The following is a 113,179-nucleotide window of genomic DNA, read 5'->3' as shown; positions in this document are numbered from 1 at the left end:
TGTGTGTGTGTGTGTGAAGGTAGTCTGAAGGCCTTGGCCCAAGAACCCCCACTTCCTTCTCAAAGCACCATCTTTTTGCTGGCATTTAGGCATTTTCTCTCAAAGCAACACCCACATTTTCAGACCACCCCGCTATTATACTTTGTCTTTGGGAGAATGCTGTTCTTCTCTTCCTCCAGATAGTAATATAACTCATTGCTATTATGAGTGCTGACAACATCACTGACCTAAGTGGAGATTTATTGTGAACAGTGATGAGTCATAGCTGCCTATTTTGTAAACTCTTTTCAAAATTAAAATTGGAGGGCATTGCAGCATTTATTGTACACTTTTTTGTTTTGTTTTTAAAGCAGCAATTAAAAAAAAAACACAACGGACTAGTGCTTTCCACCAAATTTATTTAGCCTTTTAAAAGGGGAGGTATCAAGCAAATGAGAACCCATGGCTTCACCTCAAAAAGGCATGGGGTCTCTGAAAAATCAGACATGCTTTGGTGAAAACAGGAGCAGCATTTTAAAGGTCCAGCAGGGTCAGTTAGAGCTAAACTGACAGACAACCAACTTGATTAGGATTTCTAAGCACTAGCTAAGAGACATCCTTGACCTACTTTGCTCTTGCCATCCGGCCTCTCCCCAAGTATACCTTCTGCTAAATAGGAAACAGTTAAGGCCAACTCTCAGAGGCTGTTGCATTCTGAATGATGACTTCACCAGTGGGTTTCCATTAGCAATTAAAATAGCTGATGGAGAAATTATGCATTCTTAATAATGTGACTATTATTGCATTGGCTTTCAAGAGTCTGTGTTATATTCACAAAAGCAAGCTAGTGTGTTGATTTACACTTCTTTTGTGATACATGTGTCTGTACGTGATTCTGCGAATGTCTAAAATGGTGAACCTTGAACAATCACAGATGAATTTCATTGGTTCCTAAAACCAGAGATATATTTCCCATATGTTGAACATCCACTAGTCAAAGCTGAGAGCAATACCTAAGAGGCCCGACATTCACTGATTTTATTTTTCAGATATTCACAGCATTTGTGTGGGATTGTCAGCTGACATTCACCAAAACATATCTGTAAACCATGAACATATCTTGATCCTATAAGATAAGCAGCACCATGAGATGGAGTTAAGCTCTAGAGAATACTGTACTGGATAATTGCACTAAATGCTTATCAGGATTTAGAAAAGCCTTTCCCCACATCTAGATTAGCTGAACTTGTGTGAAAGATCTGCAGCTGCATTTCCACCCTGTTATTTTCTTGTTGCCATTTTGCCCCATGATGAATCTGAAAATCTTCATTCTTCTTTTTCTTTTCTTTTCTTTTAGCTGTGCTAAATGAGAGCTTTTCTTTTGCAGTAACACACACACACATCTGTCTCAGAGCTGCTGTGGTTTAGATCATTTCCTGTCAGTGAGTTCAGCCTGTTGATCTCTTGGCAGCATTGCTAAAAAATGCACCAGCAAGACTACGGAGGGCTTTTGTCAAGCGAAGCAAGCAAATTGGATCACAGTCTCTGCAAATTCTCGTTGTAGTCCAAAACAGCTGAAAAGGCTCTTAGAACCAGTTAAACCTAAAGGGCGGAAATAGCTTTCTCCATATTATTGTTTCTCATCTGCCAAAATTTTATGGACTTGTATGGTACTGCACACCATTACAAACTGAACAGGAAATTTCAAATTCTGTTCAGAAGAACATCTTCTGTACCATAGAAGGGGAATTTGTGGTCTTCAAGATATTGTTGAACTTCAACTCCCATCATCCCCAGCCATTGACCATGGTGGCAGAGGGCTGGTGTGAGACAGAGTCCAATAACATCTGGAGAGTCACATTTCCTTTTCCTTGGATGGTGGCTCTTATTTGATATACCATATTTTTTGCACCATAACACTCACTTTTTTCCTTCTAGAAAGTAAGGGGAAATGTCTGTGCGTGTTATGGAGGGAATGCCTACAGGTGGCATGCCTACGGATTTTCCTCCTCTAAAAACTATGTGCGTGTTAAGGTCGGGTGTGTGTTATAGAGCGAAAAATACGGTAGTTGGAAATTCTTGATGCAGCTGAGTTTGTATTTCCCATGCTGCCTCTACCAAACACAACCCATGCCCCACAAAAGCATCACTTAGAGACAACTGTCTCCTCTACATTATCTTCACAATTCTTTACAACAGCAATATCCATATTAATGTTTTCTGGAAGCCAGATGTGAGAGGCAAGGGTTGCTTCAAATTTCCAAAAAATTCCCTTTCCAGCTAGAGTCTTCCCAATATTCTTGCATTTGTACTGATATAAGAAACCTGGCTGTCAGGTGTTTGGGCAGCCCTGTGCGCAGCAGTTCCCAAGGCTGTGTGATCAAGTTCCCCACAGGGAAACTGGTTGCATAAAGTGCGTAGGCTACACCAGTAAGATAAAACAATACAGTGGTACCTCCGGTTATGAACTTAATTCGTTCCAGAGGTCCGTTCTTAACCCAAAACCGTTCTTAAACTGAGGCACTCTTTCGCTAATGGGGCTTCCCGTTGCCACAGCACCGCCGCCATGCGCCTTCCACTCATATCCCAGGGCAAAGTTCGCTACCAAGGGCATCTGCTTCCAGGTTTAGCGGAGCTCATTACCCGAAGCGTTTGTAAAGAGGACGGTACATAACCCGAGGTTCCACTGTAATGCACTCAATTTGATTCCCTATCCTAGTATGGTAACTTTGCCCCCACAGTTTTGAAACCAGACCAGGGGATATCATCAATACAAAACAATGTTTCACTTTTTGAAATACTGAAGTCACAAAATGGGGGGGGGGGGAGTGGGAGATTCACCACAACGTAATGTTTCTGAACAAACTCTTAAGAGGCAGGCAAGTTCTGAGCAACTGCAAGGGTACGTTTGACTAGAGACTGGTATGTAACCGATACCATCTGCATGTTAGCAGAAGCACAGTGCTAACCACACAGTTGAGAAATAGGAAATAACCTCACAGCAATAACCTCAAGGCCATCATATCCTAATTTAGGGTTCACAGTGGCTCAAGGAAGTGTGCTTTTTAAGCTGCTATTCTTTCTGAGTTTCATTGTAGCTGTTACCTCATAACAATGCTAAGGGAAAAGGTTACCATAAAATGCCCACGAGAACAATGAGCGGTAACAGTTGGCCTTTGTCATTGTAGATGCCAGTTCGCCATGCGAGAGTGTAGCAAAAGTGGGAATAGATTTCATGTCATTGGATTTGTGTGTGTTGATCTTGCTGTTCTGATTATACTGTTATTTTTATTGTATTTTATGCTTTAACGTAAGCTGCCTTGGGGGCCCTTTGAGAGTAGAAAGGCAGGGTGGTTGTGTTTTGCTGTCATTTTTAAAGTCCTTGAGAGCACCTAACCACCCAATTCCAACCTTTGAGAGTCAGAGTTTCCACCCTCAGCCTCTACTTACGGCTCTAAAGCTTTGTGATGAAGGATAGGCCACCATCTTCCAAGACAGTCTGCTTTACTGTTCAACAGCTCATACGGTCAGGAAGTTCTTCCCATCAGATGTCAAGGAAATAAACAACTGTCTGACTTTTAGAAGACATCTGAAGGCAGCCCTGTTTAGGGAAGTTTTTAATGTTAGATGTTTTATTGCATTTTTAATATTTTGTTGGGAGCCGCCCAGAGTGGCTGGGGAAACCTAGCCAGATGGGCGGGGTATAAATAAATAAGTAAGTTGAGGTGGTGGTGGTCAAAATTCCCATTGGTTCAGGTCCTACCCTCTGAAGGAACCGAAAGCAAATTTGCTCCATCGTCTATGTGGCAGTCCTTGAAGATGGCTATCCTATTGTCTCTTAGTTGTATCTTCACAAGGCTAAACATGTTCAACTCCTTCAAGCTTTCCTTGCAGCAGCCGCACACGTTTTTGTTGCCGTTTTAAAAGAAAAGAGAAAGCTAATTGCTAGGGTTTGAGAATGAAGGCCATACCAAGCCATCTGTAGGACAGGGCGCACATATTAGAATTCTGCCTGCCACTCAATTGTACAAAAATACTGGAGGGAACAATGAAAGACAAAGCACTGCCAAAGATGTGAGCAAAACCAGCTTCAGTTCAGACACAGTCCAAGACTAAAAAAGATCTCTGGAGGTTGTCCAAAAGTCAGCTTTCTAGAATGATGACCGAACTACAATATGGAAAGCAGCTGGTGTAGTTATGTGAATGTCTAGCCACCTGGAATGCATCAGACATATGTTGAAAGGGAATACTGTGTGAAATTAGGCAAGGGTTATGGCAGATTTTGCTTCAAGTAATAATGGCCTATCTCACTACAGCTCATTTAAAGGGTCCACGCTCTGAACAGCAGGATTGTGCAAAAGGATTATTGTACGTCCACCACTGTACTCTACCCCTGTTCTTGTTCAGCTCCCCCGGTTAGCCTCTAACCCATTGCCATTCTGATAGTATTGTAAACTATCTGTAAAACTATCAGTAAAAGTAACAATAAAGTGGTGTTGGAGCTTGCGGTGGGGATGGCAAGGGTTAAGCACCCTCTTCCCAGCTGATACTGTTGGAAGAGATCTCTCTCCTCCCACCCCCGGTGGCACCCTGTACTGTTCCAAGAAACAACATTATGTGAACATACTGTGCAATATACAGAGATAATAACTGGGCAATATTTACTTCGAAAAAAATTCTAGTCTATCTTTAAAGAAGTTCTTTCAAGGTTCAAATCAGAACAAAACACAACTATATATTCAAAACAGTGCCTTTATGGGACATCTCACCAGTTCCCTTAAAGCTTTGTCTGTCTAATAATGGATTATCATCCTTGCAGAATCTCTGCATTGTAATAATGTCAGTGAAGTGGAAGAAACACCCTTATTATGTGTGTCACTTTAGTTCCCACAGGCTCTGCCTCCCCTCACATATTACATACACATCATCACATAACAGCAACAAAATAATCAGGCATTGTTTTTACTAAGGGGTTGTGGCTTTCACACAAATCCACACATTTTTGCTGGGCTGTCAGTATGTTTTCACTGAACCCCCCCCCCCCCACAATTTAATGCACAAGGCACAATCATTCTATAAAACTTACTTTTTCGAACTTACCGTTTTTTGAGGGCCTCCATTCAAAACAGTACATTTTCCAAAGAACAGATAATAACCACTTTGTCTTCTTTTGCCTGGGGGCCTGTTATACTGTTCTCCTTTGTTAAACCACTAAAATTATGTTTCTCAACCTAACCTTTGGAAATACTACAGTTTCTGAACAATTATAGAGAGCTTGCTTTTCTAAAAACACAGTTGCCCTACTGGTAGATGATCACAGTCAGCATAAAAAGTTTTCTTATTGGCTGAGATCCAAATAGCTACTTCAGGAGCATCTGAGGGCTTGGTCACGGGGCTAATGGGATTTTCATTTCCCCCTTTTTCTTTTAACATCAAACTTCCATGCCATGCCGCAAATTGCTTTCGAGCGCTCCCTCTGTTTTAAAGTGGTTTGCCATTTAGCTTGTCAGAGGGGCTGTTGTTCAGGAAACTCAAGACCAAATTCCCCAGTGTGCATGCAGAATTAGCTGCAGAGTTCTTTGGACCCCATAATAAGCCACAATAATTTCAGAACCAAACAAGGCATAAAATGTGTTACGAACTGCTAAACTTTATAGGGATAGATTGTCAATCGTAAGAATATGAGAAACAAGCCACCAAGGAACAAACATGTCAAGTGCGATTCAGGCACAAACTAACTCAGGGGTGACTAATCCTGATTCAGGGCCATGATCCACTCAACTCCCCACCCTGAAAATCTTTCTGACCCACCAAGATCCCCAAGCAAGTGATGATAGCATTTTTGGAAAAAGTAGACACAGTGCTAGAGTGAGCTGAGCATAGTGCCCCAGTAGAGATGCAAATTTCCTCCTCCGCTCTCCATGGATCAGCTGAGGGAGAGGGCTGTGTGTTTGCCTACCTTTGCCTCTGTGTATGTATGTGTGTGAGAAAAGACTCACTTTTAGCCACTGTCCACAACTGGCAACCCCAGAGGGTTGGCTAAGGGTGAATGTGGTCCTTGGGCCAGATCTCTGATCTGCAGGAGGTGGTTTGAAGACGCCATAAATTAGACTACACCTAGTGTAAAAAAATAAAATCTCAGGTTGTAGCAAGGCACGCTAGGAGGGGTAGAAGAAACAAAACCCACATTTCACAGTGCCTTGCAGCTACTTTGAAGTCTCAATTCCTTCTCAGAGGGCAGGCAGGGAGAGGCATTGCTATTCTTTCTGCAGCTGCTCCTGCTCCTACTGCTACCTGTTTAAGTTGCTTCAGCAAAGAATAGCCATGCTGGGGAGGAAGGAGAGGAGTGGCTCTAGGGTGGCTTTGCAAGACGCTTATCCACGCTGGTGTTGCTCACTAGCTGCATAAATTGTTGTTAGGGAGCAGGCCAGCAATAAAGCACCAGTGCCTGTGAAGTTGACTCTTTATTCAAAGAAATGTGATCATGGCAACTCTTCCCAATAGGTCTTGCCCCAGTGAGGCAAGGTCACTGCCTTCCCACAGCTCGTTCTCCACAGGTTCCTTTCCCAGCAGCCTAAGGCTCTGTTGGCCTTGTATCTTGTTGTTCCACCCTCTTCATTCCTCTCTGTGTTCTGGGAGACCAGGGGGGAGGGCAGCTGGTCACAGCAGGAGGGGGAAGACTCCCTGGCTTCTTCAGCAGCCTGCCTCCACTCTGCTTCTTGGGCCCTCTCTGCTTCTGCCTCTGATTCTGGACTACTTTCTGCCGCAGCCTCTTCCTGCTCACTAAACCCTGTTACCTCCTCAGCTTCCGACACCTCCTCCTCCCAATCTGCTCCCTCTGATCATTGTCGTCCCACCCTGGCTCTGAGCCATCTTCCCCTGGGGGTTCCCTTGGGGGTTCCTAAGCTGGTGCCTTCCCCCACTCCTTTGCATCCAGCCAGTCCATGACAATTAGGTATATACAGTACCATGGTGGAGGGGACTTGTAGCTCAGTGGCAGAGCACAAGATTTCATGCAAGAGATCCCAGTTTCAGTGCCTAGCAGCAGTTTCAGGGAGAGGCTGGGAAAGTCCTCTGTTGGAAACTTTGGCGGTCAGCAGACAATACTGACGTGGGTGGCACAGTGGGTTAAACCACAGAGCCTAGGATTTGCCGATCAGAAGGTCGGCGGTTCGAATCCCTATGACGGGGTGAGAGCCTGTTGTTCGGTCCATGCTCCTGCCAGCCTAGCAGTTCGAAAGCACGTCAAAGTGCAAGTAGATAAATAGGTACTGCTCCGGCGGGAAGGTAAACGGTGTTTCTGTGTGCTGCACTGGTTTGCCAGAAGCGGCTTAGTCATGCTGGCCACATGTCCCGGAAGCTGTCAGCGGACAAACACTGGCTCCCTCGGCCTATAGAGCGAGATGAGCGCGCAACCCCAGAGTCGGTCACGACTGGACCTAATGGTCAGGGGTCCCTTTACCTTTAGACAATACTGAACTAGATACACCAAAGGTGTGACTTAGTCGAAGACATCTTCAGTTAAGGCAATCAAGTCTATCAGACAATTTTAGATGCTCTATGCCTTTCAAATAATTAAAATACAGTTGTTTTAAAGATGTTGAAGGGAGAACTTCCTAGTTCAACCAATGCAAAGTCATCCTTGTTGTAACACTGGTTGCTCTTCAGGCACCTTGAAAAATGAATAATGAACCTGCCTAAAAGGTCCACAAGATGTCACTACTGTGCTACAGATAGAGCGCTAAGGCAAATCTAAAAAAATGTAGTATAAACACTGACAACTGGGAAACACTGGCTTGCGAGCGCTCCAACTGGAGAACGGCCTTTACCAAGGGTCAACTGGAGAACAGCCTTTACCAAAGGTGTCATGGGCTTTGAAGACACTCAAACTCAGGACACAAGAGAGAAACGTGCTATGAGGTAGGCATGCTTGGCAAATCCACACCATGATCAACTCCTGCCTGGGAACCAATGTCCCCATTGTGGAAGGATGTGTGGATCCAGAATTGGCCTTCACAGTCACACAGACTCATTGTTAAAACCGTGTTTATGGAAGACAATCTTACTCAGCTATGAGTGATCGGTAAGAAGAAGAGCGCTCTTTAAGGCCTCTGTGAAAAAGTTGTATTTTCTTGTCCTCCTTTTCTTAAAAGGCTCCCCAAGCAGAATAGGCTGCAGCTATCAAAATGAGTTACGGATAGATGACCCAACTAAGGATACTCATGATCCAAATATGAACACATAGTCTTTGCAAAAATAATTTCAAAACTAAAACATGCATCCATTTCTATCCTCCAAAGCAAAACTTTTCATGGCTGGACAGATATTTGCTAGCACTACTGTCAAGCAGAACAATTTTTGCATGGCAAAGGATGGCAGCGTTTGTTTAGCACACTTTTCCCTTAGAGTTGCCTATGTTCCTTAAACAATGTTTGCTTTTAATACTAATGCAAATCCTGTGCAAGCTTACAGGGAGCAACTGAACGTGGTGTGACTCATTTCTGATTAGGCATGCCTAGGGTTGCACGGACTTACAGCCTCTCCTGACTTCAGTGGTCATGCATTAAGAGCATTTATTCCAAAGAATAAACTCAGCAAACATTTGGGTACTGTGTGTGTATGGGAGAAGAAACAATCCCCGTCCATTTCAGATTAAGTCAGATACTAGAACATTTTGTAGGGATGATGTGGGAAACCTGAGAGTGAAGCTGGCTAGCTAAAATAGAGGGGGGTTCAACCTTCACACATACTTGTATGGGGTGCATTCCCATGCCACTGGGAAACAGGCAACCAGATGGGTTAGTAGTGTGGGCTGGCTCTAATGTAGCAATGGATTCAGCAATGGATTCCCCAGTGATATTCCATCTCTTTGAAGAGCATACAAACAGGCCTATTACTGGGGGGGGGGGGGGAAACCCTCGCTTAAAAATGTCCAAGTGGAAGAGGAATGGATCATTTCAGGTTTAAACCGTTAGGAAAGAAGTGGTCATTTGCTATCCCTGCATTAGGAATTACACTGCAGCGTCGAGGTTGTGGAATAGCTTCTCTAGAGAGCCATACACTTACATCACTCTTGGGGTAATGATACCTTTTCACACAGCTTATGATGTAATTATGTGTAGTGTTTAGACTTGAGAAAGCCAGATCTTTGTGGCAATGGGGGTGGAAGTGGGACTACAGTTCCAATTGTCATATAATGCTCTTTTAGTGTACAGAACAAAACACAGCAGTTTACTAATTTAAGACACAACTTTACATTTTTACTCACCTGTTAAGAACGTTCAACTAAGGAACTCAAAAAGTGTCAAGTGAATTCTAACTGATTCAAAGGGGGAATGTGTATGAGATCATTATGCCATTTCCCCCTTTGGAAGGATTACATTTTTGGGGTGTGTACCCAAAGATATGTGTGATGTGATACAAGCACACACTGCAAGTAGGAAGAACAATGGTGAACAGCAGCATAACTGTTCTATTTGGAACTCTTTGTTTTATAATTGCAAAATATATTGTTGTAACACACCTGGGACGTTATGCTGAGGAGCTGGAAACAAATTTTATGAATAAAATAGCTTTTTAGGAGGATTTTATCGTATATCTAATCACAGTTTATCGTAAGCACATTATGGTACTGTCATTTATTTTTATATTTCAAACTTGGCGGCCCAAGTCATTAGCCGACAAGCAGCAACGTGTCGTGACTTGTCAGCAGCAACTCCCTTGTTTTAGCAGAATCAAGCATACATCAGAAATTCTGGTTGACTACCATCCATCACAACTGGACTGGCGCCTGCCTTGGCAGGTCACGAGTTTTGCAGGCATTGTTTCAAAAGTGCTTTTCTACATTTGAATTGTGTATCAGCACTGGACTGAAGCCAATTTGTTAGCCAGCATCTGAACCATCAACGTCTATACTTGCCAGTTCGTTTCCAAGCATAATTCAACGTGTTACTAACTACCTTTAAAATCTCTAAATGGGCTGAATAAGACTGCCTCTTTCTTGATCAACATGCAGCCTCAGGGCCTCCAATGCCTTCTTTGGCAGCGCTCAGCAAGATTTGAGTCCTCCCCACCCCACAGCCCTTGTGCTGCCTTCCAAAACCCAGGTAAGCAAGATGCTAGGCTTTGGGACAGAGGTGTGAGGGCTCCGGCAGGGCCCCAGAATCCACCAGCCCCATTCCCAAAGCCTAGTTAGCACTTTCCCAGTTTTGGGAAGCAGCCCGCAGATTCCATGTTGAAGGAATTTTGAGCCCCACTTGATATGAACAGTTGGGCCATCCTGTTCTAGATCATCCTGTTCACTTCCCAAAATCTGGTGCCAACCGCAGAGGCCCTTTGTTGGGTCTGACTTTTGGGAGATGTGCAATTGGCTTGGAGGAGAGAAAGGGCTCTTACTGGGCACCCTCTCTGCCCTCGCCACTTGCTGTCAGTTGGCAAAAACATTCCTTTTCCAGCAAGCTTTTGCTGTGCTGGGTTTGCAGAGCCCGTTTTTATATTGTTTTCACGGGCTGTGGCATTTTGATTGTTGTAAGCTGCTCTCAGTAACGTGAATGGATTTGGAGGACAGGATACAAAACTTCAAAAAGTGAAGTAGTCAAGCAAACAGAAACTGGTTTTCCTTGTGCTTAAGGTTACGCCCTCCTTACAGTCTGCCAAGGTATAGGGTTCAGTAGAGCTTTGGATGGGGTAAAATAATACAACATTCACTTTTTGTTACATAAGATTAACTTTTATTTCATAAGGTAACTAGATACCAAGTGGCAGAGTAAGAAACCATCTAGAAAACCAGCAAAGCAAAAAGAATGGACATGATGGAAGAACTAGGACAGAAGAAAGCCACCTGATTCCAATGATGATTATTTATGCAGACTTACATATTAATGCCATGCACATTAGGTATAGAAGTGATTACAGAAAATTAGCATGCATTTCATACAGTTTTTAATGTGAGATTAAGGCACTTTTGTTTTATAGAGAACACACACTGTGTTTGCACTCTCCCCTCCCCCGTTTTGTCACTTTGGCAGAAAACTCCTGTCCCAGTTAATGCTACAACTGGAACTGAATTTATATTAAAAGCAGAACTTAAATCAATTCATGGATATTTTACAGATTAGTGAAATATACACTTCACATATATGCACCACGTATATTATATATATATATGCACACACTAAAATTCAGCAATGTGAGCTGTAACTGGTTTTTACAAAATTAAGCTATGTATTTGTATGTACCACATTTTATCAAATCTAAGTCTTGAATTAGGTACTTATCAATATAAAAACTGAATTAATTTACTTAACCCCCCCCTTACTAGGTTATGTTAGCATCCTATCTTAGTGGTTTGCAACTTTAAGACAAATTAATGTTAGACCACAGTAGCTGCCAAGGAAAAGACATGCAGGTCTAGAGTTCATTTTATTAAGCGACACAGAGACGTTAGGTGCCATTATAACTATAGCTTAGATCGGGTTTTATTACAAATGCAAGGGCCAACAGCAAGCCAAAGACCACCTTCCCAAAACTCGCAAGAAATTATTGCTGTTAAATGAATGTATATATAAAATTAAGCGGGGAATGAAAGGTTAATACAAGAATGTTAAGTACAAGCAATGGACTTGAATCTAATACTAGTAGAGAATTTCATAACACCAAGTTACTTTCATGTTTGTCTGACTTGCCTGCTATCAACTTAAGTTGCAAAGGTTCTCAGTAAGCAGTCCAATGTAGGCAGCACCATCAGCAGCAATTATGGCTTCCAAATAGTGATAAATAGTTGCTAAATGAAAGGACTTACTACTTTTCAAGTGTTGTTTTGGTTTTGTAGGTATATGGTACATGAAGTCTTACAACATAATGTAGATAGCACAGTAGCTCTCAGACTGAGAGCCTACTGTCAAGCAAGTTCCATACAAGGTGCTTTCTGCATTGTGTCTGATTGTGAAAAACCAAAACATTACTTTTCTCCCCAGATTTTGCCTGTCAGGATGAAAACAGATACTTGGGATTCCTATTGTTGGAAAGTAACTGAAGACAGTCATCCATTTTTATGTCATTTAAGTATTTTAAAACACTGAACTTCTAAAATACCACTAGGCTAGCCTTCCCCAACTCAGTGCCTTCTAGGTGTTTTGAACTACATTGGCAAAGGCTGCAATAGCCCACGTGGCCGCTTATTTCTTAAACCATTGCTGTTTCGGTACGTTTGTGCAAGGAAAACACTCCACTTTGAAGGAAAATGAAGCAAAGACAGGACTTGTGCTTGAAAAGAGGGGTTGCTTTTGTTTAAAGTTACATTCTAAATTAGAGTTTTATTAAGATCTTGAAAGTGACAACTTCAGAGAGATCCATGTGGCATGTATGAAATTTCTGCCTCGTGAGGTTGAATTTCTCAGATAACTATTGCCTTCCTTGTGCCTGGGTACAATGCACTTGCTATAACTTTTTCTTGATCTCATCTTGCTTCAGATATTGTTAATTTTCTATCAAGCCAGATCTGCTTTTTGAAATTTGCATGGAGAGCCTTGGAAATTAAGTGGCAGCACGAATCTCTCAAAGTGGAACATGTGCTGTTCTGTCAGCCTGGTTAAGCCAAGGTCAAGATCCAGTATTCAGTAAGGGGCCTATCAGCTCTATTTATATAATGTGCCTTGGAAAGTTAGAGGCACCTCAAGTCTCTCCTGCTTCCTTCAGCCTCCCTGACTGCCCAGAACTGACAGATGTAATGCCCTTCTCATGGCTTTCTGCCTGCCCTATTAGGTTGGGTCACACGAACCATTCAACCCAATATAAAGGTAAAGGTAAAGGACCCCTGACAGTTAAGTCCAGTCACAGACGATTCTGGGGTTGCAGCGCTCATCTCGCTTTACAGGCTGAGGGAGCCGGCGTTTGTCCAGACAGTTTTCCGGGTAGGGGAACAAAAAAGTGGGCGGTTATCCTCACAGGGTTCACAGTCCAATCACTTCCCTACCATCCAGCACCTGCTCTCAGCTCCAGTCCAAGTGATTCCCCCCCATTCTCAGCCCAATTCAGTATTTCCTGTCCCTCTCCAGGTGGTTTGTCCATCCCTTTTTCATAAACAAAGGGAGGGAAACCTGCAGTCCTCCAGATATTGCTGGACTCTCTCAACAAGCTAAGCCAACACGTTCAAGGGCGATGGAAGCTGCAGACCAGCAAACACTTATCAAGGTCATAGGTGTTCCATCCCTGTTTTAAACTGATCATCCTGGAATCTTACAATGTTCCTTCCAACATTTCATTATTTTTTTAAAAAGAAAAGTGTTAAAGGATTTTAATTCTGCCTAGGCTCAGTTCAATGCTGAGCTGGTTTAGGGAATGCTTTAAGAAGGCACCGCTATTGTGAAGAACGCATTAAAGGCCTTTACAAGAAGCAGGTGATTATGAAGCATTTGCTCCTGTCATGACCGAAATGGAAGGAAGAATCAAAGCAATGACACTGGCTTTGTTCACCAGCTGCTAATGATTATAGCATCACCCTTGGAAATGCCTTAAAAGAGATGGCAAGGAAAAAAGAATGTTAAATGCTACTGGGCACAACAGCTACGGCACAAGCAAATCTGGTGATCTTGTGTTTTCCCATGGTGGCTGTGTGGATCAACACACAACTGCTAGCGACTGCCAACACCATCTGGCATAATCGAGCAAAGGTGGCAGCAGCAGCAAGAACAGGACAACCCACCTACCAAAGAAGAGCTGGATGAATGATAGAAGGGGGGAGAGACATATGCCATGAAAAACTCGAGAGCAATGACTGGATCCTGGGAAATGAACCAATTGTGGAGGCAATATGTGGGAGTGCTAATGGGGAAGCTGCAGGAACAAGGACTGTGCTTCTTGTGCTGCATACCAAAACCTTGCTGTATGTGGCTCTTAAGAACTTTGATCAGGCTGACATGGTATCCATCTGCTCCCAAAACTTACACACTCAATGAGTTGTAATTTATATGCAGTGCACTAAGCTTTAATATGATTGGTGTCTCCCCCCTCCAACAAGTGACAACAGCCCTCCCCTCTCTCATGGGAGATGTATGATAGCTTGGCAGGTTTTAATTACTAGGACGTAATTTTTGAAAATGAAATGTCCCAGTGTAGTTATTTGCATAAGGTGATATCCAGTGGTTACTCATACAGACTCTTCAAAGTAAGATAAGTCCATTTATTTCCAAGTATGATTTAGTTGGACAAATATTTCTTTTGAGTGTATAAAGTATTTAAGTCCTACATATGGAGCGTCACATTTTACTTGCTTTTAACAAACTAAGCTCATGCCTAAATAGTTGAAATTCCAACAGCAGTCAGCAGAGGGAAACCTAGGCTTACACAATCCAATGCCCTCAAAATGCTGTTTCCTAAGTGAAAGCCATATGGTTACCTACTTAAGTGTTTTAATCATTATCCATAGTACTCCCTTCTAGCCTCAAATCAGATGTTTATGCCTTTAATGTCCCTCCTCCTCTGCTTCTGTTTTCTACATATATCAGCAACTTATCCTCTTTCTAATCTCACTGTCAAGATACCCACATACTCTCTACTTGATGGGAAAGTGCTCCCTGGTTCCATTTAATTAATGAAGCCCATAATTTCTCTTTGACCTCATTAATGTCTGATCTTGTCTTTCTAACTTAAACAGGGATCTTTTTATGATCTAGTCCAGGCATGGCCAAACTTGGCCCTCCAGCTGTTTTGGGACTACAACTCCCATCATCCCTAGCTAACGGGACCAGTGGTCAGGGATGATGGGAATTGTAGTCCCAAAATAGCTGGAGGGCCAAGTTTGGCCATGCCTGATCTAGTCTGTCAAATCACATAAATGACATTACCTAGACAGTGAGAAGTGATTTGAGTGAAAGGGTGGAAGCTTAACAAAGAAAGCGTCACAAATCATTTTTGTGTTATATCCAACACAAGATGTCAGCAAAGAAAAAAAGCGGTGATGACTAATTGGTTAAAAAAAAAGAAACAAAGGAACAAGCACAAACAACTGTTTGGACAAAATGTATGGTGTTGCTTTTGTGTAGCATAATGTAGTGTGGTGCTGTGTTTGTGTGTGTTCATTCATTCATTGGTATGGGGAGCCTGGATGGAGACAAAACAAAGCTCAAAAGCAACTTCAAGATGAAATAGCTCCACTTTCTTGGATTCAGCATAAGTTTTGAATTATGAGAGTTATTTGTTACATTCTTTGTGGAGGTAGCATGTTTAGTATGCTATGAATTTAGGACAATAGGACTAGGTAACACCAAGGAGGAGGAATCAGTTTCTCATTATGACATCAAGTCTCATAAACAATAGCAGCAGCATGTATATATTGCAATTTTATTTCATCTGCTCAAACAAAACAAAGTTAGCATTTTAAGAAATTTTAAAATGACACAATATGGTAAAAATAGCAGAGAATTAACTGAAAAACTCAAAAGGAGGTAAAACTAAATGCATGAAAATTCAACATTCATTAGTGTTTCATCTTCAGTTTTGATTGACACTTGATGCTTGCAAACTTTTTGAACAATGAACTTTGTTTCATGACAACTCTGAAGAGATTTCAGCACCAGCACTAAGATTTGTACATTCAGTTTGTTTGCAATTGACTTGTTAGCCACTTGTGTATGAATAGGACAGATTTATCACAGATCAGATCACAGTGTTGAGGAAAGCAATACCTTCCTGGAATTAAAAGTGATCCCCTAAACCATATTCAGCTTAAGGCATCCGCTGTACAAAAGCACAGGAACCATCATAACATTTTTTTAAAAGAACAGTAATTAAAATAACCTAAGCTTCCTCTGTAGCTCATTTTAATTACAGGACTATCTAGCAATGGCATAGCTGTCGTTAAAACAGCCTTAATTTACAGTTTAACTAAAATTGGATTTCCTGGAACGGTCCAATTCAGGATCACATAACTATGCATGTAGAAAGAGTACAAAGACCTGTTTCTTTTTTCCTTTTGCACAGAAATCATGTTATTTTTAGACCAAGGCACAAAACGTTTAGTGCATTAACCAGTTTCGTTCACAATCTAGTAACTCAGTTTTCTTACCTTTGGACCACTTACACCTCTAACATTCTGCTAGGCTATCTCTGAATTTTCTTTACAAACAAAATCAGACATGATTTCTGAAAAGAGTAAGCATTTAGGGTTATACTGTTTAATCAGAAATTACTTTTAAAAGATGAAAATGCCTCCTCTTAATTTGAGAGCAACATCTGTTTGCCTTGTTATTTTAAAAAATGCCTTCAACTAATGCATGCAGATAACACTTTAAAAAAATGTAACCACTGATTTTTGGATCATATTTTATATGCCATACTTCCATCTTACAGAAAGAGGGGAAACAGAGAATGTCCTCAATGAAAACTTTAAGCAGCAATAAGCAGCTGTTAATTTGCTTTGGTGCCCAACACTTGGGGGGATATGGTAAATAAAGCTTTCTTATGAACTAAACTGGATGAAAGTGGGTAATTCAAGAAAATGAGTAATTCTGTCCATAGCCACAAGTTATTTTTTTCAAATCAGCATAGCTCACAAGATAAATATGGCACTATTATATAGCATGGAGAATTTAAGAGGCAGTGGGAATTATAGATTGTTGCACATTATTTGCCGAATTACAACATTTAAAATTGCAGGATTCCCCACCCCATCCCTTTCTGGAAGTCTGTATGGGATATCTCAGTAAAAGTTTGGACACTGGAACAGGAGATGGAACAAAGTGAATTTCATCTTTGAAGAGTATGTTGTTGCCACCACTGTTCTTAAGACTTTCCATCGTGTGACTTTGTGCATCAATATTTGACCTAGACTACCTAGGTCAGGCATGGCCAAACTTGGCCCTCCAGCTGTTTTGGGACTACAGTTCCCATCATCCCTGACCACTGGTCCTGTTAGCTAGGGATGATGGGAGCTGTAGTCCCAATACAGCTGGAGGGCCAAGTTTGGCCATGCCTGACGTAGGTCCACTGCATGGTTCAAGGATCAGGAGCAAGCTGTAGGAAAATGTGCACCTTTCCTGGCATGACCCGCTCACCCCCCCCCCCCCACGGCTCCTTAACCCTGGTTACAGGCAGCACTGGCACCAAAAGCTTTTCCAGTCCTGGTTAAAATATGATCTTGTCAAGTTTCTGGCCAGTGATGATGCAACCGTTAACCACGATTCAGAGATGGGGAGAAGGGCAGGAGGAATTTACGTTGGGGAGAGGTTGGGAAGAAGTACATGACCTCATGACCTGCTCCTAGTCACTTAAACTGGGATTAAAGGATTGGCAGCATAAATAACCCTTGCACTATGCTCACTCCCAAATTAAGTAGAAACTGACCTCAATGCACAGGTTCAAGTAGCTGTTGTGGAAAGACTGCTCTGTACTACTTTTGTATGCCTCTTTTTTAAAAAAATTACCTCTAAGTTTAATCATGATGCTTAACTTTATACCAAGTTAAGAAAAAGAAGCAAAATCGCTTAAGGGTTTCCAAACCTCTTACTGAAGCATTACTAATTTTGAAATACAAACAAAATGATACAAAAAAATTATTAAGTATCTGCTTCTATTTAACATGGTTACTGATAAGTCACAACATTTTCCTTATTATTACACATGCATGCAATATAAGGAAAAATAGTGCAGTAATTAATACAAATTCTTTTAAATAAAAAAAGTCACCCTACCCCCAACCCTACACCTCCCAAGTTTTGCCTGGGCATTAACTAGGCCTTACTGTAAAAAGGCTACTTAGTATTTGTGGCATGCAAGGATGTTTTAAATTAAAAAGCCAACTCTGTGGTTGTGTTATATTACAAAAATGTCTACATGCATAAATCTTAAAAGCTCAAAAACCTACGGTAAGTCTCTAACAATCTAACAATTTACATTTGACCATTGATTTGTTTTCTGGAGAAGTCTTAGATTTGGTAAAGCATTACAATTTAGGAAGGCATCTACATCTTTATACTCAGGACAGCATTTGCATTTTCCCCTACAAAACTGTACGAAGGCTAACTAGAGAGGCTTCCTATCATAAGATTCCAAAACTCAATATATCACCACATCCTAGAAGATCTCTCATTCACCAATTTTGTATTTTACAACATACTCTTATCTGCTCTTTATTTTGTGAACTGAAGTCATGTTTGATCTTTAATTCATGGAAACACCCCATATGATAGGAAGACTAACCTGAGATACATTTGTACAACAGTATAACTTGCTAAATCCTTCACTAAGAAAACCTCTCTGAAAGGCCTTCCCAAGCTTTTCTCTCTCTCTCTCCTCTCTCTCTCTCTCTTTTAGTCTTAATGAATTGTGAATGTGCAGCTTCATCTCGATATGAAAACATTTCAATGCACTGTGATCTCGTCTGACAGGTATAGGATTTTCTGCATAAATCGTTACCGCTACTTAATAACATTTTCCACCAGGTTTAAAGTCAGAAAACAGCAGCAAAGGGAAATCGTATACCGAAGTGATGTCTGAAAGCTTTCAGAATCTTGCCCTTCTTCCAAGTGTATTTTTTTCCATTTTCTTCTAACAGCTCGCAAAATGTAGTCGATTTTGTGCCAAGACCAGTGGTCACAATGGCTAAGTCCTACTATGCTGTATTCGATTTGCTCAGTTCTTGCCGGATTGCTGATTTGGAAAGAGGAGGGAAATTGCTGTTAAACTCTGCAGTATCTCAACAGAGAAAGGATGTGGTCTGTTCATTTGAGAAAACCTGTATCAAGACAGTGTTTCCTCAAACGTAGTACAGACAATGTGGCTACAGGTAAAAGGTAAAGGTATAGGACCCCTGGATGGTTAAGTCCAGTCAAAGGCGACTACGGGGTTGTGGCACTCATCTGTCTTCAGGCCGAGGGAGCTACATTATAGTGTGGTAGTCCCAAAAAGACTAATAAACTGAAAGTGAATTCTGACAAGATGAAGGCTCTGCTAGGTGTTTATAGGGTCTGGGAATTAGATAAGACAGCACACTCTAAATGGGATTATATTTCCCATGAAAAACCAGGTACATAGCCTGGGTTTTTTCTTGGATCCAGCTTTGTCCAGGGAAGCCCAAGTGGTTCTGGTGGTTTTCCAGCTCTAGCTATTGTTATTCTTGGATGGATAGCTTTGTCACAGTAAACCATACTCTGGTAATCTAATGTTCTGGAAGTGCCACAGCCAGCCTAAGTACATAATAAAGTGGGGCAGGGTCTAAGGACATTTACTATTTATCCAGAGCTTTTAATCGGCAGTCTGCTTTAAATTCCAAGTTTATATTCGAACATCACCTTTTGAAGGCAGGCCAGTTTAACAGATATTTACACCACCATTTTATAGATAGGGAGGTTGAGGCAAAACAGTGACTTGCCCCAAAACTAGATATCAATTCAGGTAGGAGTGGATAGAGGCCTCATGGACCTGAAGCCAAACTCTTGATCAACTGAAACATACTCCTCCATTGTAATTGTGATAGTGGAACATTTGGGGGCCAGGATCATGTGCCAATGAAAGGTAAGCATGTGAGGTCTGAGAATTTTCCATTTCAAAAGCCTAACCCATTCATACAATTCCATTCTTAAAATCCTGAAAACCAGTCATAGGTTGAAATACTCACCATCAATTAACTCTTCTTTTAGTTTCGTTAATTCCTTCCTCATTTCATCTAAAATATCCTATAGTATCAGAACAGAATTAAAAAGTCAAACGTTTTGCCCAAGGCAATTTAAAAGGCATCAAAATTGAAAAAGATTTAACAAGCCTACGTTTAAATTTCAAGTAGCGACACTCCAAATGAAGTGCTTCTATGACCTAGATCAAATTATAATTTCCCCCTACTTTTGTATAGAGCTTGAGCACAGAGAGAACCCAGTGAACACAAGCTCAAAATGTAGAGCTAATTCCCCTCCACCACACAAATCTGGGAACTGATCACATACTGATTGTTGCATCTATTTGTGGAAACTCAGGGATCTCAGTGGCAAGATAGGCAAGGGTAATGGGATAAGGAAGAAGAGGGTGATTTTGCTGCCTCACTGTGTGCAGAAAACCCCTCCTCCCAGAGGAAATGTTATGTAAAACAGGGGCAGTATTGATGCAATGCCTTAAAAAGAAGTGTTTATTTACAATGAAACTAGCGAAGTAGCAATTCTATGTCAGATTAGGAGGTATTCTTATCTACTTCGTAACCACAATTTATGAAGCCAGAAACCAGTTTAAGGCTTCTTTGCCCATGTTCCCTCTGCCATTCATTCAGAGATCCTGCTCATTTAAAACTAGAGTTCCTTATTAAGGTCAAAACTGGGAATTCTGGTTTAATGTCTGTTAATTAACCGGGATATTAAGCCCAGAAGCTTAATAATGTCCGTGGGATGCATGTTTAACCACCTATGTTGGTAGTTTGACAACTGGTTAAAACCCTTTCATTAAAGTGTTTTATAGTGACTGAAGGCAGCTATATTTAGATGTTTTCTGTAGATGTTTTCAATAGACTGCTTTAAGACCTGCATACTAAGCATATTTGTGGTTTTTAAAAATGTTTTATTGTTGTACTTTATATTCTTTCTATCGTGTTGTACACCATGCTGCTCAAATGGCGGAGAAATTATAGAAATAAAGTTTGTTGTCAACCAGAAATAATTAAAGTCAATATCAAACCCAAACAACATTAGGACTAGAGTTCTATTATAAAATATTTACCTGTTTCAATCTGTCATAGTCTAGCCCTTCAGACTGTACTCCATTTGTACTGGGTTGCCCAGAGGATGCAGATTTTGGTCTGTAAAGAACAAACAAACATGGTTCAAGTTAACTATGCTACCTGCTACTTCCACCAGCAATTCAATTTATAAGAACAGTGATCTACTGCCTACCATGCCTTTACAACCCACCCCCACCATTAAGTAGTTAAGAAGTTTAATTATTCTGTTTTCTTGACTGATGAGCAAAATGCTTCTGCTGGACCTAGATGGTCTTTTATCTCAAACTGAAAAATGTCGGGAGAATGGCAGTCTGACCATTAAAAGTAGAATGCTGTGTTGTTGATTTTAAATGGAAGTTTCACTTCTGAGTGGATTCCTTTACATAAAAGGTTATATCCTGCCTTGATATAAAGTCATCAAAGCAGCAACAATATTAAATTATAATTATAATAATTCTCTGCCCTTCTAAAAACACACAGCTAATGGAAGGCCATGAGATGTTTGGTTACGTGGTAAATTTGTGTGTTCATTGCGTGTCGAGGTCCCCAGGTCCACCCCAATAACTCACACATCACACAGAATTTTTGTTTAAGGTTTTTGGCATAATTTTGGCCACAACTTTATTAAAATACAAATTTGTGAGTGGTTGCTTAGGCATTGGTTGCGACTATCTGCCCCCACCATGGGGGACAGACTGACATTCCGCACGATGCGAAAGTCAGAATGGGGGTTACGCGGAGCAGGGAACCTGCCCTCACCCCAAATGCAACCAGGCATTGGTTGCGACTATCTGCCCCCACCATGGGGGACAGACTGACATTCCGCACGATGCGAAAGTCAGAATGGGGGAATACACTTGGGGGTTACGCGGAGCAGGGAACCTGCCCTCACCCCAAATGCAACCAGGAGCTCATTGCTATGGCTCGAGCCCCCTTGACAGAGTGGACAAGCAATAGTTAGCCCCCAATTCCTTTAACGGAATCCCTTGCAGCAGCAGCATTAGAGGGGCAGGCACAGCCAATCCATGCCCCTCAACCAACCAAACCATAAACCAATGCCTAACTGCAACCTTACAAGTTGTGACGATTTGCTACGCAGTAGGCAAAAACCAAATGGCCCCAGCCAATCAGCCAGATGGACAAAATTCCTACCAGGCCCCCGCTCCAAAGCAGACGACCCCATGACAGGCATAGCAAGGTCAAAGCGAACAACCCTATTCTAGGGAGGGAGGGAGGGACGGGCAATCCGCTGCACAGGCGAAAAGAGGAAGCCCTAGCCTCGTGCAAGGAGTTTTAGCATTTCTGGCTGTCAATCAATAAATGGCAACATTAATTTCTTCCCAACAACAAGGGAAGCCCCAATCGCATCAGTGGCCAACGATCAGTTAGCCTGCCCCCAACTTTGGAGTGTCCTGGCGGCCCCCACCGCAACACGTGCTCTCCATGAAGGAGAACACGCTTTGCTGGTGAAGCTTGGACCCAAACTTCACCATCAGTGAACAATGGGCTCCTTCAGTCCACAGGCTTTTGATCTAGTGGAGAAGTCCACTAAAGGTATTACTTTAGGCAGGCATTATCTCAGCCACCACACCAGATGGAGCTAGTAGACAGCTGCCCCGGAAACAGAATTAACCTGCGCCTCCATGGACAGATGTGAGTCCAAAATGACCCCACAGCTGCACACCTGGCCATTAGCGGCAGAGTTACCCTGTTCAGGACCAGGGAGTCCCCTCCACCTGCCCCCCCTGAAATAGTACTTATGTCTTCTTGGGATTCAATGTCAGTCCATTAACTGCCATCCACCTTCCAACCGCATCCAGTCACTCACACAGGACCTTCACCACCAATCACTAGTTCCAATTTGAGTGATTTTTATCTCCTTTTTTTTTTTTTTTTTTTTTTGCGAAATCATTGCAAGAGATCTTGGGAGTCCTTATAGGTCCCCAATGGAGAAGGTGGTTCTGTTCAATTACGAACTACCTGAAGGAGTTTCATGGAACTGTTTTCAGCAGATGCGATAGAGGCAGCGAAGAAGGTGTTCTTCGCTGCTGCTATCGCCACTTGGTGGGCTCGACGTTGAGCTCTAACCGATGTTTGGTCCGATTCAGAACAAATTTTTCTCCACCAGCACTCTAGCCATCTCAGCAATTGTTTCACTGTCCTCAGCCTGGGGGAAACACTCTGTAGTGAAATCATTTTTCAACTCCTTGTTAATGCTGAACTCATACACAATCTACTACTTAAGCTTAGTATAACTTTATTCTAAATATATTACATGTCTAATTCCTGAGGAAAAATTGCTATGACAATGTAAAATTAATAATTCATTATCAGGCTTTCTTGAAAAAGGAAAGTAACCTCACCCTTTTTTATTACTGATCTTCATCTTTCACTGCATGCTTTGTTATAACAAACAAACAAAAATCTTTAAAGGACAAATAATTGAAGGGCTAAAAGGTATTTGATTCTTCCACTCCTTGGCACAATATTCATTTGATATGGAACACTATCTATAGCCATAAAATACTTAGGTTTGCATTTTACTATTCAATTTTTAAAAATAAAACTCTTCTGTTCCAGTCACATTGGGGTGGGTGGGGGTTGTACCCTGCAAACAAAAGACAACTACCTCGAGATAATGGGTGACTTGCTTCCATTCATTGCACTCGTTCTTTCCCAAGGCTTTCTTGTTAGTTCTACAGGAGATAAAAATCACTGGATGTTACTTACATACATTGGTTTACTGCTGTATAAAAGTCCTTCTCTGAACTGTTAACAATAGTACTTTAAAGAGTAATCTGAGCTAAGATGACTTGTACGGCTCCAATCACTTTGCGCCTGGCTGTGTACCACAGATTTAAGCAGTGACATTGAAAAACCTGCTGTCTTATGTACTCCACCCATTTCCCAATAATCCATATTATATTTTACCCACAGCATGCCGAGCCAACGCTTTCAGTAAGTGATACACTGTGACCTGAAAGTCTTCCCAGGCAGACAGAGACAATTTAGGCCCCAGCCATTAGGGCATTTGGTTCCTATGTACAAATCATCCTGTGGGCCTCTCACTTCAGAGAGATTTTTTTTAAGCTCCTGCTAAGAATTTTGCAATGCTGAATCACTGGTTATCATCTACCTCACTGCCCTTTACCTATTTCCTTTCAGTCAGTCCTTTAAAAGGAAATATATGGTATATTCCCCTTTTAAAAAAACTGGTTGAAAGGAAGAGTTTATAAAAAAGGGAGCCCATATACAAGCCCCATTATGATAGGTTAAGATGGAAACAGTGGCTTCAATCCCGCCTGATGTACACACAACACCTTGAACAGGCACCCCCAAACTCAGCCCTCCAGATCTTTTGTGACTGCAACTCCCATCATCCCTAGCTAACAGGACCAGTGGTCAGGGATGATGGGAATTGTAGTCCCAAAACATCTGGAGGGCCGAGTTTGGGGATGCCTGACCTTGAAGAACTCACAAGAGGTGGTGGGCTCTCCTTTTTTGGAGGTTTTTAAGCAGAGGTTGGATGGCCATCTGCTATGGATGCTTTAGCGGAGATTCCTGCATTGCAGGGGGTTAGACTGGATGAGGCTTGGGGTTCCTTCCAACACTACGATTCTATTATTCTAGGAATTCAAGCATTTCTATCTTAAGAAATTCGTTGCATCCATATTTACAGTAAGCAACAGCATCCAATTAAAAGCTGCAGAGATTGCTATTTTGCTTGTCAAACTAGAAATCCGTTCTAGGTATAGAGCTTAAGTTGTTACTGACATACTTGATTTTGGAAAGTGAACCTTAAAAGCAAGGACAATGAATGCACAGAATTTGTGTCAGCTATGTGAATGTCACAGTTTTGTACAACTTACCAGGTGTGCTTGTTGAAGGAGGCTTTGAAGCTGAATGCTCTGGTTCTTCCTATTTAAATTAGATGAAAAATACAATCAACCTGCAAGTCTAGTCAAAATTTCCAGAAGTGAGGTGACATAATCAGATGGAACATTTAAAGTTATTGGGGTTTTTTAGCAGATATGAAGCACCGAAGCAGTTTTCCCCATTAAGGCAAGTTAATCTCAAAAATTAAAATACAGGTAGTTTGCATCTTATGTGAGGGTTTGGTTCTGAGGGTCCATGTATAAACACAAAAACGTGTGAAATCAGAAACCCCTGGAACCTCCACTCTGCAAAGTGGAATGCTGCTTATCCAGGTGTGGGAAGGTGGCCTAAGAGCTCTGGCAGGGTCTCAGAGCCCTTCTGCTGCCTTCTCAAAGCCCAGCAAGAAAGGCAGGAGGCGCAAGTGCTTGTAAGCCCACAATTGCAGCTGTGTGGTGCGTGCAAAGCTGTGATCACGTAAATAAAATAAGCATAAGGTGTGAGTTACCTGTAATTTGGTTATATGGTATGTTGCATATTGTGCCAGATTAATTTGTCAACTTACATTTTTTTCTTCCTTTGCTTCTGCTTCTGATGACCCCTTCTCAGCAATTCGTCTCCTTCAAGCAGGGACAAAAAGTGAACTCAGTTACTCCTTACTCAACACTGCTTGCCAATGTATGGCTTTGCTATCACTCCTCGGCAGCTTGTGAAAATTGTCCTCATTGAAACAAATGACACTCAACATGCAAAAACGTGAGTGTGCACACTGAAAATGTGCTCACATCATAGGCGCATCATACAGTACGCATACCAAGAAGCTGAGATGTTTATAGCTCTTTGCCATTTGCTCCCATGATGGGAAAAACACACCTGCCAAACCTGTACAGTGAGAACTATATTAAAGATGTAAAAATTAAACGATCATCTTACCTTCTTGCCAGCAGGGCACTCATTTCTTCCATTAAGCCACTTCCTCCAAGTGGGAGCGGCCCATTCCCACGGCCAGTATCTGTTTTGGGTGAAGCAGAGCTTGCTCCTCCACTGGTATTAGGAGAATCTTCATTCTAAAATTGACAAGGCCCAAGAGTAAAGACATGGAAATTATATTGTTAGAATGAGGAGTCAGATTTTATAGATGGCAACAAAGGTCTGAAATAGTCTGGGGAAAGTTCGAAGTATTTTAATAATTACCAGTAGGTCGCTTAATTTGACTAAGCGAAAGCCTAGCCATAACCCAGGGCTGAGGAGCCTCCAAGATGTGCTCCTTGTTTTGTTTATTTGCGGAAGCGGTAGAACCACAGCAGCAGCCTGTCCACCTATCAAATTTGACCTGCAAGGCCAATACTGGGTTACATCTGAACAGTATCCTATTACAGTCGTACCTTGGATCCCAAACACCTTGGTACTTGGATGTTTTGGCTCCCGAACGCTGCAACCTGGAAGTGAGTGTTCCGGTTTGCGAACGTTCTTTGGAACCTGAACGTCCGATGGGGCTTCCGCTGCTTCCAATTGGCTGCAAGAGCTTCCTGCAGCCAATCAGAAGCCGCGCTTTGGTTTCTGAACATTTTGGAAGTCGAACGGACTTCCGAACGACAACTTCCAAGGTACTGCTGTATAGTTAATTCTAATAAAGTTAGATATAGGCATTTTAGAGACATTGTTGATCGCTAGCCATTCGTTATGAACAGTCTGAGCAGATGAAGACCTTAATTCGAAAATGAAAATTAAAACGTCTGGAACTGTGCTTACCCGCGATACTTTTCTGAGTTTGGCTCCAGCAAGAGCAGCTGCTAGTCCTGTTAAAGGACGGTGGTCTTCATACATCGATCCCATGGAAAAACCCGCAGGAGGCAGAGGAGGGGCCGGAGGTGGGGGAGGAACCTGGTTGGGAAGGGGGGGAGGTGGTGGGGGAGGCGGCCCCGATGGTGGAAGAGGGGGAGGAGGAGGGGGTCCAGGGGGAGGGGGGACTGCTGGTGGTGACTGGACAGGGCCAGGTGGGAGAGGGGGTGGGGGTGGGGGTGCAGGTGGTCCTTGGATAACACCTAATTAAAAACACACACACAAAAACCAAACAAAAATTGTGACAAAAAGGGAAGACTGTCAGGAAACCAATTCTATACTACATTAAGGGGGGGAAAACTGCACAGTCCCCATGCTGGTTTCAATATCAAAGAAAAATATTCCTTCATTCTAATAGGCACACATAAATAGTAATGAACAAACAATTCAGCTTGAAATAAAACTACCCTCAAAACTTCTTAAGAGGAAACAGAGATGCCACAAACAAAATTCATGTGAATGTTTTGAGGGACGTGATACTGAGCGGCCTTTGCACAACCTTATCAAAAAACAAAACAGACCCCTACCTTAAAGACAGAGGTAGAACATGATGTAGACAAGAAAAATCTATGCATAGAAGCCCAGTGACATAGGAAGAGCCTGCTGGATCAGATCAAGGACACATTTAGTCCTCGATTCTGTTCACATGGTGGCCAAATGCGTATGGGAAGCCCATAAGCAGGACAGGAACGCAACAGTACTCTCCTGCTCATGATTCCCAGTAACGGGTATTGAGAGCATATAGCCCTTGATGCAAGTAGTCATTGATAGCTTTATCCTCCATGAATGTATCGAGCCCTACTTTAAAGCTGTGCAAGTTGGTGTCTATTACTACACCGTGTGGTACCAAATGCCATAGTTTAACTATGCACTGCATCAGGAGTGAGGAATTGGATTCAGCTGGTGGGCCAAATGCTGGGTTTTCTCACCCTCCAAGGGTGACTCCGACCTGTCAATAATCAGACAGCACTATGATACCAGGTGACCCATTTACCTCTGTATTCAAGCCCAGACAAGTGCTGCTTGAAGTTACCAATCAGCTGGTCAACTCTGGCTGGAATCTGCTGGCTATGGAGTTCCCCATGAGTAAATTCATAGTGCAGCCAACTCCAATTGGTTTGCTCTCACCAGCAATGTGCTGATCAGTAGTGACAGGGGAAGCATCCCCTGGCAGTGCACTTTAAGATTCCCCAGGTGTGCACTGGCAGGCACATTTCTACCTGCCTCACACTTGACATCACAGAGGATGTCAGATGCGAGAAAGATGGGAATGAGGGGAAAACAAGAGCTGTACTAGGAAGTCTCCCATGCCTAAACTAGGTGAATGAGTAATTCATTTTGTCTGTCTTTAATCTCCCAGGGTTCACCTTCACTGGATGATCTCAGGTTCTAGAACTAAAAGAACAAGAAAAACTTGTCTATTCCCTTTCATACACCTCTATTATGCCTACCCCCTTTTCACCAACTAAAAAGCTCTAATCTGCTCCATCACCTTCATCATTTTGCCCACATTCTGCACCTTTTCCAGTTCTACAACATTTCTTCTTTATTTGTATTTATTGAATTTATATACTGCCCTTCATCTGAAGACCACAGGGTGATTTACAACATAAAAACACAAAATACATAATATAAGAAAAATAAAAAATACCCTCCTTTCAAGGTGATGATCACAACATCAATAATGTTTGTATCCCCAATATAGGTCTAAAGAACACAGGCCTAAATTCCACCAATTTAAGCAAACCTAAGACAAGATACCTGATACATTTGCAACCCATGCCCGTGCTTATTTCCAGAAATATTAATACAGCATACATTAGTGAGTTAGAGGACTTTTAAATGTTGATGGAATGAGTGTTTTTGCCCCACTGCCTGAATGAAAAATAAGATTTGATTTTTTTAAAAAAATCCCTAATCAAGGGTGGTCCACAATTACAGAAGTAAATTTACTATGAAATGCAAGTTGATTTTCATCTGTCCTTGCAGTGGTGGAACACCTCAAATCAATAAAGGGTTGCCTGCTCCTGAGTTGTGAGTTATTTAGAGTAACAGACTCTATAAAATGTTTAGCCCAGACTGAGTGAAACATTAAAAGGATCAATTCATCTTGTTATAAACCATATTTCTATCACATTAAGTAACTGCCTTTGGGTTCCTCAGAAATTTCGACAACATATTAAATGGATGCAACACCTGCAATTTAAAAACTATTTTGGATACACAAACAAACCAAATTAAAGTATGTGTAAATGGACGTATTAAATCTTACTAATTATCCTTTCCGTATACTTTTTGTGAATAATACTGAACTGAGAAAAACCCAATTCACAGCCAACATTCTTCATTTAATGTCCAATGATTAAAAAAGCAAGAAACCACCTAGGAAAACTCTTTCAGCGGACTTCCAGAAATGAAAGAACAAAAACAAAAACGGAATACACTATTTAAATTTGACTGAAAAAACGCATCTCCACTCTTCAAAGTTTCACAATTCCTCATGACATTCTGCTGAACTTTTGCTGAGGGTATTAAAATCACTGCAGCTTTTCAACATGCTAATTCTTCAGGATAAATCAAGTTTCAGGTGCAAATTAGTTTTGAGTGCATTCCTGATTAGTTAATTAGTAGCAGTAACGGAAACCTTACCCTGCTGGGACGGAGGAGGAGGTTCAATCGGCTGAGAGGCTGTCTGCAAGACTGGCTCAGAAGCAGAGGAGTCTCCCAGCACAGAGTTTAGAGAGTTCTCAACAGAGGCAGGGGGAGCTGCAGAGGGAGAAGGGAGAACACTAGGCTTGGATGAGGGAGTCGAGGCATATGGGGAATTTGGAGAGGAAGCTTGAGGTCCAGAGAGCGAGAGAGGCTGAAAGGAAGGTGGCTGCGTTGGACCAGAGGTAGGTGGCGAAGGTGCTGGATAATTTGCCAGTTCTGGAAGACCATTGGGTGCAGTAGGGGATGGGGACAACTGGGAGAGTTGAGCGGTTACTGGAATGGGGAGAACAGGCTTTGGGCCAGTGGCTTTGCCTGGGGGGCTGCTAATCATTACAGGAGGAGAAGGGGGAAGAGGTGCAAAACTAGAAGCAGACCAAGTAGTGGACTTGGTACTAGGGGGCAAAGGGGCTGGGGGGTTCACGGGTGAAGGTGGCCGAGAATTTTTGTTTACTTGACGAGGAACTGTGGCGTAATGCGGAAGGACGGGGTGAAAGGCAGAGCCCAAAGATGTAGCAAAACGTGACGCAGAGTGCCTTAGTGGTGGTGTAGGGGGAGAGGAAACCGATTGTGCAGAAGTCACATTAGCATAATCCGGAGTAGAGTCTGACATTGCTTTAGCATATGAAGGAGGTGGTGCCGAAGGAGGCTGGCAACTGGAGTATTCAGGAAGTGAAGTACTATACGGGGAGTTGTCGTAAGATGGAGCTGGACAGAAGATGGAAAGCAGCAGCAAAGGCAGGATAAAAGAGGAGAGAGAGAAAAAGGGAGCTAATGAAGCAACAAAACCAGCATTCAAACAAAATGTATAAATGTAGACTATAGTTAGTACCAGAGGATTAGGCACAAGTAAATTACTGTTAGGAGAATTTATACACTGTCAACAGATGCTTCCAATTTTGCCATATATATTTGTGCCAACATTTGAATTTACAAGCACATTCTGGAAACGCAAAAACAACAACAACGCCCAAACCCCTCCACTACACAGTAAGTTCTCAAAGGTAATCAGCAAAATCAATTGGTTGGAATCAAGTGAAGTGATCTTAAGAATTTTTTTTTAACATACTACTGAATGACAATTTCAGCATATGAACAGTGCAATCCAGTGCATTTTCTGCTCAGATGTAGGCCCCATTGGCATGGTATAGGTATCATTTTAAATCATAGTTAAACTATAACTATGGTTTAATGTGAACAAACAGTGTGCTGTTGCACAGTCCTTGAAAGTCCCTGCTGTACTCCTCCCCAACACCTTCAACAAACCCGAGGCTGGCTTCACATTACATGTGAATCGAGACTAGCAGCCTGTTCCTCTCCCAGCAAATCATGAGCAGAAGACAAAATTTCTTCTTGGCTTGAGAGAGAATCAACTCACAGGCATGGGATAGCATGCAACGTACAGCCAGCCACCCTGCTCGTTCACATTAAAGCATAGTTTCATTTTAACAATGATTTAAAATGGTATCTGAACCAGGCCACAGAGTTCAGCGAGACTTGCTCCCAGGAAAGTGAGAACAGGATTGCAGTTGAAAGTCCACACTTCATCAACAGTAAGTAGAAACTATGCCCCAAAAGTAAGAACTGCATGTGAAACATGAGAAATTAGAAAATTCTTCCTCAAAAGTGACTGGCTTATACAAATTTGCACTTTACAGATCGTTCATTCTTCAAGCAAATATTTTATTAATTAGAAACAGGAAATACAGTAAACAAAAGTAGCTGAGAATTCAGGATTGCAAATAGCCATTTGCCTGCTTGCCTTTGTCAAGCAAGAACTGCCCCCTGTTTACAAGGCAAGGCTGAATCTAGCTTCAGGACATTGGACTTGTGGCTATCAAAAATATTTGCAGGCATACTAGTAAAAAAATGTGGGCTAATAATTTTTGTGGACTTATGAGCAAATCTGCACAAACCAAGTCTATGTTTATTACACCGAGAAACAAAATATTTTACACAGCTACAGGCATTGCCTGCATATGCTATTACACTAGCTTCATTCAGACGAGAACAAATGCAGGAGAGGAGATCAGAAGCTTCCGTTTTCATTTTTTATTAAGTGCATTTCAGTGTCTAATCTGAAGCCTAAACTGTAATTAAGATTAACTAAAGTTAGCCAAAACCAACCAGCTTCACGAACTATATGAAGTTGGCTTGTTGTTACTAACCATAGTTCCTCCAGGTTCAGACAACATGGCAAGCTGTAGTTAACCAAATGCAGAAGCAAAAGTTTCTGAACTCCTCTCACATTTACACTGTAGAAGAAAAGCGCTCATTCCCAGGGAAAGCAGGGCTACTGTTAATGTTATGTCCAAACAAGAACATTGTGCTGTAATGAACTTGCATCCATTCCTGAAGTTCTAGGTTTTATACTCAAGAGTGATGCACATTTCCTGAGTCATTTGGCCTCAAGAAAACACACACACACCGGCCTGCACTCCTGTTCAGCAGTGAAGCAAGTCCTATGCTGTAGATTTATACACAAGTCTCTGAGGCATGTAGCCTTGGAAGAATATAAAAAGAATAATGTCACATTCCCCAACTTTCTGATCATGTAAAACAAAAAAATATAAACTGTCAGGCATGCTAAGCATTCTGTGCTACTCTATCATAGCAAGGACTATTGGCTGGGTCATATTTTACTGGATCTGTTGCACCAATGGTCAGTTTACATCTCCTATTTTATTGGTTGGTCTTTGGAAACAAACTAAGATTATGAAAGGTAGCCGTGTTGGTCTGCCATAGTCAAAACAAAAAAATTCCTTCCAGTAGCACCTTAAAGACCAACTAAGTCAGTTCTTGGTATGAGCTTTCGTGTGCATGCACACTTCTTCAGATACACTGAAGAAGTGTGCATGCACTGTGTATCTGAAGAAGTGTGCATGCACACAAAAGCTCATACCAAGAACTGACTTAGTTGGTCTTTAAGGTGCTACTGGAAGGAATTTTTTTGTTTTAAGATTATGAAAGTTTTTCTCAAGTTAACCATTTATCAATGTAGTGAACTACAACTACAACAACGAAAACCATAGCTCTGCGTTCAAAGAACTAACCGAAGAATACAGATCCATCTTTGATCCAAGTAATTTTGTACAGTGATGCATCTAAAATACTATCCATACAACTTGCTAAAAGACTCTTGCAAGACTCTTTGCACGAGGTCTGCCTACTGACAATAAACTCTCATGCCAAACATTCAATTACGCAGACAACTGACGAACGTCAATGTCAAAGTTTCCTCTCAATAACCAAGTTTGGCTGGTAAAACTGCCAGAGAACTTGGCCATCAAATCCTTAGTGTGCTTACGGTTGGAGCCACACTGAGGGAACGAACACTGCCCGATATAAGCAGCATTTCTCAAGCACAACACGCCTCTCACCCAGGTCCTGAAAGGTAAGGGACATACAGGGCCCAAGCTGCAGGTGGAAGGCAACTGCCTAAGGTTACAGGACAGGATAGAGGAGGCTAAGGCGGAGAGGAAAGGGAGGACAACAAGAGGGCAAGAACAGAAACAGAGCCCAGGATAAGAGGAGGATTTAAAGTTCTGGCAATGGGATTAGCATTAAGGGACAGGGATACTGAGTTGTGAGAATATGTAGTTCTCTTAGCACAGAACTCTAGGTTTCCTTCTTAAGTGATCAATGTGGGATTTCTTTCCTAACCGATGTTATATAAACTGCTTCTTAAGATTAACAGAAAAAAGAAAGAAGGCTCAAAAACACCATTCTACACATATACTATTTGAGAAATACAGAAAGTTTGGTTGCTGGCAATAAGGTTCCAATTTTTGGAAGTTAGCTTACAGGAAAACGGGAAATAAGCCATTTTAATTCATGATTACTTTGATCAATTTCATCACGTTAACAGTTCAAAACAACACACTGCGATTCTTACCAGCGCTTGACAGTTTTCTTTCTCTTTCCCATTCCAGCTGCTCTCTTTCCAGTTGGTCCTGGTGCTCCCTTTCTTGCCTTTCCCATTCTGCTCTCTCCTGCTCCTGCCTTTCTCGCTCTTGCCTCTCTCTCTCCAGGCGCTCCTGCCGGTCTCGCTCTTGCCGCTCCCTCTCCAGCCGCTCCCTCTCCAGGTGCTCCTGTTCTAGCCGCTCCCGTTCCAGCCTCTCCTTCTCCAGCCTCTCACGCTCTAGTCTCTCTCGTTCTAGTCTTTCCCTCTCCAGCCTTTCGCGCTCCAGCCTGTCACGTTCCAGCCGCTCCCTTTCCAACTCCTTTTGCCGCTGCTGCTCCTGCAGCTGCCTGCAACAGAGGAAAACGGGGAGTGTTAAAATGAAGAGCCAAATCCAAATTAAAGGCCACCTGGCTACGAACACATCCACAGTGAGCCAGTGTGTGACATAATAATCAGTGCTGGAAACTCAAGATATATAAGCTAGACACCAAATAGTTCCTTAAACCAAGGTTAAAGTAAAGGTAAAGGACCCCTGACAGTTAAGTCCAGTCGCGAACGACTCTGAGGTTGCTGTGCTCATCTTGCTTTACAGGTCAAGGGAGCTGGCGTTTGTCCGCAGACAGTTTTTCTAGGTCATGTGGCCAGCATGACTAAGCCGCTTCTGGCGCAACAGAACACCGAAACCAGAGCAGTGCACGGAAACGCCATTTACCTTCCCGCAAGAGCGGGAACTACTTGCCATTTTGGGGCAAGATGGCTCTGAAGTCTTATTTTTTGATTATCAGCTAAACATCTGGCTAGTTCAGATGACAACCTTCAGCTAAGTTAAGAAGTTTGAGAACTTAAAAGTAGAAAAGTTACTTGATCCAGGGACAGTCCACATACATGTTGGCCGACTCCGACCTCTTTTTCTTAATGGTGACACAGAGCATTCATAACGTAAGAATATTCTTCACAACTGTGAGCAAGCTACAGTAATTAACTATAATATTGTTCATTGCTCCTGCTCAGGCTGCACAGAAAAAATCATTTTGGTTCCTGAAATTCATTCTGATTGTACAGATAAAATATGACTGACAGAATTCTCCAGGATGTGGTATTAAGTGTGTGAAAACAGTCAAGATCCCCAGGCATGCACCTCCAGATGGTGGAGATGTCAGGTGCCATCCTGGCACCTGGGCACCTTCACTTGGTTGCAAATGGTTGATAGCCAGGTGCAAAATGCACCTGACAAGTGGTTAATTTTGAACACAGGTAATAATTTATATCCCACTCTTCAGACAATAGTCTCCATACCACTTCTTACTTAATTTGCATTTTTAGCTTGCCTGTTGATCCAGAAGCATCCCCAAGGAAGTTTACGTAAATAATAATAAAAAGTTACTTCTACCCACATGGCACTGCTCTAGGATAGCTTTCAAATAATGAATCAAGAATTTTGGTAGGCTTTAAATGAGGCAATTACATGCCAGAGTGACACAGGCCCTAGTCCACCTGGCGAAGGTGGAATTAGAAACTTCCCTATGCAAGGAATAAGAATGACAGACAGGAAGTTTTAGTTGTGGCAATATAGGCTTTCAGGGGCTCAAGGCAATGGCAGGTCTTCTTAGTTGGGAGAAAGACAGGAGAAAGGAAGAAGGTAACGGGTGGACAGTGGAAAGCTGACAAAACTTTGCGCTGGGGGTGGAAATGCTACCACAGCACTGAGGAAAAATTTTAGACTGTGTCCATGAGGGGAGGAGAGCTCCAGAATGTCTTAAAACGGCAAACTCTGACTGCTACCACTAGGCGGAGCTCAAATCATAGAATACAGTAATAGAATCATACAATTGTAGAGTTGGAAGGGACCCGGAGTCCCACATGACGTAGTCTTGCAAGCACAAGAGAAGCTATATAAAATATTACACAGGTAACACCTTACTGCCACAAAGATGTAAATTATATTAAACCACTCAAGTTAGTTGTGGTGAGTATGGGGTAATGGGTGATAATTTCAGTTATGGTGTGCACCACCATATACACCAATTTCCTGAAGCAGCAATTCTTAGCACCAAGCCACTGAAAACTGAACCCTTTACAGCAAACCTTGTGAATCACTGGATACCTTACAGAAGTGATTTGAAAAGCAAGCTGTTTTCTTCACATCAGAAGGATCACCCAACAGAGGGCAGTAGAGATTTACAGCTTCCACACATTTGTATCATTCTTCATTGTAGTTCGCCTCAATTCCCAAACCAATTTAGCTAGTTTTAACTTGTTCCCTTTTAATCTGTGCATTTTAAACTTTTTCAGTTTTAAATTTTGCTCCAGCTCACTTGGAATCACAATGACCCTTCTCATATATAGAATAACAGCACTTACAACTTTAATTGCCTTAGTAACTTTTCTTTTTGGATTTTTGCAGAAGATAAAAGGGGAAAGTATCATATTCAACTATTATAGTCACAAGGTGACTGACTACATTCACACCTGCTTAGTTTCAACAACTCTGCAGCATCAGCACTCCCCAAGTCCATTCATTAAGACTCCTATCCTGTCATCTTGTTAATTCAGTGCTTAAATTTCCAATTAATGTTTAAGTTATTGCTGCCATATCCCCGAACATGCATTATAAAACCATAGATTTAGCTTCAGTTCATGTGGAAAACAACCTCCAAGCTAGCTAATTAGCAGGAAGAGACTGTTCCAGCTGAGGTTCTATTAATTTACCCATCTCCTGTTTTCCCTTTGGGAAATGATTTACCTTTGTTTAAAAGATGCATCTCTCCATAAACACAAGCATTCGACTGACCTAAGATTGGTGGGCTAGTTCTGCCTAAACTTACCTCAAATATTGTTTAAGTAAGAATGAATGACCCTCAGATACTTGGAGGAAGGTTAGGGTACAAATGCAACAAAACCCTACGCATGGATCCAATGAAGAAACAGGATGAGTGGAAAGGCCTTCCCTTAATCTAGAAGGGAAGTTCCTGATTGATATAAGCCAGTTTCCCCCTCCTTCTACAGTCCCCTGTTGCATCTCATGCCATTTCAGAAGAAATTCCATTTCCCTCGCAGTGTAAGAGGCTGCAACACGACAGGGGAAAGCCTCACTCAGTTAAGTGCAACTCATCTCCTTGTAAAAGTTGGATGCAACCAAGCCTGTCAGTTTTTCAGTTACTTCCTAAGATATCAAACTCTAAAGTGTTGTAAGGAAAAAATGTAGGATAGTGAAATTCCCTTCACAATAACGCAGAATCAATTAAAAATGATTAGGCTTGCCCCTGCAGTTAAGGAACAACACAGCTAATCTCATAAATCTACCTTTTTCTTTAGAGTGTTTTTTCCACTTACGCCCAGGTTAAGAGGGTTAATATATTAACTGAATTTCATTTATCAAATTAATTTATTTACTAATTTATTAACTGCATCATGTCCCGGAACTGGTCTCTGGGTGTCTCCCAAAGCAAGGCAAAACACTTAAAACTGTAACCTAAAATCATAACACAATCTGCAATTTAAAACATGATTAAAAGTATACTTCAGGTTACCAGACCCTCCGGGTGTCCATATTTTCCAGGGACAGTCTCGGATTTACAAAAGCTGGTTTCTGATTTGATCCCAGAATGTCCTGCTTTTCCTTAGTGAAGACACTGGGAGGGGAGGAAGATCCAAAGAAAATACAGGCGGCGACAAAGCCGTAGGGACAAAGGCAGGAAGATATCCTACTTCTCTCCTCCCACTGACACACACACAGACAAAAATATGTGTAAACGAGGCTTCTAACGTAAATGTATAATTCTCTCTGGCACATGCTGCAGACCACACCCAAGAGGAATACAGTCGTACCTTGGTTGACAAATGCCTTACCAGTCGAACGTTTTGGTTCCAGAACGCCGCAAACCCGGAAGTGAGTGTTCCGGGTTGAGAACTTTCTTTTGGAAGCCGAACATCTGATGGGGCTCCCGATTGGCTGCAGGAAGCTCCTACAACCAATCAGAAGCTGCACCTTGGAAGTCGAACGGACTTTTGGAACTGATTCTGTTCAGCTTCCAAGGTACAACTGTACATGGTTCTGGTTGGCTTGTGAACACCCACAGAAGGAATACACAGTTCCCTGTCCACCAGCCCAGCTATAAATCTTTGGAGTTTTTATTGTCTTCATGCGGAGAAAAAAATGGGAGAGGAATGAGCAAAATAATCCACCACCCTAACTAAGCCATTTCTGTGGAATGGAGGTGCTAGAAACAGAGGTGGGACCTGCTGGTAGTGACTTTGTTGATTGGCTAAGCAGAAAAGATGGGCAGAAGCATCTTGGAAGCCTCTTGGTAGGTGGAAATGTATTAATAATGACTGTGGGTCAAAGACTGGCTTTGGAGGGTCAACCGAGGAGCCTCCACTGTAAAAGTTTGACCCTTCTTTTGACCAATGCTGAAAGGGAGATAAAAATGTTCTATAAAAAAACAGTTTCTTTCTGTTTCTTTTTTCTTTAAGTCACTAAAGCTATTTTTGGTGTCCTACTTTTCTCTTCTTTAAAAACGCAAAAATAAATTCCTGTCCCAGATTCCTAAGGAATGGAAGTAGAGTAACTTTTTAAAAATGGAAAACTTATTTAACATTTTACAATTACTTATTTTCTTGATTAAAGAGCTAATTCAGGTTAATTAAAATACCTATTCTCATGATTAAACTATCTTTTAGCTGCATTATACTCAAACTGTGCTAATATATCCCAAAAGCCAAGTAAGGAAATCCATACTTCAGAAGAAAAGCATTTACAACTTGAAAAGCTGATCCTCATTTGCTTTTAATATCCCTTTAAAATATCAGCTTGGCAGATCTTTAATCTTTTCTTGCATGAAAAGAATACAAACTGTTTTTCCTGGTTTTATATTGTCAGTGTTGAAATATTCTAGACACAATGGCACAGGGGGAATCTTCCTTACCTATCAGTACTAAGAAGGATACCATGCTACCTCCTAAAGTATACTAGAAGTTATTGTTATATTAGCAACAATATTTCCATGCTGCCCATGACCAAAAATTTTCTGGGTAGTGTACATAAAAACTGTCATATTATTTATTATATGAACTGGGGAGGTGTGGTGGGAATCATGGCAGGGATTGAGCGCTCCACAGCTGGAATGCTATCAGAGAGAAGGCCCTTCCTTTCATAGTCACCCATCAGGTATCACTTGGCATTGACACTGCAACTTCACTGTCGAGGTAATATATGGGAGGAGCCAATGTTTCAGGTAAACTGGCTCCATGCTATTTATGGGTTTGAAGGTTAAAAACAGCACTTTTAATTGGTTCCAGAAATGGACTAGAAGAGTGGAACTGATAAAATATTATAAAATATATTCAAAATGTTGACTTCTAGTTAACAACCTTTCAACCCTATACTGGACCAACTGAAGTTCCAAAGGCATGCTCAAGTACAATGCATAATGGTAATTTAAACTATTGTTGACTCCACAACTGATTAATCTTTATTAGGATCAACAAAAAGTCACAAAAATGTGACTTTTGAGTTGGAAAACTCTTAATCAGACTGCAAGATGAGCATATCTCGCCTAGGGTGCTACAGTTATCAAGTTGCATTGCTAGGTTACAAGCCAGATTTTATTTTCTTAAACAATGTGGAAAACAGCCATGACTGCTTTATTCTAGTAGTTAAGTGGAAGGCACATACTTTATCTGTAGTACCTGGAAGGGACAAACTGAACCTCCAATCCCCATTCTGGAACTAAGTCTACAAGCTTGCCTAATAGCTACAACATACAGTGGTACCTCTGGTTAAGTACTTAATTCGTTCCAGAGGTCCATTCTTAACCTGAAATTGTTCTTAACCTGAAGCACCACTTTAGCTAATGGGGCCTCCTGCTGCCGCCGCGCCGCCGGAGCACAATTTCTGTTCTCATCCTGAAGCAAAGTTCTTAACCTGAAGCACTATTTCTGGGTTAGCGGAGTCTGTAACCTGAAGCGTATGTAACCTGAATCATATGTAACCTGAGGTACCACTGTATAGCCTTAAAAAAAAAAAAAAAACCTTTTTCACATCCCACCAGACCTGGATTTCTGCAACATCTTACAGTTACGGTATTCTGGAGAACTTGAAAGTCTGACACATTTATTTTTTTTTACTTTTTTGGTTGGTCCAAATGAAGGCATTGCCCATTTGGAGTTGTTGTTTTTCCCCTTATGTGCCTTTAAGCAAACTGCTGTAGAAAATACTGGCATGTTACTGAATTCAGGACCTTCAAAGAAGTTAACAAAGGCAACTTCAACCAAACTAGCAAGCAAGCTTACAGAAGTTCCTAACCTACTTTGTTACTGTACCTGTCTACACACACAAGTTTCAGTGATTTTGCCTCATCTACAGCCTGAGGGTACCAACACACACACACTCCACTAGTCAACAAATATTTCTTGCCTGATCACCTGAAAGCGCTTTTGACGTGTCACACATGGAAAGCTTATTTAAGAGCTTGAAGACTACCTAAAAATAGAGTCTGCATTGATTTTTCTGGGCAAAAGTGTAATCAACCTCTTCAAAGATTAAAGTCACTCTGGTGTCTTAAAAGTCATTCAAAAGCTATTTTGAAATTTGCTAGTTTGGTTTACTAAAGTTGTTTTAAAAAAATAAATACTGCAGGATAGGTTAGGAATTTAAAATCACACAGTAACCAAAACATCTTTATTTACAGCCTCATCACAAACATTCAAAAGCATGGATTAGAATCATCAGCCAAATCGTACATTTTCTATATTATCCTATATTATCAAATGGATATCAGTCTAGTTCAACAGTTCCTAATGTTTTGGGGCCTGGGGGCACATTTGAAAATCTAAGAAACTGTCACAAGCACCACAAAATGCCCATTTCACAAAAGAAAAGCTAGCAATGCTCAGAAACCCTCCCCTTCCTTCCAACAAAACAAAACAAAAACCAGGCAAAATACCCACTAAACACAGACAAGTTCCCCCCACCCAAAACAGAACAGGCAGTCACTCCAATAAATTCAAAGAACCTATCTAATTTTAAAATTAAAAAATAAAAATTAGAAGGGAAAGGGTGCACAGTGGGCACGTGGAGCTGCCTGAGGGTGAGAAGTGCTCATGAGATCCCAGATCTAGTCTATTATTTTTAAAAGATATGGAGCAGAATGTTGCTGTACGCACAGCTAAAAACTTGTTTAGGTTACATATACCCATGTTCAAATGCTCCTGTGATACAAAAATGCCTATAAATTTACATAGAGACAAATCCCCCTCAAGTGATTTTCAAAAGTAATACCTCTAGATATTTTCATTAACTTTCATTACATGAGGCTGGCTAGACTTTCACTAAGTGTGTGGAAATGGGTTAAGAGTAATTCAGCTTCTTTGGAAAAATTTAAACTGATTACTTACAGCAGAAGCCGGTCAACCTTTGGTCCATCATATCTCTGAAGGATAAGTGGAGGCCTATACACTTTCATTGTTTCTGAAGTCTGTATACTAATTCTTACAGCTGCCCTCTTTATAAGCATAGGCATGCAGTAATTACTTTATTTATAGATATTAACTCAATCAGCTACCAGCTGATATAAGATACAGCAACGGATTTACATTCATGACATTCGCACCCCTTCTAGCTGCTATATTAACATCATGAATCGTTTAAAGATATATTATGAACTAATGCTCTATTTAAACACAACAGTTAGGATCTTTTATTCTGAGAATCTTAAAATGGGGTTCCGGATATTATATTCAACAGAGAATGCATTAGAACTGAACAAGCCCAGCAATTATTTTAGCTGTTTGTTGCTATCTGTGTTGGTGTCAACCATCCTGAAAGACTCTAGAACAGTGGAAATCAATGAGGTGCCCTCCAGATGTTTTTGGATTACAACTCCCCGACCAGCACGAAGGGTTGCTGGGTGGGACTGGTAGTCCACAGCTCCTGGAGGGCACCATATTGGCATGGGCAGTAGCTGCAGGGATAGCCAAACAGGAGGCAATCCACATTTGACAAATATTTACTTCACATGAAGAGAAGTGCTGTATGTGTACAACAAATGCACAATCGAAGAATAGGATTCACTGGTCTGATCAATCTGATTCCTTACTTTCAAACACTACCCATACTTTGTGCTTACCAAAGAAATAACAGCAACCAGTTATCATTTAATCCCACCCTCCTGTCTCCCTAGAACATATTCTTATGCCTGAAGCACCCCTTACAGGTCTATTAGCTAGTATCAGTGCTCAAGTGTTCTTATAAGAACTGCCCCCCTCCAAAATGTTTAATATCAGTACCCTATAATTGCTTGGTTCTTAGCCTATCCTTGATGGACATCTTATAAATAAATCCCATTAAGTTCGCTGGTGCTTATAAGCGTATAAAGGACGGCTGCCTTTAGCACTTTAAAGAAAGCTGAAAATAATACAATTAAACCAGCAGTTCCCTTTGGGAATCTCCTTTTAAATACCTAAATTCCATCTTTCCCTGCTCAGTCTTCTTCTTCCTTAGTATGCTGTACTCAATTCCTTCAGAACTGCTTCATAGGGTCTGCTTTCTAAACATGTTATCATCTGTGTACATTTCCGATGAACCTTTTCCAATTGTTGAAATTAAACTTAAGCTCAAGGAATCATCCCAAAACCCCAAAGAAAAACAAAGTAGCATGAACAACTTGGGAAAGCTGCCTGTCCTATATATCTGACTGGATGACATCACTGTATTTCTTACAAAAATGGCTCCTGTGGGCCATTTTGCACTTCAAAGTTGGTATTGATTGTTTTATATATTTCCTCTAACACTAAATATAAGACTGCAAATTGCAGAAAGTTAAAGAAATCAATATAATAACAAGTATAATTCTATTAGGTCCATTAACATTGCCTTGGTAATTACCATAGCCTTGGTAAAATGTAGTTTTACAACAGAAACAAAACAAAAAAACCCTCTAGAAAGAAATACATCAACACAAAAATTACCCCCCACATATTTCTGTTTATTAAACAATGGCTTTGTGTAATGTACACATCTTGCCCTGCAGCCTAACAAAACAAAGTGTGAAGCCATTTTGGGGGTGGGGGTTGGCTTATGAACCTTGGTTTGTTTTAACTAAGTCTTGGCAGTACATGTGAACCCAATACCCACCATTAACCAAACCACAAAACTATGATACAAGAGCAGCTGGAAAACAAACCAATGTTTGGTGAAATAAATCATGGTTTGTTTGATCACCTTGCTAAACCATGGCTTAAACAAGCAATGGCTAGGCATCACATGCAAAATGGGCCAATCTGTATGGAAATATACATGTTTACTCAGAGAAGCCCATGCTGCACTTTCTGATGTACTATGAAAAGCCTCACATGAACAAATATTTATTTATTAAATATCTACATCGCACTTCATCCAAGGATCAAAGGGTGGTTTACAATATAAAAACACAAACATACATACCATAGTACCAAACAATAACTGCCCCCCCAATAAATACTTGCCCAACCACCATCATAATAGTACTGTTTTATGCAAAACCACACTAACCTTCTCTGGATTTCTAAATCTTCTTGTGATGGGCCATTTTGCACCTGTGGGGGAAGTTGTGCATTTTGTCGAGGCAACGTTGGACCTAGTAAAGCAAGTTACACTTCAGCTGTTATGCAAAAGTCACATGTAAAGTCCAATAAGAAATCAACTTTCAAATTTTGACTACTTATTAAATTTCCAGCAAATAGCCTACAAAATACGTAAAACTAACTGAGCATCGCCATCAATATTGCTCCACATCTTTTCAAAATGTAAACTGATATATTCAGCAAGAATATGATGAGTGTGGAGAAAACACATATTTATAAACCTTTAAAAGATTCCAAATTTTTAAAACAATTCTTTGGGAAGCAAGATTACTGTATATACTCGAGTATAAGCCAACTTTTTCAGCAGATTTTTTACACTGAAAAAGCCCCCCTCGGCTTATACTCGAATAAGCTGACGGTCCTCTCTTGACAGTTTTACTACCCTCAAAAGTTTTCGGTGTGGCTGCCTGGAAAAGGACATTCTCTGCGGCATTCCCTAAGTGGTGGAATTCCCTCCCTACATAACGCAGTTTTCCTGGGCCTCTGGCAGCTGAGCTGCATACTTTTAGGACCCACCCCATTCCCATGACTGTTAATTGGTTTTAAACTGTTCATAACATTGTATTTTAAATTGTTGTGAGCTGCAGGCCTTCTGGTGAAAGCAAGGTAACAAATTTATTAAATCTTCATCATCATCAGTAAAGGAGTTGCTAGAAATAATTGTTCTAGGATATGTGATCAACAGTTCAAAATGAAGCACCAGCTGCAGCGTGTTAAATAGCAGATCACGTGCTGTGTGGTGACTTACAGGTCAGTCCCATACACGTCCTCAAAATAAAATGCAAACAAGTTCGATATGGTATTTACTCCAGGACAAGGGAGCCTTTTCTCCTGTGGTTTTTCTCCTAGTTTTAGTTCTGACAGTTATTTTGCATGCAACTTTAAAAAACAATTCTTTTTCAGGCACCTGACATATTTATTGAGATAATGTTTATTCTGCCTGTTTCTTTAAAAAATCAATCTTTTTTACTTGAAACACGATCCATGAAGTGTGGTGAGAGGGGCTTTGTGACTGTCACAAAGATGGCAACCTTATATGGCAGGACTGGTGAAACTTTGTCCCTCCAGATGTTGCTTGACTAAAACTCCCATCTGGAGTTCTGGCCACGCTGGCTGGGACTAATGGGCCAAAGGTTTACTAGTCCTGCTGTATGTTTGCACTCTCACAATAGCCATATAGGACTCTGTGCATCAGTATCCACCCTAGATTTTCAAACCAAACTCCTTTTTTTAAGCCACCATCTCAAAGCTAAACTAGATGTGACTGCTGTCACATATTTGATGTTATATTTTACAAAAATTAAATTAAAAAGCAATGTAGATGAGGACAGTGGATTGTTGGACAAGATTTTTAATCATTCCACCCCACCTCATGGTACCAACTAAAAACATCCCCACCCCAAACCAGTATTTTCTTTGTCTGAATAGCAGAGGAAATTGTTAAATAACCCCTGCCCACAGCCCTAATACTGATCAGAGCTATATGCTGCTGTTTAAATCTTTAACAACAGATAATTCACATATTTAATGTATCATCTAGTTTGTCCCTGAGGGGTTTGATGACTGTGAAGCACTGATGAATATATCAGTCACTTAATGCTATGTCTCTCCATTGTTGCAGAGAGCCCTGGGAAAAAGGGGGAGGGGTGGAATGGCTGGCTCTCTTTCAAGAAAAACCATTTTGCATACAGTATAGTTGAAAGGCAACAGGAATGCAACCAACTGCACTACAATGTATGATTAGAGTTCATTGTTATTCAAGCCTGAGAGGTCAGTTGAATTCAAAGTACTGCTGGATAAATTGGCTTGCTGGTCTTATTCACATTCATCAGATGGCACACAGAACACCCATGTTCTAATTTTGCTGTTCATGCTCCATCAGAAGGCCAATATGAGACCACTTTAATGGTCTTTTTTTAAGCAATTGCTTCCATTAATTAAATCTGGGTCTTTCCTAAAAGCCATTTCAGGGAATGAATGATTTTTAGCAGGTCTTCTAATTAAGATGTCTTTGTTTTTGACTGACAGAGGTAAGTTTTAAAAATCTGAAGCCTTGGACTATTAATGCATTGACTTGCTGGATCTTCTGCCTAGCAGTTGTTCCTATAGTACCTGTGCAAAGCTCTCTTCGCAATAAAGAAAACATCAAAGCTATTTCATGCTCAAAAGTTTATGTGGACTTCAGCTGTCAAAATGAGTTCAATAAACAGTTCTTTTTTGCACAGCTCGGAGGCCATCCAAGGAGAAGGAAAGCTCTGACCCTAAACCTCTGCTGCCTTGTGGCCATAATCATTTTAAGCTTGGTTCAAACAGTAGAGAGCCGTGGGCTTCAAGAGGCACCCTTAGTTGGATATCACCCATTGTGTTATATTGCACACAAATGCTAATAATACTTGCATTAAAGACAAATATATATATTTCCTAAGCAGGGCCACAATATTTTAAATGCAATATTTTAAGAAATAAAGATAATGCTCTTCCTGAAGGTTTGTGGATCCAAACTGTAGTTTCATCTACGCATTCTTGAAGGTGATTCTTACCCTCTATTGAGGAAGTTCTTATTTCATTCCACCTGGTAGTTTACCTAACACAAATTCTGGAAATACTGCACAGGAACTTGCTGCAGTCTCTTCCCAAATATAAGTAATTACTCACTCTACAATACCCATGAAGTGAATTGTGATGCACGTAAGACTGATTTGCTAATCCTTCACCATATAGGATAGCAGCATTCTGTTATGTACAGTCATAGGATTAAGGCATCTACTTCTAACTAACTCATGTCTATTGGAAAGATAACAGCTTAGGTTAAAATATGTATCTGGACCTTCTACTCCAACTCAAGATAAACAGAACGAAGTAAGATTGAACAATAAGCCACTATTTAAAAACCGTTGTGGAAATCTGTAGCAGCCTTACCAGAGTCTTGTGAATTTAACACTTCTAAGGCATGCATCATGGCACTTGCGAAGACATTGGCATCTTCTTTGCTGCCAAAGTTGAGCCCATACACTTGCCTAGCATCCCGCCACTGATGAAACGTCTGTGTTGCTTGATTGTACTTCAATCCTTTTGGAATGGCACAATTTATTACCACCTAAAAAAATAGTAAAGTATAGTTATGGCTTAAAGGTGCTTTGTAGCATTTTCACCTATGGATGTGTATTCCTTCCCCTTGTTCCAAAAGAATGCGAGAGATTTGCTTATGGTCCTGCCTAAGGGGCCCAATGCCTTGGAATACACTTCCTGTTAGCAGCAAATGTCCCCTTCCCTACTGATTTTCCTCAATTATATTGTTTTAATTATCATCCATAAAAAAACCCTGCAGTGCCAGCTAGGTCACTCCAAATAATAATTAACACCCCCCCCAACCAATATATTATAAAACAGTAATTTTCCAATGAAAATGCGTAAACGGTCGTTAAATAAATATATTTCACAGCGTTTGACTCTATTGTTTAGCATTAATAGAAATGGGCTGAGAAGAAACTTAAGAGGCAGTTAATGAGCAACTATGTGCACAGATGGAAGAAAATGCTAAGTATAACTCCTCTTGCGACTCATTCATTCAGACACGTATTTCTCATAATTCCAACTTTATTTAGGGATTTTTCCCTTATTTTTTTAAAAAAAGGCAGAGGTACATATATGCCCCAGTACCAGGCATACCCTCTCTGACTAGAACAGAGGGCTAGGTGTAACACAGTATCACTTCTCTTCCATCCTCCTTCCCCAATGAGTGCAGCTCCAGGTGAGATCTTGCATTGGAAACAGGTGCTGGGCCAGTAGGGGAGTACAGAAGAGTTGTGCCAGAAGCGGTTTAGTCCTGCTGGCTACATGACCTGGAAAGCTGTCTGTGGACAAACGCCGGCTCCCTCGGCCTGAAAGCGAGATGAACGCCACAACCCCATAGTCGCCTTTGACTGGACTTAACTGTCCAGGGGTCCTTTACCTTTACCTTATAGAAGAGGGCTAGGGAAGAAAAGCAGCACCTGCAGATGAGACCTGCCTTTGTGTCACTTGATTTGTCTGTGGGGAAAGGCTTGGGGATAGATTACAGAGACTATTATTCCCATGTTCTTATGTCCTCTTTCTCCATTGATCTTTGATTTATGTTTGGAACCGTTGGCATATGCAATTAGACAGAACAGAAAGATTTATGCTTTGTGCATGAGCAAGTGGAATTTAGATTAGCTTTGTCTGAAGATGATTTGCTACTATTTGTTAGCAGGCCTGAAACAGTTATATCAGAATTTATCAGATCAATGGATAAGTTTAGTCAGATTCCAGGATGAACAATAAAGTGGTTAAAATAAGAATGCCAGAGGGCAAGTCTAAATTGCCTGCTGTGTATGTCTTTCACTAAGCATTTTCACTAGGGATTTTGGTTTCTACAGATATTTCTCAAATCATTAAATTAAGCTTAAATAGGTTCATAACTGAGATCAGGCACTACTTAAACTTAGCAGAGTTAACACATTTAAGATGTACTGCCATGAACAATAATTTTTCTTAGCAGCATTTGTCAACAAATTTCCAAGCATATTTTCAGAAGTTTAATGTATTATTTCTGTTGTTTATTTGGGGAAATTCACCACCTCGTATATCATATCACTTAAAATAATAAAATGGAAAGATGATTTAATTTTCCATATTTTATTTTATACTACAAGGCATAAACAAGTAGCAAGTTTCTTTTTCTAGGAGTACCCCCAGCATGGGCAATTTGAGACTGTAATACCTCTTTTGGGATGGGTGGTGCTGCAGTCTATACATGTAAAAAAGGGTCTACATCACCAATTTCAGCATCTAGGGAGTCACTGTGTATGCTGGCTTGCCGGCTATAATTTGATCCATATGCTGATAGTTAAATTAACTTCATGGGGTAACCCTGATTTAAAGATAATTCTTTCTATGGAAGAAGTGGCTAGATTCTGGGATTTATACATTAGATGAGCTGATAGGAACAGATGGAGAATTTTTACAGTTTTCTTTATTGAGGGCCAGTTACTATTTACCAATGAGTGCTGAATGACAATATTTTCATTACAGCACCTGTTGGTGTCTATTTATGGTCCATCTGCAGTGCTTGCTTATACCCCAGGTGAGAGATGGGGTGGGATTCCCGTACAAGATGGTTTTGTTCTGTTTCTCAGCTGTGGCTTGACATCTTTATGGTGGGCTGTACATGTGACGTATTGTGGATTGATGTCTGTATGGCCTGGTGGCATGATAAAATGTGTATTGTTACTTTTACTTTTGCAGAGTGTTGATCGAAGAGAAGGGTAGGCATTACAGAATGAGATGTTGAAGGAATGATGACAGGTATTTGTGCCTGATATTCCTCATTAAACTCCCCCTTATCACAGCATCAATGGATAATCTAACACTGTCCCCTTCAGTCTGCTGGTTCTTCTGCTGGATACCAGGTCAGTTCGCAATGAATGCTAATCCATGATCTGAGTGTGGTTCAGCAGGCTGACCTGGTTGAGGCTGGGTCTCACCGAGACCTGGGTGGGGCAGCCGGGTAGGCCAATTTGACTCAGCTCTGCCCACCCAGGTACTTGGTGCGACATCAGCCCAGAATGGAGAGACTATCCACATACCACCATCATGTACCACCTTCCTTGGAGCAGCACTAGAGGGTCTGCATCTGACGCTGGGCCAAAGAGACCGGTTAAGGGTGCTATTGCTGTACTGCCTACCCTGCTGCTCATCAGCCTCCCTGGCTGAGCTTGTCTCGTGTGATGCTGGAAAACCCCAGTTCTGTGGTTTTGAGTGACTTCAACATTCATGCTGAGCAGGTCCAGTCTGGGAGTTCATTGCCTCCATGGCAACCATGGGCCTGTCTCAAGTGGTCATGGGTCCAATGCAGAGAGCAGGAAATAGCCTTGATTTAGTCTTTGCTCCATATGGTGTGGGAGGTTGTCTGGAAACGGAGTGGTGGTGAATATCACTTTGTGGTCATGGTCAGTCCACTTCTTGGTGAGGTTTGGGGGTCTGCTCCATCCCCTTCATCATTTTGATTGCCCCTAACTGAGCCCTTTCCAGCTCTACAATATTCTGTTTGAAGTGAAGCAACCAGAACTCTACACAGTATTACAGGAGCAGCTGCACTAAAGAGTTGCATGATGATCTTCATTTTGTCTTCAAAACATTATCAATTACATACCTTCGGCTCCTCAGTCATGAATCTGTTGCAACAAATGTTTCTGTTTTGTAAGTCCCTGATATCCTGATCCTTCAAGAGGTACAGTACACATACAGTGGTACCTCGGGTTACATACGCTTCAGGTTACAGACTCCGCTAACCCAGAAACATTACCTCGGGTTAAGAACTTTGCTTCAGGATGAGAACAGAAATCGTTCTCTTGCGGTGCGGCGGCAGCAGGAGGCCCCATTAGCTAAAGTGGTGCTTCAGGTTAAGAACTGTTTCAGGTTAAGAACGGACCACCAGAACGAATTAAGTTCTTAACCTGAGGTACCACTGTACTAATATTGGTTTTTTAAAATCAGAATGTTGAAGTCACAAATGCAATCCTTTCCGCTTAAGCAGACTGGGACTTTTGTAAAGTTCACAAAGAAATCACACTGTGAGGGTGAGTACGATGAGGGACCCTTGCTATTTTCTAAGTGGCCTGATGTAAAAATATAATAATCCTAGCTTCTTCTCCATCTGAAACTGTGATTAGGAACTAGCTGGCTTGTTAAATCAATAAATGAAACTTTGATCTCACCAACACCAACTCTTTGGATTCTACATTCCAAACCCCTCAGATAATTCCACTCAGTTGGCATTATTTATTTTTTGGTAAAAGAGACAATTGATGATAAAAGCGTAGATTTGTGGTGAAAATTGTCTGAAAGCCTCTGACATGTTTGACTGTCCCATTATTAAGTTAAAGCCTCTGAGGTGGATCCAAAAGTTCATCTCCTTCTATCAATGTAAGAGAACATTTACATCTGACCAACTAAAATAAAAGGCCATTTTAATTACTTGAGCTTAATCACTTACCTGATGATCCTGAATCTTTCTGCCAACTACTCTAAATGTATTGTTGCCTGTATGATGATATATATGAACTCTGCTAAATCCAGTAGATCCACCAGCTGGTACCCACTTCTTATTAGCATCATCATAGACCATTACAGCAGCCCGTGCTTGGCAGATGCTCTGCTCACTGTTAAAACAAAGGAAAACAAATTATTAGAAGGAAAAAAACAACAAGTGCTGTTAAATGTCCTATATGAAAGGAAACACCTTTTCAAAACAAAGGCAACATTCTACCACTCATTTCCCATTCTGAAACGTTCATACATAGTTTCATTAGTCCAATCAGACACTGTTTCCAAACAGTTCATCTAATTCTTCTGAATAGGGGAAGAGGAGGGATGACCACGGTGGACCAATTTATGTCATTAAAATAATAATAATAATCCAATATTGCAATTCATACGTTTCTAACCCACTTTTCAAAGCACAAATCTTCACAAAATGGCTTATAATATTAAATTGTTATAAATATACTTTAAAATGAATGAAAATAAACATTGTAAATACAGCAACAACTTGGGCTCACAGTGCCTTAAGGACTGCCTAAGCCTTTACATCCCAGTTCGATGACTGAGATCATCCAGAGTAGCACTGCTAGTTATTCCCCCCACCCCCATGTTAGAGGCCTGACCGGACTCAACAAGAAGTTCAGTATTTAGTGACACTGGTCCCAGGTTATGGAACATTCTTCCAACAGAGATTCAGTAAGCATCCTTGCTTTTAACTATTAGGCTTCTCTTGATTTATTTATTTTTAAATACAGGTAGGCCTCCACAGTTGTTTAAAACAAACCATGGTTTAATCTGAATGTTCAATATGCTAGTGCATGCTACTCACAGAGCTCCCCCTCCCTCCTATTGCACAATGGATGAAACAAGCTCTAATTTGGTTTGTCGTGCCAACAGAACAAAGGTTCCATGTTTTGTTTCCTCAAGCAAACCACAAAATGCTAGCCAGTAAGAAACCTTGGCTACCACTTATGACTTGTTTGGAGGAAACAAACCAACAGCCCCAGGTTTGGACAACATAACAAAACAGACTGTGACTTGTTTAATTTGTGGTGGAAAAGATGGGATGCCACAGAAACCTTTGAACATTGTGTAGCAGTATACTGCTCATTCTCATTAAATCATGGTTTGTTTTAAACTAAAGTTTAATATGAGATGTGAACCAGACCTATTCAACCTGCAACTTCAGATCACAGATTCTTCTTCCATTTATAACTGCCCGAACATTCCATGACCCCTATTAATCTGGGAATATCTGGCTTTTAGCCCAGATTCCAAGGGACATAAAGCAGAGTGCGGCTTAATAGGATTTACAAAAAGGAGCATAATGTTAAAAAGCCTGCTAACATAGTCTACTGGCCTGAACAAATAGCTGCTAGATTCATCCGAGGCATTATCCAACCAACACAGAACACATATTTGAGTATTGGAGACTGGCTGGAAATTATTCAATATGGCAGGGTTCAAGTCAAACTGGGCAACTATAAAGTAACCTGAATGTTCTTAGTCAAACCTAAAATCAAAAGTTGCATTTTAATCTTTTCAGAACACCATCTCTCATTACTACATATTTTTTTATTAAATTTTATTATAATTTCCAGTGCTACATAATAACATGAAGCAAACTGAAAGCAACAATGCATTTGAAAAAATATGGAAAAAATAACATGAAAAAACCCTGCTATCTTCTAGGACAGGGGTTAGCAACCTTTTTCAGCTGTGGGCCGGTCCACCGTCCCTCAGACCATGTGGTGGGCCGGACTGTATTTTTAGGGGGAAATGAACGAATTCCTATGCCCCACAAATAACCCAGAGATGCATTTTAAATAAAAGCACACATTCTACTCATGTAAAAACACGCTGATTCCCGGACGGTCTGCAGGCTGAATTGAGAAGGCAATTGGGCCGCATCCAGCCCACAGGCTGCCTACCCCTGTTGTAGGAGGATCAAATATTTTGTCAAATGAGCCATTAACCTGCAGATTTATGTTGACAACACCTTGGGCAGTTTACAGCATTTTCATCCCCCTGCCCCAAAAATTTAAATAGCAGTATAAACTTCCCATATATTTAGTTGTCATGTCTTAAAATACTTGTCTGAATTTGTTTCATTATAATAGTTATACCACACTAAATACATTTGAAATACAGTGGTGCCCCGCAAGACGAACGCCTCGCAAGACGAAAAACCCGCTAGACGAAAGGGTTTTTCTGTTTTGGAGGCGCTTCGCAAAACGAATTTCCCTATGGGGTTGCTTCACAAGACGAAAAAATCTTGCGTCCCCCAGCGGTTTTTTTTTTTTGCTTTTTTTGCCCTTTTCCTAAGCCGCTAAGCCGCTTATCAGCTGTTCCGCTGATAAGCCGCTTAACAGCTGATCACTGGAAGCCGCTTGACAGCTCTAGCACTAATCCGCTAAGCTGTCAATGGGCTTGCTTCGCAAGACGAAAAAACCGCTAGACGAAGAGAATCGCGGAACGGATTAATTTCGCCTAGCGAGGCACCACTGTATGTCAGTTCAACTATTTTTTGCTTTTGTAATTATATAGCATATAAATTTAACATGAAATGCTAGTTTTGATTTGTTCTCTAAATATAAATTAAATAAAAATGTTAACACAGGCTGTATCTTTTTTTAAAAATTCTTTTTAGAAAACCAGCACATTACTCTATGGAAACCGGGGGGGGGGGGGGGGAGAGTATCACATTCAGCTATTTTTTAAGTATAAACCATTTATTCAGTATAATCTTGAAGTATAAACAACCCATTCAAGTTCTGCCCTTCCCCGCTAGAAAACATCCACCATGACACAGGAAAAACAGGACTAAAAATACAATAGAATCAGATATCAAAAATGAAACATAAAAACAATGACTACATAGCTCATCCTCAAAGAAACTGCAAGGACATCTGCTTCATGAGTGAGACAAACTAGCTTGTGGTGTTTGACGCATACTTTCCCAGCTGTTATTTGGATAGCTCTTTTTTTAGATACAACAACCCTACTTCTAGATCCAATGCCCTTTCCTCAAAGACTTGGGAAAAGTTAAGTCAATGTACTTCAGTAAAGTACACTGAAACCAGACCATTTGCACAGTCCTAAAACATTCTCAGCTCATGGTTGTTGAATAAAAATGAGAAGATAGTCTGCTAGTTTAAGAGAACACAAGCACTAGAGTCAGTGCATAGATGAACATTATGAACATCAAGAGTGAAGTCCTTTCTCTATCACAAACTACATTAATCTATCTTTAAACATTTGTTACAGCACAATCCTATACATGGTCTACTCACAAGTAACTCCCAGTGTGCTCAAAGGGGCTTATTCCCAGATAAGTGGGTACAGGATTTCAGCAAGTAAAAACTAAAGTCTTGGTGGAGGAAAAAGAGGTCGCAAATTAACCTGGATTGGGGTTATTTATGAAGGCTTAGGATATGACCTAGAAAACTAGAACCTGTTTTATATAGCAGCCTTGCAGCAAGACAGTCATCTCTTCATATTTAACTGGCTTACTGAAATAAACCTGCACAGAATTAGTCCAGATCACCCACCAACACAAATGTAGCAGCTCTGTTGCACTAATAAGCGAGCAGCTAGAGCTTGTGGTTTGTTGTAGAAGCCTTTTAAGCAGTGGATACCAGCATGCTACTAATCTGTGTTAAACCATAGTTATTTTCTAATGTTATGTGCAAACTGCATTCCAATGTTAAATGCTGGATCCTGACCAAAGAGCTCACCATGTTGACTAGGTTAGTTTCTTGGGCATTTAAGATCTTAAGCAGATACTCAGTGGTAAAGCATTTAGGGGCACGTTAGTGATATCTCCGTCACAATTCTGATGCAGATATTGGATGCAAAACACAGATTATGCCACTTGCCTTACTCAGACTTTATACCCCTGTCTATACTTGGTACAAAGTAGAAGTTATTTTAGTTAAGGCTGTTTCTAGAGTACACCAATGTATGTCAGCTGTGTTATTTATTGCAAAGGTATTTAGTCTCTTCATGCTATAAACGGAAAAACCAAATCAATAACCCTAGAGTATTTGCACCGTCACCAATAGACAACATGAAGCCTAGCTAGACAAGACAAGAATACTTAACTAGTTTTTCCAGAGGGAATTGCAGTTTGAGAACTAAATCAAAATGTGCAAGCACAATAACTGAGAGCTTTCAATGCACAGTGTATCAAAATGAGGTATTGGAGAAAATGCAGTATTTTACTGTTATGCATTGTTTGTTGGAGCCTCCCCCCTAACTCCTGCTCTGAATCCTTTTTATACCACACACACACACACACACACACACACACACACACACACACACACATCAGACCAACTCATTCATTACCCTGCTGGATGGGAGGGAGACCAGGTCTTGGGTTGATTAACATCCTTTTAAATGTCTTGTGGAACCATGAGCTAGTTTTCAATTAAGTTTTACTCAGAGTAGAACCACAGGAATTAATGAGTTGGGTTAGGTCCATTATCTTCTACAGGTCTGCTCTAAACTTTAGTAGAATGCCACCCATGATTTACAGCGAACAAACTTTATCTATTAAAGGGTAAATCAATTCAAAGTCGCTTTTTCTTTGCCTTTTCAGTTGCAGTTTTTCCTCTAGGGAAATGGTGTTATAGATTATGCTACTGTTATATAAACTGAAGATTTGTGTTCCTAACAAAATAATTTACTATGCTAGTTAAATGTAAGATTTATTTGGATTTAGTTATAAATGGCATTACTGAGATAGTAACAGTTCAATCTTAAACACTAACTTTGTTTGGAAAACCAGTAATGACTCATTTTCCCCTTTTAAAATGTTTTTGGAAAACAGCATGCTTTAAGCAACTAAGATACAAAATTATATTGGTACAAAAACCTTTTCTTGGCACACAGCCCATTTTTGTTTTTTGTTTAAAAACATTTTATCTATGATGCAAGGAGAAACCAGATCAACCTTTCTGTTTATCCTAATAATAAGAAAACGAGTAGTACCTGAGCAGTTCAAGTACTGTTCAGTAAAGAATGACTTTCACCATTAATCCTAAATGGTTCAAAAGGATAAATATAACTATCTTACAAGTACTCAGAGAAAACGCTTCATGTGGGATATCAGTCACTCCCTTATGTCTGTCAGAAAGTCACATATGCAGGAACATCTTCCAAATGTACCTTTAATTCTTATTTTGTTAATTGTTTTGCAGTGCTCAAGCTATTCGTGCTAAAAATAGTTTGCTACATATAAAAAACTACGTGCAACAATTAATTTCTTGTTATCAGAAAGAGATCAACCTCTTTTCAACAACAATTTAAATTAATTTAAAAGTTTGTATTATCTTTCAGAAGCAGAATTTCTGTACGTTTTATCACAAGCAAGAGCTATGGTGTGTACTTACATTGCTACAGGCAGCTGGAGCACAGCCAAGGGTATATCTGCCAGTTTCATGGTTTGCTGCTCTTTGTCAGACAATCTTAAAATTCTCATAGTAAAATGTATAACCCCCCGCAATGGGTATTTCTCAAGACTTTTGAGTGCTCAACTAGACTAGAAGCTTGAAAGTAATGTCCCAATTTCTAATTAAGTCAGAGAGTAGTCTTGCAAGAATGTAACTGGTCCCTAAAATAAACATGCCACTGAAATCTTAGCCATATGCTATAATTCTTTTCCTTCCTGAACTCATTCTCTAAATGTAGTAGGTAACAGTGAAGTGTATGCAGGACTCAACTAGAGAAACTTTTATCAAGCTACTACAAAGTAACTATCACAGGCATTCAGGCAAGGGCATTTTTTTCTGCATAAAGTGTTATGAAGGAATACAAGCAGAAAATCAGCATGGAAGATTTCACAGGTTGTGCAGAAAAGATCGATGAGCACAATGCATCCATCCCAGCAATTCTGTTTAAGGGCAGGTTAAAAATACCATAAAAAATAGAGCAGCACAGACAGGTCCTACTCCTGCAAAATCATTCCTCAACTGTTTAATCATGGTATTTCTCCAAAGAAATCATTCAACATCGCTCCTTCATATGGGAGATTACACCGAAACTGTCCTACTGAATGCAACTCGATCCGCAAGAAATTAAAATACACAATATATATCTGACTGCCTCTCCCAATACGAACCTATCCGGACCCTTCATCTGAGGGCATTCTCCATGTGAGGGAGGTTCACCAAGAGCAAAGCCTTTTGTGTTGGGACTCCCTAGCTGTGGAATTCTCCTCAGTGAGGTCTAGAAGGAGGCCATCATTAACCTCCTTTTAGCACCAAAATAAAACTCATCTTTTATCCCAGGCACTTGCTGGGAATATGACAAGCTGGTTGAAGGCCTACTTGATAAGAATGTCCTTGCTGTTGAAATTTTTGTTGTTTTTCTTTGATGGAATGATTTTATTGAAACTGATTTTATTGAAACTTCAGCTGCTTTAGAATGCAACTGCAGTTGGCCCAAAATGCAGACACTGCCGGTGAGATGATCAGACCACCTGGCAGGATCTTACTGGACATAAGGGTGAGGGCCCTTTTACATAGGGACCCTGTGACACTGGAAGTCCCTCTCAGTAGAAAAGCAATCAAATTCAAGGCTTCAAGGATTTTGGAAGAACCTTTTTCTTACTTGCCTTCCATAAGCGATGTTTTGTTGTTCGGACTATGGCTATTCTCTGCTGTTCTACTGGATTTTCTGGGGGGTTGGGGGCAATTCTATTTCTTTTGTAGAGTCATGTTTTTCTGTATGTTGTATTTTATTGTTGTAAGCCACTTTTAGCAGGCCCCACCTAGAAATGCTTTAAAATAAACAAACTCCCATAAACTCCAGCCAGATACAGAGCACAAAGTTTTGGAAGACTGGCCTAGTCTTGGGCAGAACTGTCTGCCCTCTTTGATCACTAGATGTCCTTAGGCTGCAAGAAAGCAATGGGTCATCATAGCACATGACAGCTACTTGAGGCAAGTACTCATTTTTTGTGACATCAAAACTTGCATGGGTGTCTGAATATGAGCACAATATGCACAATATGCAATCCATCAAGTATGCTATTTTTAGTTTTACTTTTAGCATTTAAAAATACTTATGAATTAAAGTATTAATAGTGCAGGAAATTTTATTACTATATGTCAAGGACGTTCAACTCCCGAGAGACTGCGATCTACTCCCACAATAAAAAGCTGGCAGTGATCTACCCATTTTGGGGAGGGGGGGACACCAAAATTGTTGATTTTTTTTTTTAGGGGAGCGAGTGAGGGCCAGGGCTGGATGCTTCCGCCCACGGAGGAAATTACCGTATTTTTCGCCCCATAGGGCGCGCCGGCCCATAAGGCGCACCTAGTTTTTTGGGGGGAAATAAAGGGGGAAAAATTCTTTCCCCCCCAAGGCCGAGGCTGGGGCGGGGGAAGCCCGAGCTTCCCCCGACCCCAGAACAGGCAGCTCTGCGCAAGCTGGGGGAGCCCTATCGCGGCTTGCGCGGAGCTACCCGAAGCCCTGGCATGACTGCTCAGCGTGCCGGGGCTTCGGGATAAGAGGCAGCTCTGCGCAAGCCGGAGGAGCCCTCCCGCAGCTTGCGCGGAGCTACCCGAAGCCCCGGCGCGACTACTGAGTGCGCCGGGGCTTCAGGGTAAGAGGCAGCCCCAGCGCACTCAGCAGTCGCTTCGGGTAGCTTCGGGATAAGAGGCAGCGCTGTGCAAGCTGGGGAAGGGCTCCCGCGGCTTGCGCGGAGCTACCCGAAGCCCCGGCGCGACTACTGAGTGCGCCGGGGCTTCGGGGTAACAGGCAGCCCCAGCGCACTCAGCAGTCGCTTCGGGTAGCTTCGGGATAAGAGGCAGCGCTGTGCAAGCTGGGGAAGGGCTCCCGCGGCTTGCGCAGAGCTACACGAAGCCCCGGCGCGACTGCTCAGGGCGCCGGGGCTTTGGGGTGCAGGCAGCTCTGCGCAAGCCGTGGGAGCCCGGGGGGAACTCCCGCTGGCTCCCATGGCTTGCGCAGATCTTCCTGAAGCCTGGAGAGCGAGAGGGGTCGGTGCGAACTGACCCCTCTCGCTCTCCAGGCTTCAGTGAAAGCTTGCATTCGCCCCATAGGACGCACACACACTTCCCCTTCATTTTTGGAGGGGGAAAAGTGTGTCCTATAGGGCGAAAAATACGGTAATTGAGCCGCTAGCTGCAGTCAACCTGTCGGACATCCCTGTATATGTTAAAAAGAAGCATCTAACAGATTCATTTTCAGCTGTAAAGGTTCTGGCACTCGCCTACTATCAAAGGACAGCTTCACAATACAATGAATGCTCACTACATATTCCAATGCTTAACACTAATGCTTGAAGGCAAGCTTATGGCAAACAAATAAATATGTGCTTGCTAAACATCTGCTTACTACATATGTGCTACTTCATGATGGGAACATGCTGCAGAATAAGCAGGATACATATTAGACAACCAATCCTATTCTGGGAATACCAGCTGGTATTCTAAGGCAATCTGGAATTGTGATGCATTAAACCACATCTCAGTGTACGCAGTCTTGCCTTTCACTTTCTTGTAATAAACTTTGAGCAAGCTGTACAGAAAAGCTTACAAGATACAGTTGTACCTTGGTTCTGGAACACCTTGTTACTCGAACATTTAGCCTCCCGAACACCACAAACCTGGAAGTGTGTGTTGCTGTTTTCGAACATTTTTTGGAAGCTGAACGTCCAATGCAGCTTCCGCAGCTTCTAATTGAGTGCAGGAAGCTCCTGGAGCCAATTGGAAGTGGCACCTTGGTTTTTGAACATTTTCGGAAGTCGAACAGACATTCGGAATGGATTCTGTTCAAGACCCAAGGTACGACTGTACCTACCATGTTAGAGCAGCATTACTGTTCCTGCGTTAAGTCTATGCAGTCTCTGTCAGAACTCTGCCATAACTAATTTACATGGAGCAATTTTTGAGAAATGACTTAATTCCTCTCCCAGTCACAACTGCTCAGTATACACATAGAATATATGTATTCTTGTCTCTGGTGCAGATTTTGAGGGTACACAGAGGGTTGCAGAGAAGAGGAGAGGAATGAAAAGTCTATTGTGCAAGCTGGATACAACCCTTAGTTCTTGAACGTGTAAGATAGTAATCTAGATTCCCCCACCCCCAAACAAGGGGTTAGTTACACACTATAGACAGGCAAACTTTTAGAGATAGCATTGAAACAGTTTACCATTGTAGCAGATCACTTTACAAGAGGTGTATGTGTTGTTTTCAAGTACTTAAGCACAATTGTTACTCTTCTACAAGAACCGTAGAAGTAATTTAAGACTTACTGGTGGAATTTTTTAAAAAAGAAAAATTGTCTTTCTTCATATACAAATAGAATAATGTATGGAGTATGCATGCCACCTACCTAAGTGTTATAAATCACTTGTGTAGAACAGCCCTTGGGGAACAAGAATGCCATATCAATCAGCAAGTGCTCTTAAGCTTTCTAAAAAATTCTATTTGCTGAATAATAAATAATTGTAGACTAGGTGGCATTTCTTAACCTGTTTGCTAATCATCTGCAGGGTTTTTTGTTTGTTTGTTTGTTTTAGCATTCACCAGATATTTTAAAGGAAAACAGTTTCGTCTCTTGCACTGAAGAACCACCATTCATATTGTTGATTAATGCTATGTTCTGAAAAGCTTTGCACAAATTGTGAAGTGAGAATCAGTACAAACAAGGAGGCAGGGGGGAATGCCTTAAAAACAGATGCAAAATATTCAGTGAAGACTGCAAAACATAGTAGATGGCAGACGCTAGCCTTGAAACTCCTCCCAGTATCTTGACAGCTAAAAGGAAAAAAAGCCCACAATGGCTAGCACCACCTTTTAGCGAGCATTACTTGATTCAACTAAAAGCCAGTCAAAAGTGCCTTTACTGTAGCTCTCTATCCTCTTGCTGGCTATAGGGGAAATAATTTTGCTTAAGTAGTGTCAAACCATTTGGGTGTGTTTTTATTTTATTTCAAAAACTGAAAGACCACCCTTCAGCTAGGGCTGGGCAGTATCTGGTTTTCAACATCATGATATACCACAGTTAAACAACGTGATACGCCAATATATCACAATGTCTGAGATATAATGGAGCTATGTAGAGACACTGGCTGACTTCACTGTTCCCCTCCCCGCCGTTGTGATTTTTGCCAGCCCCTGCTCTTGTGATTCACTGCCACTTGCAGGAGGCAGAGGAGAGGTGAGCTGGCAGAGTACATAGGGGCTACAGGAATCAAGAGAAACATTGGCTGGCTTCATGGTTTTTCCCACTGTGATTTTTGCATAGCTCACACACACACATCGTGATTTGCGATATATTGCCAGGTCAAAAATTATGAAACTGATATCACAATATAGACGTCCAACCACTTTGGATGATATACCGATATATTGCCCAGCCCTACTGTGGAGGAAGCTTCTGAGATCTTCAGAACTTGAAGAAGCTGCTCTCCCAGACCACATTAACTTACTGGGTATGTAAGGGATAAGGCAAGTCTCTCAATCTGCATTCCAGATCTTTAGTGTCATTATTATTAGCACAGCATCTGCTAATGAATATTTTGATGACACTCCAGTAAGAAACAGTAGTCCTAGTACACATGCCTAGTACACCCTTAATGAAGGTCAAACAGGTGCTGGGGAGCCTTATGTTCCATAATTTAAGAAAGGTGGGCTATAAATCACTACACATAAATAGTAAAAAATAATGGTGACTGGAAGTGTTCCACACAACATATCAACCGTTTTCATCTATTTAAAAAATGGTACAAATTGATGTTATTATCTACAAGGTGCCTGAATTCTGCATACAGATGACGACCATTTTGCACGGGGGTTCCATTCCTGGAGTGTGCACATGTCAGTGGAGAATGCATAAGCCTGTTCCGCCCTCTTCCGTGTCCCAAAAGACCCACACATTGGCTGTCTTGTGTCAACTGGACAAGCACAAAATGGTTGCGGCTTGTACTTAAGTGAACACTTTTCCTCATAGGAACTCTCCCATTGGTTGAGATTGAGGGAGGAAGGTTCACTCCCTTCATTCACATAATGAGACTGCAGGACATTGCCTCCCGTGTAGAAGTTAAATCCACAGCACACCCAAGACAAATTTTACTACAACCCAACCACGATTCAGGAGACAGGAAACATTCAGACATATGTCTGTACTGTACTTATTATACAATAGTAATAGAGGCAGTGTAGTATAGCAGATAAGACTAGTACCTGAGAGACTATGTTTCAAATCCCAACTCAGCCATAAAGATCACTGGGTGACCTTGGGCCAGTCACTGCCTCTCAGCCTAACCTACCTCACAGGGTTGTTTGGGGGATTAAATGAAGAGGGGCAGAACCATGTACACCACTTTGTGCACTTTGGAGAAAAAGTTGGGATGCAATAAATAAAAAAATTTAAATTAAGCAGTAAGGGTATTTTAAAATCTTAAAACGTTCACTGCTTCTTAAAGCTAATGCAATCAGGTCTTCTGCTCATACTGACTTTTCATAAATCGAGCTCTCATTTCTGTCATTCCAGGGCTAGATAAAAAGCAGTAGTTATTCAATGTGTGCATACAGATGAACACATTTAAAATCAGCTCTTGAAATGTCAAATCTCATAATGGCACCGTCTGTGCCTTTTCTATTGTGCAGTTTCATTTAATTGGTATGGCACATATCTCTAAGTTCCAGCACAGTATCCCAATGCCCTTATGCCACAGAAAGTTGTTCAAAATGCATCTAAATTTTTAGACAACACCAAATATAGAATTATTGTTATGATAAGCAAGCCTCAACAGCTCAGTCAAGAAGTCAGTCAAACCATGCTTTGGCCATCAGAAATATGCTCCCACTAACCACAGTTAGTACACAGGGTACCACCCAAACCAGAACTAGAAATCCATTTTGAATCAACACTGGAGGAAATCTATAGTAAAAGGTAAAGCTAAAGGTACCCCTGCCCATACGGGCCAGTCTTGACAGACTCTAGGGTTGTGCGCTCATCTCACTCTAGAGGCCAGGAGCCAGCGCTGTCCGCAGACACTTCCGGGTCACGTGGCCAGCGTGACAAGCTGCATCTGGCGAGCCAGCGCAGCACACGGAACGCCGTTTACCTTCCCGCTAGTAAGCGGTCCCTATTTATCTACTTGCACCCGGGGGTGCTTTCGAACTGCTAGGTTGGCAGGCGCTGGGACCGAGCGATGGGAGCGCACCCAGCCACGGGGATTCGAACCGCCGACCTTTCGATCAGCAAGTCCTAGGCGCTGAGGCTTTTACCCACAGCACCACCCGCGTCCCGAGGAAATCTATAGTTAGTAGTAAACAGAATTTGTGGAGTTTAGACATCAGAGCTAAGTATTTTTTTTTATTTATTTATAGAAAATATTTGTAGCAGTTTACAACAATATAAAATATAAATGCATAAAATACAACATATTTAAAACAACCAAATAAATATAAAAAAGTAAAAAATTATCCAGTAGCACCTTATAGACAAACTAAGTTTGTTCTGGTATAAGCTTGGTTGGGCTATAAGGTGCTACTGGACAATTTTTTACTTTTTTATTTTTATTTCGATGGCGTCAGACCAACACAGCTAGCTACCTGAACTTAAAACAACCAAGATATCCAATTCACCTAAAGAACATACAACTAGCATACCGTCAAAAATATCCCAGCTAGATCTGACAAACAGCACTTAGAAGCCTAGATTAGCCCCCAAAGGCTATGATGCCAAAAAACAAAAACAAACTACAGGGCAGGAAGTACAGGAAAGAAACAGAGCGCAAAAGGGGAGAAGCAGCCAAACATGAGGCACATTCCTATAAATTGAGCCAATAGTTTCAAGGTACTGTACATGTTTTAGCAATCCATGTTACAGTCCAAGCATTCAATTGTATGCATCCTTTAGATGAGCAGCGTTATTTCAAAAATTCACACACTTTAATGACAAACTCTCTGCTTCATGACCACAGGAAATAACCTATATTACATCATCTACCACTGACCTATATATAATTGGCAATGCTAGTAAAGACCGTACTACTGACTCACTCCACTAGTGTGGCATATGGCCAATATTCTTTTAGAGGGATTACCATTCAATTATTTCCATGCGGACTTGAACAGGAAGTATTTTATCACTTCAGATGCTGTTAACGGCAGTAACCTTCTAAGACAAAAATGGACTCCCACAGAAGGTGGAGGAGGTTTTTAAGCAGAAGTTGGGTGGCCATCTGTCATAGATGCTTTAGTTGAGATTCCTGCATTGCAGGGGGTTGGACTAGATGACTAGAAGGGGGATACCTTCCAAATCTACAATGCTATGTTTCTATGAGCTTGCTCACATTTGTTTATGTAAGTAGTTTTCAAGTTGGAACTGGTGAATCCTGGAGTTCTTTGGAAGCTTATCAGGGAATCATCTATGACTCAATCAATACTGGCAGAAAGGCTTTTCTGAAGACAGGCTTGTCCACTGCTACTAAACATTTCCTACAATGTAGATAAAAATGGCTGAAAAGATACAACCAATTGTATAGTGTGCATGTCTGTTTGTTGAAACATTTCACTGAACGTACATGTACATCCAGCTATTCTGTCCAGCTCAAGAGATTCCTATCAGGCCCACTTAATTGTTAAAGCATAACTAATCTGTGTTAAGTGGCCCCGGGTATGCATTCTTATGGATCATGGAGATTTCCCTATTTTAGACTATGCAAGACTGACATCAGCATAGCCCGCCTCAAAGCATGAAACCCAAAACTGTTTGCAAAATGCTGGGGTTCTGTGACAAATGACAAGAGAAGGACAGGATTCCCTGGAAGTGGAAGACAGAGAATTTGAAAACCACTGCGGTGGGGTGCGCTCCCGCTGCTTGGTCCCAGCGCCTGCCAACCTAGCAGTTCGAAAGCACCTCCGGGTGCAAGTAGATAAATAGGGACCGCTTACCAGCGGGAAGGTAAACGGCGTTTCCGTGTGCTGTGCTGGCTCGCCAGATGCAGCTTTGTCACGCTGGCCACGTGACCCGGAAGTGTCTCCGGACAGCGCTGGCCCCTGGCCTCTTAAGTGAGATGGGCGCACAACCCCAGAGTCTGTCAAGACTGGCCCGTACGGGCAGGGGTACCTTTACCTTTACCTTTAAAGTAACAATATCTATCCTATTCAAAGAGACATATTGGTTTCAAGAAAATGCATTAACCCTCGGGGCCCCTTCCAACTCCACAATAAACCAACAAAGGAAAGATATGACAAATGTGAACAGCACTAGTTTCAAAACATATTCTTGGGTGTTCCAAATGCACTTAAAAATCACATCCACACATACACTATGCCCTACTCAGTAGGGCCTACTCTCTGACAATTCTCCAGTTATACTAGCTCACACACTGGAAGACTTCACTCAATCTGGCCCATCATTTTTTATGGGAGTCAGTTCTATAGTTTAGCTATGAAGAAGCACTTTCTTTTATCCACCCTGAATCTTCTAACACTCTGCTTCATAGGGTGTCCAAAAGATCTAGTGCAGGGGCCTGCAACCTTTAAGACAAAAAAAGCCACTTGGACCCGTTTCCAAAGAAAAAACAACTGGGAGACGCAAAACTCGTCATTATAAAAATAACATTTTTGTCACTTTTTTATTATTTCTTTGTTTGACCCCTCAGAATTACTCCTCCTCATAGAAATAAACGTTAAATTAACAAGTTACCTTTTTGTGTGTGTGTGTTCTTCACTCCCCTTCAAAACAGTGACCAGCGTACATGCCCCCTTTCAATGCAGTGACCAGCGTACATGCCCTACAATGTAGCGGGTGGGAAGGCGACGTCGGGACAGTGCATGACTAACGCACGCACCACCCCCATGCGACAGCCAGTACAGCGCCTGCCACAGTGGGGAGTGTCGGGGCGCACAATGGGAGTTGCTTTATCCCCTTGATAATTTTGGTTGCTCTTTCTGAAACTTTTACAACTCTAGAATATCCTTTTTGAGGTGAGGCGAGCAGGACTGTACAAAGTATTCCACATGTGGCTGCACCACAGATTTATATAATGGCATTATGTTTCTGGCAGTTTTATTTTCAATCCATTTCTTAATGATCCCTAGCATAGAATCTGCTATTTTCAGTCACCACACACTGGGTTGACATCTTCATCGAACAATCTACTATGACCCCAAGGTTCCTGGAGGTTCACCTCCAGTTCAGACCCCATGAGTATTTATGTGGAATTAATGCTTTTTGTCCCAACATGCATTACTTTACACTCGTTCAGAATGAATTGCATTCGCCATTTTATCAACAATTCACTCAGTTTGGAGAGGTCTTTTTGGAGCTCTTCATGATCTCTTTTTCCTTTTATTGACTCTGAACAATTTAGTATCTTTGTCACCAAACTTGACCACCTCACTGCATGCTCCTAATTCTAGATCATTTATGAACAATCCTTGTGGGCCTCAACTTCCTACTTCTCTCCATATTTCCCCTTCATCAATTTTACTTCCTGCATGCATCCCATCTTCTTATACCTCTACATCTAAACCGTCATGAAATTCCCAATATCCTACGCTGCCCCAGTGTTTAACAACTAATTACTGTAAACTCACACAGTTCAGGAACAGTCCACAGGACAAGCGCCGCCCCCCGCCCCCCGCCAATATTGGAAGGTCTGGGTTATTCCAGCAATTCTCATTGTAATCACAGGCCTAGCAGGCCTAACTATTACAACTGCCAGCTTAAAATGTTAAGCCTATTAGCCATGCAGTCTTGTGTACTCCAAAGTAAACCTCACTTAGTTTAGTGTGGCTTACTCAAAGGTAGTAGGTGAAGGGTATACAACCGCAGCCTAAGGCATCTTTAGAAATAACTGTTTAAAAGGCTATTTGCAGGGTACATGCTGAGAGAATGTGAGTTAGCAACAGCCAAGACTCCATCATAGCAGGTCTATCATAGCATGATGTAGAATTTGGTGTGCTTTTAAACCAAGTTTTTATTTTCTCATGGAGCACAAACAGCTTACAATAAACAATGCAGCATAATGCCAATTATACAAATAAGGCATTACTGGCGTAAATTGATACTCCGAAACACTCATTTTTTTTCTGCCAATGCTCCATGTATCTGATTAAGCCCTTCTATGTTCCACAGAAATGATGCCAGCTGCATTTGCTGCTGAGTGCCTCTAGAAAGTCAGGTTCTAATCTTGCCAATTTCATCTGAATATCTCATGGTTTAAATCGCAAATTACAGATGCCATGAGAAACTCCATCACAATTACAGGTTAAGAACAAAGTGCACATTACCCTAAACACACCTCAAACGGTCAATGCTGGAGGCAGAAAAACACAGAGCATTAATTTTAAGATGGAATTTGGCTGGGTAGAGGACAGTAATAGAAACCTCTGGTTGAGAGAAAGCCAGGATGCTCTCCTTTCCTCCAGTCAAGAGACTTTTGGCACTGCTCCTTGGGTTACTGAGACTGGGAGAGTGAGATTCGCCACTCCAAGTCTGACCCATTTTGTCAAGAATCCATTCACCAGCACAGTTCTGCCATGAACTTGCTAAAACAGAAAATGCTAAATGTGAAATTAATATTATATTATTTATTAGACTTGTGCATCACCTATGCCAAAGCTTCAAGGCAACTTTCAACAAACAAGAAGTAAAATTAATAATTACATAAATATAATTACATCTCATAAAATCAATCACCACATAACTACAATCACTACATAAAACTTTTGGTTAGAATATTCTACCTCATACAACTCCCCCCAAACCCAGCATCCCTGCTGTAGATGCTGACAATGGAATATGCTGCCAAAAGTTTGGAAAAGTGAAGTATTAATAACAAAGAAAAAAATCCATATTGTCAGTGATACTGCAGATGGGTATTTTGAAATTTTAGGTCTCTGATCAATTGCTGAAGCACAGTGAAGCGTTTCTTGTTACCAGCATTTGCACTACATCATATTTAACATATTGCAGTAACTCCAGAGTGAAGAATCGCCTTACAACTTTGAGAGGAGTATTCCTAGAAGGCAATATATGATTTAGCCCAAAGTAAGAAATAGTTTCATTTACCTATTGCACTTTCCAAATCTCTATTTTGATAATAAGTGACTATTATTTCTAGGTTGCAGATCATATTCCCCAAGCCATGAGACTGAATAATTGCAGATTTGGTTGCTGAGGCAGCAGTACTACAAGGACAAACAGTGGGAATCGCATAAAGGAATTAAGCTGTTCCAAACAGGCTCATCTGCTATCATGAGGCATTTCACAAACTGTACATATTCCTATTCCCATGTGACATATTGACCCAGTTCAGATCATCACCATCCAAATCCAGTCACTTGCTGTAAAGTGGTCCACAAAACTTTACTTAACTAATACAGCACAAAGAATAGAATTTAATTGGAGAGACACAACAAGTTGGATTGGCAGTGCTTTGAAGGGAACCTAACTGCAAAAAGAAATAGCTTATTGTTCCTTAGTCACAAATGAGGGGTTTTTTTCGGGGTGGGGGCAGGGAGAACAGTGCCAGGCTTGCAAGCCCTAGAAAAGTTATAGCAACAATTTTCTCTCCAAAACTGCGTATCAGTTCTTGCACATCATGTCATCATAGATGAGAAGTTTCAACCATAAGTTTGATAAATGCACATCTCTGTATGAAATAATACATTTAAAAGAATGGCCAGCATTACTTGTTCAGTAGTTAAGACTAGATACAAACTACTATGGACAATTTTTAGAATATTCAGGCTACAGGTTTACTGCCAAGAAAATCATCTGAAGTGAAGTTTATTTTTTTTAAAGCTAGGAAAAATAGTTCCATATATATTTTGGTGCTCTGTGAACAGGTGGAAAGATCAGATGCACCTGCCTTGTCAGCCATTTGGTACAGCTGCAAGATTAAAGAGACAAGTACTGCTAATTACATCTCAGTGAAATTAGTTATAATGTATTCAGAGTTATTCTTCAAACAAAAGGCACTTTAATTTTAAGATTCTTCTCAACTGAGAGATTTTGCACTAAAACGAGCTTAGTGATATATATTGCATTAGAAGAATATATAAACATCTACATGCAATTACAGACTATTGTCTATTTTGATACAAGCAAACTGTGAAATTGTAAATCAATGCTGTTTCTAAACTAGCATATGTTATCAAATAAGAGCTCATAATACAAACTTCCAATAGCGCTGTGATGGTTTATGCCAGACACTTTATGAAAATCAAAGCAATTTTAGTACCACACGGATAAATAAAAATCACTGAACAGCACAACAGTCATGTGACCACAGAATAGGCAAAATTTACCCATGAATGTTCATGTGACACAAAGCAGTCAAACTGATCTATTTTAAAAATTATGATTTGTACTCTTAGCCCACCCTTCACTCCATGGTCCAAGGGTGGGTTCCAAAAATATAACCATTAAAATAAACACCATTAAAATAAGAATGGTAAGCACCACCAGTATCAGCATAACACTTTAAACCATGGGTAGGCAAACTAAGTCCCGGGGCTGGATCTGGCCCAATTGCCTTCTCAATCTGGCCGGCAGACAGTCTGGGAATCAGTGTGTTTTTACATGAGTAGAATGTGTGCTTTTATTTAAAATGAATCTTTGGTTTATTTGTGGGGCATAGGAATTCGTTCATCCTCCCCCCCAATAGATAGATAGATAGATAGATAGATAGATAGATAGATAGATAGATAGATAGATAGATAGTCTGGCCCCCCACAAGGTCTGAGGGACAGTGGACCGGCCCCCTACTAAATAAGTTTGCTGACCCCTGGTTTAAACTAATGGGCATAGTTCCAGCTGAGTTGCAATTCCAAGACTGCATGCAAGCGTTTTCCCATGTCACAATGACTTCCATCATGTTGGGCATATACCATCACCAGTAAGTAATGTGGCAGGGCTCACGGGTTTTATGCCTTCTAGCATATTAAAAAATGTTCAAGATGTGACTGAGTGAATGCAAGCAGCATGAAACTGTTCCTCCACTTTACAGGGGAAAGGCAATGATGTTTTATGACTGGCTAAGTACTGGAATTATGCAATACTACATTCCTACCTTTGAAAGAATACCAAAACCAATGGCAGATTTTCAGTCGTCTGATCGCTTATCATGGCACAAATAAATGCTATTTTATGGGTTATGCTGGGAGGGGGGGGGACAGGACCAGCGAAACACCTTAACTATGCACAACAGTAGCATATATTTTATTTATTATATATACAGTCCAACTTTCCTCTAAGGAGCTCAGGGCAGCATACACGGTTCATCAGCACCAACACTTTATCCACAACAACCGGAGAACATGATGAGAGTGCTACTGTGCTCATGGCCCTGCTTGTGTGCTGGTTTGCAACTGTGGGAACAGAAAGCTGGACTAGGTAGGCATTCAGTCTGATGTACTCATGTTCTTAAGTGGGTTAGACTGAGAGATATGTGGCTACCAACGGTTTGGCCTCATTTGGAATTTTGAGGGTACCATGGGCACCAACACCCCTGGGCTGTTTCTTACCCTGATTCCACACATACTAGGGGGGAAAACAGGCATGCACATGCACACATGTGGCATTTGGAAGGCAACAGAGTTAAAGCAGATTTCCTGAAGTGTACATGGTTTTGCATAAAGTAAAAGGTAAAGGGACCCCTGACCATTAGGTCCAGTCGTGACAGACTCTGGGGTTGCGGCGATCATCTCACTTTATTGGCCAAGGCAGCCGGCGTACAGCTTCCGGGTCATGTGACCAGCGTGACTAAGCCGCTTCTGGCGAACCAGAGCCGCACACGGAAACACCATTTACCTTCCCGCCAGAGCAGTACCTATTTATCTACTTGCACTTTGACATGCTTTCGAACTGCTAGGTTGGCAGGAGCAGGGACCGAGCAACGGGAGCTCACCCCGTCACAGGGATTCAAACCGCTGACCTTCTGATCAGCAAGCCCTAGGCTCTGTGGTTTAACCTACAGCGCCACCTGCGTCCCACATGGTTTTGCATAGGGTCACACAAAAAACCCACCATTAGATTAAAGCTTACATTGGTAAACTGCACAGTAAAAATCAAGAGTTCCCATTCTTTTCAGCACCACAGAAACACTGATCCAAGACACAGGTGCTCATTGGATCTTCATGATTTTTCCCCCCACACAGTAAAACCCATTGCTAAATTAGAGAACACACTGTGGATACAGAGCAGGCCTATGATTTCATGGCAGAGTGTGTGTGTTTTTTTGGGGGGGGGGATAAATTAGGAATAAACAGGCATGTGGAGGATAAATCAGGACTGAGATTATGATATGTAGGTATGGGGGAGGCAGCAATAGTAATCTCTTCCCCTGTGCCATGATCTTGCTATTGCGTCCTGGTGTCCCAAGAACAAAAAAAGCAAAACAAAACCCAGATCTGCAAAATGCAACCACACACCACAAATCTAGTTTGGCCCTACAGCAAATGAAAAAGCAAATAAAAACCACAGAATTGCAGGTGTAAGAGAGATACCTGACTGCCAAACCTACTTTGGTGAATATAGATCCCTCTTTGCAAGCAGCAAGCATTTCTGTACAGATAGAAACTTGTGTTCGAAATGTACAGAGGCCAGTCCTAGGACATGTGGACAGCAAATTGTAAGAGAAGCATGTAATCCTAGAGTCAGCTGAAAGATTCTTTAACATGTCAACAAAGACTCAAAGGTACAACCTCCTATGTTGGGTAGTATTATGATTACAATGGTGCACCTCAGGTTAAGGACTATTCTTCCACTGCCTGGGAACTGAAACAAAACATCCCTTCTTGGATTACTACTGATAGACATGGTACGGCTCAACAGCGAATCTTCGTTCCAAGGTAAATGAATGTGCAGTTCTAGAACTATAATACATGCTCCTTTCTCAAAGACACTGGCATGAATGATTCTTCAGCATTTATCTATAGCAGAGTGCTATAATGCATGCATCTTTAGACAGTGGCACAGCCCTCAACGTGTCTTCCAAAAATTGTGAGGAAACTCCTGAGAAACTGCTAGATCCTCATCTCAATACCATTATGAAGTTTCCACCCCAAAATGGGAAAGTACTAATGCCCAAAACAATAAGGCTGGCATTTAAGATCAAAGCACATTTATTAAAGACAGACTGGTATTACCCTATGATCTTCCAGACAAATGTAGAATTTAATTAAAAGGCAGCTAGCTGCTTTTTCCCTCACTCAAGTTTGTTTTATTACTTCTGTTGTATCATGTATCAACATGCATCTATTAAAAAACCAAGTCATAAAAATAATGAATGGAAAAATGAGCAGGCAAGATATAGCCTAGCTATATATCCTCTCCCTTCACTTTTCTCCAATCCACTGCCTTAAAACCATACCTTGTGCCAGAAAACTTGAAACAAAAATATCCAAAACTTCAAGATTTCATGCTCAATATGTTGCATATAAAGAATCCAATACAGAACAATATTCAGCCAATATCCTCTTACCTGTCAATGACAATCTCCAAGTTTTCCTCTGCAACTTGTTCCATCATCCAACTATAGTTATACATATTTTAAAAGCCCTTTGAATATTTAGATTAAAAATTGCCTTTAAAAAACTTTACACCAGGGGAGGGTTTTTTTTTTTAAAGTTAAGCCACAAAAAAGCAGTCGCTCAGTCATGCATTGAGTCCCAAATGTCTGTTTCACCCAGTCAAGGAGAAACAGGTGCTGCAAACTCTCAAGGCAAAAAAATTTAAGAGTAGATTTAGCACGGCACAAAACAGAAGTTACAAAAAAGCAAATTACCAAAGTTAAAAGCTTTAGAAGTTTAGTAGTTCTGAAGCTGTGATCTACACAATACTGATCAAACGTTAAAAAGCAGCTTTGACTTTTAAAAGCTGTTTTAAGTTTGCATTCACTTTCTCAGACTGGCTGCTATTATAATCTTTCTCTGTGAGACTACCGACAGAGTATCCTTAATATTGTTACAGCCCATTAAAGAGCACTGGTGCAGCCCAATGTGAAGAGGAGAAAAAAATATACTCAGGATAGCATCATCAGGTAAAGAGGCAATATAAAATAATCTTTTCCTGCCGTCCAAGGAGTCCTTGTGAGCCACACTCTTTTCTCAGCTCTGAACCATTCCTCGACTGTCTGCTCTTACAGGCAAGCTTCTGTAAAAGGATGAGGAAGCTTTTTCAGCCTTTACAGGACTGGATCGACAACTGGCCACCCACCTGCCAATCACATGACAGCAGACAATTCAAATTTGAAATAGGGAGTAGGCACAACTTTGCTCTTTAAATGCCAGCAGCAGAGCACTGTGGGAACACTTAGTGCTGACGTGAGGAACCTTTAGCCCTCCAGATACTGCTGTAGTACCACTCCCATAATCCCTAGCTATTGACCAGTCTTGCTGGGGATTATGGGAATTATATTCAGCAACATCTGAAGGGTGAAGGCTTCATCACTCCTGACTTAATGCTTAGATCAAAGGTAACAAAAGATCTCTGTGCCTGATATCATATGACATCATGATGTCAGGTAACTGATAAGTAGGCATGGTAAGTAAGCCAAACTGAGAGGCCTGGGAAGCCTAAGTAGGCCCACAAGCTGGATGTTCCCCACCCCTACCCTATAAGGATCATTCTTGGTTGTTCAGGTTTCTTCCTCCAGCACTTCATTCTCTGCCTCGTTTCAGATGTATATTCATTTCCTGAGATTGTAATAGAACTCATTTGAGCACAAGGTGGGGTACAAGACATCAGATTTTAGATGAGGTACCACGAGGCACCTATCTAGATGGAAGTGATGTGGTGACAGTGATAGGTGTCTGTTTCTTTCACAAAAATCATGTTTTACTAGAAAACCAGTTTCTACCATGCAATCCACGGTTTCCAGCCAGGGCTGAATGAATGCCATGATTCTCTAGAAAAGTTTCACTACTGGTTGCAGCAAATCGTGGTAAGTTTGTCTGAGATAGGACTTAGGAGGAAAACCTGTTTCTGAACGTCAAGCGCATCCCGACACCATTTCTTGCAAGTTGTTCCGGAAGGTCAGTAGACTTTCAGAGGGACACAGCGAACTGCCAAGAAGTGGGTGGGAAAGTCTATTCCAACCTATTCTATGTGTAAAACTCCACTTAATGATTGTTAGGATCATAGCTGTCAACTTTTCCCTTTTCTTGTGAAGAATCCTATTCGGAATAAGGGAATTTCCCTTAAAAAAGGGAAACGTTGACAGCTATGGTTAGGATTCAACCCATAGTCTAGAATAAATCAGCATATTTTTTTTCATATGGTTGGAAATACAGGTGTGTCAATCTTTGGAGAATAAAGACTATGTCACTTTTTATGTAACCAGGGTTATAACATACGTTAAATGATCTAAACTTGTATCCAATCTTTAACAAATGTAAGTGTTGTGTCCAATTCTTCCATTTGCAGAAGAACCTTGATCTCTCAGCTAATGGAAATGGAGGGGAGGTGGTTTTTGCAGATTCCCTGTTTCCCCTGTAGCTCCCTACACCACCTTCCACGCTGTTCTCTTCCACAATGCCTCCAACCTTCTTGCCAGGGGTGTGGGCAAAAGCCTTATCCCCTCCTCTTCCATTAGCAGAGGCTTCCACTGGATCGAAAGCTCTTCTACCACCTGAAGGCACAACAGGATTCAACCCTGATGTTACAACAGGTATATAGAGGAATAAAATGAATATGCAGAGCAAACAATTTAACATATTGTGCTCCAAGTAACACTGTTGCATGGCAACAAGAATCTACTGCAGGGAAGTAGAAAACCTTTTGATTTGCCAAATTACAGTTCTTTCTGGAAGAAAAAGGGAAGTCAAGCAGTAGAGGAAACTAAACCTAGATCTTGAGGAAAGCTGCAGTTCATCTATTGAACTGATTGTCCACTGCTAGAACTCCCTACTCAGCCTGCTCTTTGACTCTCTCCCATACACCCACAGGACCACATTTTCAGTGCCTTCAGAAATTGTGTCCCAGCTTACTCCGATAACAAATAATTCTAAAGAATAACTACACCCTCAGTAGAAATTTACCATTTCCAGAAATTATGAATCCATAGGAGGGGGGAGAGTGTGGTGGGTTTTTTTAATGGACATATTAGTAAATTCAGAAATACGCAATACTTATTTTGGTATCAGAGCTAAGCTTCCTTCACTACTTTGAGAGCATAAAATTTCTTCAGTTGGCTCCAGAGAAAAACTAGTAAAGAAAGAACTTCTCCCAGAAGCACCCATACAAAAACCTTTTCCAATGCTCTAAATTAGTTTGTACAGTGGTGCCTCGCAAGACGAAATAAATTCGTTCCGCAAGTCTTTTCGTCTCGTGAGTTTTTCGTCTTGCGAAGCACGGTTTCCCATAGGAATGCATTGAAAATCAATCAATGCGTTCCTATGGAAACCGCCTTCAGACCAGGTCCGGGGGCAGTCTGTCCCCCGACCTCTTCTGAAGGCCGGCGGGGGGCGAAAGTCTTTGCTTCCCCCCCGCCTGCCTTCCCGGGACAGCGGAGACTTCTCCGCTGTCCCGGGGCGATCTTAAAATGCTGGCGGGCGGCAGCGAAAGGTCTTTGCTCCCCCCGCCTGCCTTCAAAAGCCACCCGGGAGCATTTTAAAATCGCCCCGGGACAGCGGAGGAATTCTCCGCTGTCCCGGGGCGATTTAAAAGCCCCCGGGAAGGCAGGCAGGGGGGACAAAGACTTTTGCCCCCCGCCCGCCTTCAGAAGAGGTCCAGGACCTCTTCTGAAGGCGGGCGGGGGGCAAAAGTCTTTGCTCCCCCCCGCCTGCCTTCAAAAGCCATCCGGGATAGCGGGAAGCGCTTCCCTGCTATCCCGGACTGCTTTTAAAATGCTGGCGGTGGGGAGCAAAGCCTTTCGGCCCCCGCCGGCCTTCCTGGACCTCTTCTGAAGGCCGGAGGGGGGGAAAAGGCTTTGCTCCCCACCGCTAGCATTTAAAAGAGGTCCCCGGAGATTTCCCTATGGGCTTTCTTCTTGCGAAGCAAGCCCATAGGGAAATTCGTTTTGCGAAGCGCCTCCAAAACGGAAAACCCTTTCGTCTAGCGGGTTTTTCGTCTTGCGAGGCGTTCGTCTTGCGGGGCACCACTGTATTTGCTGACCTCAGCTAATGAAATGTTCTCATTAAGTATGCATACCAGTAGCTCCAGACATGTATAGGTCTCCCTCATCTTAGTTTTGATTAACACATAGCTGATTAACACATAGTTTAATCAAGCTATCCAAAAGCACACCTTTAATTTGATTCTCCAGAGAGCCTGGTTGCAGTTAACAGGTCATCTGTAAATCACCGTCACCATTTTCTGCATCCATTCTGCACCCATGGCAACTCCTTGTCACCTATCAAGACCCTTTCACTTCTAGATCATAAGAGGAAATTCTCACCAGGTGTAGTCTGGCCTATTTAAGCAATAGGTTTCCACCTAGGTTTCAGTGTTCAGTCTTGAAGTTCAACTGTTTGGTTTAGATCAGGCTGCTCTAGCCCCCATCATGGTGAGCCTTGGACACATTCTTGGATAGGCTGTTCTATGGGTCTAGGAAGAGGATTACTTCACCGGACAGGCTGCGCCAACAGTTTTCCTTTATTTAGCTAGCTTGGTCCCCTTTTCCTTCCTTGTTCCTTGATATTCCTTTCCAAGTTCAGGTTTGTTGTTCTGAACTTGCTTCAGTTGAGATTTTATGGAACGTGCTTCCTCTCCCAGCGATACTCAAGCAAGTTTCACAAGGTCACAAGCTTCAGGGACTTGCATAGCCTGGACAGCTACAGCTCCAGCCAGTCCAGGAATATTAATCATTCTGGTGCTAATGATGAACTCCAGGCTCACTCCCACCACCTTCTCCTCTCACATCTAGAAGGACCTTGTTGAAGCATCCCTTTCCTTTTGAACTCTGCTCTTTTCTTCCGCTCTAAATTTATTCCCACTGGCACTAGCAGTGTGTACTTCTCCAAAAGATAATCTCATCCCCTACATACCTAACCAATCACTGTACTTTGCAGGAGAGTGCATCCTGCAGATACCATCCTATCAGGAAGTCTACTTCGCACAATATTGGAATCAGGCCTTTAGTCATGGTGACACCTGCCCCTTCTCAACTCCCTCGTTGCATATCAGACAGGTTGCTTCAGTAACGGCTAAAGACATTCCTATTTTAAGGAGTCTTCAAAAATCTTTATCACAGTTGGTATCTGTATTAAATTTGGATTGATTTTATATATGTGCTGTTACTTGTTTTTGGATAGGCAACTGTTTTATATCTGTAAACTGCTTTGGCATGCTCCATGGGAAGTGATTCATAAATGAAATTGACAATGATAATGATAATGATAATGATGATATCTAATTCCTCCTCTTATACCAGTTGGGCTCTACTTCTCTCTCTCTCTCTCTCTCTCTCTCTCTCTCTTGCTAAACTCTCCCTTTATTTGGTAAGGGGCTTTTCCCACCTCAAACTGCCCTAGCTGCAACTAAGCAGCCAATCCGACTTTAATGCTACTTGATTAATCAGTCCTTTTTCATTCTGTAACAACTTTTATATTAACCAATGTCTTAACTTGTAATAAAATTCTACATTTTTAAAATTCTGAATTCTGGTTTGTTGCTGACTTCCTCTCTCTCTATATATATTATGACTTGAAGAGTAACCTCCCTTTGGGGTACCATGTCTCTAAACTAAAGATATATTATTACATGTATCAGTCAAGTACAAGTGTACACAAGTGTGTTTGCATGAATGTATGATCTAGAACACACAAGTGACATCCACACAATATACTCAAAGCTGTCTTATATCACTTTAACCAGCAACATCCCCCCCCAAAAAAATCCTTGGAACTGTAGCTTGGGTTCTCAAAATTGTAGCTGTAAGGAGTTTCTCAACCTTAATAAACTACCTCCACAGCCTCTCTCAGTTGAAAGACCCACCCACACTGCAAGGCACACTCTTGGCCTGCCCCCCCCCCCTGCACTCTTAGATGATGGGTGAATGGGGGCTTAATTTGAATCCTTTGTTATGGTCCGTGATGCAGTTTTTATTTTCAGGAACTCCAAAATCCCCTCTTTATTTCACTGGCTGGTAAAACTCTTTTTATTCTAGCAGGCTTTTGCCTGCTGCTGTCATTGTTAATTGTCATCTCCACTGTTGTTACATTTAAATGGATTTTAATGCTATATGTTTTATCTATTATTGTTGTTGCATTTAGTAATTTATATTTCTATTGTATTGTGATTTTTTTGAGTCTGAAAAACAACATATATATATACATACTTTTTTAAAAAAAACAGTGCAACTGAATTGCACCTGAAAACCTATTAATCAATGGGACTCTTATTACATCAGTGCAGTTTGCTCTCTTTGGCCAGGACCAGTTACAAACCGGTGTTCCATATTCTGGATCAGCTGATATTTCTGAATGATCTTCAAATGCAACTCAGGTGCAGGGCGTAATAGTAAATCTGCTCAGGTATTTTATCAGTGAATGTTTAACACTGACAGTCAGTTCAGTGAGCTGTTTACAGTACTGAGATTTTAAAATACCCAAATGAATTTGCTTTGGCAAATGGGAAAACTCCTTTGACAGAGAGTGATCGGATTGCTTAAGGAATGTGCCCAACATCCACCAAATTATGCAGTAAAATGTGGGCTGGTATTAGTGAACATTGCATTCAATTTGCAAGTTGCAATGACATTAGTGGGCTCAGTGATCAATATAAGTCATGCCAAACCCATTATAAATATGACCCCCAATTCCAACTTCTAAAAATGAATGGGCAAAAGATAGATCAGAATCTACTGGTGGGTCAGTAGGTGACTTGAAAGAGTTTCCAACTCCTAACTGTTTAACAACAGCAGCAACAAAAGTCCTCTTCTTTCTTCTTTCATATTAGGCTGTTAGGATCCCTGCTGATCTGTAGTAAATTTGTATGTATTTTTGCATGTCAACTGATAATAGTGTACAGTAGTCACATTATATGTGAAGGTCCAGTTACAGAGGCAGCATGAAAACACAAATTCACATACTGTCTAGCCAAAATTTACCTGGTTGCTTTCTGGCGGGAAGGGTGGTGGGATGAAGTCCTACACAGAAGCCCTCTCAGTGTCTCCACTATCTTCCCTTCACTCCTCAACACACGGCAGCTGCATATTGCTTTGCCTCCTCTTTGGGGTATTGCAGTGAGAGTCAGGAGCAGCAACCCAGTTCCCTCACCGTTGACCATGACAGTGGGGTGATCAGTTTTGGTGGCGGTGGCAGCTTTCTGGGCAATGGTTGCAGTGGAGGAAGAGGAGAGATAAAGGTGGAAGGGAGAAGATGGAGGGATGCATACAAAAGTGCCAGCTCCATCAATTCTAGCCTTTTTCTTTAGTCTGCATCTCTCTCTGCCGCCGCCCTCCTCCTCCTCCCTTCCACCTTTGTCTCTCCCGCACCACAACTTCCCTGCTGGTTGCCGCAGCCAAGGGAGCTGGCACTGGGACCCCCTAGAGAGAAACGAAATACTGAAAGCTACAAGCTGGAGTTGAGCACATGTAATTGATTCAGCGCAAGTTAAATGCGCATGTGATGCGACAACACTGTATATAGCTCATGGCATGGCATGGATAACGAACTCTGTCCCTTGGGTCACCACTTGGTATCTGACTCCAAACCAATCATTTTGCACTCAGCTCTGGATTGGTGAATCTTGAAAGAGTTCTAGTAAACAAAAACAAACAAAAATAAGTTGGATCCCTGCATCTGCACACACTTGTTCTGTAAGACAATGGAATTGCACAAGCCACTACTTCTTATCAGGACAGAATATACGGTATATTGTCTGCAACATTGTTATCAAGCATGCCAATGCAAATTCCCTCGGAATGGTTTTATAATTTGAAAGCAGAACCTTTGGAGAACCTACTAGCCAAGGTTTTGTTTTTAACTGAAGAAGTTGGGGATCAAACCTAGGCCTTCAGCATGCGACACATGCGCTCTACACCTTTGCTTTCACATTTTCACTCATGACAATGAATGCTTCACTGCTTAATAGCAGATGTAGCAAATGACAGCCTCCCTCACAAATTTGGAGATGAAGAACTGAGTAGCAGTTGGGTAGTAACCCTCAGTTCCACAACACAATTGCTTCATTTAAGATGAGAGTCACAATCCTGGACTTAGCTCAGCATGACAGCATGAAGACCAAGTGTCTAAGGCCTTCCAGAAGTAATTGCAGGGCAAAACATTTTATTATTCTTATTGTTAAATTTGTATACTGCCCTTCATCTGTAGATCTCAGGGAGGTTCACAAAATCAAAATACAGTATGAAAACACAAAATACATAATAAAAACAAGAGCAAACAAACAAAAGACGCCCACAAACCAATAACCACCCACAAACAGATTTAAAAGGGTATATATGGGAAGTTAACGAGCCCAAAGCCTGCTTGAAAAGGAGTGTTTATCCCTGTCCATGTCAAAGGGAAACACTTTTGCACAAACCATGGTGTTGAGTATCCCCACTTTATGTATGTTTATGTGTGCATGTGTGCTCAAATGCATACACATGCACACACACACATTTTTAAAAAGAACTTGCTTTGGTATAGCTCCAGACCAGCAAGACAGACGGACAGACAGACATTTATTTAATTTGTACACCACCCTTCATCCGAAGATCACAGTGGTTCACAACATAAAAGTATGACATGAGAACACAGAATACACAATAGAAAAACAAACCAATACCCCCTCCCAAAAACACATTTAAAAGACTATAGAAAGTTATAGAACGTTTAATTAGCCAAAAGCCTGGTTATAGAAAAATGTTTTTGCCTGGTGCTTAAAGATATGTAATGAAGCTGCCAGGCAAACATCCTTGGGGAAAGCATTGCTTCATGCTAACCACAGTTTAGAACAAACTATGGTATAAGTTGATAAACCATTGGTCTAATCATGTTTACAGTGCTTGTCTGCTTTTTCTGTCTTCCCATCTCTACAACGAAGCAATTTTTCAAAGTAGAAAAATTGCCTCAACTGTAATTTGTCAATTCAACATTATGCCAAACCAACCATGTTTTTCAAATCCACTTCAACACACGGCTTTCAATTCCAGTTTGCAACTATAGTTCTTCAGTTCAGACATTATATTAAACCACAGCTAAAATAAGGTAAGTCAGAGGTACCCATGTTTGACTTTATGTCTGAACTTCTTCCAAAGTCCACAATATTTTGACTGGAATTTGTAACCAAGCCAAAAACTGTTGCCAGATTGTTGGCCCTATACCAACAGCAGCTGCAAAGAAGACCTCTGCACCCCTCTTTCCTGCTTGAAAACATTGAGCCAAGCTTGACCTGGGCTACTGTTCTGCATGTGTCCTGTATCTCTGCACAGCAGCAAAAGCATCCCTCTTTCTTGCTCCAGAAAATGGAATCATGGAATCGGTGGGGCTCTGGACACTTTGCCATGCAGTTGCCAAACACCCAAACATGGACATAGGAAGGGAGCAGGATGACCAGAAACCTGCCAGACAATCCCCACCCATCTCTCTATCTGCAGCACTTCAAGTATGTGAAGAAGTCTTGCTCATCATGCTCGCCCAACGGCAGTTCACTACGGTGAATAAAACTGACAGGGCCTGTTTCATTGGACATTCATTACATCTGAATCAACGTTTGCCTAGCACTGCAACCCAGATTTGATCCTGGGGTCCATTTATCAAGGTGTGGTTGGAATATATGACTGAACACAGACAATGTCAAGGTGACACTGAAGTTTTACCAGTACCATTGAATTTGAACTTTTATGGCCATGCACTCCTGAAAAATCATAGATAATTCACCGATGAGAGCATATGCTTACATACAGTCATACCTTGGGTTAAAGACGCTTCAGGTTAAATCTTTTCAGATAGCATCCCGCGGCAACCCGGAAGTAACCGAACGGGTTACTTCCGGACTTCGCTGCTCGCGCAGACGCTCAAAATGACATCATATGCATGTGCAGAAGTGATGAATCGTGACCCGCGCATGCGCACAGACATGGGTTGTGTTCCTCTCAGGCTGCGAACGGGGCTCTGGAACAGATCCCGTTCGCAACCAGAGTACCACTGTATTTATTTATTTATATTATTTTATTTTACATATGGCACATGTAAGACCCCAATTCAGTATGTCTCATCGACTTAAAAGGGCAGCAGACAGCTGAGCAGAAAAAGTCATCTGCATCAAACATTGTGGATCCAACATCATCATTGTGGACTCAACAAATGGACTAAAGCACTTCCTAGGAAGATATCGTTAGTCTGTATCTCTGTCTCCTGCATGTCACATTTCTGAAAAAAATCAACAGGCATGCTTCCCTCAGAGGCTAACAGGGGGGAAAGGCCATAGTTCAGTGGTGGAGTAACTACTTTGCATGTAGAATGTGTCACATTCAATTTCTAGCCTATCCAGGCAAGACTGAGTGAGAACCCAGACAGAAAAACTCTAGAGAATCACTGCCAATCAGTATACACAATCCTGAGCTAAATGGTCTGATTCAGTATGAGGTAGCTTCCTAAATGTCTATAATCGTATGAAAGAAAATCCTAAAGTGGGAAACGATGACTGAAAATAGCAGGGCCATTCAAGTCAAACATTTAGCCCATAATAGAACCAAAAGGAAATGCCACTAGAATCTGCACTGGATTCAAACACGTTCAACTATTCATCCTAATAATTAATATGGGGGGAAACAAGACAACACCCTTGTACTCTCAACCACTGTGAGGTAAACCTATTTTCCCCAGGAACAAGCAACACCGACATTTCCCCAAGTTGAAATTTGATTTTTCAGTTTATGGTATGACTATGGTCGTGCCAATAATACGTTCAACACACTATGAGTTCATATTGTTTGTAGTGTTGCCACCCTCTGGTAAGGTCTTCTCTCCATTTACCAGACGTTGCATTAAAGCTTGGTAAAAATGTATTAACATAGACACAAGTTATAAATTACATTTCTAAAATAACATGAAGCATCTGGGTGTCCCAAACAGAGTATCAGATTGTTCTAAAGTAACTGAAAATACTTTCTTTGGAAAAAACACAGGAAGATTGTTTTCTTGCTAATGTGCTGAATTTACTGCTTTTGATACTACCTATGATTTCATATTTACATATTAACAAAAACTTATTTTTACTTTCAGTTGAAATTTCACATTATGGATGTGCAAAGAAATGGATATTTAATAAATGATCTCAAAAATTCTGCATGACCTTTAGAAAATTCTCTCTCCCCATTACCCCTCCCCACAGTGAAATGTAGGAAAACTTGAAGTTACCAATCTATAAAACACCACAGTGAAACATTACACCAAAAACACCTTCCTTTGTTTTACAGAAGTGACCTGGTTCACACATTACACTAAATCATTGGTTCCCAAAGTGGGTGGTACCACCCCTTGGGAAGCAGTGGGATTGCCTAGGACAGTGGTTTTCAACCAGTGTGCCATGGCACCCTGGGGTGCCTTGAATGGTGGTCAGGGGTGCCACGGGCAACACTGGCCTCTGTCCCCCTTTCCTTCCCTCCCTCCTCTGATGCTCTCTTGTGTCTCTGCCTTCCAAAGGCTTGTGCGGCTGTTTCTTACAGCAGCCCTGGCTACAAGCTCCCCAGGCAAATGGTGCCTCTGGGGCTGGCCAGGGGGTGCTTTCCAGGCCCCTGTAGGGCAGTGTGAGGAGGCACCTCTCTTTGGGGCAAGGGGGGCAGCTCAGAGACCAAGGGCAGCAGCAGTGGCTGCCTGGAGGACTTCCAAGGAGAGAGAAGAAACTGAGGGAACACTTCACAAGGGAGGGTGTTTGAAAAGCGGTGAAGGGCTGCCGGCTCTGCAGGCAAAGGGTGACATAATCTGGCTCCTGAGCCCCACGGGGTGCCGCAGAAAGAATGTAGTTAGTCAAGGGAGCCGTGGACCCAAAAATGTGGACCCCCCCTGACCCTGGGGGTGCTAAGAGGCAAGGGGGCAGCAGGGAGGTGCTGGATACATAAATGACTTTAAGACTTTGAAAATCTGGCATCCCTGGATCAAGTTCACCAATTTAGATGAATTAAGCTAAACAGTTTTAATGGGATTTTTAATAAATGTGTACTTAATTGCTACTGTTTTGAATTCTTTTTGTGTCGTTCTCTTCCTTACTGGGTGGTGCAAACCACTATTCTATATAATGCTTTTTATAGGGTTGAGTAGGGGGTTCTGCCCTAGAATTTGCTCTTGGGGTTCCCCTCACCCTCTGAAATAGAATTGTGGGTGGTGTGAAGGGGGAGGGGGAGGATAGGTTATCCTCGAAGTCATTCCACATGTGCAATGATTTAGCTGAATATAACGCAAAGGCTTAATATGAACAAGCAGTGTGCTGATTCAATTGTGTCATCCTTTCTCCCATTTCTTTTTATGCTGTTGGGAACAAACCATAGTTTGGTTTGTTGAGTTATCTGAACTCAAACTTGCAGTTTGTTGCCCCCAAACAAACCATAAATGGCAAGTCAAGAACAAATCTTGGCTTCTGCCTTATGATTATTTGGAAATAAACAAATCACAAGTCCAGGTCCAGATGACACAATAAGCCATACCAGGTACATGAGTGGGGGAGGAGTGAAGCAGCAACTTTGACACTGCTTGTACATGATCAGAAAGCAAATAACAAACCTAGGCTTCAGACTGTGGTTTCTTTGGAATGAAACCAGAATGTAGCTCATACACAGAATCATTTGCTTATCTGCAGATTGTGGCTAAGTGTGGCATCTGATTGAAACCACTAGTGAGGAAAGCAGAAGGAGGGGAAATGTTTCAGAAACCATACTCAAACTCAGCTTTGGTTTTATCACATTTCAAATGACAAAATAAGAAAAATCCCTGGACATTTTATATAATATGATACGTATATCTTCAAAATGGCCCATTATTGGTTCATTCAAGCAACACCACTTAATGAACCCGAGTCCAACGGAAGTAATACATATGCTCTGTACCCAGATATAATGAAAAATTCTACATCCCTTTTTTATTGCTGAAATGCTTCTTTTTGTATAGCCTCTGTATTGCCTAGATCCATATTATAACCAAGTTTTCATACATGTTATTAGTTGCATAAATGCACTAAAACATCTAAATTACTTACTATTTCAACATGTGCAAAAGCTCACAATGGTCTACAGCACTTGTTCACTCAAATAACTAAAGCTTAAAAAACCCAGCTATTCATATAGACTGCTTTACAAATACTTCAGATTTGACTCAAACATGTTATCCCACCACTCTGCAGTACTTGCTCATACTCAGAGACCTTATTACTTAAAGGTATTGAATATCACCAACATTAGACATAACCATTTTCAAAGGCACCAACAGTAATTGTTGCAAAGGAACTGAATTTAAAACATCAATGGCATATCTAACTCCTTGACTGCGTACATTCATGCCTGTGGTCAAAATCACTAAAAATATTCAATGTTTCACCATACTGGAAGATGAATAATCTCCCCAACACTTCACACAATACAACATTTACCAAGATGGCAAAGTGGAGGGAGGTCACCCACCTGACTGGCCTACTTGTCTAAGTGCCCACAGCAATGCATCTCCTTGACTTCGCTTCATTTTTTCAGAATCCTAAGCAACCAAGAGGAGAGGAGAGAAAGACTATATACTCTTTTCTTGTACTGTCTTCACAATCCTTCCAGAGTAGATCAATGAGAGGAGACTGAGAATCAGGAGTTCTCCTGCCCCAATTCCCATGGTGACTTGCAGTTCTAAACCAGAGCAAAACCAAAGTTGCTACATTACATGTCTGTACTGAATAAAAATAGTGATTTCACTACTTCCTGGGAAAACACGCAATCCATACTTCTGCGAATTCATGACACTGGCTTAATAGGACCATGCCACAGAAGATGTTCTTGTAAATACTAACAGAATTAATGAGGTTTTAAAACAGCTGTTCTTGTTTTGTTTCAAACATATTAACTTGCTATTATATAATTATACTAACTTACATTGATAATATTGCATTGCTATTATATTAAATTACATTTCAAAGCCATTATTTGTACCTGAATATAGTTATAGCAGCACCTATTGTTTCAAACTGGTATTATCAACCTATTATGAACAATAGGCCACAAAACTTGAATACCACTTAAAGATACAGCAGGGACATAAAGTCACTACTAAGCAGTTATGTTCTGGCTAGGATAAATTCTATGCTCATAATAATAAACTAGCCAATAGATCACAGAATACTTTTTTAAAGTATGTGTTTTAAATTGTAACAAACTTGTTTGTTCCCCCTTCATGTACTTGCTTAGTTATAACCTTTCATGTGCATTAAGTACCTTGATACTTGCAATAAAAATCCAAAGAATGTACGTTATAGTCTTTAAAAAGTATTGAAAATATCAAAGTTTAAGAAAACTAATTGTGCAAGTTATGTTGTAAGAAGTTTATACAGTAAAATGACTGACTGATAAATCAAGGGCAGCCAATTTAGCATACTAATGCCCTCACTTCTTAAGAAATGTTTGCCAGGAATACAGCTTAGTACTTCAACTAGCTGACATATGTTTAAATAAATAGTAGCCCATCAACACCAACACTAGAACACATATCAATACATCTTTTTGCCATGTGTTCAACACATTACAGACATACCCTACAATTAATGCAAGGCACTTTTAAAAGGGTTTTAGTGTGTCCACAAAAGAACTCACAACCATACAACCATCCTTTAAAAAAAACAATCTCTGTAGTATCTGGGCATTCTAAGACACAATCAAATGCAAACAAAAGTTGTGGAAATTCTGATATTTGTACTTAGAACATCAAATATCAGAATATTATAATTTCTAATCTGTTTCTAATATTCTAATACACACCACTGGAAAAGTAAATGGGAAGATTTCAGAAACGCTACTATGTAAGTAAACTAAAGGTAAACAAATATATAGGGCACTCAGCTCTAATTCAGGTAGAACACACAATATATGGCATTTTCTGGTTGTGCGTTGTATAAATATAGCTGGTTTCCTCAATATATTCGCAGAGGATTTGTAAAATACATTTATACCTCGCTCACACACTAGGAGGACACCCAACAATGAAATGAATGAACAAAACCACAGATTTATAAACGGACCAAGTGAGAGCCATGAGAAGTACTAAACGTGGGTGCAGGCTGCCAAGACTGCACAGCTTATGTACATTCTCTGCTAAACTTTTTTTCAGAAGAAAGTACTTAAAATTCCTGGTGAAGTCAAGTTACTTGACATTTTGTCTCACTAAATGAAGTGGTGGGCCATATCATGTGAATCTTATTGTATTACATTCTAAAGGGCTTGGCAACTGTTGGTCATTAATCTTTAACACAAAGGAAATTCAAATACAGTGACAAGTTGTTGTGGTTTTTTTTTTGGGGGGGGGGGAGTAATTTAGTCCCAATCCCAATAGTTTAACCTACAAGGATAGGGTCCCCCTGGAGCCTGGTGAACAGCCTAGCAAGTCCCCTGTCCAAAGTGTTGCGTCAAAGTGGTGAAAGAATATAAAATACAGAAATTAAAAACCGTTTAGCCATGGGAGTGGGGGAGGGGAGATACCCACTTCACTACTGACATTATGTGAAGAAACCCCTTTTAAAGCAAAAACAGAAAACCCACCCAAACACATATTCGTCATTGCTAGTGTTGTGTATGTGATTTTCTCCTATTTATCGATTACACAAAGAAAAACCCAGCAGGGGCTGCTGCAATGCAACATACGCCGATTTCAGACTGGAGCGGGGGGGGGGGGCATTCTTTTTCACTTCTACGCCTTGAATTCTGTAGCTGGGGCGAACAGATAGGTGATTCTATGCCTTGCTTTTAACCGCGAATAAAGGGCACCGAAAATAGCCCGTCCTCTTCCCTCCAGCTCCAGTTGCCCCTCCCAAAGAAAATAAAGGTGGTTTTTCAACCCTCCAAACGAACCAGTGTCACCTTTCCCCCTTCCTTTCTGTGCAAACCCCCCCCCCCACACACACACCCCAAAAGCTCTTCCACAACCCTTGCTTGCAACAAAAGCTCTGCACGCCAGATGAGCCATTATTATCCCTATGGTCACACCATCAGCAATCCCTTTTCTTTTTCTCCTGCCGGCAAACACGCACACGCAAACTTCCCCCCATTCTAGAGAAAAGAACAATGCGGGGGGGGGGGGAGGAGAGAGATAGGGAGAAGGACATGCAACTACAACACCGCGGGAAACCAATGCAAAATTTGGAAGGGGGGGGAGAGGGGAGAGAGGAAAAACATGGGGGTGAGAGAAGAAACCTCCCCCCCCCAACCCTGCTTTTTCGCCGCAGCTCCTTCCCTCCAAACCGGCCGACACTTCCCATATCCCACCCGAGGCTTCCCTATTAAGACGACCCCCCCCAGTCATGCCCACCCCGTCGGGGTTTCCCCCTCGAGCCCTCAGTCGCTCCACTCGAGAGGGGGCCCTTCCTCAACCCACCCGCGCAAGGCTTCCCCGTTCTCGGCTGCAACCTCTTCCCCCTCCTCCACCACCCCAAACCGTCGCAACAACAACAAAAAAGCCCTCCATGGACACGGACCCACAAGGCCCCCCTCTCGACATAATGGTTCCCCTCCTTGCAGAGGAGGAAAGAGTAAAACGGCTGCCCCCCAAACACACACACACACACACACACACACAAATGCATGCATGCATGGATGCACACGCACACACTTCACCTCATGTTGCTGCCCAGGGGCCGGGGGGGCGTCTTCCCCCCCGCTCCTCGCTCTTCTCTCCTCAGGAGCCGGCTGGGTCGTTCTCAATAGGCGACGAGTGCGGAGGGAGGGAGGGAGGGGAGGAGGAGGAAGAGGAGCAGCAGCAGCGGGGAGGGGGGTCCCCCCGCAGGCGCCAGCCAGTCCCTGCCTTGGCAACCCTGAGACTGGCTCGCCTTGCCTTGCCTGCGCCCTCCGGCTTGGCTGCTTTGGCCCAACCCGACCACAGCGGGGAGTCCAAGGAGGGAGGGAAGAAAGGGAGGGAGGAATGGCGCACGCGGAGGGGGGGAGGAGGAGCGGGAGGAGGGGAGAACAAGAGAAGGTGGGAGCGTCGGGAACGCGGGGGGCAGCGCGCGAGCGGCTCGCTCGAGACGCTGGCTTGCATAGGGGGGGCGGGGACGCAGGGGGGACGCCAAGGGGGCGGAGCAGAGCAAGCCCCGCCTCCTCGGCTGCTCTGCATTCCCTGTGCATTCCATGCGGGTTCTGGCGCGGGGGGGGGGGGAAGGTTGGTGGAAGCGCCGTAGAGAGATGTGGGAGCAACCAACTGCGGAGGAGGAGGAGGAAGCCACTGCGGTGAGCTCATACGCTTTGGCGACCCCTGCTGACCGCCCGGGTGGTTCCCTTGCGCACCTTGGGCGCGTGTGCCGGTGTGGCGCGCAGCTGACCCCCCCCCCCCGCCATCGCAGACGACGGTGGTGGTGGTGCACTTCCCGAGCCCACGACCGAAAAGGCTGGAATCTGCAGTCTCCAGAAGACTGCCCTCTCTGGAACGAGCCGTTTGCAGATCGTCACAAGGGACTATGGGCACGGAATGGCTAATTTTCCTCTGCTGGTTTCTCCTCCAGGTTTCCCGTGCTTAAAGCATACGGTATTTCGGTTTTCTGCTCCGCACAGCATCCTGCATTTGTTAGCGGCTGCGTGCCGTGTAGGTTACTAAGGACACGTGCGTTGCATATATTACTGTTCAAGCCGCTGGTTACTGTTCAGTCCTTTCTACCGCGAGACCTGCCTTGAATTCTTTATTGCTCAACGCCCCGGTTGCTTCTCTGCTTTGCCTGGTTCTCATGCGCCTTGTTATTCAATCCACATTTACCTAAAGTTTCTGGACTTTAGTCTCGGCGTGGTCCTCCTGTATTCAGCGTGCAGATTGCCACCAGTGCGCACCACTTTCCAGTTAACGCGTCCCATTTGTGAATATGACTCGTTTCAATTCCAATCTTGGTTTCTCTTCCATGGTTCAGGAAGAAGAGCATATTAAATCCGTGGAAGAAATCCCACTGCTGTACCCAAGTTTAGCTGCACCTATGCTATGCATAACACCAGTACTCAGCATATTCGCCTGGAAATGAATCTCATTTGTTTCCATTGTTCTATCCTGGAAGTGCACTTAAGGTCACATTTTGAAATGCACACTTGAGAGTAGGTCCCATTGAACTCAGAAGGGCCTTATTTCCAAGTAAGTATAATTGGATTGGGCTGTATGTCTGGTTGTATCCAAATATTCTGGCTTCCTGCTCAGTCCCATGCGTGCCTCTTCAGAAATAACTCAAACGAAATTCAGTAGGACTTACAATCAAATATTTCCGGGGATGTAGCTGTGTCCATCTGTTGCAGCAAAAAGCAACAAATAGTTTCGTGGCGCCATAAAGACTAAGAGACTTTATCATGACATAAGCTTTCGTTGACTTGAGCTCACTTCATCAGATGCATAAATCATTAGTCATCAGATAAATATGCACACATATGGATTTGAAGGGGTGGGTGTAAGGTTGGAATTAAATGACCATGCAAAGGGTATACAGGCTGTGACAACCTGATGAAGTGGGATTCTAGTCCATTACGGCTTAAGGCATGATCAAAATACTATGTTCATTTTCCCAAGTAAGTGTGTGTATAAGGTTAGGTATGAGGTTGTCTTGTTTGAGGATTGGCATAAGTTCTAAATGCAGCAGACTATTGTGGTTAGGTCAAAGGCTTGACAAAAGTCTAATTTTAGGCCATGAATAAATGATATGTACTGCCTTTCTGTTCCTTCAGCTTCTCAAATTAATCATCGAAGCTGAACCCCATCACAATGACATTTGCCTTGTTTTCTGCATTGTTAGCTTATATTGCTTTTTGTTTTTTTTAAAATTTTTTTTAATAATGACATGTTTATTCTCCATGGATAAGAATTTGCTGGCTACTTCCTTGTTATTTCTAGCTGAGTTATTTCTCCAATTTATATATGGATAGCCTTCTGTAGAAATGCTGAAATAAAAAGAAAATAACGCTTCGTAAGAACAAGGTTGAAGAAGTGCTAATGTTGCATTTAAGAGTAACCGCTCCAAGGTTTATCCTGGAAAGGAAAAATACTCCCCCCATCTTTGGGCACTGTTTATTGATCATTCATCCTGACTTGTTTTGAGGGAGATTAGACAACATTGGCTCTTCAATTCGCATTCAGTCTTATTTGTTTGCAGGGAGATTAGACGATGTTGCATCAAAGCAAGGGTCAGCCCACCAACTTCCCAGTGCATTTTCCTGACTCTTTCCTTATCAAGAAGAATCCAATCTTTTGGAGGAAGTGGGTTTGTTGCACAAAATGTCCCAATCAACTATAATTGCACAACCAGAATTTGCCAGTGTGTGATTGAATTGATCTTGAAAATAGAGACAATCTGGAAGCACCCACTGTGTGTAAACATACCCGTGTGATGGGAGCGGGGAACCTTTTCAGCCTGAGGGCCACAGTGTCTTCTGAGCAATGTTCCAGGGGCCACATGTCGGTGATTGCGGGTGGCAAAGGCTAAAGTGGGCAGAGCAAAATACACACACTCACACATCCCTCTCTACCCTCCATCAAATAGATTGTTTCTGTGCATTTCTCGCCTAGGTATCTGCAGTGATGCATTTATTTATTTACTTACTTACTTACTTACTTACTTACTTACTTATTCATTAACTTCCTTTGAGTGTATTTATGCCCAAGGCAGCTTATACTATAAAACAGCAGAAAATGTCAGTGCTGGTTCCGTAACATTTCAGTTAAAACAATACAGTCAAACCTTGGTTGTTGAACGTAATCCATTCCAGAAGACCATTCGACTTCCGAAATGTTCGACAACTGGAGCAGTTACTTCCAGGTTTTCGGTATTTGGGAACCGAAACGTTTGAAAAAGGAGCTGTTTGACAACTGAGGTTTGACTTTAATATAAATCAACTAAGTTCAAACGTGTGGCAGATAAAATACCAATAATATGGGAGACAGATCCAGACTTGCTTCCTGAAATAGATGCATCTTTAAAAGGCAGTGAAAAACTTGGCAAAGGTGCCAAATTAATCTCCCAGGATGGAGAGTTCCACTGCACAGTCACAAAGGAGGGAGAGTGATATGGCACTAATGTCCTGCTTGTTTGGTCACTGCAACAACAGAATGCTGAACTCTTTAAGCCTTCAATCTGATCCAACAGGGCTCTTGTCTTGTCTCCCGTGTTTCCACCACCCAACATGCAGGAGAACCTCCTCAGACAATGTTTGGCTCATACAGGAAGAGAAAGCCCTTCAGATATCCTGTACCTGAGGCAGCAACCTTATTCAGGGAATGGCCTTCTCACTGACACAGAGCACCTCTGGTTTGTCCAGATTGGTAACTGTCAGTTTATGAACTGAATCCAGTCCTAGATGCTGCTCTAGGGTTTCCAGGTAAGAGTGTGAATAAATATTGTCTCTTGTTGCTAGATAATAAAGTCCTTACACCAAGCAATTTCTCTCTTTCCTTTCTCTTCCACACAACAACTGATTATATTATAGTTGATTCGTGTGACACTTGATGCATGACCAGATGTTGATGAAATCAATCCTTATCCAACTTTACGGCAAAGCAGTTGTTTGTATCATCAAGAATGCAGGCTGCTCCTCAGCATGCAGTGAAAATTGTGCTTTATTATTATTATTGCTCGCTTAATCATACCACTGCTATCTAAGCTGCACAAATGAAAGTATTAAAGGATTCACCTCCCCTTATCAGGAGCTTAAATAAGAATTAACTAAACAATTGAACAGTTATGAGCCAAAGGAAGACACCCTCCACAGGTGATGGAAATGCCCCAAAGTAAATAAATCCTCCTAAATTATCAAAAACAGTACTATAAATAACACAGTTTGTTATGGTTACAGGTAGGTAGCTGTGTTGGTCTGCCATAGTCAAAACAAAATTTTAAAAATCCTTCCAGTAGCACCTTAGAGACCAACTAAATTTGTTATTGGTATGAGCTTTCATGTGCACGCACACTTCTTCGAAAGCTCATACCAATAACAAACTTAGTTGGTCTCTAAGGTGCTACTGGAAGGATTTTTTTTAATTTTGTTTTGACAGTTTGTTATAATTATCCTTTGGATCCCATACTTCTAAAATTTATTAAACTCAATTTAATTTTAAGCATTAAGATGTTAAGCATTTTTGTTCTGGACAGTAAAAAAGAATGGTTAATGAACTTACAGGGCATTGCAATTACAGATAGCTAATAACAGTTATATCAGGGCCCTTCCAGACCGATATTTTAATATGGATGAATGAATGAATTTATTAATACGGTCACAGACCAGCGTCTATTATGGATGTATTCTTCAGCATATTCTTGACACAATGATAGTGCACTAATGATGGGTTTATTCAGCTTTTGTTTGTTATGTGATGCTTCCCCAGTGCTACACATCATTGCTGTCTGGAATGGCTATAGCTCAGTAGCAGCAGCAGCAGCAACAACAACAAGAACAGCTTCCAACAGAATGCTAAAAACAGAATAAAACTTCAAACATTAAAAACCTCCCTAAACAGGGCTGCCTTCAGATGTCTTCTGAAAGTCAGATAGTTGTTTATTTTCTTGACATCTGATGGGAGGGAATTCAACAGGGCGGGCGCCACTACCGAGAAGGCCCTCTGCCTGGTTCCCTGTAACCTCACTTCTCGCAGTGAGGGAACCGCCAGAAGGCCCTCAGCACTAGACCTCAGTGTCCGGGCAGAACGATGCAGGTGGAGACGCTCCTGGGTATCATCCCCCATACTGATGGAACACCCAGCCCAACCCCCCTGTTGATCTCTCCCAGCAGCTGCATGTAGATGTTGAAAAGCATGGAGGAGAGGACAGAACCCTGAGTGAGAGCCCCAGGGGCTGAACACTCATCCCCTACCACCATTTTCTGAACACGGCCCAGGAGGAAGGAGCAGAACCACTGTATAACAGTGCCCCATCTCCCAGCCCCTCTCTAGACCATGGGTAGGCAAACTAAGGCCCGAGGGCTGCATTCGGCCAAACTGCCTTCTAAATCCGGCCCGCAGACAGTCCAGGAATCAGTGTGTTTTTACATGAGTAGAATGTGCGCTTTTATTTAAAATGTATCTCTGGGTTATTTGTGGGGCCTTCCTGGTATTTTTACATGAGTAGAATGTGCACTTTTATTTAAAATGCATCTCTGGGTTATTTGTGGGGCATAGGAATTCGTTCATTTTCTTTTTCAAAATATAGTCCGGCCCCCCACAAGGTCTGAGGGACAGTGGACCGGTCCCCTGCTTAAAATGTTTGCTGACCCCTGCTCTAGACGGTCCAGAAGGATGTTGTGGTCGAGGGTATCAAAGGCCGCTGAGAGATCCACCAAAAGCTGAACAAAAATAAACCAGAACCTTTATGGTATAAAAAGTTATGGGATTTCACCAGGAAGTTAAGCGATATGTACTGCTTGGAAGCAAAGCTGTTTGACCACCCCAAAACCTTTGTAGGGAATGTACAAACAGCACTGAAAAATGGGATAATGTGTGACTGCTCTTATACAGTGCTGTAGCTACAGAAGGGCTAGCCAGTTTTTTTGCTCTGGGTGAAGTGTCCAGAGGGGTGCCATTGAGGCTCCCAACCTGTGTGTGTGTGTGTGTGTGTGTGTGTGTGTGCAGATGCGTGTGTGGGAGGGGGTGCCAAACTGGGTCTTTGACCCGGGTGAAATAAAGTCTAATTTTGCCACTGCCTTATAGCATCATAAGTACAAATCATCATCAGTGTGCAGCAACAAAGATATCTGGAGGACCCCTCAAAGAAAGGACTCCAGGCAACAGATATAGCTGGGACAAAATGTCTTCCCTTTGTAAATTCTGCAAATAAATTCTATTGAGAGGGGTTCTGTGTAGACAGGATGCGAACGTTCTTGAACTACTCTAATATATGACTATTCCATATTATTACTGGGTTATTTATTTACTTGTTGCAATTGGTAATGAACAATAAGATAGCATAAACTTATTGGGCTGGATACAGACTGACAGTGCACTCCTGACAGAGCTAGGTGAGGGACACACCTCAGGGCAATTGTTTCTTAGGCTGAAATCCTAAATTAGGCAGCAACCCTAATCCCACTTAACAGTGGGAATTAGCTTCTGAGTATACATGGTTAGGATTGCACAGTTGGTCATTTCCCCCCCTTCTTTTTTTTTGTCCCATTGAAATCACTGGGGCAATTCAGTCCTAAAGTTCAACTAACATATAGCACAAACGTATGTGTGCTACTCAGAATTAAGTCCCAAAAAGTTCATTGCAACCTGATTCTGGATCAAATGCTTTATCTTCTTAAAATATTTAGATCCATATCCATACTCTCTCACCCACAATATTATAAGCAAAGTTATACTAGAACCAGGAAGGATGCTTATGTCTTATGACATAAGAAGAAAGGACTTAAAACTCTTCCAATATGCTGTAACGGCAGCCAGAATCCTCTTGGCCCAGAAGTGGAAACAAGAGGAGATACCGACGATAGAAAAATGGAGACTAAAACTGATAGACTATGCAGAACTGGACAAATTAACTGGAAAAATCAGATATACTAAAGACCAAAAGTTCATCGAGGACTGGGGAAAATTGGTGGATTATCTGAAAAATATATGTGGTACAAATACAACGTTAGTGGGATTTCAAGAGGCACTGTAAAAAAATTAAATAAGTATTGTTTATTAAAAAAATGGGATTAAGGAGAAATAATGGCAATATAAAAAAAGGGAATGCGTATTAAAGATACAAAAATGGATGACTCTCAGAGACGCTGAAGGAAGTGCAAAACAGACATAATTTGTTGTATTCAGGTTAAAATGTATAACTGGTTGAAAATTAATAAAAAATTATTAAAAAAAAAAAAAGAACCAGGAAGGATGAATAAGGCTCAGTTCACAAGCAGAGGCAACACTTATATGGGACTTCTCTGGGGGCTCTTTGGATAAAAGGAGGAGGCTCCTTTCCATCAACTTGAAGGATGGGGGAGTCTCCACCCCCATCGTTCACTGAGGTCCAGCTCGAAGGGCCTTCTGGGAGTTCCCTCACTGCGAGAAGTGAGGTTATAGGAAACCAAGCAGAGGACCTTCCCATTGGTGGTGCTCGCCCTGTGGAACGCCCTCCCATCAGATGTCAAGGAAATAAACAACTATCTGACTTTTAGAAGACATCTGAAAGCAACCCTGTTTGGAAAAATTTTAATGTCTAATGTTTTACAATTTTTTTATGTGCTGTAAGCCGCCCAGAGTGGCTGGGGAAACCCAGCCAGATGGGCGGGGTATTATTATTATTATTAGTGGGGCAAGGGTAGACTGGTTTACTGTTACCGAGAGAGGGAAAAGGAGCAGGAGGCAAACCTTTTAAGGAGTTATTTGTGGAAGACTGCAAGCTACGGTAGTATCTGTACTGCATCTATGCCACACCTTCCGAAAACCCCACTGTACTATTTGGGAACAGCGAAATCTACAGGTTTAGAGGAGATGCATAGTTTAGAACCTAGAAATATTGGAAGCTGCCTTATACTGATTCAGATCATTGATCAATCTAGCTTGATATTGTCTACGCTGACTAGGGAAGGCTCTCAGCCACCTCTAACTAGAGATACCAGAGACTGAATGTGGGACTTTCCACATACATGCAGAGCAGATACCACCACTGACCCATGGACCTTCCCCTACAAAATGAATAAGCCTTACTCATATGCAATGTTCTGTGTTTATTTCAGCCAGATTCATTTGTGCATACTCATTGTCCACCCCCAAAACAGCACTTTAATGGTGGAAGAAGAGTAATATGCCTGAAGGATAAAGGACCCGAGTGACTCAGAGGGATTTGGATCAAATCCCTTGGTTGCACTGAGGCATGAATCATATGCTCCCTCTGTGTCCATAAAGAGCTGATAGTATGTTCCAAACTCTATATGTGATTATCTTTATACTGATGATGCAAAACTGAGTCTCCAGCAGCTACTTTAAGATAAACAGAAATATATTATGTTCTATATACTGATAAGCCTCCATTTGGTATGCTGGGGGGTGGGGGCGGACATGGAAAAAAGTCAAAACATGAAACTAAAGACTTACACCTGTGACCATTTCCCACCTACCCCCAAGCCATAAATACCACTGTAGGGAAACCACTGTAAAAACATAAGCTGTCATCATTTTAAATATTTCTTGATATGGCAAAGCATTCCTGTTGGTGTGCAAGGAGGAAGGGTGTATAACATTTGCATAGATCATCAGGGGGTCATGGCTGGCTGTTCATCAGTATGCAGATGATACCCAGCTCTACCTATCTTTTAAATCAGAACCAGTGAAGGCAGTGAATGTCCTGTGTGAGTGCCTGGAGGCGGTTGGAGGTTGGATGGCGGCTAACAGATTAAGGTTGAATCCTAACAAGACAGAAGTATTGTTCTTGGGGGACAGGAGGCGGGCAGGTGTGGAGGACTCCCTGGTCCTTAATGGGGTAACTGTGCCCCTGAAGAACCAGGTGCATGACCTGGGAGTCATTTTGGACTCGCAGCTGTCCATGGAGATGAAGGTTAATTCTGTGTCCAGGGCAGCTGTCTACCAGCTCCATCTGGTATGCAGGCTGAGACCCTACCTGTCCGCAAACTGTCTCGCCAGAGTGGTGCATGCTCTAGTTAGCTCCCGCTTGGACTACTGCAATACGCTCTACATGGGGCTACCTTTGAAGGTCACCCAGAAACTGCAATTAATCTAGAATGTGGCAGCTAGACTGGTGACTGGGAGTGGCCGCCAGGACCATATAGCACTGGTCCTCAGAGATCTGCATTGGCTCCTCCCAGTACGTTTCCGAGCACAATTCAAAGTGTTGGTGCTGACCTTTAAAGCCCTAAACAGCCTCGGTCTTATATACCTGAAGGAGCATTTCCACCCCCATCGTTCAGCCCAGACACTGAGGTCCAGAACAAAGGGCCTTCTGGCGGTTCCTTCATTGCGAGAAGTGAGGTTACAGGGAACCAAACAGAGGGCTTTCTCGCTAGTGGCGCCTGCCCTGTGGAATGCCCTACCATGAGATGTCAAGGAAATAAGCAGCTATCCTATTTTTAAAAGACATCTGAAGGCAGTCCTGTTTAGTTACGTTTTTAATATTTAATGCTGTATTGTTTTCAACACACGATTGGGAGCCGCCTAGAGTGGCTGGGGAAACTCAGCCAGATGGGCGGGGTATAAATAATAAATTATTATTCTTATTCTTATTTTATTATTTTATTTTTATTATTTTTTTATTATGTTGTTGTTTTTGTTGTTGTTGTTGTTGTTGTTGTTGTTGTTGTTGTAATTCTTTGGTTTGTAAGTTCCAGGGTCTTTACTTTTAGATGAGTGTGTATGTATCAGGGTTTAACAAATCGTATCACTTTTCAGGGCTCTGCTACTTTTCAGCTGATTATTCTACCTTAATGGCTTTGTCAAATCTCCTCTACTTACCCTGACTTTGCTAAGGATTGCTATATTTCCCCATATAAATATAAAATGTGCCCCATGTATTCATAGCTCCAGGAGTTATTTTTATGTAGGAGGCAGGCTCACTCTGCACAATCTGCTATTTCTCTAATATTCTTTTGGAAGATCCAGCTTTTTATTGCTGGCTGCCAGATTGTCACTACTACGGGCACTGGTGAGTGCTTGGTTAAAATGCACCACTGTTGCATACCTGCCCTGCCAACATTTCTCCAATGAAAATAGGGGTGTCCATGAAATAATAAGAATAATGATAATAATAATTATAATAATGATAATAATTTTATTACTTATACCCCGCCTATCTGACTGGGTTGCCTCAGCCACTCTGAGCGGCTTTCAACATATATAAAAACATAATAAAACATTAAACATTAAAAAAACTTCCCTATACAGAGCTGCCTTCAAATATCTTCTGAAGGTTGTATAGTTATTTATCTCCTTGATTCCATACCCCCCAACATTTCTCCAATGAAAATAGGAACTAAGGAAAAGTGGGACATTCCAGGATCAAATCAGAAACCGGGACGGTTGCTCCTTGTGGCCTTGAAATTTTGACTTTCCAAAACAAGGACTTCTAAGGTTGGAGCTGATTTATTTGCTGGAACATTGAATTGCCATTAGTTCCTTTTCAGGCCAACCAGAAGATTCATGAAACAGAGATTGAAATCCGGGTATCTTGATGTCAAAGTTCCATTGGGGCCACACCAGCACAACTATACACATAGAGAGTTTCTCTCATGGACTTATTTCAGGAATATTTGGCTTTGAGATACTGAGTTGTGCATGCCATTATTATTTTGGCATGGTATATATTGTCTAAGACTACATGTAATAGAAGGTGTTGAAATGCTGTACATTATTGATAATGAGTTTTTGTAAACCACAGAGTTGTTTAGCTTGTGATTTATCTCTCTGTATTCCTTGAGAGTGATATTGGACTCCAAGTCTCATCAACCTCATCCACCATGGTCAATGGTCAGGGATGATGGGAGTTGCAGTCCCAAACTTCTGAAAGGCATCAAGCTAGAGAAGGCTGGTCTACACTGATTGCCTGAAAGTCTCCAGGGTTTCAGATGGTATATTTTCTAGACCTGGAGATACCAGGGTCTGAACATGAGACCATCTGCATGGAAAGCACTGAGCTATGCCCCCCTCCTGACTTGACTGAAACACCGAGCACATACAAAAAGAATTAAAGAAATGTTTTAAAATAACTAATGCTTCAAAAATATATGTACAGGGTATGATTCACTTAAAGCGTTCCACCAGTTGGGAGCCCTGCTCACGGACGTTTGATTGTGCAGTAAGGTTCCTATCTCCCCACCTCACGGCCCCCAAAATAGGTTCGGGTGGGTCAGGAGAACCCCTAGAACTGGGGGGGGGGGAGAGAGAAATCTCTCTGTCTGACAAGCCAAAATGCTTGGTGTGGCAGAATGATCACCTTCATGCAACGTTGATTTCCTCCCCTGATGTTTTCAAGCAAACATCTAGAAGGGAGAATCATTCATGCCATGTTTCACCTCCAAAACAAACACAGTTGAAAATGTTTATTGATAGAAAACAGGGGTTCAACAGGACCTTCTTGTTGTATCTCCTGGGTTGAGGATCTCCCTTCCAAGAGAGTTTAATTGCTCTCCTAATTGATTATATTTAGGTGGGCAAATTTTTCCTTCCACCAGGCTTTTGATTGAATTTCTATGATTATCATTGATATTGCAAACTCCCACAAACATGTCAAGGCATTCTGGGATTATTGCTCTTTGCTACTGATATCTGACTCAGCTGTCCTTCTCTGAACAAGGTCCTTAGTAACATGTCCTGAACTGCCTTGACCAAAGGTGACAATCCTAAAAATAACTCCTGTTGTGTCATTACATTGCAGTTCATGTGCAACACTGTCTGTACTTTGACAATGATGGTGTTCATTCTGTTAAAATATCTTCCAGGCATTCCATTCTTAAGGACATCTCGTTGACGTCAATGGATTCTTAAAGTATAAGACTAAAAACACAAACTCACATGAAAACTCCAAGGCCCATCGAGCTTTTTATACTTCTGAACAGAGTACTTTTACACTTTGTGCTGCACAGAATTATGCCAGCATTTACACCAAAAATTATGAGCAACAAATGACTTTCAACCCTCAGTTCTGCTCATTTACATTGCATAGATCTTATTTATAAAAATAGGATTGTGCTGTAAGAATAAGGAATCTCACAGAGCAACTCTAGACTTGAGACCTGTCAGTTGAGGAGCTTCAGGATTTGGCAAAAGCCCCAAGAGATCAGTGGAGTGTTAAGTCTCACCGTTGCTTTGAAAAATATGTTCCCTATCCTATGGAGTGAACTACTGATCAATATGGGCCTACAGTTACCTTTGTTCCATGTCCTGCCCCATGCCCTTAGCTCCTTGATTATTGAATCATTTCCTTCCATGGATGAGTCTGCTTGATCCTTGGTCCCAGGAAGTGAGCTATGTGAGCTCTCTGCAAGTGACCTGCCAAGGTAGTTATGGGTGTGCTGTGTTGTGTGGATTCTCCTTCCTCCTCTTTCTGTAGTGTGCTCAAAAAAACAATGGCGGGGGTTGCATAAGGGGATTCAAATTCATGCCTATTGTTTTGCCTGGAAACTTCCAATAAGTGGCCTCACTGCTGCTGGCTGTGCCACTGGGGCTGATGGACTGTGGGTGCTGTGATTGTGGGGGTGGTGATGCAGTGGGAGTGGCCCTGTCACTGTGAGTTTATTGGTTCCCTCCATGTATGCGAAGCATGTGGGCACTGTCATCAGCACAGTCTCTGATTGGTTGCCAGGGATGTAGGCATGTCTGTCATTTTAACTCTTTTTGTTCTGTTGTGCATTTCCTCCTTCCATTCTTGGGCCAATCACATATAGGATGCAGCAGCTACTCTAAAAGAATCTCCCCTACCTCCACCCAGGTATAATTAAGAGTACAGGATTGCTTTCTTAGGAAAGGTATACTTAAATACCTTTTTCAACTCATTATATATCATTTCCCAGAAAGCCTTAACTCTAGGGCAAGTCCACCAGAGATGAAAGAACGTTCCTTCAGTTTCCTTACATTTCCAACATTTATTGTCAGACAGATGATATATTTTTGCAAGCTTGACTGGAGTCATGTACCACATATATATCATTTTCATAATATTTTCTTTCAAGGGATTACATGCCGTGAACTTCGTACTGGTGGTCCATAACTTTTCCCAGTCAGCAAACATGATATTATACCCAATGTCCTGTGCCCATTTTATCATAGCTGATTTAACCGTTTCATCTTGTGTGTTCCATTTTAACAGCAAGTTGTACATTCTTGAAAGTACCTTAGGTTCTAACAATTCTGTTTCTAACTTCGATTTTCCCATCTGGAATCCTATTTTTTTATCCAAATTAAAAACCTCTTTGATCTGAGCATAATGTAGCCAATCTCACACTTTATCTTTTAATTTCTCCAAACTCTGCAGCCTCCAATTATCTCCATCTTTTTCTAATATTTCCCAATATTTCGGCCATTTGGCCTCCATATTGAGTCTTTTCCAAGCCTTAGCTTCCATTGGTGATAACCACCTTGGGGTCTTGTTTTCCAATAAGTCTTTATATTTTGTCCAGACATTAAACACTGCTTTCCTGACAATATGGTTCTTGAAAGCTTTATGACTTTTAACCTTGTCATACCACAAATATGCATGCCATCCATAAGCATTGTTAAAACCTTCCAGATCTAGAACATCAGTGTTTTCAAGAAGCAGCCAGTCTTTCAACCAGCAAAAAGCTGCTGATTCATAATACAACCTTAAGTCTGGCAGGGCAAAGCCCCCTCTATCTTTAGCATCAGTTAATATCTTAAACTTAATTCTGGGCTTTTTGCCCTGCCAGACAAATTTGGAGATATCTCTTTGCCACCTCCCGAAACACTCCACTTTATCCACAATCTGTAAAGTCTGGAACAGAAACAGCATTTTTGGCAATACATTCATCTTTATAGCAGCAATTCGGCCCAACAAGGAAAGTTTCAATCTTGACCAACCTTCTAGATCCCTTTTAATTTCTGACCAACACTTTTCATAGTTATCCTTAAATAAGCTCAGATTTTTGGCTGTTATGTTTACCCCTAAGTATCTTACTTTTTTAACCACATTTAACTCTGTCTCTTTCTGAAACCTTTCTGATTCTGAAGATGTCAAATTTTTTTCTATTACCTTAGTTTTTTGCTTGTTTAGTTTAAATCCCGCCACCCGACCAAACTCATGAATCAATTGTAATACCCTTTTCGTACTAGATTCTGGCTCCTGTAGGGTCAAAACCAGGTCATCTGCAAAAGCTTTAAGTTTATACTGTTTCGCTCCGACCTGAATTCCTCCAACCAATTCCTTCAACCAATTAGATTAGAATGATTAGATTCCTTCTAATCATATTCAAGAGTACCTCTAGGACCGAAATAAATAACAAAGGAGAAATAGGGCAACCTTGTCGTGTTCCTTTTTCAATTTTGAACTCTTCCGTCACCACATTGTTAACTATCAATTTAGCCTTTTGTTCTGAGTAAATTGCATCTATCCCATTTTCAAATCCCCGTCCCACTCCCATCCCTTCCAGGTTTTTCTTCATAAACTTCCATGAAATATTGTCAAAGGCCTTCTCCGCATCTATAAATATTAACACTGCTTTTGTATTAATATTTGTTTGCAAAAGTTCCAAAATATCAATAATGTTCCTTGTGTTAGCAAACAAATGTCTTCCTGGGAGAAAGCCTGCCTGGTCCTTATGAATTACTTCGTTCAGAGCTTTTTAAAATCTACTTGCTAAAATGTCTGCAAATATTTTATAATCCACATTTAGGAGGGAGATGGGACGGTAGTTCTTAAGTTGTGTCTTTTCAGATTCTAATTTGGGTATCAATGTGATGAAAGCTTCTTTACACGATTCCGGTGCCTTCTTCCCCTCCATGATTTCGTTGCAAACCTCCATTAATGGATGTATCAAATAATCTTTCAATGTCTTATAATATTTGGAGGTAAGCCCATCTGGCCCTGGAGATTTGCCCAATTGCATATTCTGAATGGCTTCTTCAATCTCTTGTTGTGTTATTTTATAATTCAGGATTGTCCTATTTTCTTGAGACAACTTTGGTAGTCCATTCCTTATCAAAAATTGTTCTATCTCAACCTCATTTTGCGGCCCTTGAGTATATAATTGTTTGAAATATCTCTGGAAGCACTTTCTAATCTCCACAGGATTCTGAATATTTCTTCCTTCAATCTCTAGATTTGTAACCGTATTCAATTTCTGTCTCTTTTTCAACTGCCATGCCAACAGTTTTCCACATTTGTTTGCCGATTCAAATGATCTTTGTTTCATTAACTTAACTTTCCACTCCACTTCCTGATTTATCAATTTGGAGTGTTTGTGCTTGATAAAGTTTAATTTCTCTCAAAATCTCCTGTGATTTCGGTCTCGATCTTAACTTCTTCTCACATTCTTTAATTTTCTCCAAAATCTTGTCTTCTTTCTCATTCTGTGCTCTTTTCTTTATAGTGTTCTGTTGTATCAGAAACCCTCTCATAACCGCTTTACTTGCATCCCAGATGACTCTTTTTTCCACTGTAGTGTTCAAGTTTATCTCAAAATAGTCCTTCAAAGCTTTTTGGGCCTTTTTGGTAATCTCCTGATCTCTAAATAAATTGTCATTCATCTTCCATCTAAAGGAGCCGGTTGGAGTTAGTCTCATATCCATCTTTACGGCATTATGGTCGGAGCAGGTCTTTGGGCAGATTTCCACTTTTCTTGTCTTAGGTGCCAGACCTCTAGTTATCCATATTTGGTCGATTCTTGTCCATGTCAGTTGGGCTTCAGAAAAGAATGTTCCTTCTCTTCCTAGGGGGTTCTTTGTCCTCCAAATGTCAATCAAGTCCATATTGTCAGTCAGTTCGAAAAAAGTTTTAGGTAGTCTGCCATCTTTTGTCACATTTTGGCTATGTGACTTATCCATGTTGGTTGATGGCACCCCATTCATGTCCCCCATCATAATGATGTTGCTATAGTCCAGATAGTCCAGCATTATCTCATGCAGCTTCTTGTAAAATTCTGATTTCCCCTCATTTGGTGCATAGATTCCTAATATCAAAAACTTTTCTCCTTGATTTTGTATCTCAATTGCCAAAATTCTTCCTTGCTCATCTTTAAATAAAAATTTTGGTGACAGGCTCTCCTTTGCGTATATCACCACTCCTCTTTTCTTAACTCGATCCGAAGAGATAAATTCTTGGCCTAGTCTCTTGTTTATTAACACTTTTCTATGGAGCCTAGTCACGTGTGTTTCTTGCAAACAAATAATGTCCAATTGTTCTTTCTTCAATACATGAAATATTCTTTTCCTTTTTTCCGGGGAATTGCAGCTATTAATATTCCAACTCAGAAGTTGCAGAGACATCCTGGACAAATCCGTTATTCCTTTGATGGTGGTGTCTCTTTCTCCTGATCCTCAGATCCCGAAGGTGTAGGTACAGGCGATGGCCCAGACCCTGGAAGTCTTTCAATCCCTTTCTGAAGGTCCTCTCCGTAAGCACTCAAAAAATTTTCTTTGTCCTCGGCTGTTTTAATTTTCACCTTCTTCCCTCTGAATGTAAAATATAGTCCTTGGGGGAATTCCCACCTAAAAACAATTGAATTGCTCCTCAGCAGTCTTGCTAACTCTGTGTAGGTGGATCTAAGGTCCAAAAGTTCTTTTGAGATATCTTTATAAATTTCTACTCTTCTGTCCAGAATTTCAAGTGACTTTTCGTAATGTAGGCCTAGTATTTTGTCTCTTTCCTCCCTAGATCTCAAGGTAATCAAGCAGTCTCTGGGCCTGTCTTTCCTTGTTAATTTTCCAAGTCTAAAAGCAGTCACAATTTTAAAGTCCTTTTCTTCTTCCAATGGCCAAAACTTGGAAAATTCTTTTGTCAGGAACTCAATCAAATTCCCTTGTTCAAGTTCTAATATTGACCTCAATCTCAAGTTATTTTCCCGACTCCGTAGTTCTATCATAGACAGGTAAGCCTGCTGTTCACCAATCTGCTTGTGCAATGGTTTTACCACCTGCTTTAATGCTTCAGCTTTTTGATTGGCTTCCTCGGCCAATTTGCGATTTTCTGTGGTGGCTTCAAATAGTTTCCCAATTGATTGTGCATTCAGAGCAACTTGTTCAGTTAGTTTATTAACACTGGCTGTGTTTTGGTCAATCTTAGCCGTTTGCTCATCCGCTTTTTTGTCCAAAGCTTCCAATTTTTGGAAGATTTTGTCTAGTACTGAGTTGGATCCTCCTGCTGCCATATCTTCCAACAAAGTTTGCTCAATTCCTTCTTCTTCTGCCACCAAAACAGCAGGGACAGATGATCTACGCGGCTGTGAGGTTAAGGTCAAAGTTGTTTGTTTAGCTTTCGCTTTAGCCGCTCTTGTTTTCCCAGTGCCACTCATTCCAGTTCTGTCTACTAGTCAAGGTCAAACTGTGTATGTTCCCATAGGAATCCACCAGCCCAGAGAATAAACAAGATAGAAGGGAAGGAAAGAGAAAGCAAAGTCACATACAGTTATAAGTCCAAAATCCTCTAGAGGGAGTTCGAATGTGTCTTGAGGGAAGAGCCAAATTGTTAAAATCAATAGTTTTTAACTCCAGTTAATCCAACGTTCCAAAACTTCTAAAACAATGTCCAAACAGCCATTAATTTCCAAGGAACCTTCAGTTCTCTTGTAGTTAGCAGAGTTGGTCTTAAAAGCACAACAATGTCTCTAGCAAGTGCCAGAAAAAGTATTTCAATGTAGCAGTTCCAGTAACACTCAGTTTGTAACAGACCAAAGTAACAAAGTGTCAAAGTCTGCAATCTGACAGTTCTGTTGATCAGGCAGTCCGACTGCCTGGGTTTCTCAGTAAAATTGTAATTCCACAAGAAGAGGTAAAACACAGTCCATGCTAAAAAATAAACCACTTAAAAAATTAAATCCTAAATCTCCATGAGAGCAGCTCCCTTAGATGCACAGATTGATTACTTTTAACGCCTCTCCAAAGGCTCCAGACATCAAAGTCCTTTGCTTTAGATCTTAAGCAGAAGCGGAAGACGGACTTCCTGGTTGCGTCTCCCGCTTTTAGCCGAATTTTAAATACTTTAGTCCCCAATTCTTTCTGTCTTTTTTTACTCACGGGTTGTTGCTTTTCAAATCGAATGTTCCCAGGAAAAAAGGTCAGCGGTCACCGACCGCGGCTATGCGGCTTCACTCCACAGAAAGAGCGATCGACTCACAGCACCGCGCCAGCCCTTCCACGTTCCGACACCCCTTACGGGGTCTCTTCTTTGTTTCGGGGGGCGCTTCTGGTGCCCACCGAGTCCCACGACCACAGGCTTTCGCTGCCTGTGGGTTTCTGATGCGGGTCTCCCCTTCGCCGTAGCGGACGACCCGTTTCTGTAGAGCTTCCCCCTCACAGCGCGAGGAGGACCGCCATTGCCGTTCACGCCGCCTCCGGAAGTCTTCCTTTAAGGCATTGTTGGGCAGAGGGTGCTAAAGAAGGACCGAACATTCTTTATGTATGCAACAACAGCAGCAAGGATACTTGTAGCCAAACATTGGAAAACCCAAGATTTGCCCACACTGGAAGAATGGCAGATGCAACTGATAGACTATATGGAACTTGCAGAAATGACTGGCAGAATCCGAGACCTGGGAGAGGAAGCAGTAGAAGAGGACTGGAAGAAATTTAAGGACTATTTACAAAAACATTGCAAATTGTCTGAGTGTTAAGAAAGATGCAAGAGTGTAAAAAACATGGCACCACTAAGCTAGTTGAAAAGATTATGAACATAAGTGAAATCTAAGAAAAGATAAGTTTTGGATAAATATTATGTCTGAATTAAGTATTTAAGGTCTGGATAAAAGTATCTAAAGCTAGGGACACAATATTGGAAATTTATAAAATAAGAATTGAAATAAGGTGATAATTTGCTGGTTAAAGTTTTATAAATCAGGAACGCAGGAACGAGAGATGTGAGGAAGTCTAAAAAGTGAGTAAAATATGTTTATTGATGTAAGTATTTTTATTTTTATTTTGTTGTTCTTTTGTTTTTTTTTCTCTTTACTGTACTAAGAAAATCTTTAATAAATATTTTTTTTTAAAAAAAAAAATAAGAGTACAGGATTGCTCTGAGCCATAGGACAGATTTGTGTATGCACTATCATGACACAAGCTTACTTGTTTTATATGTTAAAAAGTACATGTGCAACGCACCTATTTCTAGTAACACATCACTAAAAGCCTCATGCAAAGCTGCTCTTCCTCATTCAAATTCTTTAATTTTGTGTTTATCCAAAGGTTTGCAGCCACGGTTACCTTTCAGGAAAGGCATTCAGGATATGCATCCACAAATCAGAGCATTTTCTTGACTTCAAAGACTTTGCTCCAGGAAAACTAGTTGTCAGCCTCGGAACTTACTTTGCATATGGTTATGTATAGGAGGCATATTGTATTTCAGTTCGACATATTATTTTCACTTACAGAATACATACATTCCTAATAAGGCATAGTCAAGTTAGGAATGTGATCGGCTACTGTTACAGAACCATGGTCCTGTTTCTCACTCAATATATTTCTTCAGTCTCTTGTCTTTTTCCTGGAGGGCCATGCCAGCTTTCTGACTGCAGATGAAACCTGTCTCAGACACTGGGCTTTTCTTTGAAGATGTGGCTTATGTAATGTGGAAAAAATGCAACCAATATGTTTCAAACACAAATGGAACTGAAGCATTCCAATCGCAGAGGGAAATGTTGCAAAATGTTGCCTTACTGAGTTTTCTTTTAATATAAAAAAGATTGAACACAATTTAGACAAGCGTCAATCTTTTTTGTTTGTTTTCAGGCAGCTACTGGAAACTTACTTTTAAAAAGGGGTTTACCTGACCATTTTATCTTGTTTACTATACATAACTTATGCAACTTTGTGTTTTTAGGATCTGTTGTTTAGATCTGGGTTGCTGTTTTTTTACTTTCCTGTTATATACTGCTTTGGAAACAATGGTTTGAAGTGGCTTATAAATCCCAGTCGCCCATCCCAGCATGCTGGGGGTAGTCTAGGTGCAGCTCATTTGTGGTCTCAGCGGTGGTCTTGATTCTGGTTCAAGTACCACTGCACCACACTGGTTTTCAGCTGAGCGATCCAGTTTCTAGCACACCCAAATAGTCCTGCTCTCCAGCCTTAATTCCCCTTTGAACTCACATCCAGCCGACTAGTGTCTCTGTCCCTGATCCCATGTTATTTTCTTTTAATATGCAGACCTGCTCCAAGCAACGGAACTTCAATCGGATATCACAGCTGCACCATTCCTGCTTCTAAAAGCTTGGGCTAGGCTCCAACAAAGACAGCCTGGCAGCAGACACTTGGAGCGACTTGCTGACTATACAGCAATATGGGACATGGTCTACTCTATTATAATCGGGAGTTACTGCCAACAGCAGGTGTGGTGGCAGGACCCCCCTCCTGTGAAAAGTTGCCCATGAGTCTCTGGCACTGTCTACCAGATCCATGAGCAAGTTCCCCTGGTAACCTAGGTGTTGACTCCAGCTTTCTGTATTTTCTCTACTCTATAACACAGACAAATATAACATTTCCTGACAGCATGGCTGTAATAGAAAGAGCAAAGAAGAAAAAATTAACTAGCTCTTTATGGGGCAGCAAGTAGGTGCCATGCATAGACGATGTTCTCCAGAAAGGAACCCTTGTTTCAGAGCATCAGTAATGGAGGGTGGCCCTAAATTAAGGAAAATAAATCTGTTCTTGTGCATTTATGAACCTATTTATAGCAAAGGGTTCGTCTTTGCCCCTCCACCAATGAAGGAGTATATTCCATGCTACAAATTATCATTTGTAATCCAAGACCTTTCTATAACTATCACATGCAGCATACATGGAAAACACTAGCTCATGTATTTGTCCACCCTCTTGTTTTTCATTAGCTTCATCTTGCCAGATATAATGCATTACAGACTTCTCACACGGTTGGTTTGGTTTTTTAAAAAAATTGCTATGGTTTTCATCAGCATCTTAATTTAGGTCTATGATATCATTGACCTCATCCTTTCACTTTGCAGATCCGAGTCCTTGTTCCTCATCCTGCCTCTTAATGGGACTATGTACCACCAGTCTGTATATACGTGCATTAAGGGATGCAATTTCATCACTTATATCGCTGCTCAGTTGACTTCTCTCAACTTTGTTGAAAGTACTGTACCTCACTTCTCATTTATACCGGAGATGCGGCTTGGCATCCAAATGGACAAGGATTAGGAAAAAGCTATCTTTGCAATTCCGCGTATTTAATTACGTGGTCTGCTCAGAAGCCACAGTCATCGATATAGATCTTTAGTTTGAGTGCCAACAGTAAACTTGAAGATATATATATAGACAACCGTCCCCTCCCAATGTCTCCATTCTGATGACATCATCAGCTGGCCAACCGCTGCTCAAGTGGCAATCAAGACCTTTTCTTTTTCATAAAAATTATACCCCTGGTCTTTGCTGATTTTGTGCCATCAAAATCATTTAGAAAATGATTGGATATATATAACCCCAATCTCAAGAGCCCTGCTGGATCAGGTCAAAGACCCATCTAGCTCAGCATCCTGTTCCCACAATGGCCAATAGATACCTATGGAAAGGCCACAAGCAGGACGTCAATGCAACAGCAGTCTCCCCACTCGCAGCTGGTTTTCCAAGGCACACGGACTTCAACAGCAAAGGTAGAAGAACATTGCCATCTTGGTAGTAGCCATGTATAATCTTATCCTCCATGAATATTTAAAGCCATCCATGTTGGTGGCCATCGTTACACCTCATGGCAGGGAATTCCATAGTTTAATCATACATTGTGTGAAGAAAGACACCACTTAGATTTTCACCAGTTCCCCAATCTTCCTTCATTCCCACCCCCCAATTTTTATTTTTATTTTGCTCCAGGGGTCTAGGGGAACCTTCATAACAGCATAGGGCATGGTGAAGTGTGCTGTGGATTATGGGTCTTTTGGGCAAAAATCACCCCTTCAAGAGCCTTCCATTAATAGAACCATATCATTGGGGGTTGGGAGAGAGACTGTCATGTGTGACAAGCTCTTTTTATTTCCCCACAACAGAAATTTGCTGCTAATCTGATGTGTATGCAAGATGACATAAGATATGGTTAGGCTTCTCGTGGTGTTTCCTACACTGAAGTGGTAGCCCTCATGTAGGAATTCTGTCTTGTGTGAAACATCCCTCAAGTTGGAAAGTCAAAGGGATGATAATTGGTTCTTAAGTACTTGTCTCCTTGCCGCATTTGCTTCCTGGCAGCAGCCATAGCCAAAGTCACAATTTGGATTTCAAATTTAGCAAGTGATACATCATCCATGCAAAATACACAGAACCACAATTGCAAAAATACCCTTTAAATGTTTTAGAAGGAACATCGCAAACATGTTGCCAGATGAATTAACGTTTCTATAAAAAGACAGAAAGGGTTCTATAATATTCTATATCACTAGCACATGCTGTTATAATTACTATATCTAGCAGTAAGCTCCAGGGAAAGGTAAAATCTATACAATAAATTATAGTGAAGTATTCACAATAGACCTCCCCTTTCATACTTTAAAGAATATGACATTATATTTTGACCATTTTAGAGATAATAAAGCATTAGTTCACAGCTCTGCTCAGTACTTATTCTGCAAAGTCTTCGACATCCCCATCCTATGGTTCATGGTAAGAGGGATGCCATGTCACCTTTACTTACACCAACTAACCTAAGCAATATTCTAGACTGTGCAAGCAGCAATACAGTTACGAACTTAATTCTTTCCAGAGATCCGTTCTTAACCTGAAACTGTTCTTAACTAGAGGCGTGCTTTCACTAATGAGGCCTCTTGCTGCTGCTGTGCCGCCGGCACACGATTTCCATTCTCATCCTGGGGCAGAGTTCTCAACTTGAGGTAACTCTTCCAGGTTAGCGGAGTTTGTAACCTGAAGCGTTTGTAACCTGAGGCGTCTAACTCGAGATACCACTGTAGTTCAAATGCAGCAACAGGCTATAACTAAACACTGTGATATATGAACTCAATCTGAATGAACGCAATCCAGTTGTCCACCCATTCGTCAAAACTAAGTGAAAGAATTCAGGAAAAAACCCTGAGTATACCTTTTAGGAAATAGCCCCTGTACACAGGGGACTCTCTCACACCAAACTTCTGTTTCAACACCATATGCATCCTGACCTACCTGACAAATGTCTTGTTTAGTAGCAAAGAAGCATCTTAGGTTCTCTCCTGCTCCATGTGCCTTTAATAATTAACAATTAACAGACCACTTGGAGAAACCAACTTCAGAGTAACTTTGCAAGTGAAAAAAGTCAGACTGCAAGGCCAGTCTTACCATTCGGTTGAGTGATGGCATCCCATCACCTGTCTTAGAAGTAATATTCAATTGCCCATCTGGTCAGCTTCAGCATATGGAAATGGAGATGAGGCGTCATTTCATCATTAGCTTCAGGCGGGCCAGCCTTGTTCCAAGTTGCCGATTGGCTCAGAGAACTAAGAACATAAGAAGAGCCTTCTGAATCAGGCCAATGGGCCATCTAGTACAGCATCCTGTTCTCACAGCAGCCAACCAGACACCTGTGGGAAACCTGCAAGCAGGACCTGAGGGCAAGAGCATTCTCCTCTTCTGTGGTTCCAGCAACTGGTATTCAGAAGCATTCTTTCTCCACAGACTGAAGTAGGCATGTACTGTATCCTGTTTTACAGCAGACACTCTACTCTGAAGGACCTGTCTGTTTCAGGGATGGAGGACCTATGAGCTTCCAGATTAGCCATGCTAGCTGAGGCTGATGAGAGCTGGAGTCCAACAACATGAGGAGGACCATATCCCTACTCTACCTTAAGGACTGCCTGATGCAAGTCCTCCTTAAAATAAAGAACCATGAGAAGAGAGAGCAGGGTCCTTGAAGATTTTCATCAGCAATTAAGATCTGGGCAACAAAAGGAGTAGATCAGGGGTCAGCAAACTACAGCCCGAGGCCTGGATGTGGCCCACAGGGCTTGTAAATCCCTGCAGACCCTGTCGTCTGCTCAATCAGTCCCCGTGCTAAACTGGCATCGCGCAGAGGCCTCACCACACAAGGATTGACTTCCGCGACACTGGCATGGCTTTAGATTGGCTGCAGGAAGCCAATCTGAAGCTGTGGATGCCTCTGGGCGATGCCCCTTCCTTCCCGCTGAGGCGGGCACGTATGGCCAAGAGCCAAGTGGGAGGAAGTGAGGGGGGGAGGCTGCCTCTGCCGCCCAGGCCAGCGGCGTGGGCTCTGCGCCCAGGCCAGCGGCGTGGGCTCTGCGCCCAGAAGACAACGCTGCCGCTGCCGAAGATGAGGCAGCACTGGCAGCTGCGGTGTGAGTGACAGCGGGGGGGGGGTCCTTTCAGGAAAGGGTGGGTCTGGCCCCCCCCCACAAGATCTGAGGGACCGCCCCCCCTGAAAACGTTTGCTGACCCCTGGAGTAGACACATACCATAGGTCACCTGGTCACACTATTCTCCACTACTGTGAGTTATATTTCGATTTAAATTATTGTAATTCTTTCTAAATGTTCGTTTATACATATAAATCAGCATAAGCTAATGTTGTGCAAATCTGTGTGATATTTTGACCACTTTTTTGGTGATACATCTGTAACGACACCAATGTAGACCCAAAGTAGAAAAGTATTTCCTTCTTAAATTGCCTGTTTGCTGACATCTTTGTCTCTCTAGATTTTGGGTGAAATACTTCAAAGTGGAGTAATAATATTCAATAATATCCACATGCCTGGACTAGGGCTAGAGGATAGCTTTGATGCACCACACATTTAAAGCCAAATCTATCAAATTCACACTTTCCAAAACTGTGTGCCAACCAACACACAGCTATCCATTGAAATTCACACTTAGGTGAATTTTGTGATACAGTCCTGCAACCAAACAGTGTTTGCAAAAATGTACTTATTAGGTGAAATTGTGCATAAGATATTAGTGAAAATAATATACAAAAAGCATTATATTGAAGATAATTGCTTCCAAAAATGTGTGCATTTGTCAAAACTACATATTAAAAGAGTGTATTATGCTAATGAATCTTCATAGGCATTAAAAAGAAAACCACAAATTTCTGCAAAAAAAAAAAAAAAAAATGAGAACCAAATTTGAGATTGGAAAAATGAGAAACGGAGAGAACCAAAACTGACAGATCCTTCCAACTCTAGTCTTTGAGGCCCTCACAAACTCATTTGCAGAAGACACTCCTTGCTTGGGGTGGTTGATCTAAAGCCAGCCTGGTCTACAACAGGCCTGCTCTAGGAACTTCTCTATCATCTTCAAGCCTGCCTAAATTGTGACCTGCCAAGCTGAAGTCATGTTTTGCCATATTTTGTGGCATACCAGCAGTTTACTATAGCGCTTGTTTTTTATGCTTGCCTTGTACTGTAAAATTGGCATATAGGGAGAATGAGTTGTCAGGAATCTGGAAGGGCACAATAGGTGCTTTCAGCTTGGTGAGTAACACAAGTTGTGCAGGCCTTATCCACTTATACTTAGTGCTGAGGCTTTATTTTAGTTATTTAGTGCCACCAGTGGGCTTGGCACTTTGCAGAGTTACTTAGCTAAAACAAAGAGCTTAAAACTAAAATTAGAACAGTGGCAGGGCAGAAGGAGGACACTTTGTAATGCTACCTTGCCAGAGTAGCACAGGTAAAGAAAATGTCCCCTTTGTTCACAGATGTGATCAAACCTTCGTTTGGGAGAAGAATGTGGGTCACATTTTATTTTCACTTTTAAAGGCTTTTCTGCCTTCCCTCGGTGACTTGAAAAAGTCACACCTGCTCAAACACTCCAGCTCTTGAAGCA

General features: G+C 41.6%; 1 protein-coding gene and 1 long non-coding RNA gene across 14 annotated transcripts; one reads left to right on the top strand and one right to left on the bottom strand.

The window, feature by feature from the left end:
* Positions 1 to 15,302: 15,302 nt before the first annotated feature.
* ENAH (ENAH actin regulator) lies at positions 15,303 to 87,851 on the bottom strand. Of its 12 annotated transcripts, XR_014562744.1 has the most exons (15): positions 55,082 to 55,185; positions 49,639 to 49,804; positions 45,543 to 45,720; positions 42,532 to 42,616; positions 32,994 to 33,349; positions 29,039 to 29,806; positions 26,300 to 26,592; positions 25,481 to 25,614; positions 25,113 to 25,167; positions 24,544 to 24,592; positions 23,304 to 23,370; positions 20,674 to 20,752; positions 19,592 to 19,649; positions 16,954 to 18,624; positions 15,303 to 16,800 (listed from the first exon to the last, which is right to left on the bottom strand). XR_014562744.1 is itself a non-coding variant. In XM_083733266.1 (14 exons), the coding sequence occupies exons 1-14, from the start codon at positions 87,429 to 87,431 to the stop codon at positions 18,587 to 18,589; spliced, it is 1,680 nt and encodes a 559-aa protein (XP_083589392.1). In that variant the 5' UTR covers positions 87,432 to 87,851; the 3' UTR covers positions 15,303 to 18,586. The 12 variants fall into 12 exon arrangements, 11 of the variants coding, with proteins under 11 accessions (XP_083589392.1, XP_083589397.1, XP_083589398.1 ...); XM_083733266.1 differs by lacking the exon at positions 55,082 to 55,185 and adding an exon at positions 87,427 to 87,851 and having other exon boundaries at positions 15,303 to 18,624; positions 29,039 to 29,155; XM_083733271.1 differs by lacking the exon at positions 55,082 to 55,185 and adding an exon at positions 87,427 to 87,812 and having other exon boundaries at positions 15,303 to 18,624.
* A 75-nt stretch (positions 87,852 to 87,926) lies between these two features.
* Positions 87,927 to 109,211, top strand: LOC310842179. Of its 2 annotated transcripts, none has more exons than XR_014562969.1 (3): positions 87,927 to 88,918; positions 90,915 to 91,146; positions 107,555 to 109,211. It is a non-coding gene; the product is annotated as an uncharacterized lncRNA (long non-coding RNA). The 2 variants fall into 2 exon arrangements; XR_014562970.1 differs by lacking the exon at positions 107,555 to 109,211 and adding an exon at positions 97,876 to 98,493.
* Positions 109,212 to 113,179: the final 3,968 nt, after the last annotated feature.

The sequence above is a fragment of the Podarcis gaigeae genome (genome assembly GCF_964106915.1).
Source record: "Podarcis gaigeae genome assembly, chromosome: 3".
Classification (NCBI taxonomy): Eukaryota; Metazoa; Chordata; class Lepidosauria; order Squamata; family Lacertidae; genus Podarcis; species Podarcis gaigeae.
The sequence above is the reverse complement of the archived record's forward strand: the minus strand, read 5'-3'. Positions and strand labels throughout refer to the sequence as shown.

What these genes read in the sequence shown, in the direction of transcription:
- ENAH (XM_083733270.1), bottom strand. Translation starts at nt 55,170, where the DNA reads ATGAGAATTTTAAGATTGTCTGACAAAGAGCAGCAAACCATGAAACTG. An exon ending in GTTAAATTCACAAGACTCTG is followed by an intron (nt 42,617 to 45,542) that starts GTAAGGCTGCTA and finishes TTGCTTTACTAG; the next exon opens with GTCCAACGTTGCCTCGACAA. An exon ending in AACTCAGAAAAGTATCGCGG is followed by an intron (nt 25,615 to 26,299) that starts GTAAGCACAGTT and finishes TGTCAATTTTAG; the next exon opens with AATGAAGATTCTCCTAATAC.